The following is a 144,179-nucleotide window of genomic DNA, read 5'->3' on the forward strand; positions in this document are numbered from 1 at the left end:
TTTTACAAGAATTACGATTTGTTGTACATGGAACATAAAGTCATTAAATTTCTTTATTGTTTTTACAGGTTGGTTGGTGGATGATAAAGTGATGGTTGATGACTGTGCACTGACTGTGCATTGAATTTTAGGAAATTTGATGATTAATGGTGGATAACAGTGCAACAGTTTTTTTGTAAAGCTTGCGTTGGACAGTACTATGGTTGTTGTGTTTTTTTTTCTTGGAACCTGGTGGATGACATTTATATTAGTTTTGTAATCACAACCAAACTTGATCAGTTAATGCCCAAGTTTTATTTTTTGGTTAGTATGTGTGTACTTAATGGTATGGACATGTTATGAAATGCTTTTATGGTATTTATGGTATGAACATGTTATTTATTACATTTGTGATCAGGTTATTGTATGACATGTCTCATGTGAACAGGTTGCATTTGGATGGATTGTTAAATTGCATTTGTAAACAGGTTTCATTTAGATGGATTGGTCAATTGCATTTGGATGGATTGCTGTATTGCATTTGTAAATAGGTTTTATTTGAATGGATTTGTCAATTGCATTTGAATGGATTGTTGTATTGCATTTGTTAATAGGTTATTGTATGACATGTTTCATGTGAACATTTGGTATCAATGTTGTGAACATGCCATTGAAACTACATATGCTAACATTCAAAGGACATAAAATAATTGTAATACAACCACCTTAAGAGCAGAGTACATTAACACCAACTTGCAACACAAAACAACTTGCAAGATCCTAAACCAAACAACATATACAATATTTGAAACATACAAGCCACCTTCAACTCTTAAGCAACTTAAACAACACAAAACAACTTGCAGATCCTAAACCAAACACAAAAGCACAACTAGTCCCTACACCTCCTAATCCGAACCACGAACCAGGCTATTTCTCTCCCAAAGTTGACACAAGAGCAACAATAGAAATGATGATACAGGCTACAACAAGTTTCTTCATCCATTGAAGACTTCCTTCGATGGCAGTCAATATAGTCTTCAAGTAAGCAATATCAATTCTATGAACTTGTTGACCAACCTCAATCTCTTTCCCATTTGCATTTGAAGTTCCTATTGAAATTGGTCCACACCATTCCCAAAATCCACATCTTCTATTTCAACATCTATAGTATAGCTTTCCGATATTGTCAAATTCATCAGACCCTGTTACCAGAATTATAGCTGTTTTTTGACAATCACATTCAGCAATGGTATACCTTACATCAAGACTCCCATGTTGATTGCTTGAAGAAGACATTGTTGGATTAAAATCTATAAATGAAAACAACATTTTATTTCAATAAAAAACAATCAAAACCAACTTATTACAATAAAAATTTGATAGTGGTCATGGCTGAAAACTAAGGTAGATATTGAATTTACGAGTTAAAAAATAAAATTCACATAAATAGGGCTACGGTAAGAGATTTCAATTAGGGCTTCGGTATGGGGGTTTCAATTAGGGCTAGGTAAGAGGTTCCAATTAGGGTAGCAAATTATATTCAATTAGGGCAACAAATTACCATCAAATAGGGCAGCAAATTACCTTCAATTAGGTCTTTAAAATCACTTCGACTGATTCTTTGAATGGAAGAGAGAACGACGGCTTCAGATTACTTCCTCAAAAACTTCCACCCATGATTGCTTAAAGGATTTCGTAGAAAAACCTCTCAACTTGCGCTGTCCTTTCAACCCTCCTATACTTCCTTTGTGGATCACAATAATAGCTTGAAATCGTAGCTCCAATGAAGCTTTGCATTTGACCTCCAATGAAGATTTGAATTTGCAGGGCAAAGGTGAGATGGAAGAGAAGGGCGAATGAAGGGGGAGGTGAATATTATTTATACATATACATATAAAATATACACACAAAACGCGGTAGTTCTGTGCTTTGGTGACTTAAATGTCACCAAGGGTATTTTAGTAATTGATAAAATACCTATTTTGACTTTTTTAATTGATTTGGTATATCAGAAGGGTAGTTTCGTCCTTTTATTACAGACATGGTGCAATGTAAACAATTTTCATAGTGTTGGAGATTTTCTAAAATAAGTTAGGGATATTTGATAAAAAAAAATGATAATATTGGGATTTCGTGAAATTTGCCCTTAGTTAAAATAATTATCAATTCCTTTTGTTACCCTAATAATGTCAAATTCTATTATTATTATTATTTTTATTTTTATTAAGAGGAGATTATAACACAATGACCACGAGTGAGTCTGTGTGGCCTATATGTATGTGAGTGACACATATCTATATATACATATAAATTCTTGTAACTGAAAAATCAGTGGCATGTATTCTGCGAGACTCTGTGGATGACAAAGCTATCTCTAGTCTCTCTTCTCTGCTGAAGTTCTCTTTGTGAAAAAAAAAAAAGGTTCTCTTTGTTAAACTTTAACCCCTCTCTCTCTCACACACACACACAAAAGCGTAAGAAGAAATGTTTGATTGATTGTAGAGAGAGAAACAAAACTAGGAAAAGCATCCCCAGATTAGATTCAATCTCTCTCTCTCCAAATGGCAACAACAGGAGGGTCGATTGCGGTCTCGAGCTTTCGGTCGTCTTCCTATTTCAGCCATAAAGTCAACGTCGCCTCCACAGTACACCCAATGGTATTCACAAGAAAACCCCTATGTATGTATGTGTATATGTGTGTGTGCAAAACATATCAGCTTTAACTTGAATAATGCTTAATTTCAATGCTTCAGTACTAATTTGTGAGTTCTATTTCTATTTCCGGTCTTACTTTAGGAGAAATGCTTGAGCCTATTTGTTTAGTATCTAAAAGAAATAAAGAGAAAATTCATATTGACACAATACAGTTGTTTGGTTCTTGAGAAAATCTGTGGAAAAGGTACAAAAAAAATGTGAATTTTACATTTGTAGATAATTTTCCATCATTTGGGTGGCAGTAAATTAAAACCCAATTCCAGCTCTCAGTAAACTATACTCCTATTTGATTATATATGTATTAGCTAATAGTTCACAGACATGGCTCTGTTTGGTTGTTTGGAAAATCTGCATATAGCAAATGATATTTAACTTCATTTTCTAGGAAAATTCCATCATTTAAGAGCCAATGTAACAACATTTCTACTCAACTGAGCTTAATGTAACTATGTGGTTTAGTTGAGCTGAGATTCTCATCCATGGGGAACCAAACTCCCATTTTCTTTTGTTAATTTCGTTGTTGAAATTCAAAGTGTTTGACATGTATCCTATTATGGTGTTTGTGTCACAGATGGTCTGTAAATTAGTGAATTCACGCCGAAAATTTGTCTGTTTCGCGGTGCAAGAATCGTCAACATCTACAGGTAAATTTTTGGGATTCTATGCATATGGCTTGATTTAATTTCCAGAATATCTCCCAATGATACAGAAATGTTTATGAAGTCGATTGTGAGTAGTTTGTCTTTAAAATTTATAATTTTTAAAATTAGTTGCTGCTGAAACAAAGGAGGGGAAGGAGGCAAAGGCCACCAAGGAAGCCGCCCCGGCAAAGCCAAAGCCTGCTGCAAAAGCTCCAGCCAAGCCGCTACCTGAGATGATGGAGGAGGATGTGATTCCATCATTGAAAACAATTCTCGAAACTCAAGATGATCTCTCTGAGATTGAGCTATCTTTTCAAGACAACAGGGTTAGTACTAATATATTTGTTCTTTGTCCATCAAAACCAAAATTACCGTCATTAGACTCCTAGTTCAGAAAAAAATATGAACTACTAAGGGCATGTTTTAATGGTATCGAAATTGAATGGAAACATTCACGATTCATGTAGCATTAGAAAGTAAAAAACCATCATCTGCTATGGTGCAATTCATAAAAATAGGAAAGCATACCATCTCTCTTCCTAAGGGCCTGTCTGGCAACCGTTTTTACCGCGCGTTTTGTGTTGCTGGTGGTGTATTGATTGTGCAATTCATAAAAATAGGAAAGCATACCATCTCTCTTCCTAAGGGCCTGTTTGGCAACCATTTTTATTGCGTGTTGCCGGTGGTGTATTGTTGCCAAGCAAAACACCCCAATATGTTTGGTAACTGGTTGTTGCCATTTGAATAGTACAGCATTTGTTGCTGAAAAGAGGCCCAAATTTTCTAATGTTTTCGCATTGTAGCAAAAACACGGTAGTGGTGAACAGTACCCAAAAAACACTGTAGTGGCCTATTTTAACTAGTCATTTTGTTAACCAATCATGCAACACTTTTTTAACAAACATGTCTTCATGTTTTTGGTTCCAAAAATCTTGCAACAAATTTTGGGGTACCAAAAATGCTCCCAATCCCAAATGAGCACACTTCACAACAAAACAAAAAACGTTGTTTCTGTTTCAAATGAAAACAGAAACGCAAAACGAAATTGGTTGTCAAACGAGTCCTAAATGATTGGTTTTAGGCTTTCTTAAAATGACCAAATTCACATTGTTTAGCATCATTCATAATATGCTATCATTTCTACCTTGAAATATATGTAAAAGTGAATGAAACCCTTCAAATTAAGGGGACATGACATCCAAACAGACCCTAGTAGCCAAATTTAAAAGGATTCTAACTTTCTCTTATTTTGTTGGGAATTGATTACTTTCTAACAGCTAGAAGGTTCCTTTCAAAAGAAGGGCAATCCCTATTCATTTTGGGCCTTCTTCCCCAATGGAGTTCTCACAGGTAAATCTTCTATCGGCACAGTTGAAACTGTGCCCCCCAATGACGCCCCCATTGCATCTGAACTGATGCTCCCCACCATCTTCCTGTGCTTGGACAGGTCCAAAAGGGTTTTCTTTGTCTTCCTACGGTTCGGGAGTGAGCACTGTGGAGCCCTTCCTCATTGATGAGAAGAGAATTACAGCAAAACATGTTGTGTTTTGGGTTGAGAAGCGTTTGGCAGCGCAAGGAATAATTCCGGTTTGGAAAGAATGATGACTTACAGAGTTTCCGTTTCGATTCAAATACAATGTATGATCATCACCCATTGTATCAATTTTTTTGGTTTTGTTGATGATGATATAGAATCCTTTGTATTAATAAGACACTGCAATTGTTAATATCTAATCACATTTGTTATATAGTCAAAAAATTCACAATTGCTGATCTAATATGATAATTTTGAATATCTGAAGCTCACAAAATATTGCCTATGTTCTGCTACGTCTCTTAGCATCTCTTTGCATTGCATATCTGCTGACTAGTTCAAGTCTTAACATAAACCTAGTTTAATGAACAGGTCATGCGCACTCATGCTCAAATAGAATGGACATGATTTTTCAGTTGCTTGACATGGAGCGGGTTTGTCACGAAATTTTATTCGAGATGAGATTTATTTTAAATGGTTTAACTCTTACCATTAAAATATGAATTTGGACTTGGATTCACATGAATCCGCTCCATTTCATCTTATACCCGCTCTTTATTTGATGAAACTAAAAATTTTAAGAACTGAATTTTCAGTGCTGAAGTTTTTAAGTAGTAATTAAAAAATTAATATTTTTTTTGACTTTTCAGTGTTTAGCCTTTAGTAAACTGAAGTTCCTGTGACTTAAAATTTTACACTATTTTAAGCGACTATTTTCACACTATTTTAAGTGACTATTTTCAGTGATATTCAAATTACACTCGATCACTTAATTAAATAAATGTTGAATCCATTCAAAATTAAGTGTTGAATATCAAACAATACCTTAGGGAGCAAGTGCAAGACCGAAAATGGCAAAATCTAAGTCACACGGGTTTAAGCAAAAATGCAAGTGGAGCGTGAAAGCAACACCGGTTTAAAAGAATTGTGTAACCTATCTCACTAAAGCTAGCCAGTCCGAACTTTTATCTTTTTTCCTTAATTGATACTCACACACCTATACCTCGACTGAACCTTGAACCCTGACCTTCCTTTGAAAAAACCACTAGCCCGAGCTTTTATCAATTACATCAAAACAAACAAATGTCTCCAGGGTACCCTTTTATCTGGGGCATGAAGCCTACTGGTAGAAGATTCGGGTTTATGGCTTCAAGGCATGCATGTACATTTTGCTCTCATTTCCTGATTGACAACACTTGGAATTTCTCATATTTGGGATATCATACTGAAATAGTTTCCACAACAATTTCTTCGAAATTATCCCCTTTCATGCTCTTAGCTATATTTATTATTTGAGAACAGCAGTAGAAGATACCCAGGAAACAATCAGAATTACAGGAGTCTTACTGTTCCAAAAAATTTCTGTTAATAAATAGAAACAAATGCAAATTCCATCACCAATTCCTGGGTAAACCAAGACTCTAGTGATCGAACGCCAAACAAAGCAGTAATGCGGTTGATCTCCTAAAACAAAGATGGCACTTGGATTCATCCATTCGAGCACAATTCATGCTAACCATCATGAATACACAAGGATGGGGATGGTATAAGCACAATTCATTGTCAAGTAAATAAAGGAAAGGCCTAAATAAGCAACACACATCATTGTTAATGAACATACAACAGGTTCACTGATAATACAATTCAAAGTATTCTGAAAAGCCAAAGCCATATAAAACCTTCAAGTTCCGTGATTCGTGATTATTAGATGTCAGGAGTAGCATTCGCATTTCGCATTGCACGCCGAAGCTCGCTCAAGAAATCCATCTGTGACCCGGAAGAAGGTCCAACACTTGCTGTTGGAGGTATGAACTGAAGACAACCAGTTTAAAAACAAATTGTATGAGAACCAAGAGGCTCTAGCCTAGATGGTATACGCTCTACCCCCCATAGGGGAGGTTGGGTGTTCGAGCCCCGGTGGGGGCAAAATTTAGTGTGTGTTGTGTTTGTGTGTGTGTCTACTTTATTATTCATATATATATATATTGTATGAGAGAGAAAGAGAGAGCTGGAAAAAGTTCAATTTTCACCTGATGAGGAAGTCTAAAGTGCCCCCATGCTGATGCACCACTCCCCGAGTACATAACAGGCTTTTCTGAAAAACATGATGAAAATTAAATGAAGTGCCAGTCAGGTCGGTAATGGGATTGTATAATGGCCTCTTGCTTGTGCATACACTGCATTTCTAAGACAAGCTTTAGACATGAGGGGTGACGGCCAATTTTCTTTTTCCTCAGGATTCAGTAGACAGAAAGTTTTATGCTATGAAGTATAATGTTTATTAGATTCACTTCACTTATTCCAACTGAAATTGTTATTGCATGAACACGTATCCAATTGAGCATTACTTTCTAGTTCCATCTCACGGGAGGGTGGTTATTTTCTAGACATGACAACTAGGAAACATGCAAAGATGACCTTCATGTCATGTCCAGCACAGGGTTCCAAAGATCTTACTAACACTTAAAAATCTCTTGATTAAAAAAGGATGCAAGAACTCCCAACTGGGACATATTGTTTTAGGTCTATCCTCATCATACATTGTTTATAATCATAAAAAAATATATCTATTTTATAGGGTAAGCTAATAATATTAGGTGATGCTCAAATAAGTTTAAAGGTAGTCTGTTTATGTGAATTTTAGATTTGTTTCATCAGAACTCATAAGAAAGGATATGTTATTCATATAAAGTTCGGACCCCGATCACAATTAGTCGGGGCCCTTTTTTCGGTAAGTAAAACAAAAATGTTCTTGATGAATAATCAACTCTTTGAGGAATTACCAATTTGTTGCCTTTTGTATGGTTGAATTGCAAATAAGTGCACCATGTAGAAGAAATGCTAATTATACAACTTTCATGGGACTATGTTTATAAGGGGAAAAAAAACCATATATAAACCACTTGAAGCCGGTCTTAAGAGTAAGATGTCACATGCAAAGCACAAAAGCAGTCAAAGTTGTCATCATCATCATCATCCTAAAATCAGTCAAAATAAACAAGCATTCAAAAGTTTTAGATGTTCACTCTACTAACCAGCTAAATCTGTTGATGGATTATTGTATGAATTCATTGCAGCCAACCAACCTGCAATGGAAGATTCAATAAGAATGGTGATTCACAGATTTGTTTTTAACTTAAAACTCATTTTCTTTATATAGCTTGAAGCAAGGTAAATCACTCACCATAAAGTTGAACCTCATTTTAAAACAAATAAAATTGATGTGAATATCCATATCAGTAATCATGCATAACAGCCAAAGGATGCTCAAAGAAATGCAATTATATGAGTATCTGTAAAAGAAACATGAGACTTACTACAGGTTCACGATACAGAGGAATATATAATGTGACAATATAAAGTGAAACTCAACCAAATCATATTCCAACAATGGGTTTTCTGTACATTTGCTTCTTCATTACAACAACTGGCCAAATTTTGTGGAAAATGCATGATAGCCAATATCAAATTTATTTCCTAATTAGACCTGGCAGAATTGAACTGGAACAGAACTTCATTCAGGTGAATAATAAGCAGAACTAGAGTACTAGACGGTGGAAGATTCAAATAAGTGAAGACAGCAAACTCTAATCAAACAATATCAGGCACAAAAGACATTAGCAAGCTCTAATCATATGAACTAGAGTACTAGACCGTGCAAGATTCAAATAAGTTAAGACAGCAAACTCTAATAAAACATTATCAAGAACAAAAGACATTAGCAAGCTCTAATTATATGAACTGGAGTACTAGACCGTGGAAGATTCAAATAAGTGAAGAGAGCAAACTCTAATCAAACATTATCAAGCACAAAAGACATTAGCAAGCTCTAATCATATGCAGTAAACGATATTGGCTAAACTCTAATTATTAAAACCTAAAAAAAGCAGGGAATTTAAATAATATTAATAATAATTTAAAAAATCCCCGAGAATTTAAATCTATAACCACAAACCATCACTTGTTGGAATTTTTAGCAAGAATTGGTAAACCTTTTCCAGTCAAAAACTCTTGCCCAAAACATCATGCTTGTACATGTAACCATGTAGGCCCCCTATTTCAGCATGTCATTTCATGTGGAGCACATCAGCGCAGACATATTTGCTTTTATATTAAACCCGAAATATTATTTAAGTGAAGAAAAAATACAGGAGAAAAAGTATAAGAGGTAAAAGGACACCAGTTTTGGTACTAAAACTTATGTTCAAGTTCATTTTGAGTTAATATCACCTCATCAAATACTTTGTATCCAGGAATAGTCATATCAACTGAAAAGAAAATGACACTCCACATAAATTAACGACTATGCATACAACGATCAATCAAAGATAATGAAGGACACACATACGGTCATTCATAAGCTGAAAAGCTTCGCTATTACAACATCCCTGTAAGGGTATTAACCCTGTACGAGGATTTTCATTCACAAGAATGCTGCTTCCTGCATCCCCTTGATCCACAATAGGAGCATTTTTTGAGGAAGCACATTGATTCTTCTCGTCATTGGCATAAATGTTGTTTGCTCGTTCAAATCGATCTGCAAAATTAAGTAGATCAGAAACAGCATTCAAAGTACTGTCTTAGCAATTGTGTATGCAATGCTTCATAACAGAATGCAACACCGAATTCCTTGTTTCTTCAACTATCAGTTCAGTAGTTATTACACAGACAAGGAGACAAGTAACAATATGTTCATGGGGACGACAGCTAAATGCTACACCCATTGCTAACTTCTGTTTTTTCCAGTTGGTGATCTAAAACCAGAAACACTTTATCCTGTGTGGCCAGAGCCAATTTTTTTTCCTTTCTTGACTTTCACTGCTTTGCTCAGGGATGCAGGTCTGAAAGTAGAAATTTCACTTTTTAATGGCTAGATCATCGAATGAGATTTTTTTACGGTGCTTTCATACTCTATTCAGTTAGTAGTCTGAAAATAAATGAAGTTCAATGTTAAGTGCTTATGATAACTAATTCAGATTATTTTACTTTGTCTTCCTTGGCCCGACAATTTATTTTTCTAATTTTCTAACATTGTGGCCTGAAAACAGACAAAATTTCCATTTTTGTGGCCAGGAATACCAAGATCAATTTAACTTTTTTCATAGAACTGTAGCGTAGGTGGCGAGCTTGATTATAGTGAGTACTGTCAGAAAATCGAAGACAGTAAATGAGTGTGTGAGCCTCAATACTGTCAAAATTTTGATACTTTAAGCGAAGTAATAGTGCTTAGTTCAGTGCAGGAGTAGAAGGCTTGAAGCACCTTCTTTTGGAACTTTGTTGGAGAAAGTTGGTGCTGTTTGGTTAGTTCTTTGAAAATAGTTTTCAAAAACTCTTCAAACGGGAAAAAGTATTTTGGAACTAAAAAACCTGTTCTCTAAATTTGGACCTTAATTTCAACTGTGTGTTCAGAGAACAGTTTTCGAAGAATTGTCAAACAAAATTTTGGAACCATTTTTCAAAAAAAAAAAAACAAAAGCACATGTCATTTCTTTCATGTCCCAAGAATTACAAAATAATAAATTAGATGTGAAGATTTTTACCAACTTCAACCCAATATTTTTTATAGACAAATATCATTTTAGGATATGTCATAGTTGGAAGTCATAATAACATAAAAAAAAATGTCTAAAGTTAATAATAAACTGAATTTTGTATGAAATATATTCTAGAAGATCAACTTTCAGTGCAAGGAAGCTCAATCAAGATGCAAGAAGCATTTCAGTTGTGATGACACCTAAACTCCACCGATAAACAACTCAACCATGACTATTTCCACAAATGATCATCTGCGTATGGTCACTAGTAAAACCTGTCATTCCTTAAATATTTCAAAATCACCGTCACCCCTGAGAGTTTTCAACATCTCCTTAAATATTTCTGAATCACCGTCATCCCTGAGAGTTTTCAACGTATAGCCATACATGCATCCAGTTCTATAATTAGCTGCACAGTTTTCTTTTTATTTATAAAAGAGTAATGATACTTGCACCGATTTGTTGCAATGAATTATCTAACTGAATATCTCTGATTAGTTATTTTTGCACAATACATGTAAGTGGAGGGCCCCACTTCTTTATTTATGCGATTTGTTGTAGTGAATCGCCAGACTTATTTCTTTTAATTGATCCATTTATGCATAAATAAAGAAGTGGGCCCTCCACTTGCATGTATTGTGCATAAATAACCAATCAGCAACATTCGGTTAGGTAATTCACTGCAACAAATCGGTGCAAGTATCATTACTATATTGGAGAATACGTTGAGTGAAAAAGACTGAAGGTACAGTAATATGGGAAAAAGTGGTTCCTAGTCTCAGAAGTGCTTTACTGAGAAAGATAAATGGCTTTGTATTAGATTTAAAGTTTATGCCTAGTGCCTACAGCAAATTGTACATAACCCAACTTAAATCAGTTAGTATATTACTATAATTTACCATTTTGAAGCAAAGATTTGAATATATGACTCACCTTAATATAGCTCACAAGACCTCAATTTAGTTGCACAATAAGCTAATTACACAGCAAGCTAATTGCAAAATATGACTTCCTTTTTCAGTCCTTCTGCCATATGATAAAAGTATCTAGATTCCAGTCCCATGATCCAAAATTTCAACACCTACCCACTCTCAATTAAGATTTTTTTCCCCCATTGGACCAACAAGTCATTGAAGGCTAATTAAACAACTTAGGCCAACCAACCAATAATAATAATAACAATAATAATAATAAAATAAAACCTGTTTGCCATTACACATTTTGTTGTCAAGTCAGTGTTACTTGGTAAAGGTCATTAATAAGCTTAAATGGCAAAGGTAGTGTTTAAACCCAGCAAGAAGTCTGAACGCAGACCTGTAATACCATCAAAATATCAGCCTAACCAATGGCCCACCTTGTATCTTAATATTTTTTTGTAATATAATTTTGCAGTAAGCTTTACTTGGATATCTTAATATTTTTCAAGGAGAAAAATGACTATATCTTGGATCAGATTATTAAAAAATAATAATAATAAATAAAAATAAAATAAAACATAAGTGAAATAAGTCGGAAATGATTGTCAACGGATTTTCTACTAGAGAAAAACAATTGCTTATCCTTGATACATAGACAGACATTACAGAACCAAGTTAAGTACACATATTAATGCATGAATTTAGGGCATAGAGTGAATTATTATTATTAAGGAAGCAATGAAGAAACAAATAGTGCACTCTTAGAAGGGAAGGGCCACACGGGATTGGACACCAGTTCTGCTTATTGGGCAAGTTCCTGTTTCGTATTTATTTACTTTATAGTGACTCCATGGAAATAGGATAACATAGCTGGCGGACACATGGGTCATCATAATAGAAGGGAAGGACAAGATCAAGGAAGTATGCAAATTACTGTTAATTAACTTCTCTATCTGCATAGGTGGGACAATGAAATAGATGTAACACAAGGTAGGGAAATAAAATAGACGTAACACCTGATTGCCACCAGACAAAAAAGTTAAAGGATAGCAAAACATAACAAATGGTAGGAAAGAAATCAGGCCCTCCAGAATGGTCAGAGGTCTTGGCTAATACTGCAATGACTTGGTCGGGGGTTGTGTAGGCATCACTGGGCTCCCATACAAATATGACACAGTACAGAAAAAAATAATGTGCCGATTTCATCTCGCACGATATCAAAAAAGCAACTAGCACATCCTCCTAGACACGATGGCAAGTCATAAGGCATCTTATGAAATGTCTTGTGTACTGTGACAGCTCAATTGAAATTACTTTGAGAAACTTATGCAATATATAAGTCCCAACAAGTTAGTCTGGCTTCTCAATAACCTCTACCAACAAAGTCCGTGATGCAAATAATTATTTAATAGCCTTGAAAAGTGTCTAGTCAGAGTAATGTAGTCAATAGTCTCTAGTCAAAGTTTTAATTATGGTATGGGAGATCTGAATATGTCACGGGAATAGTAGAGCCTGTAATTAATGTTCTATGGGGTGGTCTAAAAGGCATTCTAGAGAACTGAAAAAGGACAGACCTAGGGATGGCAATAGGGCGGGTTGGGGCGGGTTTGTCATTCCCCGTCCCCATCCCCGTCCCCGTTTAAATTTGACACCCCCAAAACCGCCTCATAACCGATTATTTTTTTACCCATAAACTCCCCCACCCCATCCTCACTTGTGCCCCGCCCCCAATTAAATTTGAGGGTTTTTTTCGGATTCTTATTGCTACAAAATCAAATGGTGAAAGAGAATCAAAGTAAAAAGTAGATGATCAAATCCAACTGTGAAAAGGTAGAACTTGTTACTTCAATATATATATATATGACTAGGGTCTTAGCATTGATTGGAGATCTGTGGATGGTGAAGGACTCAAGGAGGTCGCATGATGCTGTTGATTCGCTTCATCGCTCGGCTAAGGCTGTGGAGATCTGTGGCCAGAGAAGAAGAGAGAGAAGATCTGAAGCCGTAGGACGTTCGCTTCGTCGCATCACTCACAGCTTCGTTCTCAGGCTCTCATCTCTCGGCTACAGCTTTAGAAGATAGGAATGAGTAAGGTTTATTTAGAAGTGTATATATATATTATATATATATATATATATATATATATATAATATGTTAAATTGGTAAGTACAATAACATGGGAGGGGCTAATAGGAGTAATTCCATATGTAATCGGGGTGGTTGCGAGGCGGGGGTACCCCTCCCTCGCCCCAAATCTGGCCCCTTTTTTTTCCCAACCCCCATCCCCACCCCATTTAAATAAACGGTTCTCCAAACCCGCTTTAAACGGGGCGGGGGCAGGGCGGGGCAGCTCCCCAATGGGTTGGGGTAAATTGCCATCCCTGTTGACACAAACCTCTATATCTGCTGTAACCAAGTCTTAATCAATATAATTTTGATATATTATCAGATTTTAAACTTCTCTTCGGGCTTTAATCTATGCTCCAATGGTGATTGGAATATTTGTAGTCTTCCTTACTATTGTAAGAAGACTTCTGTTCATTTCTGTTTGCTTCAGTTAGTTATTCTCCCAACCACTCAAACTCCATAGGATTACTTTTCTCCCCCAAAGCCACATAAAATGTCTCTCTCCTCCAACTGTAGACATAGAGATTCCAAATTAATAAGAGACAACTTTCACAATCTGATGATCGGTACCTTAGGAGAATAAGGTAGAAGATCGAAAAGAAAATTGGAAGGGAGGAACTGCGCCCTAAACTCTGATATGTCAGAAAGTTCATGCGTCTCAAACTAGACCAAGAGGGGGTGAATAGGTCTTTATATAATTTTAATTAAATATAACAAAAAATTTAAAAGTTCAACTAAATTAATAACTAAAAATTGTAAAGCCAAAACTAAATTTGAAAATACAGTCGCAGAAGAACACCAGATTTACATGGAAAAACATATTAAGGAAAAATCATGGGAACCTAGGCCAAGCCAGAAACAATCCACTACGAAGAAAAGGTTGCAAGCCTAGGTATCAGATTCTAAACTCATAGAATCACCTAAGTTATCTCTAATCCAGACTCATTCCATATGATCAACAGAACTCTGTCGTTGTCAATCTAAGAAGCATGGACATGGACACGGGATACCATAGTTGTTAAAGGCTCAAGGTGCACTAAGGCGTCAAAGTCCTCCTAGAGCCTAAGCGCAAGGCGCAGTATAAGGCACGAGCCTGATCGAAGTAAGGCATGTGTATATAATAATGCATATATTATTATATATATTCATAATCAAGTTGTAATTGTAGTTAATGTAAGTAGTGAACCATAAATTTATGAATTTTGTCAAATATTTCATAAGGTTAAACAATACGGTATGATATAGAACCTTTTAATTTAGTAGTCAATAAGTAAAAAAAGAAAATGATATGAATAAATGATTAAAAAAAAACAAGGCGCGTCTTTTTTGAGCCTAGAGCCTACTAAAAAGCGTAAGCCTGAGGGCTTTATGTGAGCTTGATTGAAGGGCCTGTCCTATAGTAGATTGAGGCGCTCTAGCTGAGTCTTGATGAGCCTGGGGATTTTTTGGAGTCTAGGCGCGCCTTTAACAATTATGCGGGATAAGGACACGATACAATACGGATACACCGACACGTCAAATTCTAAAAAGTACGACACGGACACGGCGTGGACATGGCTAATGTACATATGAATTCTTATTTATATATTGACTAAAACAATAATAGAGCATTAATTAATTTATAATTTCTATACTAAAATTACATAAATTAGAAATTGAAACTATTCGAATATCAAAAAGAATATACTATATTATATATGATTTTTTTTTTTTTATAAGTAATAATAAATTAAAAAAGGCATTCAATAGGGGAACGCGTCCAGTAGACATAAAAGAAACCGGGGTCTAAGGCCCCAAAGAATCCAAAAAAGAAATTAAATCAATAGAAGAGGAACACGAACTTCTGTTCACATAACAAAAAAAAAAACGAATAATAAAAAGTTTCAGTGTTGTTGTAGACGACTCCTTCCCTTCAAACATTCTACTATTTTGCTCCTTCCAGATGCACCACCAAATACAATGTGATACAAATCTCCAATAAGCACGAACCCTCCTACTCACACGACAACCTCTCCAAGCATTAATCAGCTCCTTAGTAGAGCGTGGCATTACCCAACACATGCCAAATGGACCAAAAATGAGATTCTAACAATCGTGCGCTACAGAGCAATGCATTAGGAGATGATCGACTGACTCCCCATCCTGCTTACATAAATCTTACCAATTAACAAGAAAATTTCCCCTTTTCCTCGGATTATCAATCGTCAAAATCTTACCCCAAACAGCAGTCCATACAAAGAATGCCACCCTAGTAGGAACCATAGAACACCAATAGTCTTACATGGAAAATCATAGGATGCAAAATTAGACAGACATAAGAACAAAGACCTTACTGCAAAACGCCCGTGAGAGGAGGGAATCCAAATCAAATTGTCATAACCCCTGCCAATTCCTGCTTGCCAATACAATTGATCCGAGAAAATGCTCACCTCTTCTAACTCCCAATCCTGAAATGAACGCCGAAAATGAACATTCCACGTAATCTCACTATTATCAAGCTGATAACAGTTAGCTACTATGACATGTTTATCAACTGCAATACTATATAATCTGGAAAATGTACGACATAAAGGTTGGTTCCTACACCAAAGATCATCCCAAAAACGAACGCAACTACCATCACGAACTCTGAATCTGATATGAGAGGAAAAGGCATCCCATCCTTCCCGAATGGATTTCCAAGCCCCAACTCCTCCCGCAATTGAAACCGGATGTGTAGTCCATCCGCCAACATCTTCACCATACCTGCAAGATACTAATCTGCACCAAGGAAGATTTCTTCCCTTCCCGTATCTCCATAACCACTTACCCATAAGAGCTTGATTAAAAGGAATCAATCGTCTAATACCGAGGCCCTCCAATTTTATAGGCTTACATAATTGCTTCTATCTAACAAGATGATACTTGAACTCATCTCCCCTTCCTCCCCAAAGGAAATTCCTTTGAATTTGTTCAATTCTATCAACAACGGAGCATGGAATTTGGAACAAAGAAAGAAAATAGGTGGGAAGGCTTGATAAAGTGCTCTTAATAAGAGTTACTTTACCCCCCTTAGATAAATATTACTTCTTCCAACCTGCCAACCTCTTTGCATACCTATCAAGCACATAATCCCAACTCCCCACTAACCTGGAAGAAACCCCTACAGGCAATCCCAAATAAGGGATAGGAAAGGAACTCACCCTGCACCCAAGAACTGCAGCTAAAGAAGAAATGTCCTGTACATTCCCGACCGAACAAACACACTCTTGGCCACATTCACCTTTAACCCGAAAACTGCCTGAAAGCAAGCCAGAATGCATCTCAAATATCTAAGTTAAGACACATCTGCATCATAGAAAACCAGAGTGTCATCTGCAAATTGTAGATGTGAAATCTCCACCTGATTGACAATATCACTTCCCACCCGGAATCCCTTAATAAGACCAAGATTCTCTACCTGGCGCATGAGTCTGCTTAAGCCCCCCATAACAATAAGAAAAAGAAAAGATGAGAATGGGTCACCTTGTCTTGTACCCCGAGAGCACCCGAAAAACCAGCTGGAGAACCATTCACAAGAATTGAGAACTTGACAGACGAAAGACATGTCTCAATCCATGTTCTCCATCTACTTCCAAACCTCATTCTTTTAAGCAAGTAGAGAAGAAAATTCCAATTAACATGATCATAAGCTTTCTCAATATCAAGTTTGCATAGAACTCCAGGAACACCACTACGCAACCTTGAATTCACACATTCACCAGCAATAAGAACTGAATCAAGAATTTGCCATCTTCCAACAAAGGCATTCTGGGAATCTGAAATAATCCCATCCATAACTTCTCTGATTCTATGAGCAAGCACTTTAGCTATAAGTTTGTAAATACAACCCACTAAGCTAATAGGACGAAAGTCCTTAATATCTGAAGCGTTTCCCTTCTTAGGGATAAGGGCAATAAATAATGCATTAAGCGATTTTTCAAAGACACCAGTAGAATGAAACTCCTGAAAGGTACTCATCACTTCATTTCTCACAACCACCCAGCTTTCTAACAAAAAGCGCAGAGTGAACCCGTCTGGCCCAGGGGCTTTATTCCCATTACAACTGGATAAGACCTTAAGAACTTCTTCTTCAGTAAAAGGAAGCTCTCATCTCTCTCCAGCACAGAAATAGCCTCAAAAGGAAAACCATCAAGCTTAGGTCTCCAACCTAAAGGTTCTGTGTAAAGCTTCTGATAAAAAGAAACAATCCCGTTGTGCACCTCTTCCTCCCTCCACAACTCCACGCCTTCAACCCGTAGACGTCCTATATGATTGCTCCTTCTATGAGCATTAGTAAGTCTGTGGAAAAAATTTGTATTACGATCTCCCTCTTTTAGCCAAAGAGCCCGGGATTTTTGTCGCCATGAAATCTCCTCCATACAAGCAATCTCAGCAAGAACTGTCTAACAGGAAGCTCTTCTAGTAGAAAGAGACTCCACATTCCCACCCGCCTCCTCAAGCCGATTAATGTCAGAAAAATCAGCAAAGACTCTATTCTTCCTCCATTCAAGATTTCCAAAGACATCGTTATTCGACTACTTAAGAGCGAGTTTGAGAGCTCTTAATTTATGTGTTAATATGAAGCTGGGCGCACCTGTAACGATCGCTCCCTCCCACCAAGAATGAACTGTCCCTTGGAAGTCTTCCACTCTCGGCCACATATTCTCGAAACGGAATGGGGTTCTTCTAGAACACAAACCACCACAATCCAAAACTAAAGGAACATGATCAGAGGTAACCCTTTCTAAAACTGCCTAAACAACATCTGGGAATTTTTCTTCCCACTCCCCAGAGATCAAAAATCTGTCCAATCTTGAGAGAGTAACTAGGTCTCTACCATTAGACCATGTAAAGGTTGCACCTTCCATTGGAAGATCAATAAGAAGGTGCTCATCAATAAAGTCGGAAAACTGATCCATGTCTATGGACCTTCTTCCCCGAGTAGACCTCTCTGACGGAAACCTGACTGAATTAAAATCCCCACCCAAACACTATGGTAAAGAGCATAGTCCTTGAACGTGGCTTAGTTCCTCCTATAAAATAAGTCTCTCAGCATCATTGACCAGTCCATAGACCACAGAAAAAACCCATTTGAAATTATCCTCTTCCATCTTAAACTCACAGGAAACAGAAAATATCCCCTTCCACACATTCATTCTGGACAACCACCTGTTGTCCCACATAACTAAAATACCACCCAAAGAACCTATAGCATCCAAGGCCTCCCATTCCACAAACCTTCCTCCCCACAAACTTCTAACCACTCCATCAGTAATGGATGTCATCTTGGTTTCTTGCAAACAAACAACCTGGGCCCCTATTTCCTTAAAGCTACCTTCACCACCCTTCTTTTATTCGGGTCATTGAGACCACGAACATTCCATGTAATGATTCGTAGCTTCATTAAAAACCAGTTGAGATTAACTCCCCTCCCCCCTTCTTCAAACTCCTACTCCTAGTCCTGCCCCTTTCCATCACCACGCCTTTCTTCTTGTCGTAATTGGCATTAGAGACGAGATTCTTAATCTCGTAAATTCCTTTCCAAGACGATATGGGCTTTGTGTTTATAACTTCATTACTGATTGCTATCTCAATTCCAGTCACAATTGTTTAAAGAAAAGATAAAGTCTGAGCATTATTACCTTCTGAAGAAACTCCCAACAACTCACTGGTAGTTCCAATGTTATCAACCACCCAGTCCCTCCCCAAATCAGTAACCTCATCATCAGGTCTCATCACTGCCAGTGGTTCCACCACTGATATGTTAGAGTCATCCTTCAGCCAAGGTTGAGGCTCAGTAAAGCAGACCTGTTGGATAGATCCCAAGTCATCAGCCACCTCCTCTTCAGTCTATCTTGTCACTATATTATATATGATATTACTATTCTATCTTGTCATTATAGTTATATATATATAGTTCCATTACTTACTTCGACACATGTTTAATGTCAAACTTTTAAAGAAAAAATGGGATTGGACACTTTGATGTATGTGCATAATTTTGTTTCCAAGATTGTCATGTGTTTGTTTTATAAAGATAGAGAGTGGGTACCAATGGGAGCCTAGCGATATTAGCCCCTTACCTCCCAAAGGGAGGTCAAAGGTTCAAGCCTCAGTGGAGGCATGTGTGTGTGAGTACCAACTATGAGAGGAGAGAGAGAAGAAAAAAAAAATTGTGGGATGTGTTGGTCAAGTATCAAAAATTTGTCAACCAAATGTCTGAGATTTGTCAGCCAAGTGTCCAAGATGTATCGGCAAAGTGTTCGAAATAATAAAAATCATGATGAATGATATGAATGCATAAATCAAAACACTAACTAGGGGGTTTAAAACTTGGGATGTGACTTTACCTTTTTACCCTTGTTGACATCTTCAATTTCAGCTTATTCTTCAATGAACCTTCAGATCGGAAGGTAACACTTAACCCTAACTAGCTAAACTAATTTTTAAGATTTATTTCATAACAAAATTTGTCAACCCAAGTCACCAAACAAAATGAAGATTAGACAGTATGAGAGATAATGATGAAGCGCCCTAACCTTCCATTCTCTCTTTTTAACCATTCATTCTTCGAGAATTTCCAGTATTTGTAGGTGTACTTACACATGCCATTGAGTCACAGTTCAAGAAAAAAAAAAAAAAAAAGACACAGAACTGGACAAAATAAAATGGAGTTTTTGGCATGTGAATTAAGAGAATTAGCTAAATCAATTCACATACATCCTTTGAATATGCATATAGCATCAACTAAACTAAATACCATTATTGTGTAACAAAACCGATTATGATCTTATAAATTTTAAACACACATTATATTATCACAAAAAATTTTAATCACGTACGTACTAGACAGATAAACCAAAAGTTCACCCTGAGTTTTTCATCTCAAACTTTAAGAAGCTCAAGCAGTAGAAAATTTTCACTACCCATGAACTACGGATGCGTTTAAATTAAACAAAACTGCGGTTCAGCACTGTCAGGTCCAAACTGTTGAGCTAAAATGGGATATGGCTAAAGTCCATGCCTTGAAAATTCATTAAACATTCATGCAAAGCGCTGGATGTAGACTTGTGTGTGTGTGTGTGCGCATATGCATATGAGCATAGGTATAAGGTTAACAGGTACTTATCAAAAAAAAATATATATATATATATAGGTTAACAGGCAAATTCAACTGGTAAGAAAAAATTTGATGCTTACCTCCACCAGATTTGCGTCTGCCGAGAGAACGATTCCTGCACGAAACCAAAACCAAATTATGGCCACCCCCAAAACAACAATCAATTAATCACTCCAAATCGATATATATAGAGAGAGTAGGCAGAGATAATGATACCTCTGATTGGGTGGGGCATAGCGCTTGATGGTGGTAATGTTGGCGGTTGATGATGAATCAGTAGGGTTTTCCAGCATTTCTCCAACACCACCACCACCACTATATAGGGAATATGTGTGTGTATATAGATATATAGACACACGCGATGGTTGATTTTATGATCTGCTCAACTCAGAGCTTCGAGAGCATTTCAGACCTTCAATTACAAGCTTCTCATCATCGTCAAAGCTCTGTTGCCGGAGAGAGAGAGAAAATAGAGAGAGAGGGCTTTGATTCATAAACTTCAGAATACTTTTCTCTAGCAGCCCAGTCGAGGGAAATTACCTTCACGCGCCTTCATGGAACGTGGAAATACCTGCCGCTAGTGGGTATATTTGCACCCCACTTTTGTTTACCTTTTTTTTTTTTTTTTTTTTTTTGGTTATTATTATTATTATTTATTTATTTATTCATTTTACATTTTTCAAAGAAACTCAATTACCAACTTTTTCTTTCTTGTGAAATATGAACTTTAAAAGGTTAGGAAGTACCATTGGTTATCACTTGTTTATTGTCAAAGGTTATTATCCTATATCGGATCTGAAGAAGGAAGGCCTTGGGCTCAGGGAAGAGGGAGTAATGTGCGTGCCAAAAAATTCTTTAGAATACCATATCATTAGCATCATCAATCAATCATATATCATCACAAAAGTAAGAATATAACTATTATAGTGGTCTAAACACTATATGTCAATGTTTAATATCACTGTTTCTTAAACATTACTTTTGTAGGTGTCATGTAAACTATACCCATGTGGCACACGAAAAAAATCAAACAAACTTGGGATATTGTACTCACGTGGCATATCGAAAGGTCAAACAAACATTGGTTTTGTAAAAAGAAAACCCGACATCACTCTAAGTCATCAAACCTCGAAAGTTTAACCCTTGAGCATGGTTCTCCGTATCAGTCGATATGTCGCGTAGCCCTTTTTCAGGGGTCTAATACCGTTACACACTTTTCATAAACCAGTTGGTTTATACCAATATTCGTCCGAATCCGTTACATCGCAACTGCAAACCATGCCCTTGAGTCTCAAGAAATGTAATGACCTAAACCCGAGGTCTAAAATGATAAACGGGTCATTACTCGAACTCGAGGACGCACAAGGGCAAAATAGTCATTTCAAGGCAAATATAGAGGATGAGTTGAGTATGAGTAGTCAGATGAATCCCTGTAACCTCACATTAACCGAGTAAGTCCATTCCATAAGTTTCTAATGGCCATAGGCATAGTTTCCCATTTTTACCCATTGTCGGCTTGAAGGATTTCCCGACAGTACTTCACTAAAACTATTATAACTCTCAGTGTGGTTTGAATTTGAGGGTGGGATTGATATCATTGGAAATATGACTTCGAGCTGGCTAGTTTAGCCTCAAGAATGACCCAATTTGGGTTTCAAATGAAGGAATTATGGCCGTTCAAAGTTTGGATTAAACCAGTGGACAAGTGAGTATGCTCAATCAATCGAGCCTAACTCGACCGATCGAGTCCAAGCTCAAACAGTAGGACTGAGGGCATGAATTTGAGGTTTTCTCAATTTTTGTAAGTATGGAAGGTATTGGTCGATCGAGTGGAAGCTCTCGATCGATCGAATGACCCAGAAAATGGTCAATTTGGACTCTTATTGGTTGTCATTCATCCTAAGTCATGAATTGACCACTTAGGCCATACCAAACTTGTCCCAACTTACAATAATTATAAAATAACCATCTCATAACCTTAAACATCAATTTAGGTATTAAAATAGTTCATTCCAAAGTAGCAACATGGACAACATATATATATTTGCCTTTCGATGTGAAAAATCTAAATTTGTTATGTTGATTGATTTTTTTCCCATCAAATAAATTTTTCCCCTGAAATGAAATCCTGGTTGTACCCCTGCTTGGGTTAATAAAGGCAGGTATGCAGCACTGCCTAATAACTTGAGCTTTTGGGTCGGATGCGCTTGTTTACTTGAAGGGAAAACTATACTTACATTAGTCAATTTTAAAAGTTTATTTTTCATTTTAGTTGAATTAAAAAAAATAATCACATATGCAAAAATTCCCTCCAAACTCTTATTCCAAAATACCAAATTTTCCTTCTTAATTTAAATAATACCTTCACTCAATAAATTCAGAAAAAATATTTGATTCACTTTGGATCCATTTGATTCTGAAAAATTGTAGGAATATAGAAGAAACCCAGTAAAAGTGAGCACGCCACTCGTAAAGTAATGCAAAATTAACCATGCTTTTATGGACCTGAATCTTTCTCACCTCTTTTAAGAAAACAAATTAATAGTTATTTATTTCTTCACTGGAAGGCAAGGTTGTTTACTCCAATGTGTCATTATGAATTGTTGTTGCTATCATTTCATCTATTTCATTGTTCAACCTAAAAGACACTAAAAGTCTTAATAAAGTGTAAAATGAGAAGACCTAAATAATAATGATTCTATTGCACATTGCCAATGATAATATTGCATTTTTCATAGCATTTGAGTTGAAAATTCATCTTTTGGGGAAGGACCATTGCGGGAAGGCTCTGCAAGTTCATATTTTATAGTGTGGAATAAATAAATAAATATATATATATATTAATGTTTTGGGATGTCTCAAGTATAAAATAATTTACCGAATGTGTAAATCAGAAATTAGATTAATGCAAGTGGATAACACTTATTGTATCACAACTACATCAACTATATCTAGATGGGAATGAAGTAGATTTTCTAGCTTTGTTAGGGCAACTTTCAGTATTTTTCATCTTTAACCACCACTGCAAGTGGCAGAATTGGGTATGAAGAATAAGATTCATCTCTGCCACCACTACCGATATTGTTGTTGCGACCACAAGAAAAAGAAGAAGTGTGTTTTCGGTAATTATGGGGCGAAGAATTTTCTTAATCAACAACCACCACAAGTGGCGGAACCTGATAAGGAGAAGAAATTTCAACACATACTCTTATAGTTCCTTCTCATTGTGACCACAAGCTTGAACACATAAAGAACCAAACGCACGACTCAGTAAAATAAGTACATAATACCCAATTTGGTCTTTAATAGTTCAAAATTTTCATATACCATACAAATTTATAAAAAGAACCAAGGGAAGGGGTGGGGTGGGGGTTGAATTGGTTCTCTAATATTTTAAAACTTTAGGGGGGTTGAATTGGTTCTCTAATATTTTAAAACTTTATCAAGTTTGAGCTGAATGAGTATCACTATAGTGCTTGTGATGCGAAATAAAGCTCATAACACAAGTGTATGATAAAAGTCCCTCTAAACCCTAATTGAGCCCAATTGTTTGATAAAATGCACAGGTGAAAAAATTGAAAATGCTTGACACCAAATGTCCTCCCAGATGTTAAGCTTAGTGTGATACCCCCAATTTCCAAACGTGGGTTGATCAAATTCTCGCATAAAGATCGAGGAATATCAAAATAATTAATATTTAAAACAAGCATAAAATACAAGATGAAATAAAAAATAATAATAATCATGTTGAAAGAGGAACTAAAATAATAATTAATTAATAAATCATCTTATATCAAAACTCCGAATAAATCCCATAAATAATAAAACTCCATAATCAACGTAAACATCTAAAGTACAACTCGAGAATCCACAAATCAAGGACCCCTAAATAATAATTCATAACCGAAATTAATAAATGTATAAGTCTAATGAGTCAACTAAATAAAGATAGTATCCTGTGTTGATGACTCCGGAAGAGTAGAGATGAATGGTCTCTAATATGCAAGAACGACTTCCAGGACTGGTACTATCGAGGATCTGAAAACTAAAAGTGTGGGTAGGATCCACGAACAAGTTCTTTCTACCACAATCCAATCAAAGAACCGATAAGCGATACACCCTTAGCCAAATTCATGCAATAGGTACATAGTCGATCATATATATACACTATCAAACTTTCCTCTATGTATAGGGCAGCTTCAACCTGATAGAGGGTATCACCTGAAAAAACGCACACAAAGTGGTCAAGATTCCCCTATACTACCAGGGCAATGTACGCCTCGGTCCTAACCACTAATCCCGAAACTTCAAGCTCGTATCCTGTAATATCCCTAATTTCAAAAGAATAGTCTTGGTATTTTTTTAATTGCATTATAATTATTTATTTGATTTCTTGGCTACTTGTTTACTTATTTAATTGATTTAATTGTTCATGTGTTAATTGAATTATTTGTTTAAATTAAATTATGTGCTAAACTTATGTGTATTCGATTTATTTGTTTACATTAAATTGTATGTGATGATGTGTATTTGTTTAGGAATTTAATTATTTATTTTTATTTTTCATTTTTAAAGAAATTGGATATGGATAGTAGTAGTAGACCAATCAATTAGATCTCATGGACTACTTGAATGGGAGGTTAAATGGGTACGCATAATTGCCCATGGATAGTTGTATGTGTGTGTGTGTGTGTGTGTGTGTGTGTGTGTGTGTGTATAAGGAATAAAATTTATTAATTAATATTATTTATAACATTAGCATTAATAATAAATAATCTGATGTGTATATATTTGTATTTATATAATAAAGGATATAGATAGATTATATATATATATATATATATATATATATATATATATATTATTTAAATTAGTTGCCTTTTAATATTTTATTTAGATTAACTTTTATATTTTTCTTTTTTTCTTTTTTTTTAATTATACTTGGATTGGGAAAATGATTAGGTTATTTTATTTAGCCTATAAATATATAACTATAAGTTAGTAAAAAGGGCTAGAAAATAATCACGTAGTATATTTTAGAGAAAGAAAGAAGGAAGATAAAGAGGAAGAATGAGGTTAGGGTTTTTATGAAATCCATAATGACAAGTTTTAATTCTTCTCTTCTCCTTTGATTTATACCTTATGCATGCTAGATTAATTATAGGTTCTTTGAATTAATTAATTGGATCAAATTACATGGATTAATATAGAAATTTCAGTTCATATTTTAATAATGGATTTTAATTATTCTTTTATGCCGAACTGGACATTGTTGGTGGCCGTTTTTAATTTAATTTAATTTAATTTGTTTTTACTTGAATTAATGCTAGCAGTGAGTCAGTATTGTGTATAATTATGAAATCAAAATTTATTTATACATAAAGCATGCACACGAAATGAGGCTTTGAGAGTACTGAATCAGTTTTGTGCATAAAGCATAAACTGACTCGTACATATGAAGTCAAAATTTGACGTCAAAATCAGTTTTGTACATAAAGGATATGAAATCAAAATTTTTGTTTCTTCATAAAGGAACGCTGAACGAGGAAGGAAGAAAAAAGTCAGAGGCTTTATTAATGCTTGCATCAGTTTGCTATTTGTAATTTAAATTTCGTTTTCTTCCTAGGGCATACACGCCACACAAGGAAGGAAAAGGTGACATATAAAAAACTGTTATGGTTTAGGTGGGTAGGAATGAATATGGTATATGTAAAAAATAATAATAATAATTGGTTATGCATTAAAATTTTTTAAATATTATTCTGATTAATGCTGGAATATTAAATTAATATTTGTTGTTTTTGATTGATGGATATGTATTAAATATTTATTTAATTTAAATAGATTCATTAAGAATTGGGTTACATGATTTAAAGTACTCATGCTAAGTATGAAATTTAATTTAAAAGCTTAAATTAATTAAATAGGGTTATGTTGAATTATTTAAATCAATTATTTGGATTTAAATGAATTTAATCAGATTGTGGAGGAGTACAATTAATTGAGACGCATGTTAAGTTTCTGATAAGGTAAATTAATTGCATGATACTTAGAATTGTAATTTTTGCTCAATTAATTTATATCATGATTATGTGGATTATTAGATGTAGAGGTTATTTGCATTTTTATATGAATATAAAAACCTTTATGTGATTATATTTTGGATTAAGGCACCATTATGAGATGGGGGCATATAAGGGAATGGATTAACTAATAAAGTTAAGTCCTACTTATTTTCCTGTCAGGTCAATGGAACAGTTGGATGACATATTATTAAAATAATATTTGGATGGTTTATTTTGATGGTTGGATAGAATATTATATATATATATATATATTCACCATGATATGAGCTTGAGTCTCACGATCAGTGATTAGGGTGCGTATATCGCTAGGGATGTGTAACTAGATATATTGTAGTTGTGTGCCCTGGTAAGTCTAGGTACTCATGCCCACTATATGTACGTTTTGCATGTTACCTACTATTCAGGTTAATGCAACTCTATAATCTAGTCAAGTTCCTTTAGTGTGTATATATCTATATATGGACTATTTAGTTATTGTTAAATTAACTAGGATGTATACGTGTATCGGGTCTTTATTTGAGATGTAGTAGATTAGAATTTGTTTGTGGGCCTGACCCACCATTGTTTTTCAAGTGTTCGTCAGTTTCAGTCTTAGAGATTGTTCGTGCCAAGTAGAGACAATCATTCACTCTTCCGATTCTACGTAGGACTCTTCTTCATGTTTTAGTTATTAGATTTATTTTAGTTCAGTTATTTCAGTTAGGATATTATTAGGGGTCCACAGTATGGATTCCCGAGTTGTAGTTTAAATAATTACAGTTATCAGAGGATTGGAGGATTTTATTATGGGATTTTTAATTATTATTTATTTGAGGATTATTAAGTAAGGATTTATTATTTAGTTCCTTTCAGATTATTTATTTATTTATTTATTTTTATTATTATTTTTTGTATTCAAATGCTTGTTTAAATATTAATTGTTTAATATCCTTTGTATTATGTGCTCGGACTTGATCACCCGTGACTCTAGAATCGAGGGGTATTACATATCGTGGCTCACATATATATTTAATAATATCATTAACAAAGCCATATCTAACAATGGCACAATTTAGAGTGTCTTGGCTTATTAGCCAGCCTACCTACTCGTCAAATCATTCAAATTCATAACTAACATTGGCACAAAATATCAAGGAGACTAGCTTATTAAATATCTCAATGATTCCGTCACAAGTGTACGCTAAATACATCAAACCATATCTAATAATGATAAACTATAAGGTACAGTCATGGATCATACTTGAATATCACAATTACAGTAGTCAACATGATTACAATTATAAATCATGCTAATACATTCAATTACAAAATTTAAATGCCACAAAAGATCAATTTATAACTTAATAGTTAATGTGATCTTTTCTATTTGAAGGTTGAAACTCCATCGTTACAGGTCCTAAATCATGCATCTATATCCCAATTGATTCCCATAATTAATACAAAGCAATTATACATCATTAGAGCAATCAAAATTAACCAAGTTTTCATACATTGATTTGCAAGATCAACACATGACATATATATATATATATATCCACACATATATAGAACAATTATAGTCCGAATTTTATCATCAAAACATATTTAGATTATCTATTTGTAAACCCTAAAGCCAAGTTAAATATGCATAGATCATAGGAACTAAGGAGAATAGTATAACATAGAGCTTGCCTTGTGATTTTTGGATTAAAAATCAGCCACACAACTCTATGAAATTCTCTAGTCATCTTCCTCAACTCCAGCAAACTTCAAGTTGCATTCGTCCTCTCTCATTTGGCCGACTTACTCTTCCTCCTTCCTTTCCTCTCTGGCCATATCTCTCTCTCTCTCTGCCTCTCTTTGTAATTCACGTAAAACCAAAAACCCTCTAATACAACTAATACATATACATACATACATACATACATACATACATATATATATATATATATATACACCCACGGGCTAATGTAAAATAACCCTAATCATCTTAGTAGTCAGACATCTAAATAAATATACATGTGTATATATCACTACAACACAAAATAATATAAATAATATAAACATGTAATATAAATAATAATTTATATAAATACATATATCTATGTATATATATCGACATAAATAAATAACCATGGGTTTTAAGCCCAAATAGTCCATCAAAACCTTCTCCAATACCCCAAGGCCTATATACTTTGGCCCAAAACCATTCAACCCAAATCCTTTACTAATTAAACAATTAAAACAAGTAACTAAATAATTAAATAAATAATTAGACAAAATAATAGCATATACACATCACAAAAAATTTAACAATTAAGTACCACTAATAATTAAACAATTCAAATAAATAAAATAACAAACAATTAAATAGACAATTAGCCAAATAATCCAATTAAATGCAATTAAATTAAATAAATTAAATGCTTTGTAAGGTATTACACCTAGGTAAATGCTCCATTATAATTGGACTTACAAAACTCACCAATCTCACAACAAATGCTCTCAAGCACTCAACATATCCATAACACCTCATGTTTGGACTCAAGACTCGCTAAGCTCACTACAAGAACCGTGGCGACCTTGTGGGCGTGTGTGTATGAGTATGTGCAGGTGGCACTAATAGCTACCATACTGGGCGAGCTATAGGTGTCCATTCCCACATCGCCTGGGTGTAGAGGGAGCAAATGCTATACGTAAATTTAACACCCTTCTATCACACAACACATTTTAAAGTCGTGATGGCCATGAACCTACTAGAACTCAGAGTTATGCGTGCTTAACTTGGAGTAGTACTAGGATGGGTGACCCCCTACTTAACCTGGAGTAGTACCAGGATGGGTGACCCCCTTGGAAGTCTCTAGTCCAAGGGAGCCAAAAGTGGACAATATTCTATCTGGATAGGGTGTGGGTTATTACAAATGGTATCAGAGCTTAACCCAGCTAGAAGTGTGGCCAACGAGGATGTTGGTCCCTAAAGGGGGTGATTGTGGCAATCTTGTAGGCGAGTGTGTATGAGCGTGTGCAGGTGACACCAGTAGCTACCATACTGGGCGAGTTATAGGTGCCTAATACCACATCGCCTGGGTGTGGAGGGGGCAAGTGTTATATGTAGATTTAATACCCTTCTATGACACAATGCATTTTAAAACCATGAACCTATCAGAACTTTGGAGTTTAGCGTGCTTATCCTGTAGTAATACCGGGATGGGTGACTCTTTGGGAAGTCTCTAGTCCGGGGGAGCCAAAAACGAACTATATTGTGTCTAGATAGGGTAGGGATTGTTATAAGAACACTCAAACACTCCCTCTATCCATGACAGCCGTTGCTTGGACTATATACACTCACAAAACAAGTAAAATATATAATAAAGGTTTTCAAGCACTTATAATAAGAATTACAAATCAATTAACATGAGAAGCAAAATGGAGCAAGACTCACTGCACTTGCAATTTTACCAATTTGAGGTTTTAGGGATAGGATCGTGAAGAAGCTTTAGATATGACCTTGAAAGCTCATGACAAGAAGTTACAAAATTGATAGCAACTATTTCAATACCTGTACACTAGCACACCAAGGTTCAGTCTTGGAGTTTGACATTCGAAGCTTGATATAAATTGGAGAGGATATTCAAAATTTGTTTAAATTAATAATAAGCTCATAAGACCAAAAGAACTCATACTTATCAACTTGGGATTGTGACTAAGATAATAAACGATGACTTATTGATCTGGATTTGTTTGGCTCACAATTTCTTCAACCTTTTGAAACCATAAGGATTTTTTACTTCTGTCGTTGTAAATTGAAAGCTCACACAAATATATAAAAAAAACTACAATAAAGGCTCAGGAGAAACTGAAGACCCTCATAAACGCTACTTTTAACCATTTTAGGCTCTTTCTCAGATTTTCAATATTCAGCTCCACGCCTTTCTTTTTTTATTCTCTTGAGACCATGATGAACTCTGAAATTTTAGATCTAAGAACATAAAAGCTCACAGAGTTACCAACGCGCAAGTGGCCTAGCGGTATCAGTCTCTTACTTTCCAAAGGGAGGTCAGAGGTTCAAGTTTCAGAAGAGACAAGTGTGTGTGAGTTCCAAAAAAAAAAAATGCTCACAGAGTTCTAATACTCATTTCTACACTTAGAGAATGAGCTTTAGACCATTTTTGTTTCTACAACATGCAATATAGGCCAAAGAGATTATACAGGATAAGAATGACAACTACACAATCACCTTTACAAAACATATTCTGACTGTTGCTCAATGCCCCCTTTTGTTCCTTTTAAGATAAAGTAAGGCTACCATTTTGAATTTAAGTAACGGCACCAGAGCTAAGGAGGTAAAAGATATACTCTTAGCAAGGAATATTCTAGAGAATGTTTGGCTGGCTAAACACGTGAATGGCACATGATATACTTGCATAATTACATAACTACCCTTTAAGGGACTGTTAATGCATATCTATAAATAAGCATGGTAATCAATATTTGAGCTATAGTTGACTCTATCATGGGAACAGTCGACTGTTTCAAATGTAACCATACATAGTGAAACCATTTGCTCCATTTGAAATAAGTTGCTGAGAATGCGCCACATCAATTAAAAAAATTGGGTAACTAATTTTTTACCACCCATTTAAATATTGTATTTCATATATATATAAACTTTAAATATTATTTCTAAAATACGTTTTCTCTCTCTAATAGTTACGACTGTCTTCCTTTCTCTCCTTTAAAAGGGAAGAAAGAAATAGTACCAATGGCGGTCTGAGGCGAAGAAGAAGAAGTGAAGAACGATGGTGAGGCGAAGAAGGAGGAACGACGATCTGAGGTGAAGAAGAAGAAGTGAAGATCGAAGGTCCGAAGTGAAGAAGTAGAAGGGAAAAAGGAAGGATTGAGGCAAAGAAGAAAGAAAGAAGGAAGGTGGTTAGGATTTGAATTTTGAATAAATGAAGATGAAGAAAAAAGGAAGGGAAAACGAAGAAGAAGGGAAGAAAGTCTGAAGCTAGGTTGGAAAAGTTGGGATAAGTTGGGATGCACCTTAGGAAAATGTTAGAATTCATCGTAGGAAAATGTTGAGATGCACTAGAACGACGGTAAGGCGAAGAAGAAGAAGTGAAGAACGGCGGTCTAAGGCAACGAAGAAGAAGGAAATAATACCATTTTAAATGGTACACCACTTTAGGAAAATGTTGGGTTTCACATTAGGAAAATGTTGGGATTCACCTTAGCAAAATGTTGAGATTCACCTTAGGAAATTGTTGGAATGCACTTTACAAATAAGTTGGGATGTTTGTACGAAAATGTTGGGATGTACTTTAGGGAAATGTTGTGATGCACCACTTTACAAATACCTTAGGATATATGTTATAAAAATGTTGGGAAATTGTTGTGCTGTAGCAAATAAGGATAATTTGGGATACAGGTATAATTTTCAGATTTTATTGTCAAGGAAATCCTCTTATTTCCATAAGAATGGCAGAAACAAAGAAATCCTCTTATTTTCAGATTTTATTGTAAAAAGGTGGTATATTTAATATTGTGTGACGTTGTTAGATGACTCCTATAAATTCACAAAATTAGGCGAATTGCATAAAACCCCTTCACTTGGTTAGCGTATTTTGGGCAATAAACCAAAAAATAAACCCCCTCGGTTAGTTGAGGGGGATTTTTTTGCAAATTTTTTTAAAGGGTGTCTACTGCAAAATGTTATAGGTGAAGGGGGTTAAATGCAATTTACCCTTTAAATTACCACTTGACCGCTATTTGGAGGAAAATGCTACATTTGTTGAAAGTTTAGAAAAGAAATGGTACAACATCCAAAATAACCTGAAAAGAAGATAAAGGCAAGTTAAATAAAATAATGATTATAATAATACTTTATATGATTAAATTTACACATTAAGACATTTTAAATTATAATACAACTAATCACAAGAATTAGAATCAAAAGATGAATAAAATGGAGGGCAAATTGCATAAAACCCCCTCCACTTTTAATTTTTGGCACAATACTCCTTACAAAAAAGTAATAATGTAAAATCCCTTAAACTATCCAATTGTTGCGACCTCCCCCTCCCCTCACCCCCCACCTCAGCAAAATGGAGGTTTTCAGTTTCATTAGTATAACATAATTCTAACGGCTAACTGAGATTAGGGGGCTTGTTGCAACAATTGGATAGTGTAGGAAAATTAGGTAATATATTTTTTTGTCGAGGGTTACTGCACCAAAAATTGAAAGTAGATGGGGATTTTATATTATTTACTCTACATAGAAGTGAAGTTTGATGCGTTGCATTTGAAATTTGTTTTGAGGAAGCAAGGATATGTGAGATGTGTACTCTTTGAGACATTGCTGATACTTTTGTTATCTTTTTGTTTCGCTTCTCTAAATAGCCCTTAACCCCATTGTATGTCATCCCTTCTGCCTCACCTGTGGGAGATTCATCATTATTTCCTCACCACTGAGTTGGATACATCATTGTCATCATGAACTGCATTGAGATCACAACTACCATTCACATTTCTTGCTTTTATCATTCTAACTTTATGTATAGTAAATTTTAGATTTGCAAATACAACATAACTTGTCTCATTATCAACAACACTTAAACTCATAACAGTAAAAACTTTGTGCATGAGCTTGTTAAAGCATATTGTTTTTATGATGTTACTGTATTTTGCAATGATTTACCATAATTATCAGTAGTATTCCCTTCTTACACCTTTTGTTCATCTCTTTAGTCATTTATCACTAGAAATTTTGCCGTGGCATGAAGATTCAACATCCTTAAACTATGGTGGTACAACTAACCCAAAAACTCATACATTTGACAACTACAATGAGTAGTGTGATTAGTATAATGAAACTCAACAATGTGTGCGTTCCCGTTTGCAACCTATCCTTCTTAATGTATATATGAAAAATATCTCACTAGAACCAATATTAACATCTTCATTTACGGCTTTTAAGAATTCCTTTTGAAGCATCCTAAAATTTGTGTGTATAAACTTAGGTTGCATGCATTAAAAAAATAGGGTAAAGTGCAAAAAAAACCCCTGGACTATACTCTCTCTCCCTAAAAACCCCCCTGAACAATTTTTTGAACAATTAACCCCCTGAACTATTTTGTTTTTTGCAAAAATGACCCACTTGTAGCCTTCCGGCCATTTGTTACCGTTAAATATGCATATGTTGCTGACATGACATGCCAAAAATATGAAAATGATGAAATTGCCCTTATCAGTATTATAATATATTATGCTTGGATTTATCCCCAATTCAGACTTCTGTTTGGCATTTGGAACCCTAAAGCTTTTGTATTGCAAATCGGTTTCTCTCGCTCTATGTATAAAGTGGTTCGATTTTGATTATCTGCAAGGTGGTGAAAATTCACAAAGCAAAGTAGTGTAAGTTACCCACAAACTCTAGTTTTGAATCTGAATATAGGTGAAATTTCTTCGATTTAAAGTGATAGAAACGAAGGTGGTGTTGAGCAGTGTTTAAGCTTTCTTGATCTATCCTCCTTTGTGTAGTTTTCACTTTATAGGTGGAATGTGTTCAATATACAGTGAGAAATGAAAGAGTTGTTTACCTTTGTTCAAGCTTTCTTAATCTCACCTTTCCGTACTGGTTTGGTATAAGCTCTGTTACGTTGTTGAGGTATGTTACAAATTTATGTTCTCTTTACAGGTTTTGTTCTCTTTCTGTTTGAATATTTTTGTGTACAGGTTTTCTTCCTCTTGTGTAAGATGACTTCAATGTCCGACCCATCCACGTCTGCAAATCGAAGGGTTTTGTACAATATGAAATGCAAATGTGGAAGAAAGGCTGCTGTATTCATTTCAGATTCTGAGACTAATCCGGGGAGGATATATTACAAATGTGCAAATGGAGTTTGCGGACTATGGGAACGGTCTAATCCATAAGCATCACAAGCAGGGCCACTATTAGAAGAAGGACCACCACCACCACCACAAACAACACCACCACCACCACCACCACAAGCAATAGTTGTAGGAACGGGACTACCGATAATCAATGTAGTTGCTTCATTACTATTTATTGGGAGCATTTTGTTTTTCTTGGTATCTGTTGTGGTGTTGATTATTGCGGTGATGCTAAAGAGGTGAGGTTCTGTCTACAATCAATATGCCAGAGATTGTTTTGGTTTTCTTGGAGGAGTTGATGTTTGGTATGGTGCTTGGTGCTTTTGGAGTTGATGTATAGGGTGTAGTAGTATGTGTTCGGGCTAACTCATGTATGAGGGAAAGTAGCAAATTTGATGTTGTATTATTGACCATGTAGTAATAGAAGTTGGTTTTGTTCCTACAATTGTGTTTTAGTGTGTGCATTGTGTTGTTTCAGTTCAGAAGCTCTAAATACATCATGATTTGCAAAATCATCCTGCAAATTGGTCATATATTCCATCATCAATAATAGTACACAGAAGATACTAATAAAGTCATTAAAAGATTGCATATAAATGTTGCATACATAGAGGTTGCATACATAGTCATTAAAAGGTGCCTCCTGAGCACACTAAGTCATTGAAAGGTGCATCCTGAGCACAGTTACATTACAATACCAAAATATGAAGACTAAATTAATTTGTAGAACCAAAATGCCCTAAGACTGCATCACAACAATTGTAAAAGAACCTTTTAGCCAAAAAAATGCTTGATAGCCTTAAGATAACAAGCCACAGCAACCTAAATACTGCATGTTCTTGACACCAACCAAAATACTATAGCATAGCAACCTAAATACTTCATCATATCAACCTAAATACTGGATGACAGCAACCAAAATACTGCATCATAGCAACCAAAATACTGTAGCAAAGCAACCAAAATGCTTCATCATAGCAACCTAAATACTGGATGACTGTAACCAAAATACTGCATTATAGCAACCAAAATATTGCATCACAACATCAAAAACCCTTGACACCCAACAACTTCCTATTCACCAACAAGCATACTCACTTCCCTTATCATTCATCAATGACCTGCTATTATGAAACAAGTGTCATACTTGGAAAATAGACACTAACATAGTCAGTCATTATACATAATAAGATAGTTAGTCAGTATACTTGGATGATGATGCTTGTGTGTCAACCAATTAAGAAAATGGAATGTTGTGAACCTGTAATGTTTAATAAGAGTTTAAATTAGTATTAATGCCAAGTATTAACACCTTTGACAATAATAATTTAATTCATTTACCTCTTGAGATTGTCTAGCTTCCACTGAAGGCCCACCCCATAGCTGCACTGTATGCCCACCACCACCACCTCTTGCCTGAACTGAACCACTTCTTGGCTGCCTTGAAGTACCACCTCTTGTCTGCCTTGAAGCACCACCTCTTGCATACATTGAAGCACTACCCCTTGCTTGCACTGATTCTTGTGACTCACCATATTGAGAAAATGCAATGTTTGTAACCTGTAAATACAAAATGAGTTAGCACACATAATAATTTATTTTTTTATATATTTTTTTATAAGTAGCACATATAATAAATTACATCTAAAAATTAACTTAGCTACATCTTAACAATATTTACCTCTTCATACTGAGTTGGCTGCAATCAATGTGTATCTGAACCACCCCTTGCACCCCTTCTACCAACCCTTCCACTTCTTCTACCATAAACAGTTCCTCTATTAGTTAATGGTGGTCTTCCTCCCCTTTTTGGTGGAAGTTGCTCAACCACTATTGGCTCATTTACTTTGCATGTTCTTGTATTGTGGCCATACTCATTGCATTTTGAACATTTCAAAGCTTCCATTGACCTAGTCAGTTTGGTTGAAGTACTTGCCTCATCATTCTTTTTGTTCCTTGCCTTTTTAGGTCTACCAGTTGGTTTCCTATAGGTTGGAGGTTCCAAAGGGTCAGTAGGTTCTGAATTTAAGAGTCTTCTCATAGGAATGGGATGTATCAAATCTACATACGCCTTCAAATAAGTCTCCCTGTGATAGTATGGATCAACATATATCTCAACAACTTCTCTTCTTACAAACGTGCATGCAATAGCATGATTGCAAGGGATGCCACTAACTTCCCATACCTTACAAGTGCATGTGTTATTCCCAATGTCCACTGCATCACTAACTCCTCTGCATTCCACCTCATATTTATGGTAACCAGCATAGCGTACCTTACAAAACCTTGCACATCTTTTCCTTTTATTTATTTCTTTTTGAATTTCTGGACATAATAACCCAACCTTTGAATTCATGAAATCTCTCTTATTTTGGAATCTCATCATGAGATGCTTTCGAATCCATTCCAACATGTAGAGTATAGGTTTGTCTCTTGCAGGAAGAATCACTGCATTCCAAGACTCACACATGTTGTTTATCACCAAAGGGCATTTACAATGAAAACCAAAACTAGACCTTGTCCATACCCTTGGTGGCACTCTATTTAACCATTGATAAGCTTCTTCATTCATCTCTCTGATCTTATTCATATGAAACTGAAAATCCACTTCTGTATATGATTGTGCTGCTTCCCATATCTCATTTTTCAATACTTGTCCCTTATATTTGAGCTTGAAATTTTCATAGAGGTGTCTCACACAAATCCTATGTTCAGCCCCATATAAGATGGTGTCAAAACTATCTACCAGCCCCTGAAAAAAAAAAAAAAAAAAAAAAAAAAAAAAATTAACTTCAGTAAGTAATGTAAAGTGATATTGGAAAAAAAAAAAAAAAAAAAAAAAATTGAAGTAACCTACCTCCTAAGTGTACAAAAATTTAAGTCACTTCAAAGTGTAAGTAATGTAAACTGGTATTGAAAAAAATTAAAGTAACTTCAAACTGTAAGTAATGTAAATTGATATTGAAAAAAAAAAAATTCAAGTAACCTCAAAGAATAACTTAAAAAAATTTCGAACTGTAATTTAAAAAAATTGAAGTACCACACAACTTACTTTTTTTCTGTCTGACATGAAAACGATGTCAAAATGAGGTCCCACAGCTTCCATTAGCTCTGTCATAAACCATGCCCAAGAGTCTTTCGTTTCAGCTTCTACAACTGCAAATGCAACAGGGAACATTTGATCATTTCCATCACAAGCTATAGCAGACAATAGGTGACCACCAAAAGATCGTTTTAAAAAGCACCCATCAACTCCAAGGAATGGTCTACAACCATCTCTAAATCCCTTCTTCATTGCAGCATAACAAATGAAGATCCTTTGGAAAGTTTTTATCTCATTATCATATGACATGGGATCAACACCTATTGTTGCACGACTTCCAGGATTGGTTCTTTGAATCAATGCACAGTAATCCCTCAACTTGGAATATTGTTCAGCTTCATTACCCTCAATAATGCTTAATGCCCTTTTCTTTGCCCTGCGTGCCTTATGTTTGGAGACATCAATGTCATAATCAGCTGCAATAGTTCTCTTTAGAGACTTATACCCCATGTTTGGATTTAATCTCACTTGCTCCAAGTACTTATTTGCTAGACTTCACAAGCAATTGTTATGTTCCAGGCTCAATGTTTTGATTATGAAACAATTCTCATTACTTGGTTTACTAGCATGTACCCTTCAGCCACAACCATTCTTGCACACTGCTGAGACTCTATCACCATCATTTCTACTGAACCTAAAATCCAACTTTTCCTTAAGTACATGGTCCTTAAGTGCAAGCCTAAAATCTGCAGCTGATGCAAACCTTATGCCAATTTGTAGAGGTATTTTTCCCAGATCCCTTGAAGGCAAAAATTCCCAACTATTAGGGATGGAATGAATAACATTGTCAATCTCATCATCTGAACCAGGTAAGCTTCTCAACTCATCAGTTGGAGCATATACAGACTCCACTTCAGCAAAATCCATATATGCTTCATCAATGTCATCATCATCACTTGCAGCTTCAAAAGGCATGTCAATCTCTGAATCAATAATTATTGCATCTACATGGCTGTTATTGTTTTCTTCAAGATGTTCTACATAGATCTCTTTTCCCATTAACTGTGGTGCAACAATGTACATATTGATTTCATTGACTTCTTTATATGCCTCATGAGATTCAAACATCTTCAACACTTCAACATCAGACCTTAGTTCTTTCAATTCTTCAGCATTAGGCATTTTGTAATAAGCCTTAGTAATCTTCCCATACCCAAGTTGGTCTGCCATATCTTGCACCTCAATGCAAGACATTTTGTCTGGATCTACATTGTCAAAATAAGATATCTTCCCTCTTATATAAGCCATATGGGGTGTTTTCTCAAACACACCCCCATGGTTTAACCTAATGCAATATAATATACCCATCTACAAAAAAATTATTTACTTAGTAATATTTAAGTCAATTATGTTGCAATTATAATGGTAATGTCAATAGGAAGTATGCACAGTCATAATCAATAAAAAAAAGTTTCACACTTTTCATGCTTCATTATAAAGTAAGAGAGATAATTTTAGCAGAAAAACCTGTACCAAACAAAGGACACTTTTCTACAAAATACAAAAAGGGCTAGTCAACATATTCAATACAAAAGGGACCACTCAACAACCAGTCTAAAAGGAATATAAATACACTAACGGTTGGATATTTGAAAAAGAATAAAGGACCACAACAATTGCATCAAGGGAATCTAACATAAGAATTTCTACAAAATAATCAATACAAAAGGGGTTAGTCAACATATCCAATACAAAAGGGACCACTCAACAACCACTCTAAAAGGAATATACATACACTAACAATTTCTACACATAACTGAACCTTGGTTGGATATTTGAAAAAGAATAAAGGACCACAAACAATTGCATCAAGGGAATCTAACATAAGAAGACACACATTGTTATCACACCCCTAACATAAACTTCATTATAGTTACAAACAAACAAATGGTACTCTTCAATATCACATAAAATCTGAAAAGCATATATGAGATCCACGTATAAAAGTTCTCTGACCAACATATAAAAGCTATAAAATCTGTCACTACCGAACATTATCACAGACAAAGCAAAAAACAAACTCAGAATAATATATATATATATCAGCTACAGAAGTACACATAGACACACATTGAAGGTAACAAACTACCATTACAGACCAACAAGGTTTATACAGTGTAATATTATTGATTTAAGACCAAAATCAAACCTAATATTAAGGCATCAACACCAAAATCAAACCCAATCTAACCCAATATTAAGGCGTAAAGATCAAATCAGAACCAATATTAAAGAATAAAGACCAAAATTAAACTCAAAATTAACGAATAAAGACCAAAATAAAACCCAATTTTTAAAGATTAAAAACCAAAATCAATTATTAAGTTCATAAGTATTTACCCCTTGCGCCAGATAGCTAAACGACTGGGTATTACAGCTACAAAAGGACTATTTCAAAGTCGTCTTCAGTGCACTAGAATACAAGATGTATGGATCTTAAAGTGTTAAAGTGTAAGGTCTGTTTCAGAGTTGTACAAGAGCTGTTTGTTTCCCGCTGTATACAGACATTGTTTGGCGCTAAAATGAGTGGTGGTTGGGTGATGATAAGTGATAAGATGATAAGGTTGCATTGTGTTGTCAGCTTCTGATTGGTTCTTTAGATTTTTTTGACACATAGACAACATAATACAAAATCTAAACCAAACGACACCGTAACACTAAAGGGTAGTTTGGTAATCTCATTTTTTCGGCACCGAAAATGGTACTGTTGTCCTCATATGCAACTTTTAAATAGTTCAGGGGGGCATTTGTTAAATCAGGGGGGTTTTTTGCAATTGCCTGATAGTTCGGGGGGGTTTTTTGCACTTTACCCTTAAAAATACCATTATTAGGTATTGGCATGTGAGATTTACCTCTAGCACATGAAAAATCATCATTCAGTTAAGCTTCACGGATTCATCTTGCAATTTCCTCATAATGTTGCACCAATTTAGCAAGAGTCATGGTTTTATGAGAAACTTGTTAGAAAAATATTATTTGTACTCTTGTTTCTTTGTGTTTACTTAATATTGCTAGAGAATGTATTGTGGCTAAAATTTTGGCACCACTTCTCACATAGGTCATATAATTTGGTCAACCGATTGTCAACATTCACTCGTCCTCCGTTTCACAACCATGTAATAGTTTTGTAAACTTTTCTCTAAATCCCAGATATGTAAAAAAAAGGTGAAAATATTATGAGTTACAGTGTTTGAGATATACAAAGTACGTAAAGCGATTCCGCTTGCTACATCTTGATAAGTGAAGTTTGTTTGGGGTGCCTTTTTCCCCATTGCCTCAAAAAATTCTTCAAACAAATAAACAAAAGAGGTTGTGGTCTCATTTTGTAAAAATACACAATCAAAGAGTATATTATTCCAATGATGGTTTCCTCCAACAGAGGGCGCACAAATTATGTTGTACCTTTTTGTGCGATAAGAAATGTCAAATATGATGACATCTCCAAAACATTGATAATCTAACTTGGAGAAACAATCTCTTTAGAAAAAGTTGATCATTCGATTTTGAAAATCCACTTATTGTAACGAACAATGGGTTTTTAGCTTGCTTACACTTAAAATAATTGATAAGACTTTAGATATCGCCTGCTTCTATTGCCTTTGACATTTGGGATTGTAAAAAATTGTGACAATTCCATTTTATAAACCCAAAATTTTGAACTCCACCATCTTTGAATAAATACAAGTATGCCTTAGTTGCTCTTATGCCAACTTTGGCTATGAAACTAATAACACATGCACTAGTATCAATTATCTTTCTGCCTGATCGTAACAAATTCCTTTGCTCAGGCTTTACGAGTAAATGATTATATTCAATAATGAATTGCATTATTTTTCACACACTATTTTTCACTTTGAAAACAACAACAGCATTGCAACTAATTATAGTAAATAAATTTTGAATTTCTTTTTCTTGAAAAGGGCACCATCTTCTTTAAATCCCTTGCATTAACATAAAAATGAATGTCAACGCTATTCACTTGTGCCTTCATGTCATTGATAGTTGTTATCTTTCGAATAGTGAAACCTTTATTTATGACATAAATATTATATAGATCATATACTTATTCTTCACTATAAACTAATATTCCAATTTTTTGAAATGTAGTATAAGGGTAATCATCATCATCATCAACTACAATTATATTTTCATCGTTATCAATTGTGATATCAACATATTTAATAAAAAAGGCATAATTTTTATCAACATATTTGCTATTCATGTCATCAATTGTCATTGTTAAAAATAAAAAGATCTTTAGAAAATAAGCTAAGAGCTTTATTACTGAACTAACATTAAAAGAAAAAGTCGAAGTTAAAATTGAAGAGAGAAACTAAACACACCCATTTCTTACCGTGTGCAAATTGCTGAATTGTAAATTTTATTAATAAAGGAGAAATTATTACATAGTCCCGAGTCAATCACCATTTGATACATAAGCAAATGTGTTAGGAATGTATAAGTTTTATAAAACTTTTTGATTGGATGTCAAATAATAATTGGCCATGATTATGTAATAATATTTTTATTAATGAAAGCCACACACAAAGCATTATTGGCGGAACCATAAATGAGGAGTTGTTCCGAACCACCTAATAATTTCTCTCGAGACTAATGATTCCGGATTATATAATAATTTATCTTTTTCAAAGTAAAAAAGTTATCCTTTTTCAACTGATTACTGTGTTATTTATTTTTTTGAAAATTAAGTGGAGTGCAAATATTATTTTTCTTAAGAAAAGAAAAGAAAAAAAAAGCTCTGCCCCAACATCTTGTATTGACATTGGTAACAAAACTGTTGAGCAAAAGGTGATCCTCATCCAGTTTTGAATGAAAAAAAGAGAAGAGCAAAGGGAGTAAAATGGTTGCGCAATTTTATCAAAAAAAAAAAAAAAATGGTTGCCCAATTGTCTATAGAAAATGTTGCTAACAGAATTTTTTTTTTTCTTTTTTCTCAAAATTATTCAAAGCAATCCAGTTTGGAATGTCTATACAAGCTTTTTTATAAAATTATTAAAAGTAAATTTGACTTGCTTCAAAAACTAGAAATCAAAACTAAGCCTTTTAATAATTATTTCACTGTGTTCATTTTTAGAAAACTTAAAATGAAAATGATTAATATTACGATACCAAACAGACCCGTGTATGATTGTATCCATTTCTGGACATTTATAAACCCGACCCATTAAAGTCCGTGAACCAGGACCCGCACCGTGAAGGCGCCAAATTAATTACCCTCAATGCATCTTCAATTCTTCTGGCGAGTCATTCATCTGTGTCTCTCTCTCTCTCTCTCCACACACACATATACACACACACACACACACATACACAGAGTACATATAATTAGCCAGAGGTATGGTGGAGGAAGAGGATCGAAAAACCCCAAGACGACTTTCACTTAAAAACCATCCTAATTTTAATAACTATCCCAATTGGAAAGAAAAGGTATGTCTCTTCGTCTGTTTATATATACATATACATACACACAAATTGGTAATGTCTAATTTGGGTTTTCTTTCAGTTTAATGCCTTCTTAATATCATTTGTTGAGGTTTGAGGAAGATGCATATCACGATTAATTTATGTAATATTATATATTGATATATTTATCCATTTCTCACTGAATTTCCCCAACTCATTAACTGTTATTTACTGAATATTTAATTCATAAAATGTTGCAATTTGTGGGAAGTTTTTCTTGAGAATTGAATAATATTTTATGCACACGTATGTGAATTTTGGACTTTTTGTTTATATATTTTTTATGTATCTGTATAATGTGGGAAGTTGATGAATTATATGTTGAAGTGTAGCTCAGAGAAAACTGTTGCAAAAGGGTTCGAGAGAATCGAGCAAGCTTGCTTTGGAAATTGAGGCTACCTGAGACTAAGGACCAATCTCCCAGTGATAAGGTTCTTTTTCCTGATTTTCATTTCTTATATTGTTCTGTTTCTGTATTGTTACTATAGTTGTCTTGTCTTTGTAATAGTTTGTTTTGATATGCTTTCATTGTGGGGTGTACTATTTATTGGGTCTTTAAACTACCTGTTAGTGACTATCCATTGATGGGTTGTGCTTCCTAAATAAGTTGAGTGACTGTAAGAGTAGTCCTATATGAGTCTTTCTTTTAGATTATCTAATACATTCTGGTCAAACAGACCGTCGAGTGGGTTATCTACTACCGGTAGGCCCGTATTAAAGATAACTGGATTGGTCATAAGCAGGAATATATTTGTATATGTAATAAACAAAAATAATTAGGTTTTTGTATGATTGTTTCATAAATCTTGATAGAAGTCATGGTATGGGGTACATTTTGCACTTTTATATAGGACAAGTCCCTGATGGCTAGCACTTTGTGTAGGAGTAGTTTGTATATATGCTGACATAGTCTCTCAACACTTTCTTGGTGCATATTAAAAAGGCACCCATCAGCTTAAGAAGAGGAAGAGAATTGAAGATTTCTATTTTGACAAAACATCCAACTTAGATAAGGAAGTTTAATGAAGCTAATCTACGTGCCTCCAAAAGATAAGATCTATGGGATGCATGTATTGATATAATAATATTTATGGGAATGATAGGATATGGAGACAAAGAGGTCGACCTAAACAACCTTGTCTGTACGGGATAAAGGCAAGGATGATGATGACAAGGCGGGGAGATTAAATCATTTTTGTTTTTATCTTAATATGATCTCTTGTTTTTAATCAATTTGTTTCAGATGCTAAAGATCATTTTAAATGCAATATAAAACAAAAATACGATGCTATATCCAAAAAGCATCTTAGCTTGCTTTTCCTTATTTTCTATTAAATTTTATTGGTTAAAAATTTGATATAAGAAGTCGTAATATCCTTAGTTGTGTTGGTTCTTGCTTAAAGAAAAATTTACAGTAACATCTACTCATTCCATTGAGGCATCAGTTGAACTCACTATTTCAATGAAGGTGGGACATCACTATATTTCATCTTTTTCATCATTAAAGTATTATCGTCATGTTGTTAAATACTATCATTGGTGTCTGAATTGTATAGGCAGGTCCAGAAAATTATATTTACGCTCCCTTTATTGTGCCGGCAAGATCTCTCTCTCTCTCTCTCTATATATATATATATATATATTATATTTGTAACTTAAGATTTTGCATATCTTACCTAGTTTGCCACATATAACGTTCTATGTAAATATTCTCTTTTTTGTTTCAACTAGTAGATTCATAAAAAAAGTATAAGATTGACCCCACAATGGAAACTCAGTGGTGAGAAGTGATTGCAGCTTCAACGTGTCGCCTTGGCATGTGGAAGATTTGGGTTTTGGGAGAAATGGACATATCAGGCATGACAAAGTTTTTGTGGTTGAAAACAGTTTCTTATGCTTTGTCCTTGGATGATTATTCTAGAGGACTTGCTTTCTTCGGTGCTTGATAACAGAATGTAGTCATCTTAATGGACCAGAAAGGGTCAAAATTGTTAGCTGTTGGCATGTTAGGATGCACCAAATGTGGTCAACTGACTTTAGCCGCCTCCTTGCACATGCAAGGCTCTTAATTATTTATTATTTATTATTCATTATTTTTTAAATAATGTAGAATAAGTGGAAATCCTACAGAGAGTGATACAAATATTGGTATATGGCAACACTAACAATGGTTACTGAGGCTAATTATTATCAATTTTTTGTTGCCTAAAGTTTCAATGTATGGGTTTTCTCTGTGGAGTAAGGGTGTGTGAAAGGGGTAAGAGTTTGGGGTTTTTTTATCAAGCAAGGAAATACAAAATTTGGGCCCGTTATTACTGTTGTTGAAGAAGATACCTGATGTTTTGACATTTGAGACAGCAGGGATCCTTAGAAAACCTTGGTCATCATATCATCATCATCCCTGCCTTAATCCCATATGAATGGGGTCCGCTACATGAATTATATTTTTTCATTCTTTTCTAGAATCATGGTAGGTCAGATAATTCCTAACTGCTAATTTCAAGGAAGAAGGGCTTCATGCTCCTTTAAAAGTCGGAAAAGTGGGTATTTTTATGATAATTGGGAAAACATCTGAATAGATTTTTGTAGTTGTGCCTTGTGCTCCTGAAAGCATAGCTTTCTGCAACAGGCACCACCAAATGGTTTTATTTAGAGAAGAAGCATACACGCTGTTCTGTGCAGGGTTTAGCATACCTGCATTGATTGAAAACTTGCTGGAGCCAATTATGAATAGTTGATCCTCATTAATTGGTACACAAATTCAAAGTAGACTTCCATGCATTCTAAACTTGATGTTTATGACTTTATGATAAACTATGAAACCTCACCAAACTTTTAGTATGCCTACCACTTTTTCTCTCTTTCTCCCTTCAGCAAGTCGTTTCATGTACTCTTAGAAAATTTCCAAGTCACCTGATCCCATAGTGAAGCCAACAGATCTTCTCAATATCTCTAAAGATAAAAATAGAAGAAAGAAAAATAAAGTGAACCTCTCATGCATGGTGGATTGCTGCAATTTTTATAAAATGATCTAGAGCATTGTTATAAACAATCTGAGCATGTCTAACATTTTCTGTAAGATTTTGTAAGGTAATATTTCATATCCTTCTTGTTACACATACCAAAGGAATCTATGCTTTGTACTTATCTTCTTTTTTATTTTATTTTATCAGAAGATTTAGGTAAAGCTTTATAAGGTCCCAAACTCTCTGAAAAAGTGGAAAAGAATTGAGGCTATACCTGTTTCTCGGTGAATATATTCTTCCAGAGAAATTTAGGTATGCTTCACCGTTCTAAATACCCTGGAGGGGAGAAGAAACTATACCCTATTTATCTATTAATAAAGATCGATTTCTCATTATAATCACAGTCTCATTATATACAATAACTCTTGATTAATGTAGATTTAAATCCATGGATTATTTATTTTCTTATATATATAAATATATTTGTGATCGAGTTATATTCTTATTTGGACCTTATTCCTTTTCTTTGTGAGATGTCGTCATCTGGTTGAAAACCTTCAGTTCTCGTTACCTATTTACTAAATTTATTTGGTTGCAGGAGTTTATCAAATCAACCTTCCAGGATATAGTTTCTGATGAATTAAAAAAAATTAAAGACTATTCTTTGATTTCTCTTGGGACCTCAACTGCCCTTGAAGCCAATGATGCAATATGGGAATATGATGGTACTCATACAGCTTATCAAGGGGAATGTGAAGAGATATTGTTAGAAATGCAAAGGATCTTTTACGAGGATATTGGTATGGAACCAAGCAGAAGAGGTATAAATAGTTCAATTTTTTTTTTTTTTTGGGAAGGTATTAAAAAAAAAGAAGGTATAAAAAAAGAAAGAAAAGACTTCAATTTGATCTTTGACATTCATGGGTTTCTTTATAAAAATCTCCATTAGCGTACATTCGGCTGAACTACCTTGCAAATGAATTATGAGAATGCTGCAATGTGAACTGAAACAATAGGGAGATTTTCTGCACATATGCAACCGTATCAGCCTACTTATTAATTAATTATTCTTCGCATAACCCTACTAATATCAGTGTATTCCTTATGCTCTGTTGCGCCCTCCCAAACAGATATACCAACCCTTCTACATTTTATTTATTTATTATTATTATTTTTTCCATTGGCAAGAAAAGCGCACAAACACCACTCACACACCCACTTTGCCCCTTTGGGGACTCAAACCCTCGCCATCCACTTTGGGAGGTAGAGCAGATACCACTAGACCACAAGGCCCTTGGTAACCCTTCTACTTTTTCAATGTGTGATGTTTTTCTAAATATTGTAATGGTTTCATTATTGCTTGAGACTGACAGAATTAGGGAAAGCAAACATGGAATTTTATTGTTAAAAGAAAATAATAATAAATAAAATTTCTTTAAGGCTTATATTTGATCAAATCATAGTTTCAAAAATATAATGCTTACCTCACTTCTTGCAGAATCAGAAAACCATACCAGAATATGGGAAGATGAAGAAGATGAGTATTTGGCTCGTGCAGTGTATGAGCATATGAATCTGAATGATAAGCAGGTATAATACCCACAACCGTGAAAATTTTACGTATGAAGTTGTCTCCACAAATGTTGTAATATGAATACTTAGCTCGTGTAGTTTGTGAGCATGTGCATCTGAATGACGAGCAGGTATAATAGCCACAACCATGAAATTTTACGTATGAAGTTGTCTCCACAAATGTCGTAATATATCCAACAATTATTTATTGATTTAAATAATTATAATAATAATTCATGAGCCAAATATCTGCCTAGTACAATTAGTGTAATGTAGAAAATATTTATTGTTAATAATTAGGTGGGTAGCTTTTAGTTAACACTGACCATGCATTGCAGTCATTGGTGATATCAAGTATTTGAATTTGTTGGAAATTATTAACTTAATACCGACCATGCAATGCAGTCATTGGTGATAAAAAGTATTTGAATTTGTTGGCAAAAAGATGCCCATGGTGCACATGCATTGCCCCAATTTAGAGGTTCATTTACTCCTACTCCTTTCACAACCCCCCTTTGGCTTGGTAAGCACGGGAAATATTTTAAAACAAAAGATAAACAAAAAGTGCAGCCACTACGTAACTAAGACAACCAAAAGTTACTAGTGCTAAACTTACTGAACTGCCACCTATTCAGGAAAAGAAAAATAAGATATGTACAAACTATTCCCAAAATTGTTGGGATGAACGTATATAAGGAGGTTAATCCCCATCCAATTACTGATGCCATTCCATGGGTTCCCAGAGTTCTGACATAATTCTCAGTTAGCTGGAGTATATATCATCTTTTTTATCAGCTATTAAGCGATGATAAAGGTATGTCTTTTGTGAAAAACTGTGGTACCAGCTTAACAGTCCATGTATCAGAGTGCATTCTGAGGAGATTACAAAATTTCCATCAGTGCATCACTTCCCATCTTCAGGCTTCTTAGATATGGGGGCGATTCCTTGAAGCAATGGGTTTAGCTGACAAGCATGGGAAGGCAAGATTGAGTTCAAGAATAGCCACTTTGTGCAATATAATACTGAACTATGGATTTGTCTCAAAAGTAACTTGGTAAAATTGGCGTACTCAATTTGAGAGCCTGACTATCATTATATGCAAGAGGAAAATTACAAATATGGAAAAGAGAATAAAATCAAATCAGAATAAAGAGAACAAAATCAAATTAGAATAAAAATAAAATCCCTAAACATTAGCCTATAATGAAGACCCAATAAATCTGCCACAATAATTGAGTCAACTTATAGATATGATTTCCAATACTCCCCCTCAAGTTGGAGCAAATATGTTGACCAAGCCCAGCTTGACTATTGAAGACTGGAGAAGAGAAGGCCCAACAGACTTTGTGAATACATCTGTAGTCTGTTCTGAAGAGGGAACAAAAATAGGATTAATGATACCTGATCGAACCTTCTCTCGAATAAAGTGAATGTCTACCTCAATATGTTTCGACCTTTCATGTAAAACAGAATCGGAAGCAAGCATAATGGCTGATTTATTGTCACAAAATAGCCTTGAAGAACCTTTCTCTACGAGACCCAACTCTCCCAAAATTGATTGAAGCCAAAGGAGCTCACAAGTACTTTGAGCCATAGCTCGGTATTCAGCTTCAGCAGAGGATTTGGAGACAACAGCTTGCTTCTTACTCTTCCATGATATGAGATGATTATCATAGAAAGTACAGAAGCCAGAGGTAGAACGTCTATCTGTCTTACATCCAGCATAGTCTGCATCAGTAAAGCATGAGAGTTCAGACTGATTACTTGAGGCATAGAACAGACCAAGACTAGGGCATGACTTAAGATACCTCAAAATATGGTAGACTGCATCCATATGAACTGAGCGAGGGGCATGCATGAATTGACTAACCACACTAAGAGCAAATGTCAAATCGGCCCTTGTGTTAGTCAAGTAGATAAGACGACCTACTAAACGTTGATACACGGATGGATCTGAGAGTAATTCCCCTGACTCAACAAAGAATTTGAGATTGGAGTCCATAGGAGTGGAAGCGGGTCGACACCCAAGCATGCCAGTATCTTAAAGAAGATCCAAAATATATTTCCTTTGAGATAAATTCCACGACGGGATCTAGCAACATCAATTCTAAGAAAATATCGAAGAGGACCTAAGTCCTTCACATCAAAGGACTTTTGAAGATGAAGTTTCGCCTGAGCAATCCTTGAAGCACCATCACCTGTGATAATGATATCATCCACATATACCAATAACGTAATGCAGCGACCATCATAGCGACGTCGAATAAAACAAGTATGGTCTGAGTGGTAGCGCACAAAGCCCATGGATAAAACAACATCGCTAAAACGACTAAACCAAGCTCTAGGAGATTGCTTCAGACCATAAAGAGACTTCTGCAGCCGATAGACTTTCCCAGCATACTCCCCCTCAGCCCGAAATCCAGGGGGTGGATCCATATATATAGTCTCAAGTAAGTTTCCATTAAGAAATGCATTCTTGACATCTAACTGATGCAGAGGCCAAGAATGGGCCGCAAACAAGGAGATAAGTAGTCGCACAGACGTCAACTTTGCCACAGGAGCAAAGGTAGCACCAAAGTCTTTACCCGGAATCTGAGTAAAGCCTTTTGCCACCAACCGAGCCTTATACCGATCAATAGAACCATCAGCTAAGTACTTCACATTAAAGACCCATTTGCAGCTAACCGTTTTCTTCCCAGCAGGTAAAGCAACAAGTTCCCTTGTATTATTATGTTGTAAAGCATCCATTTCTGTTGTCATGGCAAACACTCAATTGGGATCCTGGAGGGCCTCTGACACTGATCGAGGAATAGAAACGGTCCCAATCTTGCCCAGGAAGGATTTATATGCACCTGAAAGACCATCATAGGAGACATACTGGGAAATAGGGTGGTTAATGCTACTAGAGAAACCATACCAATTAGGAGGGTGACGATCACGGGTAGGATAACGGGAGGTATCCTCAGGAATGGTAGGAGCCATAGGAGAAGGAGAGTTACCTGGACCTGGTTCTGAAGATGATTCTGGCAGGGGAGGTTGAGTGCGATGGCGACGAGAGTAGACCTGCAAAGGTGGAGGGGAACCCTGCATGGATGGAGAAGGAGATTCCGAGACAGTGTGATTTTCAAAGAGAGGAACAAGACGAGTAATAGGAGAAATCTCCTTCTCCAGACCACAAGAGAGAGAATCCTGTACCACAGAATTAGTACTATAAAAAGGAATAGTTTCATGAAATGTCACATCAAGAGAATGATACATATGTTTGGCCACAGGATCATAACAACGATAGCCCTTTAACATAGCAGAATTCCCCAAGAAATTACACCTAATTGATTTATCATCAAGTTTATGACGAGAAGGACTACGGTTATGAAAAAAAAAAAGTACAGCCGAAAACATGAGGCAGAAGGTGAAACAATGTATAATCAGGCTAGAGAATCTGAAGTGGGGCCTTACCACCTAAAACTCGACTGGGAGTACAATTAATCAAAAAAGTAGCTGTAAGAACAGCCATGTGCCAATAGAATTTAGGCACATGCATACCACTCAAAAGACATCGGACCATAGACATAAGATGACGGTTTTTGCGTTCAGCCATGCCATTTTGCTCAGGAGTGTAGGGGCAAAGTGAGTTGATGTAAAATCCCCTTTTTATTAAGTTCAGTCTGCAACTCATTTGAAACATATTCACTTCCATTATCAGAATGAATATGACGGACAACAGTGTTATACTAGGTTTTGATCATTTGAAGAAACTGGGTAAATAAAAGAAACACATCAGATTTCTTTTTCAATAAATAAACCCAAGTACAACGAGAATAATCATCAATAAATGTCACATAATATCGATGTCCAGTGAAAGCAGTAATTGGGGAAGGGCCAAATATCAAAATGAATAAGATCAAACATACTAGGAGCATGACTCATATGAGAAATATAGCTAGTTCTAGTATGTTTAGAAAGCTCACAAACTTCACATTGAAACTTATGGTCCTTACATGCTTTATTTAACGAAGGAAACAATAGACATAGATATTGAAAGTTTACATAACCCAAACGTGCATGCCACAGACTAAAAGTGCGAAAAGAAACATCATAAACACTAGAAGTAGGTAGGACAGAAGCTTGAAGTCTCATTCCTGGTGGTTCCCCAAAGTAGTAAAGCCCGTCACACTCATAACCCCTGCCAAAAATCGTCTTCGCACAAAGGTGCTGCAACAAACATTGATCTGGTAAGAATATAACTGCACATTGGTGGTTTTTTGCAAACCGGCTAACAGATAAAAGGTTAAAGGCAAATTTAGGTACATGAAGGACAGATGAAAGAGTAATATCAGGAGACAGACAAATATCACCCTTACTGTGAATGTAAGATGTAGAGCTATCCGTAAGATACACAGATTGGGTAACAGGTATGACATTGGAAGAAAAAACTGATAACTCACCAGTCATGTGATCATTGGCCCCAAAATCTAGAACCCAAGTGGGCTGCTTGGCCTTAACATGAAATGCAGTAGGAGTACCTATAGTAATAGTGGCAGTGGGAGCAGCTGAAGGAGTACCAACTCTAGAAGCAAGGGAGCCAAGCTGGTCTTGGATCTGCCCAATTTGAGACTGAAGCTGGCTCAGTCCAGGAAATACAATAGATCCACCAGTAGTAACAGAAGTCTCTGCAACAGCTGCAGTACGAGAAGAACCAGTTTCAGATAAACAGTTCCTAGAAAATTTCTGCTTCAGTTCAGGATGAAGTTTGAAGCAATGAGCCTTAACACGTCTAACCCCTCCACAATGGTGACAACTAATCTAACCTCCAGAAGCACGTGATCCAAAGTTGGCTGCAAAAGCCATACTATCCCCAGCAGGCTTAGACACTGGTTGAGGAACAAGTGAGGGCTGAATTAAACGGTGCCTGCGTGCTTCACCATCAACAGTAGCAAAGGCTTCCAACAGGGATGGCATTGGTGATGAATTCAAGATCTGAGACTTTAGTGGTTCAAATTCTGGGTGTAATCCCATAAAAAACTGATAGGTATATTGACGATCAAAACGTTTGACAAGAAGAGAGGCTATCGTGGAAGGAAATTGACTGAGAGGCTCATATTGAGTTAGTTCCTCCCAACGAGATCTCAAATACCCAAAGTAATCAGCTATAGACAAATTCAGGCCTTCCTGCGAGGCCTTAGCAATATCTTGGTATAATTCAAAAATACGAACATCATTCCTAGAACGAGCATACATTTGATTCAAATTAGTCCACAAGTCATTAACAGAGTCATAAAACATGAATATATTATAATGCGTTCCTCCATAGAATTAAACATCCATCCTAAAATGGTGCAATTGTCCATATCCCACTGAGCATATTTATGATTTTTAATATCTGGCATCTTTTCAGTACCCAAAATCCACCCTGATTTGCCTTTTCCACCAACATAGAGGCGGAGGGAACGAGCCCAGGATGCAAAATTACGGCCATTCAACAGCACACTAGTAACTCGTTGAGCCAGTGTGTGTTGCGCCGAAAAAAGAGTTTCTTTATTATTACTTGATTCAGCCATAATATTAAATAGAACAATTCAACAGATCACCAATAATTTCAAATAAAGGAGGAATAAACCTGATTTTGATCAAACTAAGAAGCCGGAGACACGGCGGTCTGATCTGAAAATGCTGCTGAATATCCCGGCAGCCCTAAAAAATTACAAACACGTCTTCGGACCCTTAGTGCATGAAAAAGATTAAGGGAATACCCCTACAGGGGTCGAACCTAGAGGAGATTGGCTCCTCGCAACAGCGGCCTGAAGAAGAGAGAGGGTCTGTGAAGAAAAGGGAAAAAGAAATAGGGAAGGGGCTGTGACGAGATAGAGAGAGAGATCAAAAGAGGCGGTGAAAGAGAGAGAGAGGGGGGAGGCGTAGGTTTGAGGCTCTGATATCAAAAAGTAACTTGGTAAAATTGGCGTACTCAATTTAATAGCATACAAGAGGAAAATTACAAATATGGAAAAGAGAATAAAATCAAATCAGAATAAAGAAAATAAAATCAAATCAGAATAAAAATAAAATCCCTAAACATTAGCCTATAATGAAGACCCAATAAATCTGCCACAATTATTGAGTCAACTTATAGATATGATTTCCAACAGTCTCCAATCCATCCCTCCCATTATTCTTAGTAAGCGGGACCAACATAATTGCCTTTAAGGTTCATAGATCTGATTCTGTTATCAGACATTGTGTTTAGGGGATACCTCAAGCAATAGAGGAACTTTTCTCCATTTACCTGTCTATATATGTGGTGCTCAGAAACAAAGAGGTCTTGAGTATCTAAGGTTGTGGTTTAGGAAAATATTAGACGACTGGCTGCAGGGGGAAATCCCATTGCTTTACATTTGAAACCAACTTCTACAACTTTGATATTCTTATGGCTGACTTGGGGCCCATATAGCTTCATATAAAAAAATAATAATAATGAACATTTAAGAAGGGAACAAAAAAAACACATGTACATTACTTTAGGATTGGCTAGTATTTTCTTTTCAATACAAGTATTTATTTATGGACAAAATCTATTTTTGCCCCAAAAAAAAAAAAAATATTGCAAATGCTATAACCATATCTATATTAATTGGATACAAAAACCCTTATGTCAGGAATATTGTTAAGCTTTTTATCAGGGATGTTTGATTTTTAGTTTCTTTCTCTGTGAAAAACAGTCTGGTACTAAAATATTGGCAAATTGAGGGGGAGAGAGGGTGGGAGGGAGGGAAGAAAGGATGGGAGCTTGGTGACAAATATTTTTGTTGATATTATTGTATAACCCATGGAGACAGCCGTTAATTACCATAAGCTGCTAGTACCTCCAATTTCAAGGAGTCATTTTAAAGTCATCTTCAAGCAATTGATTTCACAAAGTTTTATACATCCATCTAAAATCACAGATTGAGTTTTATGCAGGTTGTAACTTCAACATATGAAACACTATTAGTTGCTTCCTTTTTGACAAATCTCTCATATTTTGTGTAACAAGTCACTGTTTGCTTCTTCTTCTCCCCCCCCCCCCCCCCCCATTATCTGATGATTTTATTTCTATTGTTAAGTATCTTGACGTCAAGTTTTTTTTTTTTTTTTTAGTATTTATAGAATAATATCCATCTATTGCTGCTTTCTTCATCCCAAATAACTTGCAGACTCGATGAACTCGTTAAGTTAATTTTCCTTTTTTTCTTTTTTTAATATTGGTAATAGGTGCACGAGGTGATCTGGTGCCCCATCTGCAAGCAAGGAGAGTTGCAAGAGAACTACTGTCATATTTATTGCACCCTTTGTGAACTTAAACTCAACAGAGACAACGAGGTCCCACTATTTCTTCTTGATCTGTTTATGTCTGCATGCAACCAATTCTATATGATACTGGTTTGGGACCTTATGATGTTTGTGAACCGAAATGTTGATTGCTTATAACATAAATTTTGTGAAGAGGTTATTTTTAACTTTTACACCAGTGTTAGATGAATATATCATGTTCTCATTGTGATTTAAATCTCCTTTTTGTTGTAATTATCCCTATACTAGCAAAGTCTCACAATTTCCATTATTTGTTTATGGACCTCAAAAGAAAAAAGCTAATGCCTTAGGTAAGCGACTTAGAGGCCTGTTTGTCATACCAGATATCCATTCCAATTTTCTGCTTCTGTGCAATTTTTATAATCAAACTCTGCATGTAACAAAACCTTTTTGCAGTGACAGTATATTACTTCTTTGTTTTGTTCCTATTGTTTGTTTATTTGAATTCTTTTTTAATGAAACAAATGGAGCCTCATGAACTTCACTTCCAAGTATGAAGTATGTTAGGTTCCTCCACCACTTTATTCGTGGGTCCCTTAGTAGACTTTATACTTAATTTTAAAGCGGTTCTGACAAAAAGAAAAGAGAAAAAGGCTTAATTGAGTTTAAAATGTGCTGAATATTGTAAAATTGGCATACAATTCATGGATCATATCTAGCTCAATATGCATGCTTGCTTGTTTTATTGAACATGCGCCTCAGTTAGATTCATCCTTGGAACTTTTCAGTGTTCTGCAGCTTTTTAATATCTTCCTTATTAGTTTCTGGATTTGGAATGTTCGTGACTGCATGTCCTGCTCTGTCTATGCCCACGAAGAATAGAAGATTTTTATTGTGATAAGTAGTACAAATGCATTAACAGACATGAAAGAGATCCTGGAATATGATTCTTACTATTTTGGTTGCTTTGGCCTTTTAGGTTACTTTGGACTTGTTGCGGATTCGGTTAGCAGATGCTTATGGAGAACATCTTAACAAGGGATGTAGATTGAAACCCAAGATCTGCATCAAAACTAGATTCGAGTTGACTGCACTGTACATCGAGTGTCAAGGATGCAATACTTTTGAAGTTGTAATATAGCTAATGAGTTTTTGTAGGAAAGCATCAAAGTTTTGTTACATTGGCTGTACGTAATAGACTCTTCTAACCTATGACTTCAGTTCGGTTTTATCAAACTATATAGTATGTCTTTGTTTTGCTGCCTCTCTGTGTATATGCATTACATACAGATGTGAGATATGTATATAGACATGTAGCTGTATGACAATGGATATTTCTTTATACGCCGTCTTTTTTTCTACAAGTCTATTATTTTATATTTGTGGGAAAAAGTAGCATAAAAGTTTGAACTGTACTGCCCATATTACATACATTAAACCATGGCATTTTCATTCTTGAAATTGTTATAATTATATGACTCTAGATTTATGTTATTTATAGTTTTTTTCTACTTGGATGGGCATGTGGTGAAACGTTGTTTCTCGGTACTATTGTTGTGGCCTTGGTTTTTCATTTTTGCATTTCACCTCCAATTTATTCAGAAGTTTCAGGTGCTCAGAATTTGAACGGCAGTGCAAACAATGCTGCTTCAATTAGCGAAGGACAGATTGGATCGTTCAATTAGCAAAACAACCCTAAAGCATCTATTTGTGCAAATAAGTTTCACTCGTCCAAATTACCCTTGTGGAGACAAGTTACACATTATTTTTAAAAAAGTCATTTTATGAAATGCCAAAAAAGGAACACCGCTAAAGTAAGGTAAAGTGCGGAAAACACTCTTAAGGTGGGGATGATTGGGCACCAATTTGGTCCTTTTTTTTTTTCTTTTTTTTTTTTCTTTTTTTTTAAGTAAAGATTGAACACCCATTTATTTTTTAAATAAAGACTGAACACCCATTTATTGCTATCTAATAAATTATATATATGTGTGTGTGTGTGCGCGTGCGCGCGTGAAAATTTAAGTAGAGGGCAGTGAGGCGGATTTATATTATTTTTTCAGTAGAGAATTTTTTTCTTCTAATAAAGATTGAACACCCATTTGTTGCTATATAAATAATATATACATATGTGTGTGTGTGTGTGTGTGTGTGTGTGTGTGTGTGTGAAAATTTATTGCAAATTCCAAACTTTAAAAAATTATATATATATATATATATATATATAATGAATAAGTATCTTTAAATTAATTTTTTAATTATATATTTAATGAAAAATGATAAGTATATTAAATTTTACTTTCTTTTTTTAAAAAAAATTATTAAAAAAAAAAAAAACTAAAGTTTTCGTTCCATATGATATACATATGTGATAACAAATAATTTTTTTTTTTTTTCTCCATTTGTTTCTAACTTATAAGTGACATTAAATGTTAGAAAATGTAAAACATCAAACTCAAAGAGAGAGTTAATGCACAGATAATATATTAGGGGAAATATATAAAGATAATATATATATTTTTTGAAAGGTGAAAATATCCTTAAAAAGTGTTTAAATATAGTTAATGCGCGCATCTCCTATGAAATTACTAGCATACACCCCTTGAACATTTTCGAAAAGAGAAAAAAAAAAAAAAGACAAAACAAGCATACAATATTACTTCATGTCAAATCTTTGAGTAGTGTTTTCCAAAGTCACATAATTCCCTCAAACCATTGGCGTTCCATCACTCCGCGCGCGAATTGGCATTTTGAGAGTGAATTCGCTAAAAATTCATGCTCTTATGTTTTTGAATTCACGAATTCAATTTAAGAATTCGCTGGTTTTTAAAATTCAATTCGACGAATTATGTAAAGTAAAATCTCGTATTTTGTTCAAGAATTCGACGACTTTTGATAATAAATTCACAAATTTAGTTTGAATTTTGAGAAATTTCGATTTTACCCCAACTTAAATAGACCAAATAAGGTTAATTATGTAAAAAAGTAATCAATTTAATTTAATTAAGTAAACTCTGTCCTTTATAGGTAAAAATCAAATAATATAACAACATACTTAATATTTAATAATACTTATTTATTAGTAAAGAAAGAAATAAATGAATAACTTTTTATATTCTGATTGTGATTTCTCAATTTTTTCTCTGCTATTAAGTGTTGGGTTTGTGATTCTTGAACTTCTTTCACTAGTAATTAACTCTTGATTCACTTTTATAGTCTTATTCTTGTTCCATCATTTCATATTCGCTCTGCTATTTCATATACTTTTCATACACTTTTGAACATTGTTATTTCAAAAACAATAATTGTCATCTTGAGAGTTTAAAGCAGGTTGTCATGTTTGTTAATTTATGTATTTTTATAAAGCAGGTTATATTGGTTATAATGGACTCAAATTTGATTCACTATTTTGTCTTTTTATTTGCATGAAATTTATTTAAAACATATATTTACTATTATAAATTAATATTTTATATATTTATAATGCAGCGCTTTAGTGGCGCTCCCGCTCTAAGATTTTTTGGGATATGCCGCTCTCGCGCTTCCGCTTTATGTAACTTTGGTGTTTTCGCTCAATTTTTAAAGAATAAGGGAAATTGGTAACACAATTTTTAAAATAAGGATTAAAAGCTAAGTCATATAAAGCAGGAATGGAAATGAATTCAAGAGCCGGAGTCGCAAAATTTAAGTCACATATAGTAAGAATATGAGCGATAACACACGCGTAGCGTAAGAGCAGAAACACGCTCTGAGAGAAACATCCATTGAGGATTGTGTCTCAGGTTAAAAGTGTTGTGCCAAGTATAGGGCATTGTAACGTAAGAGTAGAAGCGATAACACACGTGTAGCGTAAGAGCATATTGAGTATTGTGCCTCAGGTTAAAGTGTTGTGCCAAGTATAGGCGCTGTAACATAAGACTAGAAACAGAAGCGCACTCGGAGCTCAGGTGTTTTCTGCATTTTACCCACTTTCAACCGGCAAACAATTATCACATAGTAACAGCATTTGGCGCTCACTTTACCGCATGCCTGTGCGGTTGGTGAAATTTGACAGAATTCGTTGACATAGACAAAAGGAAAGTGTTACTTTTAACATTTAAAGTCAAATTTCTCTCCATTACCAAAGTATAAATGGTAACTTATCAAAATGATAACTTTCTTGCATTACATGTAAGAGGCGAAAATACATCCAAATAATAATAATAATTATTATTATTGTTAGATGGATTTGACAATTGCGCAAAAACAGCAGAGATATTCAAGCCACTATATAGCTCTATATAGTGCAAAAAAGAACTGAAAAAATACTAATCACAATATCATAGATACAGAATTGACTAAAGCTCCGTTTGTTTGAAAATAAAATATTTTAAAAAAAATATTTTTTTTTTATTTTCTGGTATTTAGTTGTCCTAAAATATTTACAATATATATATATATATATATATTAAAATTTACCAAAAATAATTTATCTATCAATTTTTGACAAGTTATTTTACATACCCCGCCCGATGGACTCGAACTCAATCTCGACGTAAGCATTTGCCAAACATCGAAAAAGTAAAAATAAATAAATATTTTTCAAAAAAAAATATTTTACACGGAGCCTAAAACTCCAAAAAAATTGTACTAAAAGGGGGGAAAAGTACATGTAACTGATTCTGCTGGCAATTCAAACCAAAACGCGAAATCTAAAAAATATATAGATGTATGGTCAACCTCGTTGAATTTCTGGCTCAACAATAATACACTGCTCATTTCAATACAATAAACATATCGGTGTTCGTGTTCGTGTTCGTTTGAGATATCAAGCTTAAAAAGAAAATGAAATTAAAAAAAAAATGGAAGGAAAAAATGGATAGAAAACAATTATCATCTCATGCAAATGAGATTGTTGACCAAATATGACATAGGGAACAACGCTACTCTACACCAAGCAGTCATTCCAGCTTCACGTACCTGTATATATCTCCAGCACGGACATCAATTTACAGCAACAAAAATCCCCGACAATCCACACAGTGCAACACCAATAAAATGCAGAATTGCAGCAGACTAAATATATCTTCTGCTTCATAGGGGATGGATGCATTTCCTCTCCAAACAAATGGTGCACTTTCCAGATGAAGTAAATTGGAGTTCAAAATCATACAGCATTCAAAAAAGCTCCTCTGAATTAAACTTGTTCCAGGCCTCCTATTTTGAACATATCAAAATGCACATTAGAGAAAGCTGAACAGACTGAACAATGAATAGAAGTACTTCTCGACACATTACTGTGGAAAAATTACATTTGAAAAGGGAATTCTTGAACTTAAAAATGATAATAAATATCATCATGACTTTAACAAAAAGTCATGAGGTTTACTAGCCAGTCGCTTGCGCGACTGTGGCTTCCAATTGCCCATCTGATTGGAACCATCAACAAAAACCCAACACGTGATAGGATTGATTAAAACCAAATAAAAAAAAAAAAAAATTGAAACCATCAGGTGATAGGATGGATTGGGGAAACCATCATGTGTTGGGTTTCCTTAACCAATCAGATGGGCGACTGTGGCTAGCAAGGTGCTGATACACTAAGAAAGTTACAGTAACCTCAACCAGATGCTGAAACTAAACAGTTCAAAGTGAATACATTACTGCAGATTACAGAAAAATGGCATATACTAATATCATTTTGAATTTGAGACGCTTTTCTCAAAATATTCCATAATGAGCATAAAAAACATGAACTGACGATAGCCATGATAAATAACAGTTTAGATTGACCAAAATATTGATAGCAGTACCTTCAGCAGGTCGAACACCTTTTCAGCAATATATTTCTGTTGAAGATTGGCACCTTTTTGTTGCACTTTATCAGGATGGATGCACAAAGTTGCCTTTCTATAAGCTTTTTTAACCGACGCACCAGTAATCAAATCAGTCAAAGAAACTGGCTGCCAACCACATTCAGGCCATAGCACCTAATCATTATCAACAGATACAAGAAACAAATTAGCATGCTACAAAAGATAAACAAAAAATTGGCAATTCTTTGAAATGCCAAAAGAAATTATCAGAATCTGGAGAAAGAATTCAAAGATAGAACAAAATATAAATTATGCCGTTACCAGAAATTGACCACAAGTTCAGTCTTACAAGTTTTGGAGTAAGTGTTATTAATTTTTAGTGGTGATTGGAAACCTACAATTCATGCTTTCATAGAGAAATAGAATGCAATCATGCAGTACCACTTAAAATGCAGGGTTTCTAAAATATATTTATTAAAATTAGAAATATGATGGAGATTTCTACTCATAATAGAAAAAGAATATGGGGCGGATCTCAAGTTAGGTTGTAGTTCAGATAACGACATCGACAAAATATTCTTTCGTCCAACAAATTACTATTTATTGGGATCTTCTATGTTACCGTGGATTGTGATGTCAACTAACAATCTATTTCAGAAGCACTCTAACATAGATTGTTAACTTTTCAACCATCTAAAATGGGCTTGAGTCTCTGTCACAAGGAGGACCCACTAAATCAACGAAGTTACCAAATGTGCTATTTAGTTGATGCAGAATGCCAGCATGATTAAACAATTTAAAATGATAATCCCTCAGGCCAGGATCACGAACAAGAGTGACCAGTGTGGCTGAAGATGCCAAATAAAAACTTATAAGAATCCACTGAGCTATAATAATCACTTTGAACCCTGACAATGATTAATGATAGAGATGAGGTATCTTCTGAAAACTGGCACAGCAGGAAATTTGGTATCATCATTATCAGAAGTTGTTTCATTGAATCATAAAGAATCGTTGACAAGTTGAGAAGTGAAGGTACAATTTCGTCTCAATCATATAGCATTAATCATTCATGGTGGAAGCTGACTTCCTTATCAAAATGTCTAAATATGATTTCAAGCAAACACTCACTAAGAATGCGCAGAAATGGAACCCAACCCAAATGATCCTAAATAACTAAGATTCCATAGTCATTTAAACAGATGTGCTGTTGGCAAGACTTGCCCGGCAGAAATTTATAGCCATTACAGGTTGTACAAAGCCACCAGCAACAATTGGCTTAAGTAACCAAAGCTAAAGGAGAATAAGTGGCCTTCATACCCAAGTGGTAGTTCCAAAGTCATATGTAGACTTGACCACATGTGCAAAATTCAAAAACTTGAATATGCACGAGTGCCTGCAAAAATTATGGTGCACAGCCAAAGCCTAAAATTTATTACCTTGAAAAGCCTGATGCAGAGCATGTGAACAATAGAGAGGCAATTCAGGAATGTCAAATGAGGCTCAATTTTTTTACCATGCCGGATCAAAAAGTGGTTATATCCAAGTCTTCTTTAAGTTTATTTAGTTAATAGGCTGCTTATTCAATCTCTATGTTTCTGATATTCTTGGCATTGAGATACTTTGCCAATTTCTAGATTTGCTGGACATGGATTATTGCAGTGATTCAAGAATCTAATGTTTGGTCAAACTATGCCATTAGGTAGCACCGCCCCCTCTTCCCCTTTCTTTTTGTGTAAATTTAGTATCAGATAGAAGTTATGCATTGGGCAGCCTAGAATGTTTTTAATTGTTGAAGTATCAAAAGTCCTATTTTAGAAGCCAAGTCCTAGTATCATCAGCCTATAGATATTTGGGTAATCTTTCAATCAAATAAAATTAAACTATGCTCTATCACTGGCACACAATGTTAGGGGTGAATTGGAAGTCCCAAGCAAAGAAAAAATTCTGGATATCTCAGTTAAGGCTGCTGAAGCTAAACATCAGCCTTCTGAAATACAAAAAGCCCTGGACAAGGATCCAAATAACCCCCTCTGCATCACATGGAAAAGAATGCATTAGCTCAATTTTGCAAGCTTCGAAAGGATGAAGGAGCTTATTGAGACAAAAATCAAGGATCCACCGGCTTAAAGTTGTAGATCAGAACAACAGTTATCTCATGAAATCCATTAATCAGAAGATGTACACAGATGAGTGGTCAAATGTTCATTGATCCTAAAGAATTGAGTTAGCTATTATTGATTAATTCCAAAATCTGTTGGGGAAGGAAGGTAACAGTTGCAATGTCATGGCAGAAGAGCCTCTCTCTTACATTTCCAATCATATTCCAGCAATGCCAGAGGAGCAGCTTATCAAGGAACTCACAGCTGACCAGATAAAGGAGGCTAAGTTTTCTATGTAGGAGGAGAAAGCCCCTTGTCCTGCTGGGCTGAATGCGTTTTTCTTCAAAAACTGTTGGAATATCATAGGTGAGAAGTGATTCAAGCAGTGAAATATTTCTTCATTGCAGGCAGCATGCTAAGGGAGTGAATGCTCCAACTGTTTCTCTAATTCCAAAGTTGCCTAACCACACTCATATCTCTGACTTTCACCCTATTTCACACTGCAACACCATATATAAATGCATTTCCAAAGTTTTAGCAACTAGATTTATATCTGTTCTGGATTATTAGCCCAGGATAATTTCAAAAAAATATCACAAGGATTCTCACCCTCTCAGATATGCTCTCATGGTGGATATTAAAAAGGCTAATGACACTATTAACTGAGAATTCTTGATTGCAGCCCTCAAAGCCTTTGGTTTCCACCTCATCTTTATTAATTGGATCAAACAATGTATTACGACTACTTCCTTTTCCATTAAAATCAATGAGAAGATTTTTTTGACAAGATTTCAATAAAAGGCACTAAACCAAAAGAATACAAAAGGCGGCCAAGACGACACTATAAATTCATGCCATCCACAAAATCCAAAAGATGCCCACTTTATTTGAGTTAAAACTCAGCACAACCTTCTCGATTTCATCCGCCGTTACCTGTTGAATTAATCCTAGCTACTGATCCTCAGTAAGGACTCAATGAGAAGTTATTTCGCTTATTTAAAGGGAAAGGGGTATTAGGCAAGGGGATCCTATATCCCCTTAACTCCTTGTCATTGGGATGGAGGTGCATGCCAGATTAATGAAGGGGGGCCACTAACCAAGACTTCAAATTCCATTGGAGGTGTGAGAAGATCAAATTAACTCATGAATTTTGCAGATGACCTCATACTTTCCATAATTTTCCATAAAAATTTCCTACAAAAAACACGGAAATTTTAGAAAGTTTTATGAACTTACATAATGTTCTTTCTTTTATGGTAAGTTTCCTGGTATTCAAACCATAAAATGGTAATTTCCCAAAATTTTCTTGAAATGGTTTCATGGTAATCAAATACACCTTGGAAATTTTCTTTTCCTTTACGGAGCCTAAGAAATTTTAGGTGAGATTCCTAGATTCATCATCTCCTTCCAGGTCGTCTTCTCTTTAATTACCATTGACAGGTTATTATGGCAGCCAAAAAAAAACCTCAAATATCATCTGAAAACCATACCATATCAAACCTAAATCAACTTTAACCATTTCATTTACCTTTTGGCCTTCAATTTAGCACCCCAAACCCATAATAACTGTTAGAAAGGATATTCTGGCAAACTTTCTGGAATGACTACAACCTATCAATTGTAGGTAGCATTCTCTATGTTTACATTGTTTTTTTTTTTTTTTTTTGATAAGTTTCTCTATGTTTATATTGTTGCTTTAATTCAATGCCTTATTTACCGATTTTTAGCTAGAGAGATCATGCAGGCCTACTTATGCTCTCAATCTTAGCTTCTGATTTGGCAGAAAGTGAAGTAAGTTGTTTCTCTCTGAAGAGTTCACAAGGCTTAGATATTTTATTTTGTTTAAATCTAACAGCCCTGAATAATGTCAACCAATGTTCTATAACTAAATGAAAATTTATCCATATTAATGTTTTCATCTATTAATGAAGTTAAATAATTAGATCAAAAGCCCATTTCTTTTGAATCACCAAAACAGGCAACAAGTGGAACTGCTGGGGCAGCGGAAGTGCGTGAATAACTAAGATTCTATGAAAGCCAACAAAGCAATCAAACATAAACACAAGATATACATAGTTCAGCCAAAACTGGTCTACGTCCATTGATGAGAAGAGATTCCACTATGATTCGTAGAGATATTATAACAATAGAGTACCACAAATCCACGAGCTTATTTCCTCGCTACTAGTGTCACCGGTGTTTTTCCTACTCTACCAACCCAAATACTCCCTCTACCCATCAACTCCCTCATGAGACTACATCTCTATCAATCTCATAAGTCTCAACTCAAAGCCTATGTATCTATTTATAGAGTTCCAAACCCAATTCCTTGTTGGACAAGGATTACCAAACAAAATACAACTCTAAAATAGAAACATAATTAGAGTAGGAATTTGAGACACAAATCCAAACAATCTCCACCTTGGCTCAAATTTCATCCAACCAATCATCGCTTCCCATGGCATTGATCATGACAATTCTTTTGCAGCTTCAATCTTGACGATACTCCAGCAAAACTCCGATTGTCCACATTATACGTTGCTCGATCAATCAAATCTCTAAGGCTCCATCTCGACTACTCGAGTTTCATGCCATGTAACTAAGCCGATTGACTCCATCTACAACTGAAGCCCGTTGCAGCACATGTTGAGACTTTTTGTGTTTTTTGAATCTCCTTCACCTTTGGCTCTGAATCCTCTGATACCAATTTGTTGGGGCAGCGGAAGTGCGCGAATAACTACGATCCAATGAAAGCCAACAAAACAATTACGCATAAACACAAGATATACATGGTTCAGCCAAAACCAGCCTACATCTATAGATGCAAAGTGATTCCACTATGATTCGTAGAGATATTACAACAATAGAGTACCAACACCACCACTCCACGAGCCTATTTCCTCGATACCAGCATCACCGGTGTTTTTCCTACTCTACTAACCCGCATACTCCCTCCACCCATCAACTCCCTCGTGATACTACATCCCTCTCAATCTCTTAAGTCTCAACCCAAAGCCTATGTATCTATTTATAGAGTTCCAAACCCAATTCCTCGTTAGACAAGGATTACAATTTCTTAGAGGCCAATACTTGCCAAACAAGAAATTACCATACATAATATAACTCTAAAATAGAAACAAAATTATAGTAGGAATTTGAAACACAAATCCCAACAGGAACAATATGAAAACTGGACATTTGATTTCACTGAAAAGATAAAAATTAACTACATGCAAGTATTACACCAGCAAGAAAGAAGATTAATGTAATCAAGGTAAAAGAAACCAAATATTTGAAGAGAGACATACTCTATAATTAGTAAGCATCGCGGTAGTTACAAAAAACATGCAAAAGAATATACATGAGATAAGATAATCACACATACATATTGCAATGTTGACAGAAGTGCACGTAAATTTCCTTCTTTCCCTGCAGCCCAACGCTTGATCTCAAAATCTAAAGTCTCGGCAATTCTCTGAAAAGTGCATATCAAGATTAGACAGATAAATTATATAAATTAATGTCAAGCAAGTCTTACCGTAGGCAAGGGGTAAAACCCACACAAACAAGATAAATGTGATGAATATCTGAAGAGTGAAATAAAATAAATAATCAACAATAATTTGTATGACATGCTTCTAAGAAATGGTTATGAAATAATTCCACTTGTTACACAACTAGTATTGTTTAGCATGCTGCTATCAAGGTTCAATGTTTAATCGAGACAGAAATATAAAATCCAATTGGAGAACCAATCTAGAGTCAATTAAGTTACAAAATGATTCCTTAGTTACCTCTACCTATCAAAGAAATGACAACTTACGTATTTCATATATACGGGTGTGTCTTGCAATTTTATTTGGGTAATAAACAAGAACAAAATCTCCATACCAATTACCAGCCCCCACAACAAAAATCCACATTATAAATCAATTAAAATCTAAAATAGATGTAGTAACGACTTGACACTTGAATCAGTAAACCATTTACCAAATATGACACAACCTAAAACTACTTTGCTTTAATTAGACACAACAGTTTTAGGTTGAACATATGAGCTCTGGTTATAGGTAGATCCCAACTCTACTGAATTCAAACCAAGTTGCAGACCTCATTGGTGTCTATTCAGCTCCCTCAAAACAAATGAGCTGATATTTTTATTTCTTCATAAGTACTTATTTACACATTTTATGTATAGTCATCCTTCTTAACTTAACAATTTTGGTAGATGGAACTTTTTAACTAACAAAAGTACCTAAGTATCGAATTTCCCCTTGGACTTCTATTAACCAAGAACTTCTAAACATGACTTGCTGCATAATAGAACACCCTATATATGTCTTTATAAAAAATAGTGAATTCTAAAACAATATACATGTTCTGTCAATTCTAAGGGATAAATAACCTCCTGATTCGCATTTGATTAGGTAATTGTTCCTTTAGACATTAATTAAAAAGGCTGCAATTTACCCAATGGATCTGACTAGTGGAGTATGATTGCCAACGATATGTCATGTATAAAAGCATAATTTATCAGTATTAGTCAATTTCCTTTTATGCATACATGCATGAAAGGAAATTGGCTAGTGTATAATATATTATAAGTTTTCCTACGACTAAATATATATATATATATATAAACAATAGAAGTTTTCCAAAATATTATCAATTATCAGGAACTAAAATAATAAATTAAACACAAGAACCAAGCTGGTTTCTTGTTTACACAAGCAGGTACTAAGTACTAGTGTAAAAGATTCTTGCACACTTCACACTTTTTGGTAGACAAAAATTTACCCCAAAAAATTAAAATCCAACTTATTAAATGCTAACATTTTCACCATTTCAAGAGGCTTCCTCATTTACCCCAATTCACAAGACTCTATAACAAATGCAAGATGATTTGTCAAAAAAGAACCGGCCAGAGGAGCTACCAGAGGAAAGAAATAATGAGCTCTACACAGGACAAGAGAAATAGACGAGATGGCATAGTATTGGCTGGATGCAAACTAGCCAAAATATTAGTATGCCAGCATTGACGGTGATGCTTGATTATGGTCGGTGAGATGATTGCAAATGACCTGTAAATGGTTGATGGCGATGATTTGGAAGGTCAATGATACTCCTAGGAATTGACAGCACATGGAAGTATCATTGTAGATGGAGGTGGAGAAGAGAAGAGTAAGGGATTCTTGTCGGTGAGATGATTGCAAATGACCTGTAAATGGTTGATGGCGATGATTTGGAAGGTCAATGATACTCCTAGGAATTGACAGCACATGGAAGTATCATTGTAGATGAGGTGGAGAAGAGAAGAGTAAGGGATTCTTGTCGAGTTCTGAGAGGGAAAGAGAAAAGAGCAAGGAATTGTGCATAGCCCACCCTCCTCCCCCTCCAATTCAACAGGTAAGATTTTTGAACTTACTATTTTGCCCTTTAATATCTAAAGAAGTTAACCTTTCAAGAGGAAAACAAGCTTTCATGTGTCAAGTAGGACAGGAAGAACATACGACAAACACACATGTTGTATGACATGCCCAAGGCTCTTACATGTCTTTCTTCTTGATCCCTTTGAGTTTGAAGGTCACGCTGATTCTTTTCAGCAAGTGCTTTAGCCTGAGAATAAAAAACTGAATAATCAAAAAACAGAGAGACCAAACTGCATGCATATTTTAAACAACACAATTACCGTAATTCAGAATATGCACTTGATTGACTTCACATATAAAAACATAATTAGAAGCATCTTTCAACAGAAATCACATACCGCACGCTCCTGAGTTCTTTGGTGGCGCTCCAGTCTGGCTCTTCTTCTATCTTCAGTTTCCCCTTCAACGTCCTGGAAATCTCCGGATGATGAAGCAGCTTTGGCAAGCAAAGTAGTCAAACCCATTTTTTAGCAAAATGAGGGAGGAAGATCAGGCGAAAGACCAACAGTGTATTACTATATGAAAACCAACAATGATATTACCTCCAAAAATTGAAGATAGATCATCAACAATATTAGTTGTTGAAGATGCTTTCCTCATGTTGGATGAAACTCCAACAGCTGATGTCCTCTTTGCCCCTTCAGGCCCGCCCCTGCTCTGGAATTGGGCATCTGACGCAGTGTCCTGAAATTGGGGATTGAAGACAGGACCAACACACAGAATGAACCATAAAACCTTCAACAGTTAACATAATCTCAAAATATATACTTCTGATGACAGTCTTGAATACTCACAGAGGTATTTGCTCTTGGTCTTGGTGCACTACTTGGTCGAGAACCCATGCTAAAGAATGATTCAAGATCATTATCGTTTTTCTGTTGATTTGTCCCTGCAGCCCTTCCTCGAGCCTCTGCAGCAGCTCTTTCTCGAGCCTCTGCAGCAGCCCTTTCCACAGCAGCTCGTTCAGCTCTACGTCTAGCTTCTGCCTCAGCCCTTGCAACAGCAGCTTTCTCTCGTGCTTCTCTCTCCCTTGCTTCTGCATTTGCCCTTTCCTTAGCTTCTGCAGCAGCCTTTTCTGCTCTTTCTTTAGCCCCAGCTGCTGCTCTCTCACGGGCTTCAGCTTGCGCTCTCTGAACTGCAGCCCTTTCAGCACGTTCTCGAGCCTGAGAACTTGCCTTCTCAACAGCAGCCCTTTCAGCTCTTAGGCGAGCATCAGCAGCGGCTCTTTCACGTGCTTCCCTAGTTGCCCTTTCAACAGCATGTCGGCCCTTTTCCCTCTCCCTCTCTTTCTCCCTCAGTCTCTCCCTCTCCTCAAGTCTCCTTTGTTCTTTCTCTTCCTCCTCCCTTTCCCTCTGGTGCCGTTCATGATGTAATCTCTCCTGGTTTTCTCTAAATTCTCTCTCCTGACCATCTTGCATGGCTTGTTCATCTTTTTCCACTTGCACAGCATCTTTACTTCTATCAGCCTTTGTGTATTCCCTCTCCCTTACTTCCTTAGCATGCCTGAATTTAGCCTCAGCTCTATCCATAGCCTCCTTCATAGCGGCAGAAGCAGCAGCAGCAGAGTTCATATTCATTTCATCAACAGAATGCACTTCAGTAGGTTCATCAACATTTTGGGTCTTACCCATGACAAAATCCTCGAGTTCATCTATTTGAGACACCGTTGTGCTCTTTTCTGTTGGATGCACCTGTGCAAAAGGATTCCGAGAGTACTGGGTGTAACTTGGGGGGGAAGAAAACTCACTACCCTGCTTTCTTGCATTTGAAGCAACGGAACCTGTTCCCGGCTTTCGAGCCCGAGGTGGTCTTGGAGGAGGGGGTCTTGAAGGAGGTGGAGCACTAGTGGGTTGCGTAAAAAGAGGGATTTCTGATACAGTGAGCCATACATCATCAGATGTGTCAACATTTTCTTCCGATCTGGGAGACATATCTGCCCGGGAACTTGTCTCATTAGAATTAACATTTAAAAATGAAGGGAAAGATCCAGCTTGACCAACAGATTTGTTAAAATCTGTTGAAGCACTTGGCATGTCATACAAGGTCTGGTCAGATCCCTGGAAACTGTCAACATTCATCTTCTTCTGAGAGTGGCTCTCATTATTTTTAGAAGAAGATTTTCCGGTTGATTCCTTACCAGCAAAAGCATGTGCCCCACTCGTGCCAGCTCCTGTCCTTGAAGGGCTCCCATCCTTTCCCCTGTTGTTCATCCCGGATGAAAATGAAGGTGCAGATTTGCCAAAACCATTTAAGGGATCTATATCATCAAATACTCCCCCACTAATAGATGAACTATTCGCTTTTCTGTTTTCAGAGTTACTGAGCTTACTAATCTCTTCCAGTGGATCAGAGAATGACTCTTGGGTTGAGAATACAGGGGTTGAAGTTGATTCTAGAACTACAAAGGGGTTTTCCATCTCACTAGAATTTGTCTGGCTTGAATTCACAGTTGGCTTTTGGGGTTGCCTTGACTCCGAATATGACCTGTTTATAAAGAAATGTGGATCTGATATATTTATCAACTGATACTGATATACTGCAGTAACTATATAAATGAATCAAGCACAGGATTGCACAATATAAGACATTACTGGCACAAACAATGTAAGTCTTACATGCCAAATAAGATAAATAAATGCATTTATTTGTTTTTTCTTTTTAGTAACATTTTTTTTTTTTTATCTTTTATCTTTTCACTTTCTTTTTTCCTAGTTGGTCTATCTTTTCACTTTGATTGACAATAAAGAATAAAAATAATATTGATAATAATGCGAGACATTCTGAAAGTGTTTTTTTTTTCTTTCTTTTAGAAGTCCAAGTATGCCAGATAGGTCAACTGAAGCTTTGTTGAACCCATTCTAACACAAATTTTCTCCGTTCCTTTTGATAAAGTGACAAGAATGCTCAACGGCCAAATTTCATCATGGAAAGGAAATGCTTTAATACTAGGGGGTGGATGGAAGCAGCAGCAGCAGCAAAAGATAACCACTAAGATATAACTTGGTCAAGAGCCGGGAGAAAGATTAAGAAGGGGAAATAATAGACAAAAAAAGTCTTCTGCAGTCCACTAATCTTGCCAAAGATAGAATAAAAAAAAGAAAAAGAAAAAGTTATACATTTTATAAACAAGTTTAATATTCTCAATCTCCAACTCAACTTGCAAATATCGAGTAATAATACAAACAAAGCTGATTTTATATAATGATTTCATGTTAATTGTTGGTCTTTCATGAAAGACAGGTCATTTTTTTTATGAACTTTAATCATTTTAGAGTTCGATTATTTAATCATTCTCTTTGACATATACTACAATTTCATTAAATGTTTAATACAAGCTTTCTCTCCAGATGATTACTCAATAATCCCTAAACCAACAAAGTGATTCTTCTACATTAGAAGAATATTCAACACGCACAACCTTCTAAATCTTATCCCGACTATTAGAAGATCAAACAAAGATCTACCTTCATGATTCATCCACATGCAGAAATTGTTGGCAACTTTACTCACAATGACTCCAATAGACCTATTATATTTTCCACTAATGAAATTATGGACCCTCATTTTTGCTATGTCAAATTGGTAGAAGTAGCAGTACTTGATGTGGAAATTAGTGCAAACACAAGAAATAAATTGATATATAGATAAAGCAGATGTTATTAAACTTATGAGAGCATTTTATATGTAGCAGTAATAATCATCATGAAACACAGTAATACCATCAAAAGAATCATTTACAACACTACTAGTTGGTGGAGTACAATTTCAAAATATTCAGAAGGAAACTTAAACTATATACAAAATGTGGAGTGCAATTTTAACAATGTACTGTAATAGAATCCTTGACCCTCGCATGCTCTTTAAGTATGTTCTACAGTGTTTTAATCTGTTCAACATGAAAATTAGATAATTTTACATCACCAACTCAGAGGATACAATAATAATTAGAGAAAAATGCTAATGGTACCACAGGGCCATCGACCCAAGTGGTATGAGCTCTCCTCGCTAAAGTATAGGTGAGCAGTTTGAGCCCCACAATGGGCAGTGTGGAGTGTGTGTGTCTGCGTGTTGCTTAACTACCAAAATAAATGCCAATTGTGCAAGGATTATGCCTCAAGTGTGCCCTCTACCACTTAACACAGTAAATTAGCAAAAAGTTAATGGAAATTGAGCTTGAATGAGATGCTACCTAATTACATGTAACTTTCTTAGCACATATAATTGAATATATAGATCATTTACAGAGAATGTCAGTACCGATCATATCCTCCTAAACTACTCTATATATGCAGGCAATTGAGCATACTAAGCGGCTGAATTCGAGCACCCATTTAGAGTACCTGTTATTACCACGGGGACTGCCACCACCAAAATCAGGTATCAAATCATCCAAACCTCTCGAACTCTTACTATTCTTTGCTCCCGCCTTCTCCGTCCGGCCTAAATTCCCGAGAAGATCATCAAATGGGGCACTCTTTTTCGGCGAAGACACGCTCGAAAAAACGTCATCGTCAAACCTAACCGAAGAAGACGCCGATTTACTCTTTAACCCCGGCAAACCTTCGAAAATGTCAACCTCGTCGTCGTATACCGGCTTATCATAAACCGGCATCGTCGTTGACGGCTTGCTTTTCGAATCATTCGCCGCCGACGAGCTCTTGAAGATCGAATCGTAATCGAAATCCGACAACGGCGACGACGACGATTTGTTGTTGTTGCTGCTAAAATTACTAGTGGTGGTAGTGGTTGGTTTAGCTGATGCAAATTTAGGAGGGCCACCAAATACATCACTGAATAACAAACCGTCGCGATTGTGATCGTCGACGAATGGTGAGGGCATCGACGACGAGGACGATGATCGAGAGTGTCGATCGCCAACGTCCGATCCGACGTAGGGTTTGGATGAAGCCATTGGGATCGATTTGCCTTGGGGTTTGTACCCGAAGTCTCTGGCCAACATTCCAAAGTCATCCATTGATAACTTCTCTATGTTCTTCAATTCAAACTGTGTTGAAGATGACTCAGATCTGGGCAAAATTGCCCTTTTATAGTAGAGCAATTATGAGTATATAGATCTGAATTGGAAGACAATTAAAAATGGTAAAGTAGCACAATTATATTACAGACGAAGAAGAAGATGAAGGAATTGAGAATTGAGAATTGAGTGAAGATCGACACCTCTTACTATACATAAATATATAGATATATGTGTGTTCTATATCTATATGTATAGATATATATATATATATGTATGATTTTACATGGAAATATGGAGAGACGACCAATTCTTCGATTAGGGTATTCTTTGCGAGGTGTAGATTCGTAGAGCTTCGTTCTTTCTTGTTTCTCTCTCTATCTCTCTTCTTTCTTCTTCTCGTCGTCTCTGTTTCCTCTCTGGGCTGCAAAATTTGTTCTTTTTTGTTTATTGATTTTAATTTATTTCCAGAAATATCCTGATGTTATGGTAATATTTCAAACTGAACCTGACATTTTTGGTAATTTGCAGTTTTGTTCAGTTTTGGTGTTCTTTCGCAGACCTTTCTTACCAAAACAATGTTGATTTGTTCCAAAAAGAAACACGGTATCTTTATATATAATTCATAATGTATAAAATATATAAATAATATACTATTCATAAAGTTTTATTAAACAAATAGTACAATTTATGTATGTGTATTTACGTGTGGAGCACTTTTTTTTTAATCAAGGCCATGGTTATGAGGAGGCATTATTACATGAAATGATTAAATTTCAACTAGTTTAATGATGCATGTTATTGTTGGACTTGAAAGGTTAACATATTGACGTTTTAGTTTGGCCTGTTTTTTAAATGCATGCAAATGACATTTAGGTAACATGAACCTAATGAACATATTTGAATTTAAATTTTTTATATTATTATATATAAAATATCTTGTGATATTTATTTATTTTGAAGTGTGATATAAGCATAAAAAAAAAAAATTACTCAGTAAAATATTTTAATTAACAACTTTTGAGTACATATTAAATGAAGAAACTAGCATCATTCAAATTTTTTTCTTCAGGATTACTTAATTTCGATCAATCACAACTTGACACGCAAGTAAATATGTCAATTTTATTCAAATTTTTGTTTACGCGTCGGGTCGGGTGTCGACTAGAATCAGGTCCACGCGAATTTAGTAAAATTTCACATATTTGTGATACACATAGCAAGTGGATCAAAGCCTACTTCTCTCTTCACTTGATCATGTAACATCAATAATGGACTATATAAAAAAATCAGGTCCGAAAAGGATATCACCACCAATCCCGCTCCAATATATATATATATATATATATCCCGATAGGTAAAACAAATAACAGTTAAAAATCTGTACTAAAACTTTCTATAAAGGCACTGCACATCATTAACCTCAATGACTACTCCACAGGATGAACCAGCTGGTAAATTTCTTGGCATATTCGGGCTCCATGAGCTCGGTTGGGAAGTCGTTCAGATTGAATGTAACAGTTTTTCAGCAAAGGCTGTTTTACCACAATAGCATATCATCAAATCCCGACATTTACAGAGGCTGTTTTAGACCAGTGCGATCATGCTCATGGTTAGCATTCCCCGGTGAAGTCACTTTCACTCCCGAGTTTTCTTAGGGTTCTAAAGGGAGACCAATTTTCACGTCTAGCATCACCAAGGACCTACAGTTTTGCAGGAAATTCTGTCTGGACCTGGTTCACACGCAGTCTAGATTAGCCAAGTTTTAAGTTTATAGATAATATTCAAGTTTCCGGTGTCCTGATCAAACAGTGACCCGATTTCTATCCACTTAAATTGCTACCCCTGAATAAGCTCAAAGTAACAAGGCCTCAAATTCAAAGTACAAACTTAATATCAGAACTTCACATTTCAACCTTTAAAGCCATTGCTAAACACATTGAGATCCGGGCAACGGTGGAAGGCTCGTGTATTTCTAAATATTTCATAAAATACAAAAATAGTGTACAGACAAACAGGATATCACTTTTCTTTTCTGTAAATTATACATGTCCTGGTAGTCTACTTTTGAGATGATAAATTGTTGTGACCTGCAGAGGACTGTGCTCCATTACTTACAGAGGCATCGTCGGTTTTTACCCTCCTGTAGAACAGCACATAGGCAGCGCCTGATTTTACGTCTTCTTCATTAATGAGTGATATGTGGCTATCATCAAAGTTGTACCACCTGTTTTCATCTAGAAGCTGCAAATTTTTATATTAAAAATCGGTAAGTATCACATTTGAAAAAATTATACTAATCAAAATGATAATTTTTAAGCTATAACGATATTTCAATTATAAAGTTGGGTAACTCGTGGATACAACATTTCCAAATAGTAGGAGGATGAAAGAAAAGATTAATAATCATGGCACTTGGAGAATAAAACCAGGAGAACAGAACATAGTATATCTACAAGGTCTTGAATCTATGTCCACCAGACACCTTAATAAGAATGAACTGCTTAACAGGTGCCGACACCAAACCATGTCGCAGCAAAGAAATGCTAAATAATAATGTCTAATTGACAGATATATACTATGCTTAAGTTCTCTTCAAAACCTCCAGCAATTGACGGCAACCATGCACCAACAAAAACCAGATAAGACTTGCAAAGAAGTAAAAAAACCTTAAAAGAACAAACTGCACAGGATCTTTGCTCACCTTAATATGTGCAGTGTAGTGCCCGCTTCCCATACTGCCATAGTGATTAGTTAAGGCATAAAGTTCATAAAGCTGACGACGGGAATTGTTCTTGTGAGCTACATAATTTGTCAAGTCAAAGTCATGAATGGGGAAATTGACGAAGGTTTCAAGCTTATGCTTCATTGACCTGCTGTATGAGAACCTCTTTAGATGGATAACAAGCACTTCAGGAAGTCTCCATAGATCCAGCTTCTTGCTTGCTTGCCGTCGTTCCTTGCATCGAGGACAATACCTAACAAAAATACGTCACGAAATCATATGATAAGTCATTTTTTTTTTGAAGTACTATAAAGAGAATCACTGAAGGAGGCACAATGTGCAGTATATGGGAGTCATCTAGGCCCCAGCTATACAGCTCAACACCCCTAACAAACCAACAAAATAACGTCAATAATCTGGAAATCGTCTAGAAGTCCAAAAAATGAGAGTATCCAGCACGGTTCCAACATATGGACAGACAATTCGACAAACCCTGCATCCCGCCTTCTCTCTCTCTCTCTCTCTCACACACACACACACAAACATCATCAAGAATCAAGACCCCTTTATTTTCCAAGAAATTCACTTGAATCTATACCCCCACCCGACTTTTGCCATTCTCTTTTCCAACTAAAAACAACATATATTCTGGGAAAATTAGAACCTCCACCTTTATTAAAAAAAAAAAACCCTTTAAATTAACTAAAAAAATTAGATACTTCATTACAGAAACCTATCTCAAGACCATTAATTTAAAAATTACTTTTTCTGTTATGAATTTTTATTTCATGGATTCAACCACGATTATCATGGACATTTGAAATTTATTATTACTTAACAGGTTATGGTTATGTATATTTATTTTTAACAACTAATCTTAAGAGTCACAACTTGGTGCAATGCTAAAAGCTTTTATTTTTCTGTGCATAGAATACCAAGAATTAGGTCCAATCTACCTCCCAACTTAATAAATTAATGAGGATCACACTGGATGGCCTTTTATTTTTCAATCACTAATTTTATTCACGAAAATTGTAGTTTCATGTTATTTTCAATTTTTTGGAGAACTGATAGGAAGTCCCTCAAAAAATCTTCAATCCTTAAACCCCAGAAAATATACTTTCCCTTTATAATAAGCATATAGAGAGAAAGAAAAGATGGTGAAAAAGAAACTAACCACATGTCTTCAGGTACCAATGGCTCTTCACGCAGAAACGCTTCCAAGCAAGTATACAAGGATAGAGGTTCAGTACGAGCTTTCTTAGTGACAGGTCCATACTTGAACACTTCTGGCAAGTTCTCTAGGTATTGGGTATCATAATTCTCCAAAAGCTTCTTTGACCAATCAATAAATACAAGTATTGACATTGATGATGAGGACAGTTTTACAGCCCTCTCTTCTCCCACTGAGAGGTCAATGCATGCATTATTTTCATCAACCAACTGTAGAGGCAGTTTTGATAAGGTCACCGTTTTAGAACTCCCATCATCCCTGTGTACTGAATCAGCTACATTGGAGTCCGTGCATGCTTCAGTAGAACTAGTGGCATGAGATGGATCTGATGCTGCTAATGATGTGTATGTATCAGAGGTATCAGGATGTCCTAGATTCTTGGTCCTTAGCATGGAAGAGAGCATTGTGTGAACTATCGACTGTATATCACCTCTCTTAATAATATCATCACATGAAATTGGTGAAACAAGAGGTGTTCCATATGGCTTCCACCCCATTGTGCTCTGGGGGTTACCAGCTTCCCTAAAACAGGCACACGTTATTATTACTATGAACAGATAAAATAATAATTAAAAAAAAGGCAGAACCTCAATAAAGAAACCACTCTACACCAAACAGGGGAATTTGTCTATGCTTTGAAGCAAATGTAGCCAACTAGTGCCAACGCCTCCAACATTAACCCTTTTTGACTCTACAAATTGTTTGGTATGGTCTCATTAACATGTGTTAAGATTGAGGGAAATCACCGAACCATCCATGGGAAAAAATTGCCTCAGGGACCCTAACTACAAGTCAACTGCAGTCTTTGAATGCTCAAAAAAATAAAAAATAAATGTAAGGAGTTGGTGTAAGAGTTTAAAACACAACGGTCTTCCTTTTTTATCAAAAAAGTCAGGAGCTGGGGCTGTTGCATTATCCTTACTAAACAGAAAGAGAGCCCATTGTGTATCTGACCCTAATCGTAAACTATTGGGTATGGATTGAAATATACATACTGTTCTTCCCGACGGTGTATAAGTTGAAGAAATTTTGTATTCTTCACAAACTTTGGAATCTTGTAGGCAGCAAGGTGGTCATCATCTTTTATGGAAGACAACGATATCAAGGGATCTTCCAAGAACCGGTGAATCAAGTGACTTCGTATCTGTGAACATATCTAAATAACTTAACCCATTTTAAGAAAGATGTGCATAATTCCATAAGTATGAGAGTAAATGCTATTTACCTCTGCAAGCAAAAGCTTCTCACTGTGTTTCAAGGAACAAGCATTGCTAAGTGCTTGGATCAAGTCCCTGCAACGTCCCTGCTTTGGAACAGTCACGGTGCAAGCAGTAGGAAGAGCACTTCCATCACAAGTAAAAACTGTCACAGTCATAGTACGAGTGGTGGTGGATTGGAGTGGCAAGGAAAGGTACATGAAGGGATCAAATGTAACAGAGATTTTATTACATACAGGACAAATCAGCGTTGACTTGTATTGGCCCTGTCAAATTGATAAACTCGCATACATAAGTTCAGGGGAGCAATTGAAAATAGCATCATTGGTAGTTGTAAGCACAGAGGTGAATAGAAAAAATATAAATCAATATATAAATAAAGAAAATAAACAACATAAATTGGAAGGGATCAATCAATCTGAAGGGAGCACCAAAATCATCGTATCGCAATCTTCAAGATTAGGAGACTCAGATATCTTACTAAACCACGATTTAATTCATATATATTTGATCCTTATATACACACCAAAACAGTATTACAACAAAAGGCTTGGTTAGATAAACATTGAGGAAATTTTAATTAATCCTTCTACTGACAGTTTTCCACATGAACCCTAGCTAAAATGACTTCTACACATCCAAACACACAAAGTGCCGTCAAAACAAGTCACAAAGGTGAATTACTGATGTAGGACAACGGTAGGCTCAAATAGTTGAAATAAAAAGGAGTTCATTGGTTGGAAATTCAAATAAACAGAGTTATGGTTCAAGATGTTAGTAGATAGAAAGGATTGAAAACAATAAAAGTCTATTGAAATCACACCAACAGGGTCTAGGCATCACACTTGGGGAAGGCCTCACACCCTCATATCTTGTGAATCACTCACCAAGAAATACCATAACACTTTTTTATTCATTCATTCACCGAGTCATCAAGTTTACATACTATTTTATAACAACTTATGACCCTTGGATTACCCATAATTGAGGTAATCAATAGGTGACTCTAGCATAATAAAGAAATAAAAACTTGAGTGATGCAATTTGACCATAATTTATGCAATTTACCATAACTACGCAATTTGACCAAACCCCATAAGTATAAAAGACTCCAAGTGGACCCCACTTCATCTAACATGTGCCAAATTAAACCTTGAGCCTTAGAGCCCTCCTTGCCATGCATTCTATATACTTTAAAGGGTTTCTGCCACTGTTCTCTACCAATTACTAAAGAAAATTTTCATATGTTCATTACAGAGTAACTTGTGGAGATAGACAATAGTAGAGATCAATTCATAGTTTCCACTTGTGAAACAATTTTTTTTCCCATAAAGGTCCCAGAAAAGAGGTCCAGATCATTAATCTTTAGCAAATTGTTTTGTGACGACTGACAACTCTAATCCAATTTTATCCTTATCCTGTACATGTGCAACAGCACATTGATCACAAGTTCACAACTACCAAGCCTTAAACCAAACTACCACTTGAGGTCAGATGCAGAAGTCCTTTTGGCCATTCAACACCCGTCTAGAGCTGTATCCTTTGTTAAATCATAGGCCATCATGCTTTTTTTTAAATAAAAAATAATAAAAAAATCATAAGTCGTCATGCCTTTTTGTTTTGTCAGTACCTCAACCCATATCACTTTTCACCTTCATCTATATCCTATAGTACCGTTGACTTGAATAGAACACATACATTAGGGCATATAGGAAGCACCTAAACAATATAAATAATAAATTTAAAGAGCACGACTAACATTATGCAACAGAGAAAAAAAATTAATAAAAACTTTTGGAAGAGATACATCTAGAATTCACATTACTGCCAACAGAAGGGACAGTCTATTTAACACGGTGGATTATAAAAATGATATCTTTTGCTTGAGCTTTAAAACATTGATTAGAAGGGTTACTATTATGTCAAGTTGTGCAAGTGATTGTTCTTATTATCTAATATCAGACTATTTCTTAGATGGACACTGTTCAAGCTCTTAATAACTTGATTCTTTCAATTAGTTTTAGGATTTGTCACGATAAATCTTGTATGTCACATTTTGTAAAGTCTTGGGTGAGAAACACGAAAATGCTGTCTGAGAGCCAGCACATATCCCGTTCTTACAAATTACAACAAAGGGGAAAAGAATCGGGAAATAATCAAAGGAAATGCAGCTCAGCCGTTCCAATTATTACAAACAAATTAATGCATATTTGCATATAAAGGTTGAGCATTAAAGAACATAAACACATTTATACATCCCTCAAAAACATATAAGTATAAAATCAAAGCAAAAATATAAGATAAAAATAAATAAATAAAAGTAATGCTTTATAAATGCACTATGACTGGAATTTTGCTGTAATTATTTGTATGCAAAAAACACTATTATACATGTTACTGTGACCAAAAAAAAAAACACATTATATTTGAGTAATCCAGAATTAGGTTGAAGTATAAAGAATGTTATTCAACAAGACCAGATGTTCAGCATGCGGTACATCAAAAGGCAGTATGTAAAGGAAATTAACCATTTCTCATAGTAGTAATATATTTGAGTAATCCAGCTTATGCAAAGAACCATCTAGTCAGAAAATAACTCAGATTAATCTCATTAGAAAAGCTAGATGTTTGAAGGGCAAGCAAGTTAAAAACTGTATATGCTCTTTCTGATACAATTAAATCATAAATGCAATACTCACTTGGCACACATCCACAATTATGGAATCATTACGAGCAATGTGATTCGCCCAATACTCATCAGCAACTTCTTCATCAGGTCGCCCATCTGCATCTCTACATTTTATATAAGGCTTGTGTTTGACGCGATTCAGATCTTCATGAAGTCCATCTAACAGAAAAGCAAGGAGTTCCTAAAGAGAAAATTAAACACAGCCAGTTAACTGCATTGAATCCATGATCGGCTTAAATTCATGAGAACTTAATGTGATAGACCAAACCTGAGAATCATGCTGATTATACCCACTAAATTGCGGTGCAAAGCGAGCAAGCTTTGCTTTAAATGGCCGAGGAGCAACTGGGGTTCGTCCAGGTGCCCACAATTTTCGCAATAACTCACCAAATGCTAGAGCTAGCTCACCCTGCAAGATAATGAGTTCAACTTAGTAGAAGCATAATACATCAGCCTCTTAAGAGTTAAGAGTGGTTGGAAGAAATTAATACACACACACACAAATTTCAGTAAAACAACATCTATATAAATTAACAAAACCATCCACTAACAGCAAAAAGTTTTTTTAAACAAGAGAGAGGCCACAACTCTCAGAAGGCCCATTGGGCTTCCTGGAAGCATTATCCAATCATGCAACAAAAAAAACCATTTATATTAGAGGAAATAAGCATTTCCTTTTAGATTATATTTAAGTTAATAGTTTCATGGAAATAGAAGCACAAATCAACAATTAGAGGAAACAAAGAGAGTTGGTAAACCCAAGAGGGCCAATATAGGATTCTGGAAAAATATGTTCAGGATGCAATGCCTTTTTGGCCGTTCAACCCTTTGCTGGAAACTCTCCATGTTTACAGTTTAGAAATGTGTGAATCAAGCCTACAACCAAAAACTAAACTAGGCCATGCACAAATGACATCTCAAGCCTCAAAGTAAGAGGTGAACAAGTCATATATCAGGTCGGGATTATGTGTGGCTTTAGAGACTCGTGCATTTACCAACAATTAGATTCTGCCCATTTAAGGAAAACGTTAAAAAAAGAAGAAAACACTTTTACCACAGCCTTTTTTCCCCCTTACCAAACACTGTTTCTTATATCTTAAGCGCCTGAAAGAATAAAGTTCAGTTATATTTAACATCTTAAAGAGGTGCTTGCACTGAAAGCACTAATAAGAACTCTATTTCTTCACAACCCTTCCACTATTTATGAGAATGCGGCAGTTTTAGTCACACCATCTCGTGCCTTTCCTGTACTTCATATAACAGTTTTAGCATACATAGTTGGGAAGGTTGATTTTAGTATGCAATCAGGTGTCTCCCATAATTCTTTTTGGTTCTTTAAATATTTAAGAAAATTACGTCAAAGTTTAGGCTAGTCTCCAATCACTCCCCCTCAGCACTTAGGCCAGACCAGCACGGGGCCAATAGCCTTCATAAAGTATTTACAAACAGTCTGGGTGTCTGGCATTGAATCACGTGTATTATGAAATTGTATATAGACAAGGGCCAAATGGGGCAGTAGGAGCGACCTCAGCTCCTATTTGACAAAAAAACATTCATGAAATCAACAAAAAGTCAACCTTTATCCTCATTTTACCACATATAAACCTAAATTGCCTACAAAATCAACAAAAGAGTAACGAATCTGCAAAATTTTAAGATATTAAAAATTGAAATGAAATTAACATCAAATGCTTCAACTTATAGATACCTCCCCGTCTTTAATGTGTCTTCCTTTCCCACCAAAGACTCCACATGAGGCAAAGAGGTCAACTACTAGTTAACCAAATAAGTTGCTCAACTCAGCCTGCCAAACATTGTTCTCCCTTCTCCTAACACAACCCTCAAGCCACTAACTAAGTAAACAACTCCTCAACCGACCTACGAATGAGTAAATAACCCAGAACACACCAAAAACGATAAAAACATGCATGACATGTCCCTAGCCACCAGAAAGTTAAGAAGGAGATGAACGGTGCTTTCCTCTGCCATCTTGAAAATGTGAGGTAAGTTGGGAAGCATCTTCATCTCCTCATCCATGGTCAAATTCACCCCAAACACCGCAATCCAATTAAAGAAAAACATCATTGATGGCATTTTGACCTCACAGTGAATTAGGTATGCTATGAGTCAAGTCTTATGACTCTTTTTTTCTAACACTACTTGTGACTAAGGATGACAAAAAAGCATAATAAGTAAAATCTCACTAAAAGCTTTTGCATGCTAGCCAGAAAGCAATTACAGCATTGCACTTTTATACACTGTTGAGAGCAAAACACAAAGAAACATCTTTCTTTTTTTCCTTGGCGACCTTCCATTTTGGGAGGTAGAGGAGATACATAGTATGGGATAGAAAATGAAGGAAAACATTCAAGGAGAACATAAAAGTTACTTGTCTTAAAACGAATAGGTTAAGTGTGTCAGAGACTACATACCAAAAAAAAATATCATTAGAAAACATTACAATGACAAGCACAGCTTGAAAAAACATGGTAGATGCAGTAGATACAAAGAGAAAATATATTATGTCATGGGAGTTGATATGCTCTAGAATGTTACATGCAACTAGAATAATGGGAAAGAAAAGATGAAAGACTTTGTGATGTAATTAAGATTTAAGACTTTGTTGAATTGAGCTGAGTTTTCAAACGGCTTATGCATGATGCAAGTCAACCGGTACCTAAGAGGGTTTGAGATGTCTTCATAAATTAGTCTGTTGCAGTCCTCCAGGTTGCTTTCCATTATTGATGAACATAATCATTCGAGACGTAAATAAACAAACAACCTAGCACCAGACATGATCCCTAGCAAGAATTTTTATATTCCTAAAGAATGAAGTGTGAATGAAGAAACCTGATGGTTATTCGTGCCATCTTGTTGTTTCACAGAATATTCGTTATTGAAATGGTAAAAGGTATGAGTTAGCTTTAACAAATGGATCAGCGAACTCATAACCTCGTAAGACATAACCAGCCAGCTAATTATAGTCTAATCACAGTAACACGACTCATACCAACAAACATTCTAGATACAATAGACCTAAATGAATTATAGATATCACATCAAATTTGGGAGGGTTCTCATATTTTTCACACATAAGCTAGACATCGTCATATAAATAAACAAAAATCATAGAATTTGCAACAAAGACACCTTGAAGACAACAATGCTCAACTTCAAAACTGAACCACATATTAAACATAATGTCCTCTTACTAATTAGATACCAGCTTTCATCATGGATTCGGAAGTGTTCTAAGATAAAGCTTCTGTAAAACAAAAATAATCAGTTAACTTTTACTATCAAATCTGAAACTTACAACCATGCCCAGAGGGTTCTGCCAATTTATTTCTTGATGGTAATCTTCTCGAAAATATCTAGCAAACTCTGGCGTATGAACAAGGCACTGTATTGCACTATTCATAAAGCAAGTGTTTCCAAGATTCAGCAATCCAGTCAGACCACCAGAAGACCCCCTTGTATTAATGCCACTGATCCCATGTGTGTTATCCGATTCTCTAGCTGCAGAATTTAGGTTCTGAAGTTGTGACGACTCTGAATTGCAGTTTCTAGACAAACCCTTGCTTGCAGAGAAACCTCCTGCGATTGAAAAGCTTGATTTAGAAGGCTCTACAAGGACCGAGGTTGATTCCTTTTCTGCAGATCCATTCTCCTGAACAGAACTCAAGCAACCACCAGTGTTGACATTGTCAACCTCAACCAGAATCTGTTCAAGTAATTGCATATCAAGAGAAAAGTGGAATGTTAAGACATTGAGGAGCCTCAGGTAACAAATAATACAAAAAAGCATCATTATTAGGATAGAGCAATCATTTGTATGGACATAAATAGAACTTCCAAGCTTCAAGACCAATAATAGTAGTCAAATAAAACAATTTCACAAAACCTTGACATAGGGATGGGGATTAGAGAATATCCACCAGCATGTATGCTTTTAAGAAACATCTATATTCATTTTCATATATAAAAACCAAATGGAGATATGTTTAAAGGTCAAGTTGGAAATGACAATCAAATTATTTAATAAAAAAAAAAAAAAATTTAATTAAACGTATACTGACCTTCAGGCATATATGCATCAAACAATGAAGATAATAATAACTCTTTATGGTGAGTGCCACATTAACAAAATTATAATTATACACAAACTCTAAAACACTCTTAAGGGGAGACCAAAAAGAAAAAAGAAGAAGAAGAAGAAGAAAGCAAGTCAAAGAACAACCAACTGCACGTGCCAGAAAGTTTTAAATAAGCTCATAATTGACAGGAAGAGGCCTACATAGCATAGAAGAAAGTATTAACGAGTGATGGTGCATACAAAATGAAACCTTCAACCTTATACGGTATATTCTCCAGCCATACATAACCCTCTTAACATTTCAAAGATTTCAGAAATGCAAGTACATAAGACCGGTGAATAGAGTAATATACCACGTCAAATATATTAATGTTACCAACAAGGTCTTAACAATGAAAAAACTTTATTCAGAGTCTTACAGTTAGAAGTCAAAATATTGACTCAGCTAGAAGTAAAGAGCTGATGAGAGTTTACATAAATTTTTTGCTCTGGTAACCATCCACTAAGGTTTTAACTTTTGAGTAGTGGGAACAGCAGTGGTGTAACGGACCTAACATACCAAATGCAGCTACTGGAGTCGTGAACTTTTTTGTCCTCATCTGACTCCAGGTAAAATTACCATGATGCAAGTTTTAATCCCAAAATCCCATATTTAGTTATTTTGTATTGGTAACTATTATCTACTAATGTGTTCTAAATATATAATAAGTTAGTATTAGCAGTCTAGTAGTTTAGATAGTTTACATTTTATAGCTTTATATAATAATTAGTGCTTATTAATTATTGTTAAGTAGCTTGTAATTTAGTTTTACCATGTAGTACCATTTAGGTTTTACTGTGACGCTTCAAACGTCATCCAAATTCTAGAAAATCTAGAATTCTACTATATGACATTACAAATCATCCTCAATTTCTGGCATAGGAGATCCTTGTGCAACTTCGACAATCTACTACTAACCAATGATTAGGAACTTTGCAGATCAACAAGAAGTTGATAGGAAGACATGAAAGAGAACTATTAACCAAATTGAGCCTCCTCCTTTCAGTAAACAAAACCTTTTCTAAGCACTAATGACTCTGTTCAATCTCCCTGGCTATTAATCATGGTGCAGAGTTGGGATCCTTCCTTCCATCGTTATAGGGGTGGCATATTATTTTGGGATATAGTCATTATGATGACTGGAAAAAGGCTTAGCAATTGGAAGAGGTCTCTTTTAATTCAAAGAGGGAAGCTTTATTTAGTTTAAAGCACTCTTTCAAGTCTTCCTAATTGTGAACAGAAAACTAGGCCTTTTTCCCAACTACTTTGGATCGTCTGCATGAATCCCATTTTGCTCTATTTACGTCTATAACCTTAGTCAAACCACATGTTATCAATCCAAATTCCAGGTGCCGGAAGGATAATTGTTTGCCCATATTTCAAAGCATCCAAAAGCTGATCTAACGCATCGCTTGAGGAGAATAACATTCTCCTTATTCATCAAAAAATATTTCTCGTAGATTCCTAGTATTCATGTTTATATTGGTCATTGTCAAATGTCAAACTACCTAATGGAACCCTCAACTTTTTTTGGGACTTGAGATAGGCTGTGTGAGATAAAGCACTAAACATAATACATGAGATTCCTCCTTGTCACAGTCTTAAAAATTCCTACGCCGAGTCCTGCATTTTGAAAAAGTTGCGAAGGACTTCCCAATTATATAATGATTTTCAAATCATCTAGCAAATGCAAGTAATTTGCATGCCCAAGATAGAAAGAAAAAAGGTGGTGACTTTAAAGTTCAAACTATGGTTACAAGTGGAGTTGGCTGCCAATCCAAGGGAACAAGTTTCAAAGTGGGTGAAGGAGGGTAAATTTTAGAAGGATGTTTCGCATGGGAATTGGCCTCACATAGAGTTTCTAAAGTTATTTCTATGACAGTAAATAAGGGGCATGAGTGGAGAGGATTATGCAAAGCGAGAAGAGAGGATGCATCGGATTCTACTTTTCTTAGAAACTATTATGGGCATCTGAGGCCACTGATCCAGTTTATGTCCCACCTACATGGGGAGCGGAAGGCTAAGATGGACTTAACCTTTGGTTTTATTTTACACAAGCTCACAAAGTGGTTGCCATCAAGCTCAAAACCGAAACCTAAAGTTAATCTTAGCATTTACAATTGCACCAGAATATGAGCCTTCTAAAAACCAACATCTCACTCCTCTAATTTAGCACAGTGTAATCTCCAAACAAATGGTTCTCCAATCTCCCGTCAACACATAGCGCTCCTCAAACAAATGGGCAAGTAAGACTCTTAAGAGCTTATGTATACTGATGTTGCCTTCCTTTTCTCTGGCTAAGTATTCTACTTGTCAGAAAAAGTTTCATCAATATATAAAGTAACAAGAATTATATATAGAATTAGTCCACTTAAGAAGTCAAACTCCAGATGCCAGATTGGCGGCAGAATAGGGAATTGAAGTGGCTAATAAGGCTGGACAACAGAAATGATCACCAAGTGCATCATGTGCAATGTGCGGTTCCCAATGTGCATTTGTGTGGTTTATACCAAAGCACGAGAAGTGCAAAGACAAATTTTTGTTATGTAGACGCTACATACAAAAATTAAACTAGAAATAGTATTATGATATTGTATAACCATCATATATTCCAACAAACTTTAGCAATTTAAATTAGTTAGAAAGACACCAGAAACTCACAACAAAACAGATCTGTGGTTCACAAAAATTTGTTGCATCTCACAAACCAGCCCAGACCAGAAAAAAAAAAATGCTGAAGAAAACAAGATTTTCCCCAGAAAATGGGTGCATGCTTCATTAAGAATAGTTCCCTGATTACTGATGGAGAGACATATTTAATGCACAAAAAGGATTTGGATATCACATAATACAGAACTATTAGAAGCAGGCCTGCATATGCATATAGTAGAATCATGTGCACCCATGGTGTTGTCAACAGAAAACACCTCAAACATAAACCCGATTTTCAGATGCTAAATTGGTTTCCTTATAGCAGATATAGTAGTCCTAAAAATATTAAAAGTGTTGCAACATAAAGAGACCCACATCCTGATCCATCTGTATGTTGGCATCATCAAGCGTTTTATCCATCTCATACAGCGAAGCATGTTTTCGATGACTAAAGTAGTCCCAAATGCATACCTGTGCCCGAAGGAAAAAATTAATACTGAAGAACTAAAGAAAAAGATGATTTAGAAGTGGGAAAAAAGAAAAGCAGAATAAAATAAAATAAAAGGTGCAGTTTAGGTAGTAATAAAAAAAGTCACTTTACTTGCTCTGAATTAAGATCAAAAATCTCACAAGCTCTTCTGTGAAGCTCTCCGATAGTTTCCTGCCCAAGATGATTAAATTTTTCATTAACTCTTATTATGAACATAATTGTGTCATACTATTGGGTCAAATGGGAGAAGGGAGTGACCGGGATGTAATAATAAAAACAAAGAAGTCCATCACAACACGGAAAAGGAAGAAGTCCATCACAACATGGCCTGATATCATACCTTTTTGCTTATTCTTATAGCAGAATGGTCACCTTTTGGCATCAGATGTAGTTGAAGACGCAGAGGATACACTTCCACGGCCAGTTCTGTTTGAGAGAGACCAGAATTGATTACTTTTCGAGCCAATGTAGGACCCCCTCCATACCTAAACCCAACAAACACTAACATTGATTCCTCAATACTTCCTTTAGACATCCTTTAAAGTAGTATGATACCATCTAAGAATGATTAAATTTTACCAGTATCATCCCAACCTTTAACATGTATAAAAAATAGTTTTTGAGAAAAATAGGAAGCCACCAATATATAGCTGCTTGATATGATCTGCCAATGATTTAAGTTGATATAAATACATTACGTCTTTTAGTAATATGAAACAATCACTAAAGAAGGGAGAAAAATACAAAAAAGGAAAAACCAAGGATCCTTTTGAGAGAGGGAGAGAAAGAGAGGGAAAAAAAAAAAAAAAAAACAAACAAACAAACAAAAGCAACAACTGGAAACAAACACCCAAAAACCTCAAATAAAGAAGAAATGTATAAAACAATCACAAATAAGACATCCCGATAACCCAATTCTAGAAAGCAAACAGGAGGCTCAGAGGATAAGAGCGTCCCCCAACTCGTCCCAAGAGGAATGCTCCTTTCTTGGCTAAAAAGTGGACTGTTGGTGGCTCTAGGGTTCACCTAATTTCTGCCGCTGAAGCAGTGAAAATATAATATGTCATAAAGTGAATATACTGCCAAGAGCATATAATCCAATATCTCATGCAACCAACAGAAATATCAGCACCACCATTGGTCAAATACTGTCATAGACCCAGAGCAGAGGCTTCTTTGAGACCTTCCAGGAGAATTATGCCAGACCCCACCTGTCTACAGAAAAGAATAGTCCTTCCAAATGCATCTCCAGAAGTACAATCACTACCAGTTGGTCTGGGTTCCAAAGGAAACGCCTATCAAGCTAAATTTGGTTTTCCCCATTGTTGGAGGCCTCTAAAGGAAAAAACGAACAATATTTTGCTGATGATAAGACGTCACATGACAGTCCTCCAGTCACGTATGATAAAAGAATTAAGCAAGGCTTCTGCAGGGCTATTCCCTCAATCCAAAAGAATAAAGGAAGGTGATCGGAACACAAAATTCTTCCACCGGTTAGCTAACGCTCATAGGAGGAGTAATCATATAGGAAGAATTCGGGTGGATGGTGAGGAGTTGTGGAGAGAGGAAGAAGGTGCGTAACGGTATTGCTTCCTTTTATCAGAAGCTTTACACAGAGCCTTTAGTTTGGAGGCCCAAACTTGATGGTCTCCATTTTGAGGCTATTTCTGAGCTTGATAGAGATAGGATTGGGAATCCTTTCACTGAAGAAGAAGTTCTTAAAGCTCTCTCAAGCTGTAATGGGGACAAAGCTCCGGGACCTGATGGCTTCACTATGCGATTTCTGATGGAAAGTTGGGCGGTTGTAAGAAATGAGATAATGGGTACTTTTCAGGAGTTTCTTTTGGCGTCTTTGAGAAATCGCTTAATGCTTCATTCATTGCCCTTATTCCAAAAACGGGAGGTGCTTCAGATAGAAAGGATTTTCGTCCTATTAGTTTGGTGGGCTGCATTTACAAACTCATTGCTAAGGTGCTCGCTTTAAGGATGAAGGAAGTTATGGATGGAATTATTTCGGATTCCCAGAATGCTTTCGTTGGCGGACGATAAATTCTTGATTCAGTTCTTATTGCTGGCGAATGTGTGGATTCCAGATTGCGGAGTGATATTCCTAGAGTTCTATGCAAGCTTCCCATTGAGAAAGTATATGATCATGTGAATTGGAATTTCCTACTCTATTTGTTACAAAGAATGGGGTTTGGAAGTAAATGGAGGAAATGGATTGAGACCTGTCTTTCGTCTGTCAAGTTTTCAGTTCTTGTGAATGGCTCTCCCACCGGTTTCTTTGGTTGCTCTAGAGGTATAAGACAAGGTGATCCTTTGTCGTCTTTCCTTTTTCTTGTTGTTATGGAGGGGTTAAGTAGACTGATGCATAGGGCAGAGGGCCTTGGTTTTATTAAGAGCTTCAGGGTGGGTAGAGATTTAGACCATCAGATGGAGATTTCCCATTTACTCTTTGCAGATGACACCCTGGTTTTCTGTGATGCTAATGTGTCTCAACTTCGATACTTGAGGTGTGTTCTGACTTGTTTTTAGGCAGTTTCTGGGCTAAAGGTCAATGTGGCAAAGAGTGTGCTTGTCCCAGTACGGAATGTTCCGGATATTTCCTCTTTAGCTGCAGTCCTTGGATGCAGGGTGAGCTCATTCCGTATTCCTTATTTGGGTTTGCCCCTAGGGGTCTCTTCAAGTTTAGTGGGGTGTTGGGATTCCGTGATTGATAGGTATGCGAAGAGATTAGCAGGTTGGAAGAAGCAATACTTGTCAAAAGGGGGTAAAGTTACTCTTATCAAGAGCACCTTGTCGAGCCTCCCCACTTATTTTCTTTCTATGTTCCAAATCCCTTGTTCCATTGCAGACAGGATTGAAAAAATTCAAAGGGATTTCCTTTGGGGTGGTGAGGGCTATGAGTTCAAGTACCACCTTGTCAGATGGAAGAAAGTTTGTAAGCCTGTGAAATTGGGTGGACATGGAATAAGACGATTAGTTCCTTTCAATCAAGCTCTCCTGGGTAAGTGATTATGGAGATATGGGAGGGAAAGACATCGACCATGGCGCAGGTTAGTCTTTTGTCGATTTGGCAAAGAGGCTGGAGGTTGGTTTACGTGTCCGGTTACCCTAGTGGGAGGAGTAGGGATGTGGAAGGCTATTCGGAAGGGATGGGATGTTTTTTCGGCTCATATCAGATTCAAACTCCGTGATGGACGTTGCATTCAGTTTTGGGAAGATCTCTGGTGTGGGGATCAGCCACTTTCTCGTACATTTCCAAGATTATTCAGTATTGCTGTTGATAAACACGCCTACATAGTCGACTGCTACCGGCTTGATAGCAGCGGGATTATATGGGATGTGCATTTTCGGCACTCTTTTCAGGATTGAGAGATGGACGAGGTATGTGTTTTTTTGGATCTTCTGTATCGACAGGAGGGCGTTGGCAGAGGTAATGATGTTTTAATTTGGGTTCCCTCTTCTCATGGTCGTTTCAAAGTTAGATCTTTGTTCTTATGTTTGTCAAACTTTATTAATCGAGACTTCCCGTGGAAAACTATTTGGCGGTCTATGGCTCCAACTAGGGTGGCTTTCTTTGTTTGGACTGCTGTGTGGGGATAGATTATGACAGTTGATAATTTGAGAAAAAGGGGCAATTGTATAGTTAATCGCTGTTGTCTATGCAAGGATGATGAGGAGTCCATTAATCACCTCCTTTTGCATTGCCCTATGGCGATTGATTATTGGAATCTTATTGTTGGGTTGTTTGGCATGTGTTGGGTTATGCCACGATCTACTAAGGAATTGATTCAGGTTTGGAGAGGTTGTCGAGTGAGAAGAGACGTTCGCGATTTCTGGAGAATTGTACCACATTGTGTATGGTGGTGCATTTGGAAGGAGAGAAATAGCAGAATGTTCGAAGGAAAAGAGTTGCTTACGGAAATGGTCAAACTTTACATTCTTCATTCTCTCTTCAATTATGTGAAGAGAAGCTTTTGTTCTTCTTCATATAATTTAATTACTTTTTTGGATTCTTTGGGGCCTTAATCCCAGTTCCACTTTTGTAATTGGGACGCGTTCCCCTCTTAAATGCCTTTTTTTTAATGTTATTTTTACTTATCAAAAAAAAAAATTCCAATGTTTAGATATGTTTTCAGGACAAGATTCATTTCAATATGTTTCTCTCTTACCTTCAGTTACTCCATTTGAAAGAAAACAGACACACAGTTTGAACTCAACGTCACAGAAGAGAAATTCTTCCCTTGCCTCAATAAGTGGATAAAATCAGTACAGAAGAAATGTGATTCTCAGAGAAGACATATTTTAAGGAGATGCTTCTATCCATAACCAGTCATGGCCATTATAGAGGATGAATGATCAAATTTTCCAGCACACTTGGATATTTAAATGATGGATTATCGTAATTAATATTCCAGAGCTTTGCCTTACTAGAGACATATTCCTAGTACAACATTTTTACAATGAGTTTCTCAGCATTCTTGTATGACCTTTGTTATTTGGAGTGTTGTTTTCATGGATACATTTTCTTTTTCTTGAATAAAGAGTTTATTTCTTTTCAAAAAAAAATAGAGGAAAAAAAAGAAGAAGAAACCTAGTGATATTCCTTTTTTTTTTTTTTTTTTTTTTGATAAGTATAGTGATATTCCTCACTCATATCTAGTAATGTTCCCTACTAACAAAGGCAATGACTCCTCATATGGCATCCAGCATTAAAACCTACCAATAAATAAATTTATAAAACATCTACCTCTGTGCAGTATAAATCAAAGAACATGGAAACTACAAAAGAAAGAAAAACATGAAGCAATGGAAATGAAAAAACATCCTCAAAATGATAAAATAGTAAATTTCCTGTGTAACTCACCATGCATATAATTGGTTCCAAACTTCTTGAGGAAGCAATATATAATCAGTGCCTTCTACTAGAGTATCATGAAGCTCAAGACCTAAAGTGGAGTCCTCTGAAGCTGCTTCATTTATTAAATCAGAATTATCAATAACAGAGGGCCTCTTTAAACTGCTTGAACCAACTGAATCGTGATGCTCGGAAGAAGATCCATCATTTGTTATAGTTGTTTGGATTTGGGTCACATACTCAATCCAATCTTGCCACCATCTGTAATTAGCCAGTGGGAAGAAACAAACAAGACTCTTTAGTACTTACTCCCAACAGTAAAATTTAGATCTATAAAGAAGCAGTCCAACAATAAGGTCCTACTTTGTTTCACTGAAAAATTGGGTAAAATGTGGGATTATGGTTCCAGTTAATTGTATTGATTAAAACTCCGAAATCTAGAAAATAAAATCAAAGTAGAGCTAAAAGCCCTCCCTCCCTCACTGTTATTCTATAAACATGCAATCGAAGTAATGAAAATTTGACAGATTCTATCTATATTTTGACTTCATTCAAACAAACAAGAAAGGTGAAAAGTATTTTCTGAATAAGCTATCAGAATACACCAGACAACTAGAAAATTAGAATAAATAATAATCAACTCAACTTGACTAAACTCAACTAGACTAAAATGTCCAATTATTAAAATATTTTTGGGGAGACCATTGTAGAGAATTTCATTTTACAGTGAAACAAACAATTAATTAAAATTCAAGCAGGCAGTGTAGGAAGAAAATAGTTTGAGACAGAAATCAAGGACATTTTATCTTTACCGAAACAGGCACGAGCACAAAATCTTTTCACCAATTCACATTCACTGGAATGATGATAAGCTTTAAGAGAATGAAGAGCCAATTAATAAATACTGAAGGTCTAGCAGCCTCAAAGGGTGGTGGTTCTATTAACCATATGTGTCATTGCTCTACGTCGAGTACTACCACTGAAAAAGGTAAATTCTTTCGGGGTAGAAGCATTAATAGATTAGAGTACAAGGAAAATTATGTTCTCGGCCCACATGCCACATGGTTGTATGATGGCATTCTTTACGAAGATTTACAAAAGTAGTTTGGACGAACTAGATAAAAATTTCGAAAGAACTTTTTGATGCAAACAAAAGTAAGTACAACAATGCACGTGGTATCTTGCTAACTCTGAAGGAATAAAGAGCTCTCATCATCTCAAACTTCCACTGTATTAATGTACTGTATAGCCCGTATTGTCTAAAACCTAAATGGTGCTCAAAGAGAGAGAGAGATAGATTACCTCAAGCTCACAAATGGACTTTGCTTGGTACAAAGGCGGAGCCAACTAAGGCTTAGAGGGGTCACGTGCACCCCTGAACTGTCTCCTTATATTAAAATTTCTCCATCCTAAAAATCTCTCATTCTTCTTTTATTTTCTCTTTTACTCTTCTTCTTCTAATTTATTTGATTTCCTTCAAAATATTTTGCATTCTTTTTCTTCAAAAAAACCCTTATGTTTTTCCCTTCAAAGTTATCTCATTTTTCTTTTATTTTTAATTTCTTCCTCCTTGTTCTTCTTGCACTAACATTTTTTTCGTTTTCTTCTTCTTGCACTAACATTTTTTTCTCTCTTCTTTAATCTCCACATTTTATGTTTTGGAATTTTTGTTTACTTCAATTTTTTGTAAATAACGACATGCTATTTTGAAATTACTATATCATTACTACGCTTCTATTTTTTAACTTGCTATCTTGCAATACTGTTAGTCCACATGCTAGTGGAAATTTTTTATTTATTTTTTACCGTGTTTAATATGCCCCACAACATAATTTCCTGGCTCTGTCCCTGGTTTGGTATATCTCTTCTTGAAGGCAGCTACTTGCAGACTTGTGAAGTATAAAGTGGAAAACCGTATTGCAATGATAGTCGTACTTCCAAGTGTGCTTACAAGATAGAATTGATAATAGTAACATGGCGACAGAGAGAAAGTGTTGTATTTCAACCCCAAATATTTATTTAATGGGGAATCTCCAAGGATCAATCAGAGTTTGAGAGGCGTTGAATTGATGATTCTGCATTTCTCATTCCTTTCAATGTAGGGAAACCCACTATGATTGTAGATAGATATATATATAAATATGTCCCATCTCATTTTAATATACAACAAGCAGCTATTTTTTGTGGGGCACTTCATGAATAGATTAGTTGTTTCACATGTATCACTCCCAGCCTCAAGAAAAACGAAAATATATGTAAGAGTTTGATTGTTCTCTCCTTCCTTAAATTAGAACATTGCAACCGCAAAAGCTCATCAACTAGGAAAGAGATGAGCCACCAAAGTTCAACAAAGGGAACATTACTCTTACCCAAGTGTCCTTCATCCTTTCTTTTTTTTCTTTTACTTCTACTTTTTCTATTTCTTTGAGTAATCTAAGAAATGGTAAAAGCAAAGATTGACTAGAATGAAAATGCGAGTTCGAATACAAGAGCAGGCAACCACTATGTGCAAAATAATGGCAACAATTAGGTCTGCTCACATTCTCACCCTCCCGACACTCCACATAAACAGGTACAGCACTAGGTATCATCCAGTTTGCTATTAACCATCTTTCACTAAAAGATACTCAGTCGTGGAAGCTAATAATTTCAGTGTTTGCAACTGCGCTCTCTAAGTTTAAGGGAGTTGAAGGTTTTTTAGGAAAGCTCTCTGAGTTTAAGGGAGTTGAAGATTTTTTGGGAAAACAACAGCTAATCGTAATTTATTAGCCGAAAAAAATCAGGAATCCTATTTCGTCACGGGCACACACACAACCAAAGAGGGGAACAAGAAGGCAGAGGAATGTTTTTGTTTTTTTCAGCAATGATAAAAATGATGTGATATCCTTGCAGAGAAGGGAAAAACAAAAAAAATAAAAAATCATCAGATTCTCATCAAAGTAAATATTCTTGTCTACTCTCTGAAGCAGAATACATTAATAAAAAGTTTTAAGGAAAAAAAAACTCCTAAATTCTAACAATTATAGACTGCCACTCTCATGAAGTTGTGTTAATTGGAAATCAAATCAAGAATCACAGCAAAATGAAAAAGGAAAAGCCCTAAAACAGTAGTGAGAAGCAAGTGTCTCCAATCGTAACTACATGAGAGGCCATTATCAAGCTCTACCTATCCACATTGCTTATAAAATGAAGTAAGCAAACAAAATAAAGAGCAAATATGCTCAAATTTTCTATTGTACAGATCAAATCTATGCCATCAGCTAAATCCACTAGAACCCTAGACTTTACAAACAAAAATTGGCATCGAATCACAACAAGAGAGTTTCGCCAAAATAAATAAACAAAGAGAAAAATAAAAATTCTACAAAATGAGAACGATACAAAAATCCAAAACAATGTCTCTAATCATCAGATTCATAGCTTCGTATATATACATGTATAGCTATAGATATATGTATGTATATATAAACACGAGCGTATATAAGTACCTTTGAGTGATTAAATAAAAGGTATCTCCTTCTTTGGTTTGAGATTCGGCAGCCGTAGCAATGTCTCTAATCGTGAGCTTCTCTTCCTCCGGCGTCAGGTCCGACGACGTACACACTGACATCTCGGTCGTCTCTATCTTCCTCTTTATCTCTCTATATGTGTGTATATATATATAAACACTTTCTCTTTCTAAAAAGAGGAGAGAGAAAGAGTTTCTTCTACATGTGTAGTAACATAGCTTTCAGTGGTGAACGGGGTCTCCTCCTAGGTTTGTGTATTTTCCGGTCTATATAGATACAGACTTCACAGTTTAATATCCAGTGAGGGGGGTTTTACTTTGGAGCTAAACCTGCCACGTCATCATAAAGAGTAATGAACGATCTATGATGTGAAAACAAACTTTTTTGGGTTTTTTCTTCTTTTTTTTTCTTTTTTTTTTTTTCTTTTTCCCAAAACATTCTTACCCACGAAACATAGTACAGTGATATTTTTCTTGTAAACTTCTACGTTCTTCATATTATAATATAGTTTTTTGTCTTGTAAAAAAATTCTTTGATTAAAATGTAGTTTGCTTTCATTCACTTGATTTTTCATTACTTTCACTAATCGATAAGGCCGAATATCCTTATTAAAATCATAAAACAATGCCCAATAAAAAGTTTAGATTAATTGGAAGAGTGAATTATTTTTAAAATATAAAATAAGTACACTCATCTAATACTTCTAATTAAAATTTTAACTTTTTGACCAAGCAGTAAACCTTATTATACTCAAAGAGTGAGAGGAGTTTGAATCCCAACCTGACTAAAAGCCTGTGTGTGCGTGTGTTTAATTTATCATTTGAAGAACAAAAAACCACTTGAAGAGCAAAAAATATATATATACACGAAGGACATGAAACAAACCCTATTCTAAAAAATAATGATATATAAGTCGGGTTGGTGGCCGATTAACTGCAATTCCTCATATTAACATTTTAGAATTTTGGATAGAAAGAAATTTAAAATTCGAGAAAAATAAGTTCGTCTCTTTTTAAAAAAAAAAAATATTATGAAATAAAAGATTAGCAAACCATATACAGGAAGTAGAACAAACATAGAACCACAAAACACAAAATGAAAATGTAAACTGTGTAATTTCATTTGGGTCACGACCGGTCAAATAATGATTTTCAAAATGCGTCTATACATATGCATCATACATATAAATTCCAACAATCTCTCCCTGAGCCGCGATAAGAGACGTCACAAGAAAAAATAAAAAAGCTCTCCTAAATGATGGAATGTGGTTTTTTTATTATTTTTATTTTTTTATTCGAGACAGAATCCGATAAGTGTAATCTAAGTCACATAAAACGAGAGCGAAATCAAATTCGAGAGCAAGAATGTGAGCGACAAAATTATGTCATAAACATTGAGAATTTGAACCAAAGCACACAAAGCGTTAGAGTATTCAGAACGTGAAAGCGACACATGTTGAGAAGGATTGTGTGACTAAGAGTGTAACGTTCATCAATGTCTCATTCACCCATATGATTCGAGGTAAATCCCACCCATCAAAATTCCAAACTAAATTCCATTCAACTGCATACACATTTCTTTTATTGCATACTCATTCAAACAGCAAATCTACAAGCAACTGCCTTTCCTTGAATAATTTACAGAGTCACGAATCCTTCATACACAAATAGAATTTACATTATATGAAAACTACATCCTATTAACTACTCAATAAAAAAGCAAAAGAAAAAGAAAAAAAGAAAGTACCGAAATAAGACTACGCATTCAAGGAATCGGCTTAAATCACCATAATAAATCGAAATTTGAACTGGACTTCACAAGCAAGTTCATTCAACTTTTAGACTATAACTAAAAGGTCCCAACTTGAGGAGAAGAATCAGAAACATTACTAATAACTAATAAGCCCAGGTTGTTCGGAACCACGACCATCATTTCTTCTGCAAGGGTGAATGAGAAAGGACAGAGGTGGCAAGCTCTTCATTCAGCTTCACCGGAAGAGGTGGCATCTGCTTCATTATCTCTGGCATGTCATTCAAGCTGCAATATTCATTCCGGTCAGCACGGATTACAAAAATTGATTCTATTCAGCAATAGTGAGATGTCTTTTCAAAGCCTTTTGAGGCCCGCAAATACTTGCATGCATGTCAGATATAACCTCACATTCAACAAACGCCAATAACTGAAAACAAATGCTCATTTCTTATTTGGGGTGCATTTTTGTGTAAGTCCCTCGTTGCAAATTACATAGGATCAGTTTTTAGGTCATCATGATTCGTAACTGTCTCGATTCTGTACTAAACATCCTTCAACTTCCAAAACATGTGATAGTTCTTCTAACAGTTACCAGTCAAAATATGTCATCATAGAATGAAATTGAAAGAGAGCGAATTCTTAAAAAAATTCAGTGTATGAGGTTAATTAATTTCTGTGAGATGTCGAATACCCTTCAACTTCAAAACATTGTATCAGAGAGAGAGAGAGAGCTTAAAATTTTACCAGAAAAGGAAAGATGAACGTGGAACAATCCAGTTCCAATGCTAGCTAACAACTTCACATGCTCTATGTATGGATGGCTAAATTAGCATGATGATGATTGTGGTGAAATATTCCAAACAACCACATTTATGGCAAAAGAAGCTCGTGAGCATCCAAAGATTGAAGGCAGTACATATGCAAGCATGACAAACAAGAATTTGCATACATGCAAGAAACAATCATTCCAATTCGGAAGGAGCAACAGTATATAGCATACACAGCTTCATACTTACTCGTTCAAGATTGTTAGGATGTTATTTCGAGCTTGGTGGAAGAGACTGAAGTTCTCATTGATCTGCAAGAAAAGAGAAGAAAGAAGAAAGATGTTACGATTAATCCATTCACGAGGATATATATTTTCTGTGTGATACTGAAATGGTCTGTCAATGAGGTCAAGCTATCAAAAATTATTATATAAATGTTGATTGATAGGCCCCAGCAAACAATGTGCATTTTGCTGACTACACAGCTTGAACACTGTGCAATGGATGGGTACACAAACAACCAAAACATAAATCTCCAAACAACAGCTCATGTCTATCATGAACTCATGTGGACTACTTGTAGGGGAAAAAGGATTTTTGTAGCCAAAACATAATGAAGAAGACAATGAACTCTCAATCCAAACCATGTGCCTTAACCTTAAAAGCTGAAAAATTTGCGGAAATTTGATCCAAGGCCTGAGCATTTTGCTCAAGAAGCTGTCCGGTTGCACCACCAATGGCTGCAAATGACAAATATAACATACTTTTAACTGTAAAGCAATAGGGACAATAAGGAAACAGAAGAGGAACAACAGACATTTTGGTTCTTAGCTAATAGTCATAAACACACAAGCAGCACATGCACGAGTCATTAAAGTCTATAATTGATCCAGTCATATGCATACAAGCAGCACATGTTGTCATTAAAGTCTATAATTGATCCAGTCATATGATTTCTTCAATGGAAATTATAGTTGATTTCACAAATAAATTTCTTTGGAGTAAGAATACAAAAATGCATAGCTTGTGCAATACATGATATAATAATAATATGTAACAATCAATGCAAAAAGTAGCATGCAATAAGTTAATTGGAATAATCCACCAACACCGCATGATCAATGACCATTAACTCAAAAGTTTTGGTTTCTGTTAAGGCCCAAGGACCAAACTAACCTGATACAAACCAGTATTTTTTTTCTCCCTCTTTTTCTTTTTCAATAAATCGTATGGCATGCATATTTCTTGTATTATATTCGCATTGCATTTCTGTTTCTTGGAGACTTTTATTCTGTGCAGAACTATAAGATATTAAACTGACAAGTGTCCTGGATTTATGATAATCTTTCAGCACAAGTCAGTTCTACACAGAACAGAGGTGCAAATGGAGTTACAAATAATATTGAAATTGATGAGACTTGCCTACAACGCAAATATAAAATATTCTAAAAATTGTTAAAACCGAAGTGATACAGTGAATCGCAAGATATGATACCATGCACTTATAATGTTATATATCTTGTGTGGCAAAGAAAAAGGAAAAAGATAAAAGAAAAAATATCTTGTGTGTTTCTAAAGTTTTAAGCATATAAAGGTCAGACAAAATAGGACAGTAAGGTATGTAGATTCTTTTTCATCCATGAGGAGAAGCAATGAAAATAAAAATACATCTCTACCCTACACTCCTTGTTGCAAGATAGACTAGGTAAAAAGGAAAGGATATTTTGTGTGGGCTACCACAAATTATTCACATATTGCTCAAACAGGGAAGAGTATTTAATTTACCAGTCCACTAACGACAGATGAGTAAAAATCTGTTATAAGCTTACATTTAGTTGGAGGATTCAAATCAATGGAAGAAGTCAGAAGGTGGTGTTGAGCCCCACTAAAATAAATAGATAAAAGAAAAAATAAAAAGAAAAGAAAAAAAGTAAAGCTACTATCATGAAAGATGTAACTATTACCTTTAAGTTAGCATTGCATATAACGTAAATATTTAGCAACAAAATCCCCACAACAACAAAGAACAGAGCTTCTATTAAACTAAGTAAAAGCCTTGCACCAACTACTCAGGGTCTTCGATCAGAATTCACCTTCATCAATGACTACATCTTTTATTAAGTTATAGACCATCATGTGCATCCTCATTGAATCATAACAAATTCTTTTTTGCCTTCTATTGTCCTTGTAGTTCCTTCAACTAGAATCAAATCCCTACCACATCTGGTTCAGTAATTATCCTTGTTTCGCATGACCAAACCATCTCAAAACCACTTCTCCCCTTTGCAACCCACGATCTATCAATATCCTCAGCCCATGGATTTATACTAGAACCCATCATATGGAACTTCAAAAAAATTACTGAAACTGCCAATATTACCCATCACCCAACCCAAGGCGGCAAGATGCCTCACCTAGATCTTTGCCAACTTACACCAAAAGCTCACATGAGTTATTCTTGAGGAGGCAGAGGACATGGAAGGGAATGCAGCCCACACTGTAGAATCCAACTCCTGCTCACCCACCTCCTCCCCTAGATCCAACTCATGTAGATGGAAGCATTCTTCTAGAACAATTTACCAAAACTTCCAATCCATGAAAGAGCCAGCAGCATGAAACCGATAGTGTAGAAATGAAAGCTAGAATTTAATTCAGAGCATGAAATATTCAATGCATGCATCGTTCCTGTTTTTTTTTTCCTGGCAAACTAGGGGGAGGGGAATTCGAACACGGGCACACCCATTTGGGGAGCCGGGCACTGTACTAACTAGGCCACTAGGTAATGCCCCTCGTTCCTGGCTGTCTGCCTCCCTTTTCCTACTCACGATATATTTTATATCAAGGTTGAAGGTGCCTATGTGTATTCAAGTTGCTACTTAACTCACGGGAGAAAGCAATTAATGTGAACATCAGAGTTTGGGACTTCGGGATTTCCTCATATGTACAAGATCTTTATCACTTTTAAATAGAATTAGTAAGAGCCTGACTAACTAAGGAGCATATACTTTTATGAATGAGTTAGACTATCAGACAACAACACTTCTAGGACACTCAAGAATACATGTCCAGCACACTTTGGAGATGCAGCCGGACCTTTTAAGACACTTGCAACATGTGACAAGCAAACTTTGGAAATAGAGATGCAAACTTTCTATTGGCATGGAAAGAGTATCAATAAGAAAAATCAAATTAGAGACTTATTTGGGCATATTTAAAAAAGGGAAGTACAAAAACGCAGGTTTTATCAAAGAAGTGTGCATGGAGAAACAAAAGTTGTCCCATTAATGCATGAAGTACATGCAGGGGTTTGTTATTAGAGCACTAAAAGAGATGTAATAAATGGAGATGTCAAACACAAATTTGAGGAACCCAGAGAGGTGATCTTGACGGAGGAGGAAAAGTAGACTAGCCAATGGGATTTATGGTGTAGGTAAGGATGTTTGTGTCTGTGACAGTGTTGTTGCTATGGGAGTTAATGTGAGTTTTCTCTCCCTTATTGCCTGCTGTTAGAGGTGTCTCACATCGGATCCACACAGGAAGTGAAATGGATAGACAAGGAAAAAGAAAGTGAAATGAGTATAAACGGGTTGGGTGTTAGCACCATCTAATGGCTTAAGCTTTTGGGTTGGATAGCGAAGCACCCAAGCCGTTACAATTGAAATCAAAGCCAAGCAGAGTCCTTAATCCGGTGTCACACCAAGCGCCCAATCCGGAGGTGTGTGAGTGTGCTGCCCTGGGTAGGCAGGATGGCCCGAGCTCAACGAGAATGTTGCGAGTTCAGGTGAGAGAGAATGTTAGAGGTGTCCCACATTGGATCCGGATGGGAAGTGAAATGGGTATAAATGGGTTGGGTGTTAGCACCACTTAATGACTTAAGCTTTTGGGCCAAACCACGAAGCACCCAGCCCGTTACAACTACCATGTTGCATGTAATTATAATCTTTGACTTTCTAGATAATACCCGATCCATCTTGTCTTTACCTAGTATCGTCATAATTCCTCTAAATACCTAAGGGGTCAATTCCCTCTTTTCACCATGCTTTAGTGTGGTGTGGCATGTTAAATTTCTAATCCGGACATAAAATGCATTCAGCTAGGCAATAGCGGCGGTGGTTGAAACATTAATGACCTTAAGCAGAGAATTAATGGTGATTGTAAAGGTCTTTGTCACAGCACGTGTTACCATCTCTTTGGCTAGGTTGATTACTTGTTTTACGCATGCACTGACTCCTCATACACCGATCCAAAATCCTTCTAAGTGTCCCGTGTAGTAGTTGTAAGTATGTGAAAAGGCCCTACCCATGTCTCATTCCATACTTAACAAATATGACTTGATGTTTGACAACTTCGAGGTTCGATGACCTGGTATAATGTCAGGGTTTCCTTTAGAGTCAAGAAAGATATTCCCGAGGTTTGGTAACCTAGCATATTAGCAGGGTTTTTTGTGGACTCGAGAATGGTGCTCTCCAGGTTTGGTGATCTCGCATGAGGTCAGGGTTTTCTTTGAACTCGAGAGCCATGTGCTTGAGATCTAGTGACCTCGCATTGATATCAGGGTTTTTCATTGGACTCAAGAGCTATGTGCTTGAGGTCTAGTGACCTAATCATGCTAGGGTTTTTCTTTGCCAACGTGTTGAGAGTTTTGCCACATGGGCCCTCTTTGCCTTTTCAAACATCCACGTGACTATGTTTGTTTGACTTTTCAAAGAGCCACGTGGCTAGCTATTTGACACCTACAGTAAATTATACACACAAATATTTAATGCATACACGCACATGCACATACATATCGTATCTCTACTCCTTACTGCATCTTTTGTCCATGCTACCTGAAAGGTTATTAACTATAGTATCTTTACCCCTTAAGATTTAATAAAAGAAGTACGACAACCGAAGGTTTTATCAAAAAAGTGTGCATGGAGAAACAGAAATCGTCCCATTAATGACGTAGTACACATACAAATATTTAATGCATACACTCACATGCACATGTAAATCGCATCTTTACTCCTTAGTCTGCATCTTTTGTCCATCCCACATGAACAATTATTAACTATTGTAATTCATATGTTACAAATTTCATGTCACGATATTAACTTCTAATAAAATTATATTATTTGTATTTAATATAATTCTATATATATAAATATTTTTTTTTATTATGTCCTTACCACAGTTGTCTCCTACTTTTTAAATATTTGCCTTGTTAGCGTGTCTATGTCATGTCCAATTTTATCACTTATTAGTGAAAAGAATCTAAAAAGAAAAGAGACACGGTCAGTAAATTTCTCACTGGGAAGTTACAGTTGAATCAATCTCATACTCCACTAAAAGGTTTCTGCTGTAAAGTACCTCAAAAACATATCCCGATTTTACACAACATTCTTCTTCTTCACGGTAACAGGACAACTATGTAATGTGGCCTTCTTTTATCTTCAAAAGTTGCACAATGTAAAGAACTGAAGATAGGAATTTCTTAGATCTTCTGCACTAGAATGGGAGACTGTTATCCGAGAAATGTTAGCCTAGAATCATGAGATTTGAGGACATAATTAGTGGGACCACGTAATTGCTGTTATAATTAGTGGGATTTGACTATGTAATTATTGTTATAATTAGTGGGCGTAATTAGTGGGATTTGACTACGTAATTATTGTGAATTATATTTCTGGCTAATACATAGGTGTAGAGATGTCAGATTATAACCCTTTCTTATTATATCATTCAAGCCTTTAGATATTTCTCTTTTATTTCTTCTTGGTATCAGAGCTAGGGTGGTCCGACCACAATAAGGGTGTTACGAGTTCAGCACCACCCATTCGGGAATGGTCTGAGGAGACATTGTTGATGGTTTGTGGTCTAAGGAGACATTGGTGATTCTTCCATCTACATATTTTTAAACATGGGTATGAAGGGGAATGGTCTGAGGAGACATTGTTGATTGTTTATAGTGTAAAGAGACATTGTTGATTCTTTCATCTACATATTTTAAACATGTGTATGAAGGAGAATGGTATGAGGAAACATTGTTGATTCTTCTATCTACATATTTTAAACATGTGTATGAACAGAAATGATCTGAGGAGACATTGTTGGTTGTTTATCATATGAGGAGACATTTTGATTAGTTGATCGGCACTTCTTCATTTGAAAGAAAATCATCTCCGATCAGATTTGCACTCCACAGCTTGCAGACATTTTGATGAAGGGTGTTAGCAAGACGATGTTTGAAGATGCATTGTCCAAGTTAGGCATCTCAGATATCCACGTACCAACTTGAGGGGGAGTGTTTGCCAAGATATGTTAGACTAGAATAATGGGATTTGAGGGCGTAATTAGAAGGATTTGACCACGAAATTATTGTCATAATTAGTGGGCGTAATTATTAGGATTTGATAAGTAATTATATTTCTAACTAATGTTAATATATGGGCGTAGAGATGTCAGATATAACCCTTTCTTATTATCTCATTCAAGCCTTTACATATTTCTCCTGTTTTCCTTCTATCTTGTATTTATTCTAAACCCTATCTTGGAAATCACTATATTAGATGACATCCTTGACATGCCTTGCCTGACCAATATTATTGCTAATCTCATTGTTATAGATATAAAAGCTGAAGAGAGAAATTAAACAAGAAGAACAAAAGGATACACAAACAAAGCCCAAAGGGCTACATCACCTGTATTATATTCTCTTTTAATATTGTTTACAATCAATGCCTCTATTTATACGTGAAAGAATACAAGTGATAAATATGGAAAATACATTGATGGAGTATTCCTAAAATGAATTCCATAAATCACTCCAACCAATATTTTATCTTATGCTTAAATCAGTCCTATGACATTCTACAAACCCCCCCCCCCCCCCCCCTTCCCAAGTTGGTACACAAAGATTTTAACACAAGTGTCCAACTTGAAACTAAATACGAAATTGTCAGAGAGTCCAAGCCGAGTTGATCCAAAGATCCGAGACAAATTGATCCGGAGATCCAAGACGAGTTGATTCGAAAATCCGAGACGAGTAAAGTATAGAGTAGGGTATAATACCATGTTATAGATATAAAAGTTGAAGAGATAAATTAAACATAAAGAACAAAAGGATACACACAAAAAGCCCAAAGGGTGCGGGAATGGGAGCGGGAGCGAATTCGAGAGTGGAAGTGCGAAAATGGAAAAATTTAAGTGACACATGGTGGGAATGAGAGCGAGAGTGCACGTGGAACGTGAGAACAGGAAAACACTCAGAGCATGAGAGCGGCACCCGTTGAGAAAGATTGTGTAACTTAGCGTGAAACAATACAAGTAATGAATATAGAAAATACATTGATGAAGGATTCCTAAAATCAATTCCATAAATCACTCCAATCAATATTCTATCATAGGCTTAAAACACTCCTACGATATTCTCGAACACTCATATTCTGTTTTTCTCTTCACTTCCTTCAATTTAATGTAACTTTCTACAACTCTACATTTCAAAATTCCCAACTTGGGAATCTGATTCTTATTTCTTCCTTTGACATTTTGAAAGACAGAGATCCAGAATTGGAATTATTCGTGGATGCACAAATCTAGATTCTCGAGTGGCTTAAATCCGGACCGTTGAAGTACTTTAATCATATGTGTAATATTTGTTGGTCAACAAAAGCTAACATATTATGAATCGCTTGAAAAAACAAAAGAAGGAAAAATCAACATTCTGACTTTTTACAACAAAGGAAGTTCTTTTCCTTTAGCTAACAAATATCTTAATCAGAACCCATTTAATATCCTATCTGTATGTCTGCAAGGATTGCAAAAGAGACTGACTAGGTTCCAAGTTTGAACTAAGCTTGACCTGATTAAATCCAGTTATAGAAACTAATAAAATTCATCCTTCAAAGTCGAATCTGATTTGTCAAACTCAACCTTTTTTCTAAAGAAAAATTTATAAAAACCGATTATTATCGAACCAAATGCAGGTCTAATTACATTAGATCAAACTGCGATCATCCTCTGGCTGAACTTTTTATCCTTTAAACTTTAAACACAATATTTTTTGTATTCTGCTTGAACTTGCATTCTTGAATAAATAATTATACTCAAAGTTGGTCATGATTAGTTAAGATTACTCAGATTTGTATTTTAACATGGGTTTTGCCATATCTGTGGAGATTTGAATTTTTCAATATTTTCAACCTTGGTTCCATAGAAACAATTCAGAAAACAGGTAAATAGAAGCATCAGATTTGATTCATTCTCAGTTGGCATGAAATGATCCCATTATGGTGACAATTTTGCCGACGGATTTCTTAATTATAAAATACTCGGAGAAATAACTATATCATATAGAATTGCAATCTACTTACAATCGCAAAGTGCGCCATACATTCCTTATCATTGACGCATGGTCTACGTATAAATAAAAACCTCCTGGAGTGTGTGTGTGTGTGCGCGCGCGCGCTTGTGTTTTATATACCTTGCGTTTTTACTCCATCAGTCATCGGCTAACGCATTTACACAAGCCCATTTCCAAGTCTAGTTGACTCCTGGTAACAACTACACTTTGACTGACATTTAGGATCGAAGGTTCGATGATCACTTACGAAAACAGGAAACGCGTAAACATTGTATTCTATATATAAATTATACTATTTTAGAAAGATCTATAAAAATTCTCAAACAAAGACGGCATAAAACAGTCACAAGAAGCAGAAAATTGCTGCAATTATTCAGGGTAAAAAAATTTGTTGCAATTAAAACCAAAAGCATTCATATCAGAAAGAAAGAAGAAAAGAACAAGCATTCCCCTTTGCAAATTTCCACTGGAGTTCTGTATCTTATTAGTAGATGAGAGTGTGCACCAACCTTCATACGAGATACCATCATCACTGCCCATAGAGATCATGGACTGAGCATATGAAGGACCATTGGAACGGATTGTAGCATGAGGCAGTTTGGCCAGAGGATCTGCTACTTTTTCCTGATAAACAGAAATCAAAATTAAATAGAGCTCCTAGGAGTTTGCGTCAGTGGCAGGTACACCTTTGAGTGGAAACACGCGATGGATTGAAATATGACAAAGTTGAATTAACAACAAGAGATGGGATTTAGTTACTTTGCCTCGAAGCATGGAAGCCGCTGGTGAGGCAATCAAGTACCACAGTGACAATACAATTTGGAAGATTTCAAGTTCAGTCATAAAATAATTTATTCAGATGACTTTAAGACGATTTATTTTGTGGCTCCTTACTACGTTTGTTTTAATTATCTGTGACGGCATCAAGGAAATGGTAAATATACTAATTTGACAAAAGAAAGCTTGACGACATGGTGAATTGAAACAAATGCATATGAAGCAGCTTCCCGTTAAGCTGCTCAAGGGCTTTAGCTGCCCAAAATTAATTAAAGGGGTGTCCAGACCTACAATGGGCCCCACAAACCCTACAAGCTTAACAAAGGCATAAATAATGGAAAACAACACCCGCATGGGCCTGGTCCTGGATAAATCCAAAAGTGAAAATAGAGTCTAAATACGGATCCCCACTGCCCAAAAATTAGTTGAGCCCCACAGACACCAACTGTGGCCACCATATACTTGCAATTTCCCTTAAAACTAGCTTTTCTCTTAAACCATCTGTCAATTTGAGTAAAAGTAGGCAATAGAAATCTTACGACATTCAAAGGCACAACAATACAAAAGGATTCATTTCCAAACCATGTGCAATAATTAAGCAAATCAAACAAACCAAGAGGGACTACCACCTCTTTCTGCTGAAGGTACAAAGGGCAGTCTTGAGCAACTGGAACAGGTGAGCAGTAACATCTGGCGCTGAAAGAGCAGGTGGGCCAATACTGTCTAACAATAAAAATGGATGTGTCCAACGACTGAACTGGTAGGATATAATGCCACTTTGTGCAAATAATGCTAAAAGATTAGAACTGCACTTAGTCCACCACTCCTACCACTCTCGAATAATGGGGACCACAGGGTACTAGCTAATTTCCAACTTCCCAAGGGAACATCTAGGAAGCTTTAAGTGGCTGTTCTCACCCTCCAAAGTCAAAGAAAAACCTCTCTCAACTGCAATGGAACACTCATTGCAGACTCTCATAACTATCTTGGAAGACAACAAAAGGAATGGTTGAAATTCACAAGAAGAAGAAAAAAAAAAATTGGGCTACCTTGTCAATGTCATCATTTAGAAAAACAATGAAGACGCCACTATAAACTATGAAGAACCACCAATGAACCAAAGAGCCACTAGTTTGCAACCTAGAGACAATAGCTACATAGTCTACACCTCATCTGCAAACCTATCATAAGATCCTCAAACCAAAAGGGGGGGAAAAGATGTTATATTTGAAACATTTAATTTTCTTAATCAAGCTTCCTGCCCATAGTTAAAGTAATGCTAATATGCTCGAGCTTTTTGCTAAAAAATTTAAGGTGACATTATTTTCTATTTGTTCCTTTAGTTTTTCCTTTCATAAGAATTAAAAATGAAAAAAATTTAATTGATTTCTAACAAGACAGAGTTTCTTAGTAAAAGGATGTCAAGGAAAGAACCATATTACATCAATAGCTTCACTTGCACAAGGTACCCTTAGATCTATTTCTTTGATATTAAATTATTATATTGCAAGTAAATGTGAAACTCATGTCTTTTAATCATATTATGTATTAAAATCAATTAATCATCAATTACTAAAGAAAATCATTCTCACGCATAGAAATGGATAGACCCATTCCAATTATGTGAAACACCATGTTCCTGTTCCTAATCCTGCTCCAGCTCTACTACTGAAGCATGCATTTGTTCCTAGACATGCAAATGCATAATAGAAAAAAATAAATAAAAAGATATAGCAGGCAACTTTAGTACACACCTTTCTGTCTTTATTTTTCCTTGCTGAACTGTGATCCTCTTTCCTTCGTTTGCCATTTTCCTTTTTCTACAGGAGGAGAGAAAAAAAAAAAAAAAAAAAGAAAAAGAAAAGAAAATAAACCATTATACCAGAACCGCTACTATTAACTAGTTAAAATAAATAAAAACGAAGTCATAGCTAAGATCTACTTTAAATATTGCTCTTATCATCAGCCTCCAGCCAAGCTAGTCGGTATGATAGAGTTTTTTTCTTTTTTTGGATAAGAGATAAGAGTTTGTTTATAGATCTTTTTTTTTTTTTTTGTGTGTGCGCGCGCTCGCGCATGCATGTTTACTCTATAAATCCTGTCAAACACTGACAATCCTTAATTTATCAACCATTCTAACCAAGTGATGGTTACACTAATTCAAGTAAAAAAAAAAAAGGGAAAGCTAAATTCAAAAAGAAAAGGACAGTACTCAGTTCTGGTCCCACCCGAGCTTTGGGAGGGAGGACTAGAAACAAACCGAACTTTTGACATTTTACAAAGTGCCTGCTCTGAGGCTCAAAACTCGCACTAGTGGCACTAATGCTCAAGCATTTTACCTCTGAACCAAGCAACGACCCTCAAACAAAACAAACAAATTCATGCAAAAAAAAAAAAAAAAAAAAAGACAAGTCATTACAATTTTTGTACTAACAAGACAAGTAAATATCTCATTTAACTCCACATACATAAGAACTTTTAATAACCCTCTGACAGAATTTATTTCAGACTCTTCACTACGTCTCTTAACCTTGAGAAATTTACAACCATGACTAACAAATAAATTTTACCAGATTTCTTCTTGTAGGCACACATTTCCATTATTAGACCATAGGCTTGAACCTTGGTTATAATGGAATCTTAGGCGACTCGAGAATATCATGCAGTTAATAAGTTGTAAGGATGCATTGGCTTAGCTACTTACAATCATTAGCAGTTTACCTGATGAGAATCTGACAATTGTATAAAGCAATTTACAGACTTACAGCCGACAAAGTTTTCTGAATCATAATAGAGTTGCACGTATAGACTAAAAATAAGCCTACAACATTGGGGGTGTATTCATTTTTGTGCTTCAGCCACCAAGAAAGTGAAACTAATTATAAAAGTTTGAAGCAACAATAGAACATAAGTCGATGAGCAATGAATAAGATTGTGAATGACAGAAACTATTCTTACCTAGTTTAGCTTGAAAAGGGAGAAAAGGGCAAAGGTGTTTCAAATGCATTAATTCACAAATGTGCCTTAATATAGCAATATGACCCAAACCCATTTCCCAATATTTCAACTTCAATTTATGTCAAGTACTTAAGTATCAGCTCCCAACATTGATAATATTTTGTAGGACATTTCAAAGAATTACAAGACATTGGTAGAGAAAATGAGGTTAAACACCCAGGTCACTTATATCAATAACATACTACCAATTTGATAATTGGACTACATAAAATAGGATGTTACATCATAACCGTGCAATTTTGCAAGAGGCTCGCTGTGCTTTTAGTGTTTACTCAATATGTTTCTTTTACATACACAGAAAGTCCTGATGTAAATAAATGTATGCTTTCAATATATAGAATTTGCAATTTTGTAAGGGGCTCACTGTGCTGTTATTGTTTACCCGACATGTTTCTTTTACATACATAGAGAGTCCTAGCGTAAATAGATGTATGCTTTCAATATATAGAATTGACTAACAAACATATTCTAGACATGTGACATTTATACAACATATTCTAGACATGTGACATTTATACATTTTGCAAATCTGTGATGTTCAAAACTCGGTGGGTGGCTGGTGCACCCACAGAACATAGATGATGGTTCTTTGATTTTCTGAATTTTAGAATGAGAGACTCTTAACAATTCTGAAGCCTGCAAAGAAACTAGCATTACAAGAAATGACAGTTCAAAGATTGTCCAACATTCCAATATTCTGTCCATTATAACAAGAAGTATAAAACAATAATGCACCGAGTATGAGAATATGTGAGTACAAATAGTTGTCAGTTCTGCTGCCTTATCTTTAAATGTTAAAATAACTCAGATGATAGTGGACTTGACTTGATCAATAAATCTACTTATACTTCAATAAAAAAAAATAAAAAAATTCATATAAGTATTTAAACTTCAATACTTATCATCATTTGACTAACTTGGGACGTTCAGTTTAGGAGGCATTTTCAGGATTGGGAAATTGAGGAGGTCACTCGTTTTTTGGAGTTACTATATCGACAGGTGATCTCTCATGAGGAGGCTGATTGTTGGCATTGGAGTCCTCACTCTCAGGGTCATTTCGAGGTGAAATCCTTTTTCAGGTGCCTTTCTGTTGGGGCGGGTGGCACTTTCCCTTGGAAGGCTATTTGGCGCTCCAAGGCTCCCATTAAGGTGGCCTTCTTTGCTTGGACGTCTGTCTTGGGTAGGATTTTAACCCAGGATAATTTGAGGAGGAGAAAGCAGGTGGTTATCAATCGCTATTACTTGTGTTGACGCGATGAGGAGACAGTGGATCACCTTTTGTTGCATTGCAGTATGGCCAGAGATTGTTGGGATATGATGATTGGGTTATTTGGGGTCCCCTGGGTTATGCCATGTTCCTCTAGAAGGTTGATTGAGGCTTGGAGTGGTACCTCAGTTGGGGCGCTCATCCGGGATGCTTGGAGGGCTACCTTTCTCTGTGTTTGGTGGTGCATTTGGCTTGAGAGGAATCGGAGATACTTTAATGGCAAGGAGAAATCCATTTCTATGCTTAAGTTCTCTATTATTTATACTCTCTTTTGTTGAGTCTCAGGGAGAGATTATCGTTCTATTGAGGAGATTGTTATTTTTTTGGCCTCTTTGAAGGCTTGAGGCTTTTTGTGGCCTTTTCATCTTGTTTCCATGGGTTTCGCACCCCTTTAAGCGTTTTTTTATAAAATTCTTACTTATCAAAAAAAAAAAACTTATCATCATTTGACTTGGGTCTTGGCTATACCTCAAGTCAATAATGCTTTCTTTTTCTTTTCTTTTTTATAAGTATTAAGTCAATAATGCTTTCATCAATGAACATGTCAAATCTTAAAAAATGGGTTTCAATAGTTCAACCTTGAAAATCTAAAATTTTAGAGCTATATTACATGGACTCTTATAAATACGTAAAGTCATCCATGTCGGACACTTGACACTTGGACATCCTCATGGGAAACGTACGTGATTTACCTACTTGGAAATGCACCTAACAATCATAAACAAAATTCAAATTAATTAGACAATTGTACATAAAATCATTAATTGTGTTCTTTTTTTACATTATTACTTTAAAACAAGTAAATTTTTGTGTTGACCACTTTATGTTATATAAACACCATTTTTTCCTATAAAATAAATGAAAAATACCAAGACTTGTGGATATTAGCCTTGTCTCCATATCAATGCTTTGGAAATTAGAGAAAGCCAATGCTTAGTGCTTGGCCAAACTCGCACCAAAGAACATTTTTTAGCCCGTTAAATAAACGAGCCTAGTCCTTATGACCCATGGCTCGGCTCATTAGACTTGCAAGCAAATTCATGAATTACCTTAAGGGCCTTCTGGACATGGCTCGTTATTAACTTATTACCAAAACATTTCCTTATCAATCTTGGTCTCAAGCCCTGAAGCTCGAACTTTGAGCAATCAGGATAGGCTGAATGAACCAAAGGTACCAAATTTGAACACACATAGCTGGCTGGAGCTTGAGCTCAAATTGTCATTTAATTGATCGAGCCAAGATCAAATAGCTAGATGCTTGCTCGGCAATCGGCTTGATTGCTGTCTTAGAAGTTAGCATGATATGATCAAAATCTTAATAAATAATCCACACTATATGTTGATCAGTATGTAGTCTAGGTTCCAAAGAGATTCTATTCAGCTAAATTCAAATATGATTTTTTAAACTATGAATTATTCTTTATGGGTTTCACAAAATTCAATAAAAACATAATCTGAATGACATATTGGGAGTCAAACTTATCAAAAAATATATATATTGGCACAGGAGTTGAGAACTAACAGTCATCCATCTACAGCGCAATGCAACATCTCGAACTGTCTTATCTTTTAACTGCATTGCAATTTTCGCATAGCGGACTATATTGCTTTCTGAGGCATATCTGCAAAAGTTAGATAGCCACAACAATTTAATATGCATTCTCTAAAACTGAAGAAACACAAGTAAAGCTACTAAACCCGTGATGAGGACAAAAAAGATTACAAAGTATATAATCATATGCTGACCAAAGAAAAAGTGACTAAAAAAGAGCACAAAGCAATATGGCTTAGATAGTTAAGGTTGTTGCGTTTTAAGTCGAGGTTTCTAAATTTATAATTTCCACACTTTTTTCAATAGAAAGAACCCAAACTAATATCCAATGCTCAGTTAAAAAATCAGGGCAAAATCACATATACTTCTCTTATATCTGTGCATACATACATAACATTTACATCTAATGTATTACAATGGCATGCCTTAACATTAAAAACACACACTGAATATATATATATAATAAATAAAGACATTTTCCCTTACTCGTAGAGAAAGATAAAAATAAAAATTCCCCACAACAGATAAGAGAGAATTCAAAATGTTAAACCATATGGTGTATCAAACGTGAAGGAAGAGAAATCCACATAGATTCAAAGAAAACCCCATAGAAGAACAACCTTCAAACATTAAACATCTATACATGTGTATGTGTGTATGTATATATAGAGAGAGAGGTGGGTTTGACTGACTTGGTGAGCAAATCCTCCAAAAGGGACTGCTCATCGGGAGTCCATTCAACGGAGATACCCGGGTTGTGCCTGAGCGCCGCCTGGGTGGGGGCCACCACCGTGTTCTCAGGCACCGCCGGAGAAGTACCGTTACCGTTACTGGTGGCGCCATTTCCGTTGCTCGAACCTTCTTGATTATTCCCAGATGGGTTCGCACTCGCAGCCATCAAATCATTCACTACTCACTCGAATCAATCAATCGAAGATAATTTCCCAACTCAACAGCTCAATTTTTCAGAATAAACTCTCTGAATCTCGAGAAGAAAAAGAAAAAAAAAAAAAACACCTCTCAGAGTACTGTATGTATAGATATAGTTACAAATAGGAAAGATATATATGCTGACGAAGAAGATTGTTAGTAGTATTTTATGTAAGAATTGGATAAACGAACAAAGATTTTTTAGAGAGAGAGAAAGAAGGATGAACCTGTAAAGGTTCGATTTTGCTGATTAAAAAAAGTGTTGTGTAGAATCTTTCTATTCTATTTTGGGAGTTTATGTAAATTGTGGGGTCCACTTCCTTTTTTTTTTACCGCGTCTAATATTAGAAGCCGAATGTCTGTCTCTTATAGCTGTGTTCGAACCATTTTTTTTTCCTTTGAGATTTGATATTGACAGGGAAAAAATAAATGAAATTTTATTTATGTTATTGAAATAAGTTGGAATTTAATTTATCATTTTATTTTTATTAATTACAATTGTAATTTTATGTTTATTAAAAATAATGATAATTAGGTACATTACAAACTTACAGGCTAAGCTAAATTAATTTACAAATTCTAATGAATTCTACTATTTTTTTTTCGTATTTTTAGTAATTCCTTTGAATTTAAACAGTAGGAATCCCATTTCGATTGTTTGTTTTTTTTCTGGTCACCCCATTTCGAATTTTAAATCCCGGATCTTTAATGCAAATGTTATCTTTTCTTTTCTTTTTCAAATAATAAGGCTAAAGTTATGCTCAATTAATAAAAAATTATACTTCAATTACAAGTGTACTATAAATAAATTTTTAATACAAAATCTTGTATGTATATATATTTTTTATACTATTTTTACCTCAATTACAAGAGTTGTAATATAATGATATTTTTTTTAATTTTCAAAGTGAAAAGTAGGAGTTTAAATCTCCAAAAGAATACAAGTTTTTCTGTCAAAAAAATTAAAATAAAAAATAAATCATATCTCAAAATTTGTCATAATCAATGTCACAAAGTGTAGGATTGAGAAATATTGAAATGGATACATATAATACACATACCAAGACAACATTGTAAAAATTATAGATGCACGTTAGATAAAGATACAAAAAAACAAACAAACAAAAGAGAACAATTAAGGAGGTTAAAGTGATACAGTTTGTGGCTTAAAGGGAGGTCTTTTTCACACTGTTCTAATAATTTTTATTAAAAATTATCCTCCTAACTTAACTTGTAATTAATTCAAAAAAATATAAAATATTATTTACGTTTTTTAACTTAATTGATAGTAATTTAATTGTACTAGAAATCTCGTATAAAATAGTTAGTATATTATGAGGTACAAAATTTTAAACAGTAGTGATATGGCTGTATAGTCTAGTAGTATTTTATTACTTTTCAAAATACGATTAATGATTCAAATTTTTATATGAGTAAGTGGGGGTATATATATTTCGGATAGCCCAGTGCCGTTGGTGGACATTCGTATGTTGACTAGCAGCGAGAATATTGTATTGATTTAATAATTAATACGATACACCAACTATAATTAATTCATTAAAAATATATTTTATATAAGTATAATGATATATGAGTTCTCTTTTCCTATTGGGGGCTTTAGTGACGGCCTTAATTGTCTTATTCTTGAACTGCCACTGTTTTTATTACATGTCGGTGAGAAAAGTAATGTCATACTTGTTATGACCTATGTTGAAGTAGTGTCATACTTGTTATTGATTATGTTAGGAGAAGGCCAAACTGACACGATTGACCAAACTGACATGACTGTAGTAAGTCATTAATGCAAGAATAATGGTCCTAATATTAACACCAGGGGATAATTCAGTAATTGGAAATAAAATGGGTAGGTTGCACAATGGTGGAGAATTATTGACGACAATTTCTTAGCTGGTAAGATAACATGATTTCTTAGCATGGCGCCAGTAAATGACAAAATAGAGGTATTTGCTATTGAGGGGTAATTTTGTCTAAAAAAGTTGTCTCATAAAATCATATAAACAGATATTAGTTAAAAACATCCGATGTGATAGTTGAGGTTATTTTTTGCTAAAAATATTCATAAGAGATTTTTCGCAAATGGCTAATAGTCAATGATTTTTTTTTATAATTCGTCCTAATTTTTTTTAATATATATTATACCATAAGGTTATTTTAGTCATTTTATTATTCAATTAGCCCAAAATCCAAGATTTGTCTTTATTTACACGTGAAAAATGTAAGGAGCCTTATAAACAACAAGGGGGTAATTTTACATTTTATATAACGAAATTTTTTTTTGCACTTTACCATACAAAGTAAATACAAGTAATACCGATTCAAATATTGAACATATAACCTTTTAATTATTAATTAACTAATTACTCAATGAGTCGGTCATAGAATCCTAAACATTTTGTCGAATAAATCAAAATAATTATTAATTAATAAAAAATATATATACTTCTCTTATACTTGAGGGTGAAATATCATAACAGTGATAGAAAGTAATTGCATACGACGACTCTCCCGATATTTTTCAACCTATCGTGAATTCGATTCATATCTTAGTTAATATAAAAGTTCATCATTAATTACCCACAATAAACTATTTATGATTGTTATTTATATACTTGCATTAGACGCCACCACATGCACATAAATCTCAAGTGCAATCAAGTGGATAACATCAATTCTTTAATGAATTGAAACATAATACATTGTATTCACCAATTGTATAAAGAAAAATATAATTTCAGATGAGCTCGGAACATAAGTCTTTATAATCCAAATAGAATTCGTTATGCCAGAGCATACAATTACCAACAGGGCGTATTCTCAACCCTAATGTTTTTGGATATTCTAATTATGAGTGCGACTCTAGGTGTATTAAGAGGTTTTGGGATATTTCAAACATTATGGTGAAGCCGGATCTTCGATTCAACAGTTGAATTTTCTTAGGCAAAATTTCTTACCAATTGACAAGGAAATGTGAAAAGGCAAAATGATGATATGATTATTTAAAAGATAGGATTGGTTGAAACCGTGCAATAGCATTTAGGCATTTCAACATAAGTGGCCAAAAACTTGGTGTGTCGTCGAACCAAAGCCTAAAAATGTGCTAAGAATGTGAATGTGCAATGTGGCCAAGTTTTAAATTTATAAATGCCACTACTACCTCTAACTAAAAATATAGATAGAGTGAGTAGAGATCGTCCCAAGGGATTGTGGGCGTGTTTGCAATGGAAACAATATATAGGGTTAGTAGGTCGAGTGATCAAAAGATTGTTTGTTTGGTTGATTAAATTACAATGCAATTGAAATTAAAGCAAGTAAAAGGTAACAATTTAGAAAGTAGGGAAAAAGATATAGAGGAGAAGACTTGGGGTACTAGAGCTCACCACTAAGCTTGACTTCACTAGACACTAGCAATTGTATGTCAATGGGGAAATTGAATTGTAACTTGTGTGTGTGTGTGACATTAATTAAAACTAGGCATGGATGACAAATAAGTATAGATTGTCTAGCTAATTCAAATGGAAAACATAACCTATTAAATGAGACCAAAATCCATTCAATGAAACCACAATTTATGCACACACAACTATCTAGAGACATACACCCTTTTCATTCATAAGTATGGAACACCGAGGAATAAGAATATATTGTCCACTTATCTATGAATCTAAAGCAAGTACACTACATCTACACTAAAGACATGGAAATTAAACTAAGTAAGCTAAATGTGTTACACAATCCATCAAGAAACAAGTGTGAACCATCAAATAAATTACAAGAGTGTTCAATTAAACACTATGTTTCGATCATCACTAGATTAACTTCGTCCATACACATAGACATGCATAAATTCCATGAAAAGCACATGAATCATCCATTCTAACATACATAGACATATGATTAGAAATAGATAATCAATTGAAAGCATCAATCCATACACATTAAGTAGAAGCCATAAGATATATATATAAATCCAAGATCAAAACATTTATTACAAGTAAATCCCCAAAAATATACAAAACACTAAGTCTAGGAAGCAAACTTAGGGGCTACTTTAGTCCCAAGTAGATGTCTAGCCACTCATTGAAGTAGTCATCCAACCCTCAAGGGCTATCTCCTTTGTAGGAATGACCTCCTTCTTGATGGAAACCCTAGAAGAATGGAAGAACTCCCAAAATGTGTAAAGCTCTCTCTAGTCTCTAGCCTCCTCTCCAAGATATGTGATATGAGATGTGTAAGTATGATGAATGTTACTCTTAAAATGGCTCCAAATCCTGATATAGGAGGCTCAAGTGTCACACCTAATGGTCTAGACTCTTGCACTAGGGCCCTTACAATGATTGCACTAGGGCCCTTACAATGATTGCACCACGAGCCAACTTTTAATGAGCTGGAATTTGTTTTATTTCGGACTTGAAGAGATTCGATCGATTGAACTGTGATGAGATCGATCGAATTAGGTGAAATCCATTGAATGCTGCAGAGTTCGATCATCCTTGGCGGCGCCTTTTTGAATAAAGACAAATCTCTAAGATATTTTGAGATATTTTGGAAAAAAAGATAAAAGTGGTAGGTGGGGTGGTAGATGAGGATAAGATCAAACAATTTCGATCGATCTTAGAAAAGTTGGATCGATCGAAGGTGGTGGAATCTTTTGGATAAGGACAAAGGCTTGGATCCATCTTGAAATGTCTAGATCGATCACCTCCAGATCGATTGAAGAATTGTTGAGATCGATCGAACTTGCTATTTTTCCACACTTTACTTCCACTTTGTTCCTTTCTTCCATTCAGTTTGAGATTGCTTCTTTAATGCTCTTATTTGACTGAATTAACTTATTTTTTGGATAAGTGCCTGAAAAGGGCAATAACATGAAATTAGTTTAAGGCGGGAAAATAAGATAAATAAAGGTCCTACAATACCTAAGCTTAAGGGGTTTAAATGCGCATTTTTCAGCATTCATCAACTAGTATGCATGGAATGCAATGTAATGCCCCACATTTTCCTAACTTTGGTCTCTACTGACCATAACTCACACCGAAAATCGCTAACCGACTTTACCGAAGCGAGATTGATTATTATCCCTGGTTCCAAGTACGGTAACCATTTGGGGCCTAGTATCAATATTACACATCCTATACCGGACCACACTCCCTCTAGGTCAAATTAGTACCGAACTTGTGAAATCCAGTTTACTTTATAAAATTTCCTTTCTTACCCTATTCTCATTGGTGTGTGTATTATCAATGATAAAAACTACTCGCAATAAAATAAATTCTTGTAGGATAGGATTATATTGAGGGTGTCGAACCTCAAAAACTGTGGTGAATTGTTTGGTATAAAATTAATCCTAATTTAATTCAAGCGAAAGATGATTTTGTTGTTTTCTATTTCTAAATTGCAATAAAACTGAAAATAAACTAAATTAACAAATATTGAGATCAAGGGATGAATAACTTAGGGACTAACTTCACTGATAGCCTCGTAACATGGTCAATTGCTTTAGCTATGGAGAAATTCCCATATGTATATTCAAGAATCAAGTGGCTACAAACACACTTTAATTCAATTAAGAAGGTTTACATGAATAGACACTAAGTTATAACTCATCTTCAGTTGGCACGAATTGTCAACCTAATTATTTTAATCAAAATATTCATTCATATATTCATTTAAGTACCATTGCATGATCAATACTTAAACCGTTAAGAAAAACCCTTAGCCGCCAATCTCTCACAATAAAAATAGTTTGAATTTGATTAAAACAAAATTAATTCTAAGACAATAGATCAATTTCATCAAAAATAAATTATTTTCATTAAAACTCAATTGTTTAGTACAACTATGTCAATTACTCAAGACCATACTATCAATATACATATAAAAATCTCCAAAGTTAAGAACAATCAACCATGTTACTCAGACTAGGGTTACATAAATTCCATAAGGAATGCTTTAGCTACTCATGAAGAGGAAGGATGTCATCATTGTTGGTGTAGAAGCTATATCCATGGACCGCCAATTGGAATCTTCAATCTTCAAAACCCTAAAAGTCACATAATCAATGCACGCATTTCAACTTGCTTGCACACATAAGTAGTGAGAATCAAGCATTGCCATGTCATAAGTCTTTAATGCTAAACATGGCATGAAATCAAGTAAATAATATATGTGTATACACTAACATTAAGGTACCCCACAAAAGATTAATGTAACGACCGAAATCCGGGAGATAATGAGATTGATGCCAATGGAAAGTTGGATCAAAATGCATCAATCTAGACTCATGAATGACTTAATTTAGGTTAGAAATAGCTAAGTTATAATTGTTTAAAGTTTGGTCAATTCGAGCAATTTAAATAACCTCAAAATTTTCCAAGTCTGGGAAAATCCGATCGATCTGATTTCAATCTGATCGATCGAACCAACAGCAGATTTTGGAGGCCTTTCAAAATATTTTAAGTCTTGGAAAATCCGATTGATCGGATTGAAATCCGATTGATCGGACTAAACCCAAAATGTGGACATAGGCTCCCAATGGAGCATTGGCTTGATCTTACTTTGCAATTATCGTAATGTACACATTCATACAACTCAAAATTTGTTTCAAAGTATCCACATACATAGATATATTAATAAACCAACCTCCATACATCATAATTAGTTTAAATTACATCATTAAACTTCACATCATCCCAAATATTCAAGGTAGGAATATAGTTGTCATCCTCATCAATTACATGCCCAAATTATACAAAATAACATTCAAAAAGAATAAGTTTAAAAGTTTAAGACCCTTGAGGTTATAAGTACAATGCCTTTTACAAAATTACATGAATTATGATCACTTTACAAAATAATCATCATCCCTAAGCATTGATTACAAAAGTTTCAAAAGATGATTTTGTCGAATTCGTACAACTACACTTGTGGGGGAACGTTATCGGCCATGTCCTTGCCGTGAGCTAAAAAATGTTAAAGGAAAACATGTGCACGGATGCTCAGTACAAGTTGCCTAAGGCGTCAACTTTGGACTCCCTTTAGCCATTTACACACAATGGGGAAGATAACTGAGATCATGCATTGGGGTTCTCATAGCATTTATACCATAAAAAGGATCAATCTCATCAAGGGTAATTATACATTTTAATAAAATTGTGCATAGAATGAAATGCAATGCACCATGTCCCTCATACTTGGTCTCTTCAAGACATGATTCTTGGCTAGACAACAACAACAACTGGAAGAGTACCATTGAGAGTTTCACCATATATATATATATATATATATATATATATATTAGCAAGATGTGTAGGATAAATTTGTCAACATCATGACCTCATTCATGATAAAACTAGAAGCATGTAGGCGAATGGAGAGAGAAAAAGTTCACTGAGGTAGCAAAACCGCTAACCAATTTTACCGAGGCGAGATTGATTAGCTATCCCTGACCTCTAAATCGACAACCATTTAGGCCCAGTAATCAACTTTACGTGTTTTAAACCGGTATGCGCTCCCTCTAGGTCAAGGTTAGCATCGGACTCACGAAATCCGGTTTCTTTTTATAAAAATCATTTTAAAACCCTTTCTCATTTTCCTTTCCCGACATATCATGCATATGCATCATTTCCATCAAATAAACCTCATTTTCATTAGTATAGTAATGGTGGCATAACACGACATTCTCTAGTAAATCAACTCAACATGACATTTTATAGAAATTGAACATAACCATAGCATTTTCCATAATGTAATTACAAGCAATGCATCTTCTATACTTTGACCACAAGCATGCTCAACATGAAATTCACATCTTCACAACCATATTAACAATTAACATTTAGCATAGAAAGGCATCATTTCATCGCATTTAAGCATAAGCATGCTTAACTCAGATTACCACATCATCATCATTTAGCTAGCAATATAATCATGGTCATGTGTTCAACATAAAATCCATAGTAGCACAAGGCAAGATACCTCAATGAAAGACAAAGTACAAGGCATTAAAAAATCCCTATCTCAAATTGTGCTAGCTAAACAAGCTTTAAGCAAACCCAAATTTTGAAATCCTCCAAGTGTGTGCAAGGTTGGTCTCAATTGAAAGCCTTTGCTGTGTAGATCAAGACTCTTTTCTTGGCCTTGTCTTAGATCTCACTCTAAACCTTTTAAATTAGGGTTTGAAGCATGGAAGTATATAAGTGTATATAGATATAGAGAGAGAAGGAGGAAGAACTAGAGAGAGAAGATGAGTGGCCAAGAATGAGGAGGAAGAGGGGATGGTTTGGTAATTCTAGTTGTGTATGTTTGGTCCTTCCTTTGCCAAGTGTCACCAAATGGGTGATTCTCACTTTAGGTAAGATTACTTACATATCCCCATGCACTTGAACAATTCATACATTCCATATCTCACAAATATCTCCCAAATGTATAGATACATGTATATGTATATGCATATGAAATGCCAATAATGCCCCTCAATGAAAATGGCAAAACCGGGAGAAGTTCCCGAGCCCGGAAATCATCCCGACTTTCGAAAAATTCTAAAAATGGTTATGTCACTTCTAATTAACTTAAAATAATTAAAAATATATTACTAAAACTCTAGGATCAAGAAAATGACCTAAACAGCCCTCGGGCGAGCGTGGTATGCAAAATGAGGCTTGAAAATAAAATAATTGAAAAAAATTGAAAAAAAAAAATTCGAAAAAATTCAAGATGTTACAATCTATCCTCCTTAAAAGGATTTCATTCCCAAAATCAAGTCATACCTGGGGATGTAAATAAGTTGGGATATTTGGAATGAACCTTCTATTAGGCCAAACCTTAGGAGAGATCATTGTATATATATATATATATATATATATATATACACACTTGTATAATTCACGTGTGATGCACATGATTGAATAATCATCAAACAATGATTTTTAGCTATAGAAAATTATCAGGTATGCTTCTCCAGTTGTATCTCATACTCGGAAATGGATCATGAACTTGCATAAATGAACATGCAATTTATTAATTTATAATTATTAATAATATGTATTTAAGAAAGAAAAGAAACTTAATTTTGATTCTAAATAATAATGAATATAAATATAAAGTAATACATTTGAAAGTATTTGCATTTTTTACGTTTACAATTATGTAAGGATGTAAAGTTTAAGCATATGCACTTACCTTAATAGGACCTATAAGACCCCTCGTATATTTTTCCTCTTTCAGTATGTAAACTCTTTCAGTATGTAAATCACTGGTTTTTTTTTTTTTTTTTAATTGCACATACCAATAAATGAGCAAAGAGGGACATGAATAAAAGACTTAAGATAAAGCTACAAAGGCAAAGTAGCCCAAACCCACACTTAATGGTTAACCCAAAACATAGCCCCAAAGGCTTGTAACATATATTAGATTGTCCAATAAAGTGGAAAAAAAAGTCATAGCGCCTTTGATCAATCAGTCGCTATTCCAACACTATATAAGATAGCTTTGGGCAATCAAGACATGAATTTGATGTAAATAATAAGCAAATCAGTCAAAATGACACCTAAACATTCCAATTGAAGTCTTACCCTTTAGGTAAGTACGATGATATACCTCAATAAATTTTTATGAGCAATCATCACATTCTAAGACATCTAATTGATGTTTGCACAAATTACCTTTCTAAACATGCATCATGGTAAGCACAACCGTCATACATGTACTATTTAACATGGTGAATTAAAATTAAAGCTATTTTATCTGGAAAAAAAAACAATTCACTCTACAAATTACAAATAAATATTTACTTCACAAAGATGTGCAACTCGACCTAAGGATTACCACATTTAAGAAGTTGATATTATAATTACTTTAAACTTCTCAAACTTAGAGCAATAACTTTGTTTTCTTAACAATCCAACAATGGCTTTATACCCTTTGACACCAATGATTAAATTTTTATTGATAAATCTTGATTAGAAGAAGTAAAAATTCTAAATTTAAAGAATTTAGTTTATAAATCAAAATTGGTGATTAAAATTTTAAGAACACATATAATTGAAAAGATTCCTATTGTCAACAACTATTTTTTTGGTTTAATTTACATTACACCACTATATTATTCTCTGTATGACATTTAACTGATAACTTGACATAGAAAAAAGAACCTTTTCTATGAAAACTACTTTAAAGTTGGCTTTCCTAATCATTCTTGTCCTGAAATTTTCCTTTCCTTGATTGAAGATATTAAAAGGAAATATGAATCAGAATCAGCTATTTACAATACAAATTCTTATAACTCGAGTATAAGATTGAAAAAAAGAAAACTATTAGATTGTACTTGCAATTACTTTTATTAAATCGAACCACTATCTAAAATCTGGGTAAACCAGAAATATTATGCATGCATTGTCATTATATATCATTACATTTCAAAATCTACAAACAACATGCACAAAATTTCACTTATATTGCATATATTTTAAACGAACGTTGAAAAATGAAATGGTGAACGCGAATAATTTGGTAATTCGATTTTAAAAAATCACTATCCACCAATCAAAATTTTAAAATATTAATGTATTCAAACGGATTAAAAACTTCAATAGATGATTTTTCTAACACATGAACAATTTGATTTTCAAAGATTAGAAAAAGATTCCAACCCTATAAACACAGTCAGAGAGCACCATACAACAGAATATATCGTATAAATTAGGAACTGACTTGGCCTTGATACCACAAGAAAGCTCATGAATCTATCTTCCTTTCGCTTGTACTCTTCATAATCCTCTTCCTCTGTTCTAAGCCGTTCATCCACGACCACCTCATGAACATTTACCATGTTAGGATCATAAAACTTTTAAGATTTTCGTCCATTTGAATAGTGGTTATATAAGTTCCAATTTTCAAATTTTACAATAGCTTGAGCACTGCCAAAAAAGATAGTGGTCAGTTAACAATAAAAATAATTTTTTATATAGAAGATCAAATCATAGCATAGAATGATATAAACAAAGAATAACAGAGAATTGGTCAGATGCATCGTACTGACCCAACTGCAATTGTAGATTTTAATTCTTGACTCCAAATGCCTCTCCACGTTCATCTCTCTTTTATCAATTCTCAGCACCCCTCCTTTTCCTCTCTCTCTCTCTCCTCACTCACTCACTAAACCACGCTCTAAAGAAAGATAAAACACATGGCTTCACCCTCAGCATTTAGCCATTTATATAAAAAACAACAAAAATTTAATCTTGTATAAAACGTATATAATATAAGAAATAAAAAGTCCATACAATTTTAATAGTAGTTACAATAAAAATTAAATGAAAAATTTAAGTGGTGTAAGTCTTAAAAAATGGAGATGTGGGAAACTCAAAAGTTGTAACTATTCAAACAATAAAATTATTTATTAAAAACAAAAATAATAATAAATGATAGTATAAAATGTGTATATAACAAAAATAAAAGGTTTTAAATTAAATGGAGTATTTAAGTGATGTAACTCTTAAAAAATGGAGACGTGGGAAACTCAAAGGTTGTAACTATTCAAACAATAAAATTGTTTATTAAAAGAAAAAATAATAATAAATGATAGTATAAAATGTGTATAAAAATAAAAGGTTTTCAAAACATTTAATGGAAATTATTTTGTATTTTTGAAAATTCTAAAAATGTTAATAAATTTTTTACACTTTTAGAATAGTATATATATATATATCAAAGCAATTGTAACATTATTTGCATATGTCCTTATAAACTATGCAGTTGCTCTTGTTGAGTTTAAACTTATCATTTCAAGAATCAAGCAAATCTTGGAAAACATATAAAGGGTGCTGTCTATGAAATTTAGTCTTTCATTCCTTCAGGAAGGTATTTTTGGCTGAAGGGAAAAAGCTCACCCTATGCTTATGAATTGTTGGATCCATGATAAACATAAGTAAAATTTGTTGTGCAAAACCACCTTGTGTCCCAGGTTCTCAATGGTTAATATCAACAGAATTGAAAATTGAAGCCAAAGCATTATTGTATTAGAGAACGAGATTCAAGTAAAAAAAAAATAATAATTCACAATCATTTCTAATAACAGTGTTTATACTAGAATTTTAATGCAAAGTTCCAATGAATCCACAAGGTATAACAATAATGGAAAAATATTTTCTCAACATTAACTTAAAACAACAAAAGAAAAAAAAAAAAAATCAAATCTAGATAATGTCAACACCCAAAATATCCTCTTCTTCCAGCCTAGGCAGCACCACAAGTACTTGGTCGGAGTGAAAGTAAGAAGTTGGCAAGCAAAAAGACCAATAATATCCTTTTTATTATTATTATTTGTGAAATATTAATTAATTTTGACAAGAAGTTTTTTTTTTAAAAAATTATTTTTATTAAATGAGCCGAGCCCAACCTTTTAAAATCAAGACGAGTCCGAGTTTAAACAAACTCTGTAAACAAACGAGTCTAACCCGAGCAGACCCAAGCTCGGCTCAACTCGACCCTACCTAATATGTGTAAAAAACTTGTTACTCACCAATAAAAGAAAATTCCAAATAATTGATATCAATCTTGCGTTGAAAAAACCAAAAATTAAACATATGAATAACATAATACTAAAGAAAGAATACCTGATTATTAACGCATTGGAGTAATATATTAAAATTGAGCTTGTGAATTTGGTGTTTTGGTTTGTCAATGCTTTAGTGGCTTCATTAAAGTGACTACAATCAACCTCATTCACTATCGATTTGTAGCATTTAATCTTTCGTGGAAAATGCCAAGGGTGGAAGCTTTATGTTATTGTCAGAGGATAAACAAAATTAAATCACAATTTAGAACTAGCAGAAATACCAATAGGTTATCACAAATCTTCTCCAAAGGCACTACAGATGAACAATATATGCATAGTATAATTATTTTTGTATTTATTTTATGAAGAATATATATATATATATTAGGTGTAAATCATAAAGAAATGGCATTATGTTAACGAAGCTGGAGAAAGTTAGGGATAGAAGAAATGAATGGGTAAGAAGGGCAAAAATGTCCTTTTAGAGTTCTGATATTTTATTTTAAAATAGATTAAATTTGAAGGGCAATATCGTCTTTTTACACACTTTAAAGGATTGTTTGGTTCCTATTTCAGGGTATCGTTTTAATTAAATATAAATTTGAGGGGCTGCGACGAATATTGCCTGTTCTATATATAGAAAGAGATTTAAATTTGGGGTCATTCTCGGTTGGTTTGCTTTCTAGGTTAGGGTCTGTGAGAAAAGCCAGATAGATCTGAAACCGAACAGATCGGAGGGTTGTATGCAATGGTTGGTAGTGGTGGCTCGTCTAAATCAGTGGAATCTGAGAGTGTTGTGGAGGAAACCCCTCCAGGGCTGTTGGCTAAGCAAGGTGAAGGAGAGGGAAGAACCGTAAGGGCGAGGGATGAACAAACTGTGATTCAAACTTATCCTGATTCATCCCCTCAATCTGATCCAATGGACGAGGTAAAGCCGATCAGAGTAGATGGTGTGGTCAAACAATTCGATCCTGTGATTGGCTTTGGGATCATCTTTCCGAGTGTTGGCGACGACATTCTCGAGGTCCACAGGTCCTCGATCCGAGACGGGGGCGTTTTCGGTCTTGTGGAAGGTGAGTCGGTAGAGTTTTTTGTCAAGTATACCAAAAATCGTATCAAAGCCGTTGACGTCACCGGCCCAATGGAGTCCCTGACACAGGGTGCTATCCGCCGCGACGGTGATGGGTATTATGTCAACAAGGGAGTTATTGGCGGTTATGTGCTTGGGATAAAGAGTACGGAGGTGGGGATAATGGCGGCTGCTGTGGGTACGGAGGTGGGGATGATAGCCCTTTATCTGTAATCAGAGGTTGGGATAATGGGTACCGAAGTGAGGATGATGACCCTTCACCTGTTATCAAGGTGGCGTCTGTGGCGGGGGCGGTGGGGTGGGCGTCGGTGGGGGCGGCGTTGGCGGCGCTGCTTTGTAAATTGCTGGGTGGGGCATCTCTCCAGAGAGTGCACCGCTGAGATTGATTGAAAATGAAGGGTAAATGTGTGTGTTTATCGTTTTACTCCCTTTCTTTTGCTGTTAGAATTTCTCAAGCTTGAAAAATATTAGTATGAAAAGTGTTGCCGTTATATGGCCTCCTCTAAACTGTGGTTTAGCTGTTGGCTATCTTGGGTTTGGGATATCTGCTTTATTGGTTAGAAATATTTGGAATTTTATTTGTGTCTTTATTTTTGTGTAGAGGGGAATCAAGAGAAGGTAATTTTAAAATATTGTGGGTATGCTACTCAATCTTCATATATATATATATGTACACACACATACATGTTGGCCTGATCTTAATGAATTGGAGTTTTCTTAATTACTTTTTGGCTTCTATTTGTACTATTCTAACCAATGCAAGTTTGGTATGGTTTTCAGGGAATTTGGGTAGAATATAAAACATTCTCTGTTTATATTTGATTTTTGTTGCCTTGCATATACATGAGAATGGGTTCCAAATCTATTTCATTCCATTCTTTGGAAAAGTTAGGGAAGTCATTGTGATAGGAAATGGGATTTTGGAAAAATAATTTTCCAACCAAGAATTAGTGTAGAGAACTTATAGTTGTTTCTTTCCAAAATCATAGAATGAATGCATATAGATGAACATGGTGAAAATATAGAAACTCACCCTTGTAGAACAACTATCTCATCAAGATAGTTCCTAGTCCTTCTCCTTGGTGTCTCCTCCAAGCTCCTCAAAGCTTCAACCACAAGATAATCACTTCCATGTCCTGATATTAATTCTCCAGACCATAATTATGTAGGAACTCCTTGATACAAGAGATGTAATGTATGTGTATATATAAGAAGTTAGGTGGAATATTAGTATATACCATTTTCCCAGTGGGCCTTTATGAGATCGTAATATTCACACCACCTTAAAACAATTCTTAACCCACATACCATCTCTACATCTTTCGGTGTAACATTCACATTAAATGGGCTAGGAGGGAGGATCAAGTTGGGCCAAATCCTTCTTAGGCTATAATGGTGTTGAACAACTTGGCCTGATCATCTCATGACCCAATTGATTGACTCGTGGAGAGGGTGTGGTATGGGTCCTCACGTTATTCATTTTTGGAGGGCGGTACCACTATGCGTTTGGTGGTGCATCTGGAAGGAACATAATAGTAGATCTTTTGAAGGGGAGGAATCTCTCGTAAGAATGCTAAAATACCAAAAGACCTCTAATTTAACTACTGAATCACTCTGTGGGGGAAAGAAACCTCATTTTGACCCATAAGAAATGGATGTGCTATAGAGATATTCAAGTCAACTAATGCAGTCCCAAAGACCTCTAATTTGACTACTGAATCACTCTGTGGTTTAAGAGAGAGAGGGAGAGAGGTTACAGACATGGATTATTTTTAGAATGCAACGAACAGCAGTAGCACACGAATCTCCCCAGTTTTCAGGTTATGTTTAGATATGTTGAACTTGTGGCTCAACTTTTGCCAACTCAGCATTGTTTTGCATCACCCTTGCATCAGCTTTCTTGGCAGCCAAGGAGTGTGATCAACAAGTTTGTAGGCGTGATCAAGAAGCCTTTTCTCTGCCAGCTATATGCATGTGTGATTAGCAAGAATACATGAGTGTCCAGCAAGCTTAAGTTGGTGATTTTTTGGCTATAAATAGCCTGCACTCCATGGTGGTTTGGCATCCAAATCATCAATTGTGAGTTTGTAATTAATATTAGTTATAGAATGAGAGTGTGTGGGTGTATTTGGGTTTTGGGTGTGAGTCACTTTGTCTTGTATCTCTTTATTTTAATAGTAAAATATTGTTCTGTCTTCTTCTCGTTTGTGTGTGTGCCATTTTAATTTCTTGTCATAATTTTCTCTTTTGTTCTCAAAACTCCTATTAGATCCTTGCTTTTTCATAACAAGATATATTTGACATTCCTTTCCAAGGCTCCAACCTCTCTATTTTAGGACCTCTATTAAGACCTTTGAAATGTAAACCAACAGCAGCACGTGATGGTAAACTATGATTGATTTTGTCTCTGTAATAAATTATGATAACCATGAAGCTAGCATTGGACTTGTTGTAAAAGCATCACTTCATGGCCTTAGAAAAGCTTTGTTTTGGTGTAATGCGGAATTGGGATTATCTGAAATTGATCCTAGTGCTGTTTGATGGTTTCAACTAGGTTCGTTAATCTTCATCATAAAAGGTAGGTCATTGTATTGTATGGATTTGTTTGATGATTGGAATTATTACTAGTCTGGCCTTGTGTGCTTTTTAGTCATAATTTCCTCAACCCAACATATGGAATAAACTGTCATGCAATGGAAATTATAAGCGTCTTGAGAGTTTGGCTAGAAGATTTATAAGTCAGAGTACAAGTAATAATGATTCTTTACAAATGGTGTTAAGAAAAGCAGGTTCGAATAGAAGTTTGCGCTCTATGATTTGTAGTTGTACCAATTTGTCAGTGTGCGTTTCTTTTGACTCGAAAAAAAAAAAAAGAAAAAAAAAGAGAAGAGAAGTCAGTATACGTTTCTTTTGTGCTTGTTATGAATGCAATATAGAATCACCGTTGCTTTAAGATTGCTCTGCAGGCATGAATATAATATTGCATCTTTGCTTTATATTATTACTTTAAAACAAGTATTTTTTTTTTGGTTAATATGGATTTTTTACATGTTTTTCTTTGTTGGTTTGCTGAGAATATATAATTTTTTTTTTAACATTTTGGACAAGTGTTTTGGGTTTTGAAATTGTTCTGTTCTATCGTCGTCCGAGTGACTTTGATTATAGATTGTTATATCATGTTCTGTTTGAAAGGAAAAAGGTTATTGAGTTTGAATTCTATTTTTCATTGATTTGGAGAAAGGGTTTGGGCTTTAAAGGCAAAGATGTGAGTTTGTGTGTGCTGTTCTCTCTCTTATGTGTTTGTCTCCATCCTTTCCTTGTTTGGTGAGAATTTTTGCCAAAAGAGAAATTTGATGTGTGAGATTTTTTTAAAAAAAATTCTTATAATTTAAATCTATATTTAAAAGGGAAATGATTTTTTTTTATTTTTTATATGTCTTTTCTTTTTCTTTTTATTTTTTAATTTATACCATTGATCCGATAAATTAATATATATATATATATATATATTCCATTTTTTGTTGCTCGAACCTTCTTGATTATTCCCAGATGGGTTCCCACTCGCAGCCATCAAATCAGTCACTACTCACTCAAATCTATCAATCCAAGCTTATTTCCCAAATCAACAACTCAAATTTTCAGAATAAACTCTCCAAATCTCAAGAAAAATAAACACTTCACAGATTTCTGAATATTATAAACACGGATATGATATTCATTAAAATAGTTTTCTGTTTTTTCTTTTTTTAAACATGATTATTATTATTATTTTTTTCTCTCTTAATCAACCAAATACAAGAAGTAATTACAAATTTTTTTTTTTTTTTAATCTCTCCTAACTAGTTTTATCCATTCTTTTCTTTTCTACTATGCCAAACATCGAAGAGAGATATAAAAGGATGAATCGTGTAAAAGTTTGATTTTGCTGCTTAAAAAAAAGTGTAGAATCTTTCTGTTCTATTTCGGGAGTTTATGTAAATTGTCGGGTCACTTCTTATAAATTGTGTATATATATAATTTTTTAAAATATATATTATACCTAAAGGGCGTGTTAGTTATTTCATAGTTTAATTAGTCCAAAATTGAAGATTTGTGCTTATTTGCACAAATTAAAAAATGTAAGGAGTTTTATGAACAAAGAGGATAATTTGCACATTTTAAATATAAGGAGGAATTTTTTTGCATTTTACCCTACTTACAAGTAAGTAGAGCAGTGATGCAAAAAGTTTTGCCAACAAATCAAAATAATTATTAATTATTAAAAAATATATTCTTATTTCATATTTGAGAGTTAAATATCATGACACTGATAGAGAGTAATTACATACAATGACTCACAATATTTCTCAACTTATTATGGACTCGATTCATATCTTAGTTAATATAAGAGTTCATCTTTAATTACTGACAATAAACTATGTATGATTGCTATTTATGTATTTGTATTGGACGTCATCACATGTATAAAAATTTAAAGTGCAATCAATTAGATAATATCAATTCCTTAACGAATTGAAACATAATACTTATATTCACTAGTATAAAGAAAATATAATTTTAGATAAGGTAGGAAGTAAGGAACTATAATCCCGAATAGAAATACAAATACCATGCACAAGTGTCTTTTGCCTACTTTCTTTTTTCTTTTTTTTTTTTAAAAAAAAAGTAGGGGAGAAAGCTGTAATTATGTCCATTATCCCAATCTTTGTGCAATAAATATAAATTTTAGATAAGGTAGGAAGTAAGGAACTATAATCCGAATAGAAATACAAATACCATGTACAAGTGTCTTTTGCCTAAAAAAAAAAAAAAGTAGGGGAGAAAGTTGTAATTATGTCCATTATCCCAATCTTTGTGCAATAAATATAAATTTTAGGGGTGTGAGTATAATTCTAGTGATACAAATATTAGCTCTTATATATAGATTGGGGGCCGGGGTCATTCTCGCTTGGCTTGGTTTTTAGGTTTAAGGGTTTGTGAGAAACACTGCAATCAGATCCAATGGCCGAATTGAAGCCAATCAGATCCAAGGGTGTGGTACAATATTTCAATGACGAGAGTGGCTTTGGGTTCCTCACACCGGACCTTGGCGGAGCAGACCTGTTGCTCCTCAAGTCCTCGATCCGATACGGGAGCTTGCAGATTCCTGTGCAAGGCGAGACGGTAGAGTTTTTGGTCGACCATGGTCGGGACTCTCGTATCAGAGCCGTCGACGTCACCGGCCTAAATGAGACGGCGATCAAGGGTTTTGCGGTTCAGGTAGACGTAGAGGTTGGGATTATATCGACGGCCCCATCGGCGGCGTAGATGATAGCAAGGTTGTTAAAATCGGGATTCTACGCAGAATCGTTTTGGTCTCCGTAGAATCGGAATCGTAGAATCGGATCGTGAATCGTAAGATTCTACCAAATTGTGAAAAAATAATTGAAACTAACTTCTTAAATAATAAAATCTGTAAAATATAATAAAAATAAGGTCAAAACACAATTAAATATATCTAACCTCAACATAGCCTATCAAAGAATAAAATTTGACATTTAAGAGATATTTTTTTGCCCTGTAAATAAGTAAAATGACTTCCCCCAAAATTTTTTACCCTTGCCCAAATTGTGCACAATTAAAATTACACTTAAAAAAATATTATATAGATAAATAAAAAATAAAAAAGCTCATTCACATTTCTATTATGAAACATTTCATTATTAGGGGAGCAAAAAATATATAAATAAATAAAAAATAAAAAATCTTAAACACAATCAGCTAAAGGCCCATTAATTTCTTACACCCAATTAGCTAAAGGCCCATTAATTTCTTTTTTATTTGGAAAAATATGGACAGCAACCCCGAGAGGCGGAATACCCTTTCTTACTGAGATCACGAACTACTACACTAGAGCTTTCTCTTTAGGGCGTTAGTTGTCACTCCCAATTATGGCCTCAGCGATAAAGAAGAGGGGAGCAGCGACGAAGAAGAGGGGATCAGCGACACGAGCGACGACCAGAGGGGAGTGATCAGTGAACGACGAAGACCAGCGACCGGTGAGTAGCGGCTGGCGATCAGAGACGAAGACCAGCGAACAGTTCTACCAGTGAGCGAGCAAGGACGAAGGTACCATGTTTTGCCTATTTATGTGATTTTAATATGATTTCTGTGACTGTCCAGTGAATTCCCATATTCTCTTCACCTATTGTATAGTCGGAGTGATGAAATCTTTAGGATTCATGATTGAATTACAATCTTTGGCGTGTATTATGAAATTGGGGTTAGTCTTTGACAAATTAGGGTTAGTCTTTGACAGCGTATTATGAAATTTGTAGAATCGATCAAATCGTATAGAATCGTATAATTCTACGATTCTATCCCCGATTCTACCTATTTTACACCCGATTCTACCAATTGAACTATTTTGTTACGATTTGGATCGATTTTGGATTTTGAATCATAGAATCATGCGTTTCTACGACTTAGAATCGCGATTTTGATAACCATGGATGATAGTAAAGATACGACTGTTATCTGCATAGCCGTGACGGTGGCGTTGGCGGCCATGACGGTGGCGATGTCGGTGGCTTTTGGATAATTTTAAAAATGTTTATGCTATCTCAATCTTCATACATATATATATATATATATATATATATATATATATATATATATATATAATCATTTACTACAAAGAGTTGATGGTAACCACCACGGTCCAATTGATAGTGCCTCATAGGCCATCAAAGAGAACAACAATGATTCTCTTCTCTTGAAATCTTTTTTATCAACATTCACACTATTTGAGGGACTTCAAAGAAGGTCTGCCAAGCCTTGTATGGGGTGTTTGGTTGGGGCCTTGGGGGATAATAGAGGTAGGGGCTAAAAAAGGATTCGGCTTAATTTACATTTAGTTGATATTCCCCTATTCTTTATTTCTTTAATTTGGTTTTGATTTTATCTAGCTTTGACTTGTTGAGCGATCATATATTTTCGGTGAGTTCAAACTTTTCAGATCTTTAAATTTGATTTCATGCATGTTACATGCATGCTACTGTGTAAATTGGTTTTCATCAGTTAAATACACACATTCAACTCTACAATGAACTTTTCTATATGTATTTTTCTCCAAATTTGAGGCTCTAAAAATTTGGTACAGAGAATTTAAGATTTTTGCTGCAAAATTTTAGCAATTTATACATATTAAGGCCCTCGTTGCGCAGTTGTGCTTTTCATTTAAAAAAAAAAAAAGGGATTTAACCCTATTTTGATTTCACTTTTCAAAATTTTAAAAACTAGTTGCCATTTCCTTCACAATTCCCACAGAAGTTACTATTATTTATTATTTTACTATTTTTCACAATTAGAGAAATGTTATTTTATTATTTTGCAATTATACTTCAATAGTAAATAAAATATTATTTTATTATTTTTAGTGATAGTCCAATGGTAAATAAAAGAGTCAATTTTATTATTTTTCAATTATACTAGAATAGTAAATAAAATATTATTTTATTAATTTTCAATTATACTTGAATAGTAAATAAAATATTATTTTATTATATTTCATTATACTTGAATAGTAAATAAAATATTATTTTATTATTTTTCAGCTATACTCTAATAGTAAATAAATGAGTCAATTTTATTATGTTATTATTTTTCAATTATACTTGAACAGTAATTAAAATATTATTTTATTGTTTTTCAATTTTACTCAAATGGTAAAAAAAAAAGAGTCAATTTTAAATAAAAAATAAATTTATCAAACATATTTTCTTTTTTCTCTTTTCAAAAATTCAACAAGTGGATGTATGTTATCAAGCGTGTTTTGGTTTGATAAAAATAACAACACAATTTTTCAAAACTTTCCATTTTCACAGAAATGAAATCATAGTAAAACAATGAATCCAAAAAATTAGAATGCAATTGACACCAGAAAATTGACTGACACCAGAAAATTAACTAACACCAGAAAGTTAAATACATTACACAAAGAACACATTTTTATACATGGTTTAACAGCAACCTACTTTCGCGGTTGGTTGGGATCAGGCGAAAGTCTTCACTATGTGTGAAATTGGAGATTACAAGTTTTCAATCCCTTACTATGTTTTCATATCAATTTCAGAGTATCACTTTTACACCACTGCAAACCCTAAGCACCCTTATGTATCGAGCTACAAGAGACTAATTAGGGTCCACAACCCATGAGCAAAAAATGGGTGTTACTTGTTATGGTTGCGTTGCTTGACTTAGAGCCTTTCTTACATGGTGAGTTAGAAGAGCAGATTTATATGTTATGGGAAAGGAAGATCATGTTTTCCTACTAAAGAAGTCTTTGTATGGGCTGATGCAGTCCTCTAGACAATGGTACAAGCGATTTGACACCTTTATGGTTGGGAATGGCTACTATTGGTTATGTTACCTGAACTCGTGTATATGTGTCGGACACGGGTATGTGTCTAGAGGTCGGATCCATTTATCTATTAAATTATAGGACACGGGTATACGAAATAAAAGTATTCAAAAATTGAACACAAGTACTTAGACACGACATACAAAATATTGTAAAATGAAAATCATATTAATGATAGTCTGATAGATTTAATCATATAGGCAGCTAAGCATAACATAAGACAAGAGGCAGCAACTAGCAAGATAAGTAAAAGATAATGTTAATCATTATTGTTAAATAACTAAAGAACTTAAATAATTAAATAAGTACCTTATTGAGTTATTGCTTATTAGTCAAATTGTGAATTGAGTCAATTGACTGAATTCTCACACTTGCACTACATAGATTCGGATTTCAATCTTCACTCTTCAGTCACACAGCACCACAGTCTGCACATTCTGTACTTTGAAAGATTGCACCTGAAATATCATTTGAAATTCATGTTATATTGACATATTGCTATGAACTATTGAACTTATGAAATAAATAAATAAACAAATGTAAAATTGTTGAGTAGAACTGTATAAAGATAGAGATGTTAGGAGTCTTAGGACTTTAGAATTTCATAATGAACTCAAGACTTTAAACCATAATTATATCGTTCATATCATAAAGTCATAGAGTAACAGATTACCAATACCAACTGCCAAGTACCAACAAGGCAACCATCCAAAATTTTAAAACAAAAGTCAAAATGTATATCATATAAAGAGATAAACATAAGAAAAATAAAAGTCAAAAGGTATAGTTCATCTTTTTCTTCAATCCATCATTTCTTGTTGGAATTCTTCGGTTGGTTCAATCCCTAAGGTAGTCTCTCGACTTTCTTCAAACTCTTCATAAAATGTTATAAGCTCTAACTCAGGCTCATTGATGGAAAGCTCCGCAAATTCCCTAAGAGTATTACCATCAATATCAAACTTATCACCACCTATTAAACAAAATAAATTAATAGTGATGTAAAAAATAATAATAATAATGCAGTAGAAGAATATCTATGAAAGTCCTGTTGAAGAGATTAATTCAAATTTTAAAATAGTTAGTTTATGAACTTACATAAGTCCCAATACTTTGTTGGCCTTTCCTTGTATTCTTTCTTTTTTCTTGACATAAGACGAAGGTTGCAATGTACAAAGACCAAATCCTGAGCTGTACTTGTAGTCAATCTATTTCTTTTAATGATTTGAATAAGAGAATATGTATTACAATTTCTTTCGCAATAAGATGATGATGGGGGCTGCGAAAACAACTTGAATGCTAAAGCTTGTAACATTGGTGTTCAAGTACCATGATTAGCCTACCATGAAATTGGTTCCTCATACCATTCTGCATCAATAACATGAGGCTCATTAAAGTAACCAAATCCACTTGAAAAAGCTCCATATTTGATATAAACTTTCCGAAGATTATCTTGATTGCTGAACAATCATTTGAAACATTTGCTTTTATTAAAAGAGACCTTTTGATCTTAATGTGGTGAGAGTCGTGGAACACCATCACTTCCACCCCAATCCAAGCTTCAGTGTAGTATTTAGGGACCAATGAATACAGTGGATTGTTGCTTTTATTCCATCTTGTCTCCAAAATATTGTGAATGACATCAAATAATTTAGATTGGTTAATGAGCAGATCTTGTTTGTCATGTTCAAATATTCTAGATTTAACTTTTTCAATCATTGTATCCCACATATCATAAATCAAATGGAGAACAAGAGCATTATGTCTGCTAACCTTAGAAAATCAACAATAGGCTCAGTAAAATCCAAGAGAAATTCTAAATCAGCCCACTAACTATCACTCACAATGGAAATTTTAACTTCCCCAGCCTTGATTTCAATTGCAGATTTTCCATCCCGTTTTAGATGCATTCTCTAATTTGGAATCTTCTCAAGTGTATCCTTCACTTCCCTTATGCGTTTTTCAATAATAATGCTTAGTACAAATCTTGTTTTCGCTACTCTTAGCAAACCCAATTCCGAGTAAGTGTTAAAAATTGAGAGTACCATACCATGGTTAACAATGAAATTTCTTATATTTTGCACACTACTCACCAAATCAGCAATCCACTTACATTCAGCATATTAAGGTGAATTTTCAGATGGTTCACAATTGCTTTTTAGAGCTAAATTTTGGCAATGCATAACACATGGAGTCCAAAATATGTGAGGATATATACCTTCAATTATATCCCCAGCAACATTAAAGTTACTTTCATTATCAGTAATCACTTGAACAACATTTTGTGAACCCACTTCTTAGATCACGGGTATGAACAGATTTGCTAAATATTCAGCATTCTTTATGTTGCCACTTGCATCAATTGCCTTTAAGAACATTGCACCACCTACTGATGCAACCATTATGTTTATCAGTGGCCTTTTTTTGTCTATTCGACCACCCATCAGAACAAAGGGACATGGCTTTCTTTTTCCAAGTATCTTTTATCGGCTGGATCTTACGATTCACATGCGCATTCTCTTGGGCTAGCAATGTTGTTTGTAATCTATTGAACATTGGACGAGTATAGCCAAATAAGTTGCTGTTGGCTAATGTGAGTGAATATTTTCTAAAATGAGGGCACCTTGCGAAGTTAAAGGATAAAGCAGACGTATAGAACATGCAAACAACTTGCTTATCTACCATATCTCTTTGTGCTACATTAAATGCATTTTCCAACATTCCTGGAAGTGATGCCCATCTTTTTTTGCATTGTAACAAATCTGATCCTTCAGGCAATGACAAATAATCTTCCTTTTTTCTCACATTTAATTCTTTTTGAGCTTTTTTGCTTTCAGATTGATCATGTTCCTTCTTTAGTGCTTGAAACACATTATTATTGATAGACTTGCAAGCTCCTACCCCTTGATTAGGAATTTTCAGTAAATGACCTTTTACTTTTGAATATGATCTTGTAACCTTTTTGTTGCAATAATTGCAAGACCAAGTTCTGTTTCCACCTCCATGTGTTGGTAGGCTAAGAACCTTCACATAATTCTATAGTGGTTTGTCATCAAATTCTGACCCCTGAGCTTTTGATGGTCATAGGTTTGACTTTCTTTTCCTTTTAACAAATTGTTGAAATGGAAATGACATTGTATCTAAACTCTAAAGCACAAGTTTAAATATGATTGTTAAAAGAATAAAGTTATAAATTATAATGAATAGAATGAAACTTAAAAGAATAAAATTATCAAAAAAAAAAATTCAAAAACTTAAAAGAATAAAATTATTTCATTGGAGGTGCATAAAATAATTATATACAAGTATCAATTGATTTAGTTGTATAAGAATGTGAAGAGAGAGAGAAGTCATATATACTTATTCAAGTGTTCTTTATATTGCAGTCTTGCAGATCAAAGTATATACAATAGCAATATAAATAAGGTCTAGGATGGAGCAACATAAAAATGGTGCAGTTTGGAGAAAGATGAAAATGGTGGCGTGTAAGAAAGCCATCACCCTAGCCAGCCTTTTATTGCTTGTAAAGAAGTAAAATTTAATATTATATTAAGTTAGCATTTAATATTGGTTGATCCAAATAACTTTTCTTACTGTGTATCCATGTGATGATGTGAAGTATTAGTCACAAAATTACTGTAGTAAATATAATAATAAGTTAGTAAGCTATCTATTTTCTATACATAAGTTAGTAAGTTAGCTATAGTTACTATAGTAATTTAATAATAGATATCTCATGTCTATACCTATAGTCTAAGCAGTTATTCTTGATTAAATATTTCATCATTCAGTTAGTTCATTGTGATTAAATTCGAATAGACAAAGTAATAATAATTAGCAATAAATCATCTAAATGAATAATTCATTATCTAACTCAATTGATTACTATAGTCTCATGAGCACAAATACTATATAATTATCTATTGATTAGTATAATTTCATTAGTTACTTATTGATTTCTCGCTCAATTACTATATAATTATCTATTGATTATTGTTTATTACAATCTCATTAGTTAACTATTGATTACTATAATCTCATAAGATCAATTACTATATGCTTATATATTCATTACTATAGAGTCACATTAGTAATGTATTGATTATTATAGTCTCACAAGTTCAATTACTAGATAGTTATTTCATTAGTTAACTATTGATTACTATAGTCTCATAAGTTCAATTACTATATACTTATCTATTCATTTCTATAGTCTCATTAGTAATATTATTATAATCTTATTAGTTCAATTACTATACAGTTATCATTTGATTAGTGATTATTATAGTCTCGTTAGTTAACTATTAATTACTATACTCTCATATATATATACTTATCTATTCATTATTATAGTCTCATTAGTAATGTATTGATTATTATAATCTAATGAGTTCAATTACTATATAGTTATCAATTGGTCAGTGATCATTATAGTCTCGTTAGTTAACTATTGATTATTATAGTTTCATAAGTTCAATTACTATATACTTATCTATTTATTAATATAATCTTATTAGTAATGTATTGATTATTATAGTCTAATGAGTTCAATTTTCATATAATTATCTATTGATTAATGATTACTATTGTCTCATTAGTTAACTATTAATTACTATAGTCTCATAAGTTTAATTACTATGAACTTATCTATTACTATCAAACGCGTTTTGATTTGGCAGAAATGACAACACAATTTTTCAAAACTTCCCATTTTCACAGAAATGAAATCATAGCAAAACAACGAACCCAAAGAGTTAAAATGCAACTAACACAAAAAAATTAACTAACACCAGAAAAGTAAACACATTACACAAAGAACACAAATTTATACGTGATTTAACAATAGCCTATGTCTATGATTCGGATCAGGCAAAAGTTTTTATTATGTGTAAAATCGGAGATTACAAGTTTTCAATCCCTCACTCTGTTTCTGTATGAATTTCAAAGTATCACTCTTACACCACTCCAACCTCTAAGCGCCCTTATGTATCGGGCTATAAGAGACTTATTAGGGTGCATAACCTATGAGCAAAAAATGGGTGTTACTTGTTATGGTTGCCCTGCATGACTTGGAACATTTCTTGCATGGTGAGTTAGAAGAGCAGATTTATATGCATCAACCTGAGGGGTTTGAAATTCTGGGAAAGGCCATTCATGTTTACCTACTGAAGAAGTCTTTGTATTGGCTGAAGCAGTCTCTTAGGCAATGGCACTAGAAATTTGACACCTTTATGGTTGGGAATGGCTACAGTTGGCTATGTCACCTGAACTCGGGTAGTTCAGTTTAACTATCAGATTGTCATTCGATCGCTAATGTTGCACTTGAAAATGAGCTACTTAACCATAATTTTAAAACCTGTACATTATATATTCACACAAAAATATCAAGGACAATGTAAGAAAGAATAGGTATGGATTGTAACTCAGATCAGTTATAATCATTTGTATCAGTGAGGCCAAACAATCTATTATACTGCATCATGAAAACTGCATCAAATCACAGCAGAAATTATTACAATCCTAATGTGGTATTTAAGTACTAGAAGTATTACTCAGTTTTTAGGTGTCATGTGCCCCTTTTCTGTGGGATTCTGAACCTCTAGTGGCAGACTCTTACCAGAAGGGGTTTTCACTTCACCAAAAGCTGGATATATTTCACCATCATCTGGACCCTGACCTCTTAAAATCCCATTGCCACTAATTCATGTTCACTCGACCTTGGAGTTATGATCGGTTCACGGTCATCACGGCTTTAAAATACATTGTATTATAGAAGGGTATTGAACCTTACACATGACATTTTACCTTTTTAAGGTGACGTGGGATCATGACACCTTGTAATCTGCTAGTGTGGTAGCTCATCCAATGTCTCGGAGTGGCCCATAGAGGTCATCACAATCACCCCATGGGGTCACAATTACGGCTTGGCTTGGCTCCGGCTTTGATACCATTTTAACAACCATCGCCCTTCCGGACATAATTTTGTCTGCTTTTGACTCCCCAGACTAAAGACTTCACATGGGGTCACCTAGGTACTACTCCAGAGTAAGCATACTTAATCTTGGAGTTTTGATGAGTTCACAATCATCACGCTTTAAAATGTATTGTGTCATAGAAGGGTGTTGAACCTTACATATAACATTTCACCTTTCTCAAGTGATATGAGATCATGACACTCTATAACCTACCAATGTGGTAGCAGCTATGACTTGCCCACTTACATACCCCCACCTCTCCTCATATTTTTGTCCATATATCTCCTTTGTAAGGTTCAACCCACTAAATTGTAAGAGTAAATATACTATCCTCGAATGAATCAATCTTTTTATCTTCTTCTCCCTCCTCTCCCTAATCACCGCCACCATTGCAAGCGTCTCCGCGTCGTCGTTGAAATTTTCAATATCCGTCGCCTTCGTCGTTGTTTCTCTCTGTCATCGTCGGAGCCTAGCTGGCTTGCCACCTTAATCTTACTGGTTTTTCATCACGGTTCGGTCACGACAACCACGCTGGTCGCCATGGAAGCTGCTACCAGACCGCCTTTCCGGCGACTTGGTTTTTGCCAAAGCAACAACGACCTTTAGGCCACTAATGGAGACGGGTTAGGTCGCCTTAACAACGACCCAACGACAGAAGAGGAGGTCGCCGTTATTGTCGAAATCTGCAATATTCGTCGCAGTTTCTCTCTATCATCGTCGGAGAGCCGCTGGCTTGCCACCTTAATCTAAATAGTTTTTTTTGTCACGGTTCAGTCACAACAACCACGCTGGTCGCCATGGAAGTTGCTACCAGGCCGCCTTTCCGGCGACCTGGTTCTAGCTGGAGCAACAATGACCTTTAGGTCACTAATGGAGACGGGTTAGCTAGGTTGCCTTAACAACGACCCAACGACAGATGAGGTCGCCGTCAATGAGGCATAACTAGTCGCCTTTTCGGCGACCTG

At 35.0% G+C, this 144,179-nt stretch overlaps 8 protein-coding genes across 12 annotated transcripts; 3 read left to right on the top strand and 5 right to left on the bottom strand.

The window, feature by feature from the left end:
* The first annotated feature begins 2,299 nt into the window (after positions 1–2,299).
* Positions 2,300–5,131, top strand: LOC132306540 (uncharacterized). Of its 2 annotated transcripts, none has more exons than XM_059803957.1 (5): positions 2,300–2,661; positions 3,269–3,341; positions 3,468–3,664; positions 4,616–4,688; positions 4,786–5,131. In XM_059803957.1, the coding sequence occupies exons 2-5, from the start codon at positions 3,269–3,271 to the stop codon at positions 4,938–4,940; spliced, it is 498 nt and encodes a 165-aa protein (XP_059659940.1). In that variant the 5' UTR covers positions 2,300–2,661; the 3' UTR covers positions 4,941–5,131. The 2 variants fall into 2 exon arrangements, with proteins under 2 accessions (XP_059659940.1, XP_059659939.1); XM_059803956.1 differs by having other exon boundaries at positions 2,301–2,639.
* A 1,203-nt stretch (positions 5,132–6,334) lies between these two features.
* LOC132306541 (uncharacterized) lies at positions 6,335–21,110 on the bottom strand. Its single transcript, XM_059803958.1, has 6 exons — positions 20,808–21,110; positions 20,672–20,706; positions 9,221–9,409; positions 7,908–7,958; positions 6,903–6,967; positions 6,335–6,684 (listed from the first exon to the last, which is right to left on the bottom strand). The coding sequence occupies exons 1-6, from the start codon at positions 20,882–20,884 to the stop codon at positions 6,577–6,579; spliced, it is 525 nt and encodes a 174-aa protein (XP_059659941.1). The 5' UTR covers positions 20,885–21,110; the 3' UTR covers positions 6,335–6,576.
* Positions 21,111–35,786: 14,676 nt separating this feature from the next.
* LOC132309316 (uncharacterized) lies at positions 35,787–38,102 on the bottom strand. Its single transcript, XM_059807631.1, has 4 exons — positions 37,602–38,102; positions 36,297–37,301; positions 35,891–36,109; positions 35,787–35,810 (listed from the first exon to the last, which is right to left on the bottom strand). The coding sequence occupies exons 1-4, from the start codon at positions 38,100–38,102 to the stop codon at positions 35,787–35,789; spliced, it is 1,749 nt and encodes a 582-aa protein (XP_059663614.1).
* Positions 38,103–42,922: 4,820 nt separating this feature from the next.
* Positions 42,923–56,301, top strand: LOC132306542 (uncharacterized). The gene is made up of 6 exons (XM_059803959.1): positions 42,923–43,100; positions 43,469–43,567; positions 46,701–46,923; positions 47,601–47,692; positions 54,921–55,028; positions 55,939–56,301. Exons 1-6 carry the CDS (start codon positions 43,011–43,013, stop codon positions 56,098–56,100), a joined length of 774 nt encoding a protein of 257 aa, XP_059659942.1. The 5' UTR covers positions 42,923–43,010; the 3' UTR covers positions 56,101–56,301.
* A 3,326-nt stretch (positions 56,302–59,627) lies between these two features.
* On the bottom strand, positions 59,628–73,705 carry LOC132306543 (auxilin-related protein 2-like). 2 transcript variants are annotated; one of them, XM_059803961.1, is made up of 8 exons: positions 72,623–73,705; positions 69,077–70,766; positions 68,825–68,966; positions 68,621–68,718; positions 68,404–68,469; positions 66,239–66,328; positions 60,749–60,925; positions 59,628–60,152 (listed from the first exon to the last, which is right to left on the bottom strand). In XM_059803961.1, the coding sequence occupies exons 1-8, from the start codon at positions 73,255–73,257 to the stop codon at positions 60,114–60,116; spliced, it is 2,937 nt and encodes a 978-aa protein (XP_059659944.1). In that variant the 5' UTR covers positions 73,258–73,705; the 3' UTR covers positions 59,628–60,113. The 2 variants fall into 2 exon arrangements, with proteins under 2 accessions (XP_059659944.1, XP_059659945.1); XM_059803962.1 differs by having other exon boundaries at positions 73,544–73,704.
* A 1,402-nt stretch (positions 73,706–75,107) lies between these two features.
* LOC132306545 (ubiquitin carboxyl-terminal hydrolase 5) lies at positions 75,108–97,057 on the bottom strand. Of its 2 annotated transcripts, XM_059803963.1 has the most exons (13): positions 96,750–97,057; positions 93,271–93,522; positions 88,741–88,885; positions 88,512–88,571; positions 88,286–88,381; positions 84,439–84,846; positions 81,391–81,531; positions 81,133–81,303; positions 78,442–78,699; positions 78,212–78,360; positions 77,160–77,738; positions 75,962–76,235; positions 75,108–75,501 (listed from the first exon to the last, which is right to left on the bottom strand). In XM_059803963.1, exons 1-13 carry the CDS (start codon positions 96,869–96,871, stop codon positions 75,319–75,321), a joined length of 2,838 nt encoding a protein of 945 aa, XP_059659946.1. In that variant the 5' UTR covers positions 96,872–97,057; the 3' UTR covers positions 75,108–75,318. The 2 variants fall into 2 exon arrangements, with proteins under 2 accessions (XP_059659946.1, XP_059659947.1); XM_059803964.1 differs by lacking the exon at positions 96,750–97,057 and having other exon boundaries at positions 88,741–88,826; positions 93,271–93,411.
* A 1,322-nt stretch (positions 97,058–98,379) lies between these two features.
* LOC132306546 (uncharacterized) lies at positions 98,380–115,440 on the bottom strand. Of its 2 annotated transcripts, XM_059803967.1 has the most exons (8): positions 115,405–115,440; positions 114,940–115,226; positions 114,218–114,317; positions 110,165–110,230; positions 108,143–108,257; positions 99,947–100,029; positions 99,539–99,600; positions 98,380–98,807 (listed from the first exon to the last, which is right to left on the bottom strand). In XM_059803967.1, exons 2-8 carry the CDS (start codon positions 115,143–115,145, stop codon positions 98,699–98,701), a joined length of 741 nt encoding a protein of 246 aa, XP_059659950.1. In that variant the 5' UTR covers positions 115,146–115,226; positions 115,405–115,440; the 3' UTR covers positions 98,380–98,698. The 2 variants fall into 2 exon arrangements, with proteins under 2 accessions (XP_059659950.1, XP_059659949.1); XM_059803966.1 differs by having other exon boundaries at positions 114,940–115,440.
* A 12,934-nt stretch (positions 115,441–128,374) lies between these two features.
* On the top strand, positions 128,375–129,562 carry LOC132306547 (glycine-rich protein 2-like). The gene has a single exon (XM_059803968.1). The coding sequence runs from the start codon at positions 128,500–128,502 to the stop codon at positions 129,052–129,054; it is 555 nt and encodes a 184-aa protein (XP_059659951.1). The 5' UTR covers positions 128,375–128,499; the 3' UTR covers positions 129,055–129,562.
* The last annotated feature ends 14,617 nt before the right edge of the window (positions 129,563–144,179 follow it).

The sequence above is a fragment of the Cornus florida genome, unplaced genomic scaffold, assembly GCF_030987335.1.
Source record: "Cornus florida cultivar Cherokee Brave unplaced genomic scaffold, ASM3098733v1 CherokeeBrave_3.0.0_Hap2_Chr05, whole genome shotgun sequence".
NCBI lineage: Eukaryota > Viridiplantae > Streptophyta > Magnoliopsida > Cornales > Cornaceae > Cornus > Cornus florida.

What these genes read in the sequence shown, in the direction of transcription:
- LOC132306540 (XM_059803956.1), top strand. Translation starts at nt 2,544, where the DNA reads ATGGCAACAACAGGAGGGTCGATTGCGGTCTCGAGCTTTCGGTCGTCT. An exon ending in CCTCCACAGTACACCCAATG is followed by an intron (nt 2,640 to 3,268) that starts GTATTCACAAGA and finishes TTTGTGTCACAG; the next exon opens with ATGGTCTGTAAATTAGTGAA. An exon ending in TATCTTTTCAAGACAACAGG is followed by an intron (nt 3,665 to 4,615) that starts GTTAGTACTAAT and finishes ACTTTCTAACAG; the next exon opens with CTAGAAGGTTCCTTTCAAAA.
- LOC132306545 (XM_059803963.1), bottom strand. Translation starts at nt 96,871, where the DNA reads ATGTCAGTGTGTACGTCGTCGGACCTGACGCCGGAGGAAGAGAAGCTC. An exon ending in ATAATCAGCATGATTCTCAG is followed by an intron (nt 81,304 to 81,390) that starts GTTTGGTCTATC and finishes TTTTCTCTTTAG; the next exon opens with GAACTCCTTGCTTTTCTGTT. An exon ending in ATACACCGTCGGGAAGAACA is followed by an intron (nt 77,739 to 78,211) that starts GTATGTATATTT and finishes TGCCTGTTTTAG; the next exon opens with GGAAGCTGGTAACCCCCAGA.
- LOC132306546 (XM_059803967.1), bottom strand. Translation starts at nt 115,145, where the DNA reads ATGGCTGCGAGTGCGAACCCATCTGGGAATAATCAAGAAGGTTCGAGC. An exon ending in GGAAAAATAAAGACAGAAAG is followed by an intron (nt 108,258 to 110,164) that starts GTGTGTACTAAA and finishes TCTGTTTATCAG; the next exon opens with GAAAAAGTAGCAGATCCTCT. An exon ending in ATCCTAACAATCTTGAACGA is followed by an intron (nt 98,808 to 99,538) that starts GTAAGTATGAAG and finishes TGAATATTGCAG; the next exon opens with CTTGAATGACATGCCAGAGA.
- LOC132309316 (XM_059807631.1), bottom strand. Translation starts at nt 38,102, where the DNA reads ATGGGGTATAAGTCTCTAAAGAGAACTATTGCAGCTGATTATGACATT. An exon ending in ATGGTAGAAGAAGTGGAAGG is followed by an intron (nt 36,110 to 36,296) that starts GTTGGTAGAAGG and finishes TTGTATTTACAG; the next exon opens with GTTACAAACATTGCATTTTC. An exon ending in AAGCTAGACAATCTCAAGAG is followed by an intron (nt 35,811 to 35,890) that starts GTAAATGAATTA and finishes TAAACATTACAG; the next exon opens with GTTCACAACATTCCATTTTC.
- LOC132306547 (XM_059803968.1), top strand. Translation starts at nt 128,500, where the DNA reads ATGGTTGGTAGTGGTGGCTCGTCTAAATCAGTGGAATCTGAGAGTGTT.
- LOC132306543 (XM_059803961.1), bottom strand. Translation starts at nt 73,257, where the DNA reads ATGGATGACTTTGGAATGTTGGCCAGAGACTTCGGGTACAAACCCCAA. An exon ending in GACCAAGAGCAAATACCTCT is followed by an intron (nt 68,967 to 69,076) that starts GTGAGTATTCAA and finishes CCCCAATTTCAG; the next exon opens with GACACTGCGTCAGATGCCCA. An exon ending in AAAGAACTCAGGAGCGTGCG is followed by an intron (nt 68,470 to 68,620) that starts GTATGTGATTTC and finishes TTTTATTCTCAG; the next exon opens with GCTAAAGCACTTGCTGAAAA.
- LOC132306542 (XM_059803959.1), top strand. Translation starts at nt 43,011, where the DNA reads ATGGTGGAGGAAGAGGATCGAAAAACCCCAAGACGACTTTCACTTAAA. An exon ending in ATCCCAATTGGAAAGAAAAG is followed by an intron (nt 43,101 to 43,468) that starts GTATGTCTCTTC and finishes GTTGAAGTGTAG; the next exon opens with CTCAGAGAAAACTGTTGCAA. An exon ending in TATGGAACCAAGCAGAAGAG is followed by an intron (nt 46,924 to 47,600) that starts GTATAAATAGTT and finishes CACTTCTTGCAG; the next exon opens with AATCAGAAAACCATACCAGA.
- LOC132306541 (XM_059803958.1), bottom strand. Translation starts at nt 20,884, where the DNA reads ATGCTGGAAAACCCTACTGATTCATCATCAACCGCCAACATTACCACC. An exon ending in TTTTCAGCTTATGAATGACC is followed by an intron (nt 7,959 to 9,220) that starts GTATGTGTGTCC and finishes CTTCCATTGCAG; the next exon opens with GTTGGTTGGCTGCAATGAAT. An exon ending in ACTTTAGACTTCCTCATCAG is followed by an intron (nt 6,685 to 6,902) that starts GTGAAAATTGAA and finishes GGTTGTCTTCAG; the next exon opens with TTCATACCTCCAACAGCAAG.